Source organism: Populus alba, chromosome 8 (genome assembly GCF_005239225.2).
Source record: "Populus alba chromosome 8, ASM523922v2, whole genome shotgun sequence".
Classification (NCBI taxonomy): domain Eukaryota; kingdom Viridiplantae; phylum Streptophyta; class Magnoliopsida; order Malpighiales; family Salicaceae; genus Populus; species Populus alba.
In genome coordinates, this window is record NC_133291.1 from 1523903 (window position 1) to 1666408 (window position 142506).

General features: G+C 35.6%; 12 protein-coding genes and 1 long non-coding RNA gene across 29 annotated transcripts in view; 7 read left to right on the top strand and 6 right to left on the bottom strand.

The window, feature by feature from the left end:
• Nucleotides 1-403, top strand: part of LOC118060331 (metalloendoproteinase 5-MMP) — a 927-nt gene extending 524 nt beyond the window's left edge. The window contains exon 1 of the mRNA XM_035073548.1: nt 1-403. This exon is cut by the window's left edge and continues 524 nt beyond it. Within this exon, the coding sequence (XP_034929439.1) occupies nt 1-403 (403 nt within the window).
• Nucleotides 404-2759: 2356 nt separating this feature from the next.
• On the top strand, nt 2760-3913 carry LOC118060314 (metalloendoproteinase 5-MMP). Its single transcript, XM_035073533.2, has one exon. The coding sequence runs from the start codon at nt 2760-2762 to the stop codon at nt 3696-3698; it is 939 nt and encodes a 312-aa protein (XP_034929424.1). The 3' UTR covers nt 3699-3913.
• An 8345-nt stretch (nt 3914-12258) lies between these two features.
• On the bottom strand, nt 12259-24828 carry LOC118060310 (uncharacterized). 2 transcript variants are annotated; one of them, XM_073410869.1, is made up of 2 exons: nt 24221-24828; nt 12259-12329 (listed from the first exon to the last, which is right to left on the bottom strand). In XM_073410869.1, the coding sequence occupies exons 1-2, from the start codon at nt 24762-24764 to the stop codon at nt 12274-12276; spliced, it is 600 nt and encodes a 199-aa protein (XP_073266970.1). In that variant the 5' UTR covers nt 24765-24828; the 3' UTR covers nt 12259-12273. The 2 variants fall into 2 exon arrangements, with proteins under 2 accessions (XP_073266970.1, XP_034929420.1); XM_035073529.2 differs by lacking the exon at nt 24221-24828 and adding an exon at nt 19695-20586 and having other exon boundaries at nt 12259-12335.
• Nucleotides 24829-45203: 20375 nt separating this feature from the next.
• LOC118060309 (uncharacterized) lies at nt 45204-46030 on the bottom strand. Its single transcript, XM_035073528.2, has one exon. It carries the CDS (start codon nt 45923-45925, stop codon nt 45335-45337), a length of 591 nt encoding a protein of 196 aa, XP_034929419.1. The 5' UTR covers nt 45926-46030; the 3' UTR covers nt 45204-45334.
• Nucleotides 46031-52121: 6091 nt separating this feature from the next.
• On the bottom strand, nt 52122-54257 carry LOC118060307 (bark storage protein A). Its single transcript, XM_035073527.2, has 6 exons — nt 53977-54257; nt 53811-53878; nt 53324-53479; nt 53030-53239; nt 52748-52927; nt 52122-52385 (listed from the first exon to the last, which is right to left on the bottom strand). The coding sequence occupies exons 1-6, from the start codon at nt 54203-54205 to the stop codon at nt 52230-52232; spliced, it is 999 nt and encodes a 332-aa protein (XP_034929418.1). The 5' UTR covers nt 54206-54257; the 3' UTR covers nt 52122-52229.
• A 2189-nt stretch (nt 54258-56446) lies between these two features.
• LOC118060306 (bark storage protein A) lies at nt 56447-60089 on the bottom strand. 6 transcript variants are annotated; one of them, XM_035073524.2, is made up of 6 exons: nt 59809-60087; nt 59648-59715; nt 59365-59520; nt 59051-59260; nt 58695-58874; nt 58119-58520 (listed from the first exon to the last, which is right to left on the bottom strand). In XM_035073524.2, exons 1-6 carry the CDS (start codon nt 60047-60049, stop codon nt 58335-58337), a joined length of 1041 nt encoding a protein of 346 aa, XP_034929415.1. In that variant the 5' UTR covers nt 60050-60087; the 3' UTR covers nt 58119-58334. The 6 variants fall into 6 exon arrangements, with proteins under 6 accessions (XP_073266899.1, XP_034929415.1, XP_034929414.1 ...); XM_035073523.2 differs by having other exon boundaries at nt 59648-59732; nt 59805-60086; XM_035073526.2 differs by having other exon boundaries at nt 59805-59977.
• A 1709-nt stretch (nt 60090-61798) lies between these two features.
• On the bottom strand, nt 61799-68051 carry LOC118060305 (3-phosphoinositide-dependent protein kinase 2). Of its 2 annotated transcripts, XM_035073522.2 has the most exons (12): nt 67459-67594; nt 66518-67192; nt 66185-66365; nt 65984-66036; nt 65452-65553; nt 65272-65380; nt 65106-65184; nt 64772-64937; nt 63759-63893; nt 63473-63639; nt 62567-62789; nt 61799-62231 (listed from the first exon to the last, which is right to left on the bottom strand). In XM_035073522.2, the coding sequence occupies exons 2-12, from the start codon at nt 66551-66553 to the stop codon at nt 62148-62150; spliced, it is 1335 nt and encodes a 444-aa protein (XP_034929413.1). In that variant the 5' UTR covers nt 66554-67192; nt 67459-67594; the 3' UTR covers nt 61799-62147. The 2 variants fall into 2 exon arrangements, with proteins under 2 accessions (XP_034929413.1, XP_034929412.1); XM_035073521.2 differs by lacking the exon at nt 66518-67192 and having other exon boundaries at nt 67459-68051.
• Nucleotides 68052-72899: 4848 nt separating this feature from the next.
• LOC118060304 (glucosamine inositolphosphorylceramide transferase 1) lies at nt 72900-78213 on the bottom strand. The gene is made up of 4 exons (XM_035073520.2): nt 77440-78213; nt 76762-76884; nt 75131-75298; nt 72900-74892 (listed from the first exon to the last, which is right to left on the bottom strand). The coding sequence occupies exons 1-4, from the start codon at nt 77833-77835 to the stop codon at nt 73210-73212; spliced, it is 2370 nt and encodes a 789-aa protein (XP_034929411.1). The 5' UTR covers nt 77836-78213; the 3' UTR covers nt 72900-73209.
• A 14559-nt stretch (nt 78214-92772) lies between these two features.
• LOC118060303 (SEC12-like protein 1) lies at nt 92773-96104 on the top strand. The gene is made up of 10 exons (XM_035073519.2): nt 92773-93139; nt 93279-93379; nt 93663-93795; nt 93914-94005; nt 94302-94401; nt 94492-94564; nt 94650-94770; nt 95175-95294; nt 95551-95621; nt 95760-96104. The coding sequence occupies exons 1-10, from the start codon at nt 92969-92971 to the stop codon at nt 95939-95941; spliced, it is 1164 nt and encodes a 387-aa protein (XP_034929410.1). The 5' UTR covers nt 92773-92968; the 3' UTR covers nt 95942-96104.
• Nucleotides 96105-100087: 3983 nt separating this feature from the next.
• Nucleotides 100088-106038, top strand: LOC118060302 (phosphoglucan phosphatase DSP4, amyloplastic). 6 transcript variants are annotated; one of them, XM_073411167.1, is made up of 15 exons: nt 100088-100247; nt 100337-100424; nt 100510-100554; nt 101328-101436; nt 101611-101687; nt 101798-101874; nt 102039-102119; nt 102544-102676; nt 102983-103042; nt 103286-103376; nt 103820-103876; nt 104362-104450; nt 104805-104864; nt 105381-105488; nt 105748-106038. In XM_073411167.1, the coding sequence occupies exons 1-15, from the start codon at nt 100222-100224 to the stop codon at nt 105880-105882; spliced, it is 1236 nt and encodes a 411-aa protein (XP_073267268.1). In that variant the 5' UTR covers nt 100088-100221; the 3' UTR covers nt 105883-106038. The 6 variants fall into 6 exon arrangements, with proteins under 6 accessions (XP_073267268.1, XP_034929408.1, XP_073267271.1 ...); XM_035073517.2 differs by lacking the exon at nt 103286-103376 and having other exon boundaries at nt 104355-104450; XM_073411170.1 differs by lacking the exon at nt 100088-100247 and having other exon boundaries at nt 101332-101436.
• A 526-nt stretch (nt 106039-106564) lies between these two features.
• LOC140955901 (uncharacterized) lies at nt 106565-107323 on the top strand. Its single transcript, XR_012170632.1, has 2 exons — nt 106565-106801; nt 107012-107323. It is a non-coding gene; the product is annotated as an uncharacterized lncRNA (long non-coding RNA).
• Nucleotides 107324-108539: 1216 nt separating this feature from the next.
• On the top strand, nt 108540-116390 carry LOC118060301 (uncharacterized). 2 transcript variants are annotated; one of them, XM_073410715.1, is made up of 15 exons: nt 108733-108924; nt 109025-109222; nt 109879-109965; nt 110254-110357; nt 110515-110565; nt 111233-111404; nt 111554-111868; nt 112457-112660; nt 112779-113291; nt 113432-113641; nt 114147-114335; nt 114565-114734; nt 115091-115243; nt 115373-115454; nt 115548-116390. In XM_073410715.1, exons 1-15 carry the CDS (start codon nt 108886-108888, stop codon nt 115953-115955), a joined length of 2895 nt encoding a protein of 964 aa, XP_073266816.1. In that variant the 5' UTR covers nt 108733-108885; the 3' UTR covers nt 115956-116390. The 2 variants fall into 2 exon arrangements, with proteins under 2 accessions (XP_034929407.1, XP_073266816.1); XM_035073516.2 differs by having other exon boundaries at nt 108540-109222.
• A 678-nt stretch (nt 116391-117068) lies between these two features.
• On the top strand, nt 117069-120386 carry LOC118060299 (uncharacterized). Of its 4 annotated transcripts, none has more exons than XM_035073513.2 (5): nt 117069-117343; nt 117877-118047; nt 118542-119433; nt 119885-120018; nt 120146-120386. In XM_035073513.2, the coding sequence occupies exons 2-5, from the start codon at nt 117914-117916 to the stop codon at nt 120252-120254; spliced, it is 1269 nt and encodes a 422-aa protein (XP_034929404.1). In that variant the 5' UTR covers nt 117069-117343; nt 117877-117913; the 3' UTR covers nt 120255-120386. The 4 variants fall into 4 exon arrangements, with proteins under 4 accessions (XP_034929404.1, XP_034929403.1, XP_034929405.1 ...); XM_035073512.2 differs by having other exon boundaries at nt 117070-117347; XM_035073514.2 differs by lacking the exon at nt 117069-117343 and having other exon boundaries at nt 117914-118076; nt 118490-119433.
• Nucleotides 120387-142506: the final 22120 nt, after the last annotated feature.

A 142506-nucleotide genomic window follows, 5' to 3' on the forward strand; every position in this document is an offset into this window, starting at 1 on the left:
GTCTGTTTGCAAACAATCCTTTCAAAAATGGGCACAAGTTACCGACTTCTCGTTCGAAGAAGTGCCTAATTCTGCCGATGCTGATATTAAAATCGCCTTTTACCAACTAGACCACGGAGATGATGAACCATTTGATGGCCCTGGAGGAATCTTTGCCCATGGTTTTAGACCAACAATCGGGATTCTACATTTTGATGCTGATGAAACTTGGAGCAGCAATCCTGGACGTCTAGAGCTAGACCTGGAATCCGTCGCCGTGCATGAAATAGGTCACTTACTCGGGCTTGGTCACAGCGGAGACCATCAAGATGCAATCATGTATCCATACTTTGATTATGGAAAGATAAAAAGGAGCCTGCAAGAGGATGACATCGAAGGTATCCGTGACCTCTATGGACTTTGATTAAAAGCCACATATAACTAAAAGATTATTACGGCCTGTTGTTGTATTAGCAAATAAAGGATTTGTACGTGGATTTTAAAATATGTGAAGAAGTCACTTCCACATAATCTTATCTCCTTGTAATCGTAGAATAATTGCAATTGAAGTTTTCCAGCCTGCATGTTTCTTTCTAGATATAATTAGTGTTCAGGAAATTTGGAGTTTGACAAAAGCCTATTTTGCTAACCAGATTTTAATTTTTCGAGTTCTGCAATCAACCAAAAGAGCAGTGGCAATTAGAACTAAATTCGGAAAATTTATCTGTAGGAAGCTGGCCGGGGCATTCTCTCTTCTTCTAAAATAAGAATTCTAAGCCCCCCAAATCACCTGCTATTATGGAGCACAGATGGTCGAAACCCAGATGAAGTTAGGACGAGTGGTCCAATAATATTACAAAACCTCTACATCAGTACAGAAGTTTCAATCAATGCAACCTGTCCAATAATTTTAGCCCATGAATGACAAAACCTCCGGCAAAACTGAAATTAAAACCATACCTTAACGCCTCTTATTGAAATGTAATAATAAGCACATCAACAGCATGTTAGCTTTCTGTCAATTTATGCCTGAAAAATCATACTGGATACCTTTACGAGGATATCTCCTGGTTCAGGCACTGTATATTTATGTGGAGTTTCATGTTCATACCTGAACAAGTCCTAACCAACTGAAAGAGGCTAGCTCCCAAGTATGGCTGAAAACAAAGTACTCGAATATGCTCCTTATATATATATATATATATATATATATGAATGAACTTGCACATCACACTAAAATGTGATTTACTTCACAGCTGATACATTAAAAATTAATTTCACTAATCACATTCTTCTCTATCACATAAGCTCGAAAAAAAAATCTTTAAAAAAATAAGAATAAGTTTGATAAATAATGTATTTTCACCGACTCAAATTGAATAAATTTTGAAATTTATTTTAAATAAAAAGATTTACTAGAAAACAAAATCGATTAAATTACTTAAATAGTGGAAATCAATTCCAGCATAAAATTGGTTTCGAAAGGCAGCAAAGGTGTAACAATAATTTGACTCATCGAGCCACTAGAGATGATTATCTCCGTTGACTCATTAACGGCTGTTAATTAATACTGGAGTCTGGGCCTCTAATTCCTTTTTCTGTTTTCTGCACCTACTTGGGCTGACGTAGAGCCCATACACCTGCCTTTCTGTAAGGGTTTGTTTTGGTGAAAACCCAGATTCAACGTCTAAAAAGATTGTTACTGGATAAAAGCCCAACTGCAACCTCTGGCATACAAAAGATAGGCACTGAGCAAAATGGGTTAGCCAGTTAAGAAAGGAAAAAAAAAAAAAAAATTTGTTATAAAGAATTTGAAGTATTGCTGGTGCGTAGGATTGTAGGAGGAGGCTGTGGTTCAAAGTTTTTTTTTTAAAAAAATATATTAAAATGAATAGTTTTTAGTTTTTAAAAATTATTTTTAAGATTAATATATTAAAATATTTTTTTAAAAAAATATTTTTTAATAAAATAATTTTATTTTATTTTTAAAAAAATATAATTTCAACAACGATTTCTAAAACGTCTTTAAATCAATCCAGGATTACTACGTCAACTCATGCAGACTAACAAATAGAAGAAAATAATATTTTTTTTGACAAAAATTGAATTGAAAAACTATGTTTACACGGAAAACTCGTAATGAAGACTTGCTACTTGACTTGTCTGTTTTCCCACACTGTGGAAATTCTAGAACATGGCTCAAATTCTCTCCCCAACACATTAATACATAATTAAAAAATAAAGGCATAAGGAATCCATGGAGAAAACTTAATCAAAACCCCTTTCCTGGATAACAATAGTATACATGAAATATTGATACAAGAAACTCAACAGCTCGAGCTTGGAAAGAACGAAGAAAGGACTCATGAATTCTATATTTTGGCCAAACAAACAAGAGTTTTAATTCCATTTTCCATGCTCTAGGTTCTAGCAAGGAAGACTTGACAAATACTACAATCAGAGACAATTTAGTGGTCCATCGGAAGAATTAAAACTTATGAAAAACAAAGAGAAAAAAAAGGAGAGAATTTTTATTATTCCAACAATTTACTTTTTCAAAATTTAGAAAAACAACGTCTGGACGCGTTTCTAAACCAAACCTTAAACCCTCTTAACGGGCAAAAAGACTTCCCCGTTCAACAAGGAAGCTAAAATGTCGAGATTGGAAGGGAATTAACTGCCCTGCAGGAGCGCTATATAAACAAGCCAGATTATCAATGTCTAGCATCCATAAGTTCTCCTCTCGAACCCACAAGTGAAGGAGAGTCCTGGATTTGATCATGTCTACAATGACAGCTAGAAGTTTTCCGATTTTTGTAGCCATTTTACTTCTTGTCGCGATGCAATCACGCACCATCCAATCAAAACCGAGTGGAGATCCTTTTGGGTTCATCAAACACCTGGAGGGATGCCACAAGAACGAATCTGTCAAAGGGCTTCACGAGCTAAAAAGATATCTTGAGAAATTTGGATACTTGAACTATGGTCATCAAGGAAAGAAGGGCCATGACCATGCCAATGACGATGAGTTCGATGATCTTTTAGAGTCTGCAGTCAAGGCATACCAGCAGAACCATCATTTGAACGTTACAGGAAGCCTAGACAACAATACAGTGCACGAAATGATGCAGCCTCGATGTGGCGTGCCAGATGTTGTCAATGGCACAAAGCATTACCATACTCACAAGTCCATCCACACACTGGCTCACTACAATTTCATTCCTGGAAATCCTAGATGGACAAAAAGGCAACTGACGTACACGTTTCGTTCCAGTGTCCAAGTCCCGGCTGCACAGAACATAAGGTCCATCTGCGCAAAAGCTTTTCAAAGATGGGCTCAGGTCACCGAATTCACTTTTCAGGAAGTTACCGGTAGCTCCCCTGCAGATATTGTAATCGGATTCCATCGCGGAGACCATAACGATGGTTCCGCCTTCGACGGTCCTCAAGGGGTCTTAGCCCATGCTACTTCACCAGCTAGGAATGCAATTTTCCATTTCGATGCCGAAGAAAATTGGAGTGAAGACCCAGGACCTAACCAGATGGACCTGGAATCTGTAGCCGTGCATGAAATAGGACATCTTCTCGGTCTCGACCACAATGATGATTCAAATGCCGATGCCATCATGTCTTCCAGAATTTCTTTTGGGATTACGAAAAGGGATTTGCGTGCGGATGATATTCAGGGTGTACGAGCTTTATACAGATTCGCTAATTGAAGCACGTATGAAAGGAGAATGATGCTTGCAGTTTCTATTATCTAAATTAAGAATAAATTTCCATCAGTTTCGAGTTACGAATTTGTGTTTAATTAGGCCATCCTGATCGATCTTAGAGAGGTGGTTAGAGTCTTTATTTGCAAAGTAGGAAACCATTTCTTTGAGATTGTAAATAAATTATGTTGGCAAAATACAAATAAAAGCTGATTATTTGGACGAGTCTCTTCAAGGTGTATTTGTGCAGCCAGCCGCCTGCTGTCTGTGTCACAGAGCATTACCGCAGGCATAATAATTCCGTCCATACTGTACTCTATATTTAATTAATGTATGTGAATTGGGATCGGTTCTAGTCTCCAAGTCCATCGCACACAGAGCATAGCGTTTATCAGCTGTAATCTGTGGACAAGCCTTTCAAATATAGAAACAAGTTTGCCCAATTTGTTTTGATATGGCACAAATTGAACACGTCCACGCATGAAAACTTTCTCTTATACCTGACCGATGGAGAAAATAATATTTGAGTTTCTTCCAAAATTATTATTATTTTTAAAAAAATCAGATAAAAAAAATTAAAGAGAAAAAACAACAAAAAAATATAAAAACACCGACAATTTGATAAAAAGAGGTTGAGAAGGGTTGCCTATATATGTAAGAACTAAACTCAGATTTTGAATAAAATTAAAAACTTAATTGCACCTTATTATACTCAAGATCAAAAGACAAATTGAGATTTCAGGATAAATTAAAATGATTATCAGACGAATTTGTACAAAAATTAAGTGCGAACTTAATTAGATTTTTAATAAACCTATTTGATTTAATCATGAGCCCGATTAAAGTTTTAATTAAGTTTAACAATTAATTTGGATCAAATTAAAATATATAATTAGGTGTAAAGACTTTATTATACTTTTAATTTGTCAAATTAATTTTATTAGGAGTATAATTGGTGAAAAATTAAGTTTGGAAGCTTAATTTAGGTTTAATTCAGAAGATTTAAAATTTTAGATGATCAAATTTAATTTTCTCAAGCTCAATTGGGTAAAAATCAAGGATATAGTTACAAAGAAAATCAAAGTTTAGAGAGTCAATTAAAGACTAAATTGAAGAAATTTAAGACTAGGAATCTTTTCGCAAAAGATGCGTGAATCTAGAGCCAAAGTTGGTTGAAAACAGGGGTAAAATTAAAAAAAAATAGAAGTTTAAAGGTCAATTAAAAACAAAATTTCAAATATTTAAGATCAAGAATCATACTTAAAAACATGCTAATAGCAAAGAGGTTTTTTAAAAACTTGATAGTGTAAAATTAATTTGAATCTTAGAATCAAAATTTAATTAAGAATCAAATTAAATAAATCAAAAAAATAATTTAAAACTTAATTTACATGTAAAGAATTAAAATGATATTATCTATACAATGCATTTTATAAATTGCGATCGTTTTGTTTATAAAAAAATGAGGGCATTCTATCTTCTTCTAAAATAAAAATTTTAATACGTAGCCATAAATTTAATTTCTTCTTAATTATATATAAAAAACACATAAAGAGAGAGAATTATGACCTAAATACAAGGAGGGAAGGAATTACAATGTTTGCTTGCTTGAAAAGGAAAAAAGAACCAATGGACCTCTAAAGTATAGGTTCTCATTGACTTTACTAATAGGTATTGACTTTTACTCTTTAAACTAAGTAATTACATTCCGTGTTGTTTTCGACTTTCACTCCAAGCCCGTATTTGCAAGGCCTTTAAAGTCTCCCCCACCCAAAAGGCTGCAGAAGGCCTAATTAGATACAACCTGGGCCTCAGCCTCTATAGTCTGCACCCTCTCATAAAAGCAAAAGTTTTTATGAGATGCAAAAGAGCAATATTGTAGAAGTTTCTAAGCTTATTTTATAAAAGCTCCATGCAAAATAGCAATATTGTAAGAGTTCATGAACAGATCTCATGCAAAAACCATAAAAATTGTAAAAGTTCTTCGATGTAGGGTCAAGCGTACATTTTCGAGATGTTTGTTTGCACAGGTCAAGACCAAGCTAGAAGATGTACTATTTCATGCCTTCCTAGTTGGTGGAGGAGCATGGGCTATGGTCCCTGAGGGCCGTCAAAGGCGGCACCGTCGTTATGGTCTCCGCAATGGAATCCAAGCCAGACGAAGTAACTTCCTGAAAAGTAAATTCGGAAAAAAGGTGAAAGTAACTTCCTATCTTTTAGAGCCATAAAGACTGAAAAGTATTATCCACACAGCCATATGAAAAAAGGTTAATTTTTTTGCCAAGTAATTAAGTTTTTGAAAACTTACAAATTGCTTTAAACAGAATACTCATTTCATAGCAGAACTGTAACATTCAGCAATTATTACAATTTTAAAAACTTCTTCTTTCCTTTTTTTTTTTTTTTTTTTAAAGGCATCCATTAGAGTTATTAAAAAAAAATTCATGAATTTTTGGTGTGCTTTAATAATCTGAGCGCAACAAGAAATAGGTTTTTTTTTTTTTTTTTTTTTTTTTTTTTTTTTTTTGTTATTGGGGATCTGCTATTCTGAATTATCTTTACTGATTACTAAAGTGGTTGTGCCTTGAAACATTATCCTCTTTCTTTTTTCTCCCGTAATTTCAATAGCAAATGACAATAGTTTTCTTGAAAATATAGTTTGTCTTAAGACTGAGCATTAAATGCCAATAATTGTCATGGGACATTTCTGATTCGAAGAATGCCCATTTTATGAAATACAAATAGGACTTGTCTACAGGTGGTTCTTTGGTTGTCAAGCTCACTTCTTGCAACTTCTAATGGTCTTTTGTCCGTCTCCGGTGAGGGATCAAAAACTCCGTGTGACATTTCTGTAGAGAGAGGTAAGTAATTTTATTTAAAGTTGGCATTGCGTCTATCCTGAGCTCTGTAAGGAAACTTTCAATTTTAGAAAGTACAAGCTCTCTTCTTTTAATTTTATTTAAATTTCTTTTTTTGTGATGAGATCTAATTGTTCTTAATTATGGAAACGATACATTCGCATTTGATTTGGTTTTGCGGAGAGATTATCCATAAAATATATTTCTTAGAGTAAAATGTGTTCTTTTATTTTATAGCATTAGAAAAAGTGACTTTATCGATAGTAATACACGTACATGCATAGTTGAAATCACTCGCCAACATGCTGTGTGCATGCATGTGTGAGCTCCTGCAACTTTATTTCAGAATATAAAAGAAAAGGTATCCTCTGTGTTCATGGAAAGCTTTAATTACCTTTCCCTCCTCCATATCCAGAGCCATAACCAGACCCGCTACCATAACCCGAGCCTGAGCCAGAGCCAGAGCCAGATCCTCCTCCTCCACCCCCACCACCTCCTTCTCCTCCTCCTCTTCCGCCTCCATTCCCACCCTTGCCACCACCGCTTCCACTTCCACTTCCACTTCCATAGCCTGACCCACTTCCTGATCCAGAGCCTTGACCTCCTCCACCACCACCTCCACTGCCACCACCACCACCACCTCCTTGGCCGCCACCTATCCCACTACCAGAACCATAGCCTGCGCCGCTACCAGACCCATAGCCAGAACCTGACCCGTTGCCTCCGCCACTTCCACCACCTCCACCTCCGCCACTGCCTCCGCCTCCTCCTCCTCCACGACCACCAGCACCATATCCTTCACCGCTCCCGGATCCAGAACCGGAACCATAACCCGACCCAAGTCCTGATCCAGATCCACCACCACCACCTCCTCCCTGCCCTCCACCTCCACCTCCGCTAATTGACTGCAGTGTCCTAGCAGCAAAGGCGAGGTCTACAATAAGGAAGACCAGGAAAGCTGTCCCTAACACTCTGGGGCTTGCCATTTCCAGATTATACTCTCACGGCTCAATGTATCTGTATGTTTATGCGTGTCACTCGCTATATGATTTGGTGTCTGGAAATGCTTGAAGTGGTAACCCTATATATAGGCATTGTAAAGGTAACAAGACAAGGTTTTTGAAAAAGTATGGCAATGAATTGCTAAAGGTAACGAGACACGGTTTTTGAAAGGTTTCTTAAATTCCTAGTACCTCTCACTTGGAAATCTTACCTATTATAGAAAGGAACGCGTGTTTTGGGTTTCTTTTTCTGTGTGGAGGGTGGCGGTACTGTGGAGGACTCAATTGATGAAAACAAAAGTTAAGGAACGCGTGTTTTGGGAGTGCGTGAACACTGCTCGACACCCCCAAAATGTTTTCTTGAGCATATGTTCATCAACTTTGAACGATTTTTTTAGTATATTTGTTATTTGAAGTCCACTTTGACGGCGTACATGGAATTTTCTTACACTAGCGCTTGTTTAGTGATTTGTTTATCTTAAACCTTTGTCTCCTTGAGCATATGTTCATCAACTACTACTAGGATTTATGTACACAGATATCTTTCTACTCCGCGTGTGTGCTAACAATGGGCAAAACTTGCACAACAAACTGGGTTGTTCAGTCAATATTTCTTATTGCAGTTACACTTTGAATTAATAGATTTAAATTTCTTTTTCCCACAATATCATAGACACTTTGCATCATTGAATAAAAATAGATCTGTACTTCGAAACCGTGTTCGAATGTCTGACTTGTAATTAAAAACCTTGGTGCCTGTTCTGGGGTGTTAAAGCACACCATCCTTGCATCACTGCGAGTGGATGTTAGGCCATCTGCATGGTTGATACACTGAACAGTCTTCTATTCTTGCACAAATTGAATTTCAGGTCCATAAATATTCATTATCTCTAGATCAGTTCATTCGGAGAATGTCAAACTTGGCATCAAGGCTCTCTTTTTTATGCCAGAAAACAGCGCAGAAGCAGAGACCAACAATACGCAAACATTGTATAAAATCTTAATATGCAATATATATGAATGCAATACGAGGAAAAAAGAAAGAAAGATCAAATATCACAAATAACATATAACAGTCTTTTGTTGTTGTATTTAAAGAACGTTACCTTCCTGAGAAAAAAAGATAATACAAGCAAAAGCAACACGCGTCTCTGCTAAAATCTTGGAACTTAAAATGTTGAAGAGTGAGAAATCATTAAAAGGATGTGTTCCAACAGGAACACAGGCTCAGACAGTACTTCTAATCCTCTTAGCAAAGTTTTCATGTACTGTTTGAAAGAATCAGAGAAGAATGGTGTACTCTTTCTGAATCCAATTCAGTGTCCACTCTGCCTTGTCAGCAACACAAGGAATGGTTTTCAGTAGTATTGAACAACCTACGCTTCTCCCTCGAGTCTTAATGTACGTCTTCCAAAAGCAAACTATACATCTCTGAAGGTGAGAAGCAAAAAATTTCCCAAATCAAGAGATTTGCAATGCACCATAAGAGAAAAAGTGTTCCAACTTAAATTCACTCACAAAGCTCTACCAGGATGGATGTTCTGCATTGCCATTTGAAATCCATACAGTGTCCGGGCCTGAGACAATGAAAATGCCTTGTGGTCGGTAGTCGAAACCTTCAAAATGTAATTCTAACTTTACTTTTACAAATAAAATAAATTTATAGTATGATCGTGAAAATCAGGTGAAACACAATGCAAATTTCATTCAATCTTCCTACAATATATTGAAATAATAATAAAAAAGAACTAGGGATTTAAATAAAATATTAAAAAAACAAAATTCTAAAAACAAAATTACTAAATTAATTATGGCGTTGGCTCAGTTCAAAGGTGTAGACATCAATTCTCATAAATTTATTGATCATCGAAGTTAAAGTAAATATCCTTTCAATTCATGAAAATGAATTCAATGCCCTTTAAAGCTAAAGAGGAATCCAGGAGATTATGAGTAAATTAATTACATAAAGTTTTCTAATCAATTTCTTACCATCAAGCGACTTTAATATTGAAGAAGCAACTTTAATTCACTCGGCAGTTAGTAGCCTTATGAGAAAAGTTTGTAAAATTTATTCAAAGTAATCGTTTAAAAGCTTGAGCAATTTAACTTAGCGTAGTCCTCCATAATAAATTAAAGTGATAGTTCCAGCAATCAAGTTCACCTCCTTTTTTTTTCTTTCTTATTTCTAGTCCCGACAACAATTATGAATTGAAAGAAACTAGAAAACACATATATACCATCTCAAAAAAATTTAATAAGCATGAACAGAAATTAGTAGTATAATTATGAAACAAGGATAAATAAAGTACTTGAATATGAAAGGAATTACAAATGAGAACGTTACTTTTCACAACTTAATAATGGGGATTGCTGTCAATTCCCTTGAACCGAAAGCTAAAGTTTAGTTCATAGCTGCTGCAATTAAACAAATAAAGAGAACAACACGTTGTAGATAAGAATAAGAGAGTTGTTTTTGACATGATTTGCTTCCTTCATTCCTCTCTTAGCTACTGTCTTTTTGTTAGGATTCTTCTCCTGATCAGGAGTCCTTAATATTATTATTCCTTCTTTTTCATTTGGCCATTAAGATTGGTTAAATCCCTTAGAACGTGTTGAGAAGTTGACCTCTGCTATTATAATAATTTTGCTGCAATTTAGACTCTACTGCATTTAAGACTTTGTTTTTCTAACTTGGTTTCTTGTAATATCCTACTATTTCAACTGTATTCTTTCATTCATGAATGTTAGAGACTTGAATTTAACTTTTCTTGGTTCTATGTATCGTTTCTATGTTAGACTCTCAATCATAGTGGGATGCTCCTCTTAGTTTTCTCATCAAATCAGGAGACTAATCTTGTCCTTTAGCTTGTGCCTAAATGTTTGCCTTCAAAGTGATTTTATTTGAGTTGGCACCCCCATAAAAGTTGTATTCCTGGGTGTGTAGATGATTTTGAGCTTTTGAATCACATGATTTTAATATTCGTAGCTCTAGATATGCTCATTTGAATTTGTAGTGTGAAAACAGAGAATTCTGCTGGAAGTAGAATATCGTCCTGATTTTGCAAGTTTGATTAGAGGTCCAAATAAACTCGAATTTCTGCTCATGATACATTCCTGAAAAACCTTATATGTGTACTTTAGCTTTTATACATCAAATGCTCACATTCTGACATTATAACTCGATGAAAAACTTGTTACAAGAAGTAAGGTCTGAAAAGTAAAATGTAGAAATTCTTACCTTTAAGCAACTAATTCACAAAATTTCTTAGGCACGCTAAGCTCGTAAGAATAACTTCCAATAAAGTCAAAATATATTAAAAAGTATAGTGCAAACGAAATAATATTAAACATATGTATATTTTGTACTTACCATGTTTATATTACAAAGACAAATTGAAAAAAACAAGAAGCTGAGTGCTCAAAATAAGCATCTGTCTATGCTGATTCCACAAAGAATCAGTTTAAAATGAACATGTAGTGGTCACAAACAGTCAGAAGCAATATCGGGTGCTTGAATACCACACTCGATGGACAATTTGAAGCAAATACGATAACTAAAATGTGATACAAATACATGTAGAGCATGAATACACCTCTAAATGAACTTTGAGAAGGTAACAAAAGCTTCTTAGGAGCTTTAGCCAAGAAATTCACCTCAGAATTTTCATATATTTAAAAATCTTGCAGCCAAATCTTCCAAAACATCTTCAGATGCGGCGAAAAATGCTAGCACATGGCTTACAAGAGTTTTCTTCCAAAACAATCTCCACTTGGTTTTGATTGAATAGTGTGTGATTGCATCACAACAAGACGAAAAATGGCTATAAAAATTGGGAAAGGTTGTAGCTGTCATTTGTAGACATAGAATTGAGGACTCCCCTTCAGTTGTCGGGTTTGAGTGGAGAACTCACCCCTTTTTTATTATTTACAATGCACATGAAAATCCATGAATAAAGTCATAGTGAAAAAGTAATACATATTGCCACTGATAACCAAACCTGAAATCAATAAATTTCGATCACAGATTTACAATGTGATGATTGCTACTTTTATATCGATTAACTTTAAGCTATGAAATCATTTCAGGATTGAAACATTCTACGAAACAAAGTTGACAATAATTCTGATTCGTAATAACTTGACCATGGAGTAAACTAAACTTGAAATCAAAATGAGATAGACCGTGTTATAAAATGATTGGAGAACAGTCATGTATTCTGGTAATTGAAAGCAACTAGATTAGCAATAACGAATTAGAGACTGAAGACAAGGACCAGGTGAGGTGATTCCCAAAATAGGTGTTAGGTTCTTCTAATGTGGATGGTTAAATTTGGAATTCTTTTTCCACCCATAAATTTTCTCAAGGCTTCAGGAATCTCTACACCAATGTCCGTCGGATTGTTCTAAGTCAGACATTTTCAAAAGTTCAAGCTCATTTCTTTTTAATTTTATTTGAAGTTCTTTTTAGTGATGAAATCCTGTTTTTTATGGAAATGATATATTCACTTTTTATTAGTGTTTGTGGAGGGATTATCTATAAAATATAATTTTAGAGTAAAAACGTGCTCTAAAAAGTGATCTTTATTAAGAGATTTATATGCAGACATACATGGCACGGTTGCAGTTGCTCGCCAACAACAGACAACTGCATGCATGTATGAGCTCCTGCGATTTTATTTCAGAATATAAAAGAAAAGGTATCCTCTGTGTTCATGGCAAGCTCTAATTACCTTTCCCTCCTCCATATCCAGAGCCATAACCAGACCCGCTACCATAGCCTGAGCCTGAGCCAGAGCCCGATCCCTCCTCCTCCACCCCCACCACCTCCTTCTCCTCTCCTCCTCCACCTCATTCCCACCCTTGCCACCACCGCTTCCACTTCCACTTCCATACCCTGACCCACTTCCTGATCCAGAGCCTTGACCTCCACCACACACCACCTCCACTGCCACCACCACCACCACCTCCTTGGCCGCCACCTATCCCACTACCAGAACCATAGCCCTGAGCCGCTACCAGACCCATAGCCAGAACCTGACCCGTTGCCTCCGCCACTGCCACCACCTCCCCTCCGCCACTGCCTCCCTCCTCCACGACCACCAGCACCATATCCTTCACCGCTCCCGGATCCAGAACCTGAACCATAACCCGACCCAAGTCCTGATCCAAGATCCACCACCACCACCTCCTCCCTGACCTCCACCTCCACCTCCGCTAATTGACTGCAGTGTCCTAGCAGCAAAGGCGAGGTCTACAATAAGGAAGACCAGGAAAGCTGTCCCTAACACTCTCGGGCTTGCCATTTCCAGATTATACTCTCACGGCTCAATGTATCTGTATGTTTATGCGTTTCACTCGCTATATGATTTGGTGTCTGGAAATGCTTGAAGTGGTAACCCTATATATAGGCATTGTAAAGGTAACAAGACAAGGGTTTTTTGAAAAGTATGGCATGAATTGCTAAGGTAACGAGACACGGTTTTTGAAAGGTTTCTAAAATTCCTAGTACCTCTCACTTTGTAATCTTACCTATTTATAGAAAGGAAACGCGTGCTTTGGGTTTCTGTTTCTGTGGAGGGGTGCGGGTACTGTGGAGGACTCAATTGATGAAAACAAAAGTTAAGGAACCCAAATGGAAAAAAAAATAAAAAACACACTTCTCTAATCCACCCTCCATTGTGAGTACGTGAACATGTTTAACACTGCTCGACAGTACCCCCGAAAATGTTTTTAGTATATTTGTTATTTGAAGTCCACTATGACGGCGTACATGGAATTTTCTTACACTAGCGCTTGTTTAGTGATTTGTTTATCTTAACCTTTGTCTCCTTGAGCATATGTTCGTCAACTACTACTAGGATTTTATGTACATAGATATCTTTCTACTCCGCGTGTGTGCTAACAATGGGCAAAACTTGCACAACAAACTGGGGTTGTTCAGTCAATATTTCTTATTGCAGTTACACTTTGAATTAATAGATTTAAATTTCTTTTTCCACAATATCAATAGACACTTTGCATCATTGAATATAAATAGATATGTACTTAGAAACCGTGTTCGAATGTCTGACTTGTAATTAAAAACCTTGGTGCCTGTTCTTTGGGTGTTAAAGCACACCATCCTTGCATCACTGCGAGTGGAATGTTTAGGCATCTGCATGGTTGATACACTGAACAGTCTTCTATTCTTGCAACAAATTGAATTTCAGGTCCATAAATACTCACGGAACATCATTTCATTTGATCGATGGCATGCTTTATTCAGTCTGTGTAAGAGTGATCTCTATTCTGAATTACTGGTGACCAGCATACTGTATATACATTAGAAGTGAACATGGAATTTCAGATTCCTTGTTGAAGATAGCGGTCAGTATATTAGAACCACTAGAAGACCTGTGCAATCTAACAGTGGCTCAAGTATAGAAGCCAGAACTAAAAACATACATAGAGAAAAAATCACACCGATAAAGAAGGCAAGCAAAGTTCACAACGCAGCCCCTCATCTTCTAGATCAGTTCATTCGAGAATGTCAAACTTGGCACCAAGGCTCCTCTTTATGCCAGAAAAACACCGCAGAAGATATTGTATAAAATTCTTAATATGCAATATATATGAATGCAATACGAGGAAAAAAAGAAAGAAAGATCAAATATCACAAATAACATATAACAGTCTTTTGTTGTTGTATTTAAAGAACGTTACCTTCCTGAGAAAAAAAGATACTACAAGCAAAAGCAACACGTCTCTCTGCAAAAAATCTTGGGAACTTAAATGGAGAACAGTGAGAAATCGTTAAAAGGATGTGTTCCAACAGGAACACAGGCTCAGAAAGTACTTATAATCCTCTTAGCAAAGTTTTCATGTACTGTTTGAAAGAATCAGAGAAAAATGGCTATAAAAATTGGAAAGGTTGTAGTTGTCATTGTAGACATAGAATTGAGGACTCCCCTTCAGTTGTCGGGTTTGAGGGGAGTGTTGGTGGGAGAAACCACTGGTGGTGGCTTTGAGACACTCAGAGGGGATAAAACACACTGTTTTATTACACAAAACCGAAGCTTACAATTAAACACAAAAGCTTAACAATACACGCCCTCTCTCTCTTCTTTCTCTTTCTAGTGTTCCTCTCAATTCTCTCCACACTCAACTGGAGTTGATACCGGATTGCAACTTTCCATCTTGAACCTTTCAAGAATATCTTTGGCGTAACCGCTTTGGGATATAAAAATCCCTTCTTCCTTCTGCGTTACTTCTAAGCCAAGAAAATGTGACATTAAACCAATGTCAGTCATTTCAAACTCCTGTACCATGCTTCGTTTGAAGTCTTCAAACATGGTAGGGTTGTTGCCGGTGAATATCAAGTCATCAACATATAGGCACGCAAATAAGATGCTGCCATCTGCTCCTTTCTTCACATATATGGCGTGTTCATATGGATATTTCTCAAATCCATTATCTTGAAAATACCTGTCAATTCTAGTATTCCAAGCACGCGGAGCTTGCTTCAAACCATAGAGAGCCTTCTTCAACTTGTATACTTTGCCATCATTTTCAGCATCAATGTATCCAAGTGGTTGTTCAACATAGATTTCTTCTTCTAGGAAGCCATTCAGAAATGCTGACTTCACATCGAGTTGATAGATCTTCCATCTATGTTGTGCAGCTAGTGAGATCATCAGTCTGATTGTTTCTAGCCGGGCTACTGGAGCAAATACTTCTCCATAGTCAATGCCTTCTCTCTGTTTGTAGCCTTTAGCCACTAATCTGGCTTTGTATCTTTGCACTTCTCCTTTGGCGTTTTCTTTTTGTCTTGTAGACCCATTTGACACCTATTGCTTTCTTGTTTTCTGGTAGATAAGTCAGCTTCCAGGTATCATTCTTCTCAATGGCATGTATTTCTTCAATCCATTGCTTCTATCCACTTTCGTCTGTGATAGCTTTCATCAAAGCTTAGTGGGTCACTATTGCAAAGAAACAAAAACAGAGTTGTATCTTCCATAACCTGAGTGGTATCGTACAACTCTTCAAGATTTTCGCATCCTTCTTGGTCCTTCTGATGAGGATGCTGATGGTGGTGTTGATGATGATGCTCCTAGTGTTGTTCCTCCTGTTGAATACAGGAAACTGTTACCGGACTTTTGTGGTTCAACTGCTGGCACAATCGGTTCTTCGACAAGTACTGTTGGTACTTCTTCACCTTCAAGGATCAAATCAGTGATGATCCATCTGACTGCTTCTTGATCACCATTCCATTCCCAAGATTTATCTTCTTCAAAGATAACATCTCTACTCGTATCACCTTCTTCGTGATGGGATATTATACAGTCTGTATCCCATCCTTCTTTCACCATATCCCACAAAGATGCATTTCTCGCTCTTATCATCGAGCTTTCTCCTTCTTGCATCTGGGATCTTTGCATATGCCACACAACCAAAGACTCGTAGATGAGTAACACTTGGTTTGTGACCACTCCATGCTTCTTCTGGAGTAATACCTTGCAAACTTCTGGTTGGGCAGCGATTCAACAGATACACTGCACATGATACAGCTTCAGCCCAGTATTGCTTGGGCAATTTCTTTGCTTTGAGCAGACTTCTTGCCATGTCAAGAATCGTGCGATTCTTCCTTTCTGCTACACCATTCAGCTGTGGTGTATAAGCTGGCGTTGTTTGATGTCTGATGCCTTGTTGTGTACAATAGGCTTCAAAGTCATTGGCTGTATATTCTCCTCCTTGATCAGATCTTACTGTTCTGATCGTATAACCAGTTTGCTTCTCCACAATTGCTTTAAAATCTTTAAAACAATTGAATACTTCTGACTTCCTCTTCAGAAAGTATATCCATGTTTTTCTACTAAAATCATCAGTAAAAGTGAGGAAGTACCTATTTTGTCCAGTCGACATAGGCGTGATTGGGCCACACACATCTGTGTGTACTAACTCCAGTGGCCTCTTTGCTCTCCAGTTGACTTCTTTAGCAAAACTGGATCTGTGATGTTTGCTGAGGACACAACTCTCACAGACTTCATCTGGATGATCAATGTGAGGCAAACCTTTGACCATCTTCTTGCTTGCTAGCATCTTCAAACTCGTGAAATTCAGATGTCCAAGCCTCAGGTGCCAAAGCCATTCTTCACTGTTGGTGATGGCGCTCAAACACCTTGCTGCATCATACTGGATGTTCAAAGGAAACATCCTATTCTTGGACATTTTCACGTAGGCCATTAATCTCCAATTGTTGTCTCTAATTGCCAGATGACAATTCTCCGAGTAAAATGTATAGCCTCTCTCCAAAAGTTGACCTAAGCTGATTAGGTTCTGCTTTATGGCTGGGACATAATACACATCGGCGATGTAGCTGGAATCGCCATTCTTCAACTTGACTGCGATGTTGCCTTTACCTTTGAATGGAACCTTTGTGGTATCTCCAAAAGTAACTAGACCTTGCTTGGTCTCATCTAGATTACTAAATAACTCTCGGTAGCCGCACATGTGATTGCTGGCTCCAGTATCTAGATACCATATGTCCTCCTGCTTCTCATTAAGTCCTTGTTGGACAAGAAATGCAATTTCTTCTCTGTCATCCTTCTCTACATAGTTGGCTTGCTCTCGTATCTCCAACGGAGCTTTCCATCGGCATTTAGTGCTATAGTGCCCAAATTGATTGCAACTATAACATTTGATATTCCTTTTGTCACGGTTATTGTAACCGTCTCCTCTTCCTCTGGGAGTGAATGCTTGTTGTCCTCGACCTCCTCTGGTGGTGCTTCTACCACCTCTTCCTCTGAAGCTTGTATTCCAAGATCCTCTTCCTTGGAATCTCTGAAATCCTCCTCTGGATTGTTGACTTCCTGCTTGAGTGGTGTAGCCACTTGATGAAGTCTCCCCTTGCTCATATCTGTCTTTGAGAGACAACTTTGCTTGTAAGGCATGCTCAATTGCCTTATCTCCATTTCGCTTTACAATCTTCTGCTCATGAGCTTGCAAGGAACTCATAAGCTCATCAACCGTCAACTTGTCCACATCTTTGGACTCTTCAATTGCGACAACAACAAAATCGAATTTTGGATCTAGGGATCTCAAAATTTTCTCAGTAATTCGAGCATCGATGATGGCTTCTCCATTTCTCCTCATCTGGTTGATTATCACCATAATCCTTGTGTGATAATCAGAAATAGACTCCGAGGACTTCATTTGCAATAACTCAAATTCTCCTCGCAAAGATTGAAGACGAATCTTCTTGATTCTGTCAGCACCTTTGTATTTCTGTTGGAGAGCCTCCCATATATCATGTGATGTTTCAGCGGAAGCTATTATCTCGAATGTATCTTCATCAAGACCTTGGTAGATGATGGTCTTGGCTTTGTTGTCCTTCTTTCTGTTGACTTTCAAGGCTTGCTTTTGTGCCTCTTGTAAAGCATCTTCTCTTTCTTTGGACTCTGGTTCATCATAACCAGTTTGTACAATATCCAAACACTCTTGTGACCCAAGAAATGCCTTCAATCTGATGCACCAACTATCATAGTTGTCTTTGGTCAGCTTCGGGATGAGTGTATGTGTACCTTCTGTAGTCATTTTGCTCTTTTAATGACTATATCGCCTTCTGGGAGCCGAATTTGACCAAACGGACACTGTATATCGATCCGTAATGGTCCAAATAGTCGGGAACCAGTCTGACTTTGTTCAAATCGGGTCAGAAAATGGGTGAACCGGTCAAAAAACCAATTCTGTACGGCGGGCGGTTCGCTGGGTTGAACCGGGAATATTCTGTGGAATATTCTGGGAATATTCCTTCGGCTCGGCTGAAGCTGGAACGCGGCTCGGCTCGGCTCGAGGTACGGCTCGGCTTGTGGCTCGGCTGGACTCGGCTTGTGGCGCTGCGTATACGGCTCGGCGTGGCTCAATATGGCGCGCGTGTGGCTCAGTCGTCTTCAACCTCGGGGCGCGTAGGATGAGCGTGGGCGATCTGGCTGAATATTCAGGAGGCGCGTGTAGGCTACCCCGAACTCCGATTTGGCTGATTTTTGCGGCAGTGAGTTCGTATTGATGAGCTCTACACTGTGGAATGATCAAAACTTGTTTTGGACAACTTTGAAAATTCGGATATACCCCAAAACACTTCTGTTTTCTGAAGAACGGGGCTCTGATACCAATTGTTGGTGGGAGAAACCACTGGTGGTGGCTTTGAGACACTCAGAGGGGATAAAACACACTGTTTTATTACACAAAACGAAGCTTACAATTAAACACAAAAGCTTAACAATAGGGAGAACTCACCCCTTTTTTATTATTTACAATGCACATGAAATTAGATCCATGAATAAAGTTCATAGTCAAAAGTAATACATATTTCCACTGATAACCAAACCTGAAATCAATAAATTTCGATCACAGATTTACAATGTGATGATTGCTGCTTTTATATCGATTAACATTAAGCTATGAAATCATTTCAGGATTGAAACATTCTACGAAACAAAGTTGACAAGAATTCTGATTCGTAATAACTTGACCATGGAGTAAACTAAACTTGAAATCAAAATGAGATAGACCCGTGTTATAAAATGATTGGAGAACAGTCATGTATTCTGGGTAAATTGAAAGCAACTAGATTAGCAATAACGAATTAGAGACTGAAGACAAGGACCAGGTGAGGTGATTCCCAAAAATAGGTGTTAGGTTCTTCTAATGTGGATGGTTAAATTTGGAATTCTTTTCCACCCATAAATTTTCTCAAGGCTTCAGGAATCTCTACACCAATGTCCGTCGGATTGTTCTCAAGTCAGACATTTTCAAAAGTTCAAGCTCATTTCTTTTAATTTTATTTGAAGTTCTTTTTAGTGATGAAATCCTGTTTTTATGGAAATGATATATTCACTTTTTATTAGTGTTTGTGGAGGGATTATCTATAAAATATAATTTTAGAGTAAAACGTGCTCTAAAAAGTGATCTTTATTAAGAGATTTATATGCAGACATACATGCACGGTTGCAGTTGCTCGCCAACAGACAACCTGCATGCATGTATGAGCTCCTGCGATTTTATTTCAGAATACAAAAGAAAAGGTATCCTCTGTGTTCATGGCAAGCTCTAATTACCTTTCCCTCCTCCATATCCAGAGCCATAACCAGACCCGCTACCATAACCTGAGCCTGAGCCAGAGCCAGATCCTCCTCCTCCTCCCCCACCACCTCCTTCTCCTCCTCCTCCTCCACCTCCATTCCCACCCTTGCCACCACCGCTTCCACTTCCACTTCCACTTCCATAGCCTGACCCACTTCCTGATCCAGAGCCTTGACCTCCACCACCACCACCTCCACTGCCACCACCACCACCACCTCCTTGGCCGCCACCTATCCCACTACCAGAACCATAGCCTGAGCCGCTACCAGACCCATAGCCAGAACCTGACCCGTTGCCTCCGCCACTGCCACCACCTCCACCTCCGCCACTGCCCCCGCCCCCGCCTCCTCCACGACCACCAGCACCATATCCTTCACCGCTCCCGGATCCAGAACCGGAACCATAACCCGACCCAAGTCCTGATCCAGATCCACCACCACCACCTCCTCCCTGCCCTCCACCTCCACCTCCGCTAATTGACTGCAGTGTCCTAGCAGCAAAGGCGAGGTCTACAATAAGGAAGACCAGGAAAGCTGTCCCTAACACTCTGGGGCTTGCCATTTCCAGATTATTCTCTCACGTACGGCTCAATGTATATGTTTAATATGCGTGTCACTCCTGTATGAGAAACAAGTATGCTTTGTTGACTGGAAATGCTTGAAGTGGTAACCTATATATAGGCATTGTAAAGGTAACAAGACAAGATTTTTGAAAAGTTTGGCGTTAATTGTAAAGGTGACGAGACATGGTTTTTGAAAAGTTTGTTATGTTTCTAGTGCCTCTCATTTGTTAATCTTGACTTTTACAGGAGGGCGTCGGTGGTGGGGTGGCGGTACTGTGGAGGACCGTCTGTTTCTGTCTATATGCAATAGAATACAAGCTTTATCCCCACCTTTTCTTTTTTGACTTAGAAGTGTCTTGTAATATTTGACTTCGGCAATGGGACCAATAGCCTGCATTTCCCACTCTTTATCATTCTGTTCATATTTGAGCTCCACTTTTGAGTACACGTATATATTTGTTTTCCATGTACTGGTAGCTGTCCTGCGGTGTTTTATGCTAACGATTGTCTCCATAAGCATAAGTTGACCCGCTAACGGTAGATATCTTTCTACTCTGCGTGTATGCTAACAATGGGCTAAGCTTGCACAACAAACTGGGTTGTTCAGTCAATATTTCTTATTTCTGTTACACTTGGAATTAAATTTCTTTTCCCACAATATCAAAGACATATTCCACCCTTGAATATAAATAGATCTGTGCTTAAAAACCGCGTTCGAATGTCTGACTTCTATTTTTAAACCTTGGTGCCTGTTCCGGTGTATGAAAGGACACCATCCTTGCATCACTGCTAGCAGAATGTTAGGCCATCTGCGTGGTTGATATACTGAACAGTCTTCTACTCATGCACAGATTGAATTTCAGTTCCATATGCACAGTCAGCATCGATAATCACTTTAGATACAATTTTGAGCACCTGAAATTAAACAATACACATACAAATATATAATTTTATTAAATATATGAATGGGTACAATCTCTATGTAATATATTTTTTCAAAAGAATATGGCAATCTTCTGATTTTTTTTTTTGGATTTGATGTATGGTGACTTGATTTATTTGAGTAATCAAACTAAGATTTGTGCTTTGCAAGAAGACGAATTTGAATGTGTATTGCGAAGCGAGATGTTGTGATTTGATGCTTTGAAGACTACCTTGATTTGTATTTAAAGTGTTGCTGAAGAACTCTTATGAGATGTTTTGGCTTGATCCAACAGAGTTTCGTTCTTTTTAGACTTCAAGCATAGATGAAGGAGGCTTGAGAACTCTTTGAGAAAGAGTTTCATTGCTTGAAGAGAGAGAGAGAGAGAGAGAGAGAGAGAGCTTCCTAGCTTTGAAGAGCTTGTCTTTAAAAAAATTTGTATCTCCAGTAATTCTTTTTCCTTTAGGTTGAGGCCCCTATTTATAGAGATCTATAGGGGTTTTTAGGTTTTTTTTTAATGCCACATAATATAATTTTATTAGTTGATATTTATTAACGGGATTTTGTATTTATGAAAAGATACCTGATGGGATCTTATTGCAGTTACACTAGGAACTAATAGAATTAAATTTCTTCTCCCACAATATCATAGACACCTTCCACCATTGAATATAAATATGTCTGTACTTAAAAACCGTTTTGGAATGTCTGACTTATATTTTAAACCTTGGAGCCCGTTCTGGTGTGTGAAAGCACACCATCCTTGCATCACTGCAAGCAGAATGTTAGGCCATCTGCATGGTTGATATATTGGACAGTCTTCTACTGCTGCACAGATTGAATTTCAGTTCCATATGCATAGATCATCACTTCCTTTGATGCCATGCTTTAATAAGTCTATGTAAGAGTGCAAGTACATTTAACATTTTTGGTTATCGGGGATCTGCTATTCTGAATTACCTTTACTAATTCCTAGAGTGGCTGTGCCATGAAACATATGCTTTGTGAGAGAGGGGCTGAAAGGGGTGTCTCTTGTTTTTGTTGGCTGGAAGGCAAAGGAGAGGCCAGGGAGGTGTAGTGGCTGTTGAAGGTAGTTTTGGTGACTGGTGGTTGGTGGCACTAAGAGTGCGGGTGAGGCGGTAAAGAAGAGAGGTTGTGGTGTAAAGAGGAGATCGAGGGCAGTCGGTAAAGAAGAGAGGTTGTTCAATTTGGTAGGGAGACTGGTTGGCATTATGGTACGGTTTGGTTTTGATGGAAAATTAAGGTTGATGCTGAGGGGTCTTTCAGTCTGCTCCCTTTTTGGGTTCGTGAATGAGAGGCTTTGTTCGTCCTTCTCCTCTTCTTGTGTTGTGTTGGTGTTTTAAATGGAGAGGGGGCTACCATTCTGAAAAATCAATTTGGGCTTGATTGGCTAGAAAATTGATTGACTGGGATTTTGGACCATTAGAGAAGCTGAATCATGAATTAATTAGGGATTAAATCGAATTAATTTGACAAAGTCATTGGATTAAATTGGGCTGAGTTGAATTAATTGAATTCAATTGGACTGAATTGAGGTTAATTGGACTGAATTGGTTGGACTGAAAAGAATGGACTAAAACAAAGTTATATAAAACAAATTCAATTGATCATTGGAATATTTACTTCTTTTAAATAAAGTCCTTTTATTTGTAATTTCTTTCAATTCAATTGATCCTTGGGTTTTAATTCTGTTGTTTTCTGTACTCTTTGGCAGGAAAATCACAGGATCACAGAGCGCCATCCATGCAGCTGAGGACATGATAATCCGGAAGGTATCCTAAGCTTCGGAGAGGTAGACAGATTAGCCTTTGACCATGATCTGAATTATTTTTTGTTGCAAATTTCCGTGGACACTGCAATTTCCTAATTTATTTGGTACTGTTTCTCGAGTTTGGTAAGCAGAAACTGTGATAGAAGGAGAAAGAAGGAAGGGGAATTCTTCATTATAGAAAGTATAGGAAATTCTTCTGAGGTTGCAATTTTCTGTCTCTGGAAACAGTTGTTGGATTAGGCTCTATTGGCTTGTCATGATATTAGATGCAACCATGTTTATCTTCTTGATACAATTATTAATAACTTTTAAACTAATACATGTTTTACGTCTGAGCTATGCTTTCAAAGGATACTTTGCAATAGTTAAAATGGAAATTTGCCGAAATATTTCCTTCTGAGTCTTGTTTAGTTGATCCTCATCTTGAGATTTAAGATTTTGCAATCTCTTTCTTATAAATGGGCAATAAATCCAGCAGTGCAGGAAATAATATATAGCTTGTCTTGTGACTGGAAGCATCGAATGCTGATACAGGATGTGGTTGCCATTCCATATCACTTTTACGTTTCTGATTCGAAGAATGGCCTCTTCATGAAATACTAATAGGACTTCTCTGCTGGTGGTTCTATGGTTGTAAAGCTCACTTTGCAACCTCTAATGGCCTTTTGGCCGTCTTCGGTGAGGGATCAAAAACTCCGTGTGACATTTCTGTAGAGAGAGGTATGTAATTTTTCATAACGAAGATGACTCGACTCCATTAACCAGGTCAGACTTTTACTCAGAAATTCTTTTTGACAGTCATGTATCGAGGTTGAGTATTTTCACTTGTGACATGGTTTTTTTTTCCTGCATTCAAAGTTAGCACTGCGTCTATCCTGAGTTGTGGAAGGAAACTTTCAATTTTAGAAAGTACAAGCTCTTTTCTTTTAATTTTATTTAAATTCCTTTTCTTGTGATGAGATCTAATTGTTCTTATGGAAACGATACACTCGCATTTGATTTGGTTTTGCGGAGAGATTATCCATAAAATATGTTCTTAGAGTAAAATGTGTTCTTTTATTTATAGCATTTGAAAAAGTGACTTAATTTATCGATAGTGATACACAGATGCATAGTTGAAATCACTCGCCAACATGCTCTGTGCATGCATGTGTGAACTCCTGCAACCTTATTTCAGAATACAAAAGAAAAGGTATCCTCTGTGTTCACGGCAGGCTTCAATTACCTTTCCCTCCTCCATATCCAGAGCCATAACCAGACCCGCTACCATAACCTGAGCCTGAGCCTGAGCCAGAGCCCGATCCTCCTCCTCCACCCCCACCACCTCCTTCTCCTCCTCCTCCTCCACCTCCATTCCCACCCTTGCCACCACCGCTTCCGCTTCCACTTCCACTTCCATAGCCTGACCCACTTCCTGATCCAGAGCCTTGACCTCCACCACCACCACCTCCACTGCCACCGCCACCACCACCACCTTGGCCGCCACCTATTCCACTACCAGAACCATAGCCTGAGCCGCTACCAGACCCATAGCCAGAACCTGACCCGTTGCCTCCGCCACTGCCACCACCTCCACCTCCGCCACTGCCCCCGCCCCCGCCTCCTCCACGTCCACCAGCACCATATCCTTCACCGCTCCCGGATCCAGAACCGGAACCATAACCAGACCCAAGTCCTGATCCAGATCCACCACCTCCACCTCCTCCCTGCCCTCCACCTCCACCTCCGCTAATTGACTGCAGTGTCCTAGCAGCAAAGGCGAGGTCTACAATAAGGAAGACCAGGAAAGCAGTCCCTAACACTCTGGGGCTTGCCATTTCCAGATTATACTCTCACGGCTCAATGTATCTGTATGTTTATGCGTGTCACTCGCTATATGAGAAACCACTATGTTTTGCTGACTGGAAATGCTTGAAGTGGTAACCCTATATATAGGCATTGTAAAGGTAACAAGACAAGGTTTTTGAAAAGTATGGCATGTATTGCTAAGGTAACGAGACACGGTTTTTGAAAGGTTTCTAAAATTCCTAGTACCTCTCACTTTGTAATCTTACCTATTATAGAAAGGAACGCGTGCTTTGGGTTTCTGTTTCTGTGGAGGGTGGCGGTACTGTGGAGGACTCAATTGATGAAAACAAAAGTTAAGGAACCCAAATGGAAAAAAATAAAAAACACACTTCTCTAATCCACCCTCCATTGTGAGTACGTGAACATGTTTAACACTGCTCAACACCCCCAAAATGTTTTAGTATATTTGTTATTTGAAGTCCACTTCGACGGCGTACATGGAATTTTCTTACACTAGCGCTTGTTTAGTGATTTGTTTATCTTAACCTTTGTCTCCTTGAGCATTTGTTCATCATCTACTACTAGGATTTATGTACACAGATATCTTTCTACTCTGCGTGTGTGCTAACAATGGGCAAAACTTGCACAACAAACTGGGTTGTTCAGTCAATATTTCTTATTGCAGTTACACTTTGAGTTAATAGATTTAAATTTCTTTTTCCCACAATATCATAGACACGTTGCATCATTGAATATAAATAGATCTGTACTTAGAAACCGTGTTCGAATGTCTGACTTGTAATTAAAAACCTTGGTGCATGTTCTGGGGTGTTAAAGCACACCATCCTTGCATCACTACGAGTGGAATGTTAGGCCATCTGCATGGTTGATACACTGAACAGTCTTCTATTCTTGCACAAATTGAATTTTAGTTCCATACTCACGGAACATCACTTCCTTTGATCGATGCCATGCTTTATTCAGTCTGTGTAAGAGTGATCTGCTATTCTGAATTACTGGTGACCAGAATACTGTATATGTAGAAAAGCTAACCTACTGTTGCCTTTGTTGTTATTTATCTATATAACAGATTTTTTTTATATATATAGTAATCGAGAATATTATAAATAATACACCCCATTAAGAAGATGAGGGTTGCTAAGGAAGATTACATGGGAAATTAAAAAAACATTAAGAAAACAAGAAATCTATAGACCTGACTAATTAATCTAGTTCATGATACATTCAGGATTCCTATAAAGATCAAAGCCTGTATAGTTGAAATTTTTAACAAAGGACTTCAACTAAAAGGCCAACCGATGAAAGGTGAGGTCAAAAATCACATCCCAATCTAGAGTTTTGTTGTCAAAGATAATGTGGTTGCGCGCTATCCAAATTGACCAGTATAATCCTTTACAGAGAAGGGTAATTGCCTGACGCTGGAATTTTCCTTTTACCATGTTGGACCATTCCTGAAGGTTATGATATGGGTCTTTTGGCAGACAACCTACACACCCAAACCAACTAAATAGTCTGCCCCAAAGAGACCATGATTTTGGACAAAGATGGAAGAGATGATGTATAGTCTCAATCTCCTTGCAGCAGAAAGGACAAAGAGCTTCCTCATAATTGATGATTCTCCTCTCAGCTAAGAAACCCTTTGTGCAGACACTGCCATTGAAAAGAAGCCATATGAACACATCTATTTTTGGAGGCGTAAACCCTTTCCAAAGCAAAGCAGGGGAGTGAAGATGTCCTGAAACATTAAAATCGTCAAAGAGATGGCACCCAGAGGAGACTGTGTAATTGTTGGAGCTATGGTGTTTCCAAATCTTGTTGTCTTCACCATCAGAGAAGACTAGGCCACGTTCCACTTCTGCTATCAAGCTTTCACACATGCAGAGTTCTCGGGATCGAAGGGGTCTTCTCCAAGAAAGATTGATTGAGTTATTTGTTGGGTTATGAACTTTTGCAACGCTTAAAGATTGTTGCAGGGAGAGGTTGTAGAGCCTAGGGAACATGAACTGGAGAAGGGCTGCATAGCCTAGCCAAGAATCAGACCAAAACCTGATGTTTCTCCCATCACCCACCTTAAACCCATCATTGGATTGGATGGGAGCGGCTATGCTGTGATTTAAGGAAATTGCAGATACCATACCACGCCAAGTTGGAGATAAAGCAGATTACAAGAGTGATTGTCGCATATGTCGGACCCTCACGAGAGCTTGACGTCGAGGCGACTCTTCCTGATAGTAGGGATTTATGTTGGGGTCTTTGTTTTGTGAAAGGGAGTTGTCACCTAGTGTTATGGTCACTAGAAAACCTAACTGGTCTTTCAGAGATTCTAGGCAAGGGACTGGTTGCGTAAAGGGAAGGTTTTAGCACCCCTAGTACGCCCTACCTAAGGTAAGTTGCTTGGTGTTTGGTTTGCCTTATAATTGCTATGGTGTTGATGTTCTCTAATCCCATCAGTTTCCTAGGATAAGTCTGCTCTGATGAATGAACTTGGGTTCAAAGTCTAAAGGAAAGAACCCTTGGCTAATACAGATCATACCTTTAGATATGTCTATAGAGTGCCCAAGAGAAACGGTGTAGATCTCTTGAAGTCTATGTTTGATTTGAAATAAATTCAGAATTTATGAATTTAGAGACAGCTAAGATAGAAATCTAAGGAGATTCAATGTACTTAAGAGCTCATTTTTCCCTTAGTATTTCAAGTGTTCGCGACTCGTAAATCACAAGAGAAGGAAAGAAAAAAAGTTTAGAAATCTAAGGAAATTCAAGGTGCTTTAAAAGCCTATTTTTGCCTTAGTATTTCAAATTTTTATGACTCTTAAATTGTGGAATCAAAATTTGAAATGTCCCCTATTATAATTGAGGCTTCTTTCAGGGATATGCAATTAAATTGTTCTAAATAAAATTTTAGGCATAAATCTACCCTTCCATTAAAAAAGAAACAAGTTGTATTCCTATTAACAATATTTTGAACATTTACCTTTCATAGGTTTATTTGCCCTTGTGTTATTAAAGGATAATGACTTTGTTGTTCCTGAAAATATTTTGATATTTACCACTTGGGGTTTCTTTATCTAAATATTAATAGTGAACAATGACGAATTATTCCCAATAATATTTTTGAATATTAACCCCTTTTGGGGTTTCTTTATCCAATCATTTGTGGTGAATAATAACGAATTATTCCTAATAGTATTTTGGATATTAACTCCTTTCGGGTTTCTTTATCCAAACATTAATAATGAATAATAACAAATTATTCCTAATAATATTTTGGATATTTGCCCCTTTTGAGATTTCTTTATCCAAATATTAATAGTGTATAAAAACGAAATCCCAAAAATAAAATTTTTATATTTTTGGAATATTGACCAACACCCTTTGGAATTTACAAACATGTTGTAAAATCCAAGATGCAAGGAAATAATATTTTTGTTGTGTTTAAGAAATCCATGCGAAAACACATTGTTTTTGAAATCTTGAATATTTGTTTTTTTCTCTTTTGAAAGGAAAATTTAAAATATATTAGGGTATTGGCCGTATGCAACATACAAAAAGAATTTTATATTTTTATAAAAAAAAACACAACTACGCCATTAAACCAAATATTACAGTAAAAAAAAACCATATATATATGTACCCCAGCATTCACATGAAGCTTACAACGGTTCCACTCAAAACACCGAGCCCCAGCATACCCACTTAAACTTAAATTCTGAATACAAGTCTGCCCATTATTCTCAAAAAGGAAAACATAAGTCCACACGCACCGAAAAAATACGTACCAAGTTCTGAAACTAACATTTATAAAAGAAACAGTGACCCACCACCATCCTTTTTATCTTGAAACAAATGCCATGCTGATTTCACACGGCGGGAAAGAACACATATTAAATGCTGAGACCAAAAACAACATGTATGCTGTCTTATTTTCACAAAAAACAGAGACCAAAAGCATGCAACCAGAACCTGCCAAAAAAAGGAAAAAAAAAACAACCAGGTACTTTGATTAAACAGCCCCTCCCTCACGTTTCCATTCTTTCTTCTGCACCTAGAAGCCACCTATTCCTATGCAATGTTCCATTTGCAAAGAGGCGATCAAAGCAACGGAAGGTAGGGGTGATGAAAATCTTTACTACCCACAGTTTCTCACAGCAGTAGAACAAGAAAACTAGACATAGCTTATCAACTCAAAGCCTAAATACAGTATGGCCCATCATCTTCGACAGGAGGGATTATGGAAGCTAAACATTTGAAACCGAACCTAAGACAGACCACGTTGCTCGCCTCCCTTTTTTTTGATTTTAAGACGCTGCCAGGGTTGGTTTTATGCAAAAAATGAAAGCCGAAAGAGCATGCCTTTGTATCATGTATATCGAAGACACCAAAGCAGAAACAACAAATCAAATGGCCAGCTACCTCTCTTTCAAAGAAGGAAGGAAAACACACTCCAAAGCCAGCCGAAACATCACCTCTTGAAGAGGACTTTCTCTCATTTTTCTCTCTAAATGAGTCGCCGTATGAGTAACTAGCAGAAGGGAAAAAAACAAACGCAGCTCTAACATGAATAATAATCTAAAAGGCATGGGAGGATGGCAAGCATACAACTTTGTTGCTAAGATGGAAAACGAACGTCCCAAAACAGAACAGAAAATAGATTTTGGAAAGAAAAGAGAACCAAACAAACAGCTTTACAGATGTTAAAGAAAAAAAGAAAATCAAGACTCATACCTGCTGATCCTGCACGTTTGAATGCAGAGAAACGAGATGCAACTGGTGGAAAAGTTTCTGCCTTTTTACCAACAAAGACCCGAAGCAAGCCTTCCTCTTTTTCTGCCGTTGGGAGCTTTTCAAAAACCTCTTAGAGTCTTTGCAAACCCCGATTCGACAAAGTAGGATAGACTCAAAGTAATCTCCTCCCGTTCTCAATGATTTTCAGCTTCTCTAACCTCAGCCTTATGCTAACTCTCTCTTTTTCTTCTTCTTTTTTTCTCCTCCTCCCCTTCTTTCTTTTTTTACAACTTGCTTATATAGCCAAGCCACCTTGGAGACCAGCCCTCTCATGCCTCCTCATCCCAGTCGTGTATACTAGGGATGCAATCCCAGCCTTTCGATGGTGTGAGGCTCCCTCTGCGTCTTCTTCCCTTAGCTGGCACTAGAGGTACCAAACTGTTCCCTCTTGCAGCTGCCATTCTAGCATGAAAAGGGGGACTGTTTTGTGCAGTGCAAGGACGAGAGAAATGCCAAAAACAGAAAATGGCAAGAAACAGCTGCCACGGAGGGAAAAAGGGTTGCAGACGGGGTACAATATCGAGCTTATTAATTCAAAATGGGGCTGTTCTCATACGACACCGTCTAGCCAAGTAAGAGAATTAATGCAGCATAGGAAAGACGGTGTCGTTTGTTGTTAAAAACAAAGAAGAAATGTGACCTGTCATTTGTTGGTTTCTTCCCTGTTTTTTTTTCTATTTCTTCAAAAACCAGCCACGTTTCTTCCAATTTGTATCGGCAACTACCTCCTTATTTCAGTCTCTTTTTTTTTCATTTCAGTCCTGCAAACTTGGGGGGCAGAAATCCTTCCTGCGGTAGAAAAGTTTTGCGGCAGAATTTTTACTGCAGAATTTTCACGGCAGAATTTCGCAACATAATTTTTTGGCGGTAGAATTTTCGCTTCCTCATTAGATATTCAACGTGAATATCTTGAGCTTTTGCTATTGAAATCAAGCGATTCAAAAAGCCAAATTTATCTACACATGTAGAACTACAACTTTCATGAAGGATTCAAGGTGAGATAAAATCGTTTTACATAACAGAATTGGGCTGCAATCTGGTTGGTAAAAAAAAAAAAAGGTCTCTTGATCTGATTTGAAAACTGACGAATGTAGGGTATCCCTAAATGACTGAGAGTCTACCATAAAATAGCGAGCCCTAGAACCCAATAAAAGTGTAGGTAAATTTTCAACATGTTATGAGTGACAAAATATAGCCGGGATGGTCGGATATTGGATGGAACTAGATCAAAATCAAAGCTTAAATTGGAACAAAAAATTACAACAACGGCAGAGCCAATTTTTTAGTGCAGCTTCTAAGGGATTTATCCAACCTTAGAAACCAGATAGAAAAGGAACAAATTTATCATTTAAAAGACTCCTAATTAGCCTAAGAATCCTGACAATTTCGACAGCAAAGGGGAAGGATCATGAGAGCAGATGCCAGCTGAAACATGGTCTGAAAAAAATTTCATTCTCCTTTATTTTTGTCAATTTCCCAGCAACCCTGAACTAAACTCCTGCCTTCAATTTAAAAAGGGATATACACCATCTCCATTAGCACGTATGGCTCAAAAAATGAGTAACAACAGCATATATACATGGTAATCTAATCATTCTAAATATAGTATGGAATATTACAGATATCATGGAGAGATTATACGAGAGTATCATGGCTAATTAATCATGATAGAATTTCACGAATCCTAAGGCTGCTGTGAATATCTCTTTCATCCCCCCTTAAGCTCAAGGTGGGAGTGAACCAATGAAGAGCTTGTCACAATTGGGAACAAACTTGGCAGAGCAGAGCGGTTTAGTAAAGATATCTGTAGTTTGATCAGAGCTAGCAACATGTTCTAACAAAAGATCTACGCTAGCAACTCATTCTTGGACGAAATGGACATCAATTTCAATGTGCTTTGTCCGATGATGAAAAACTGGATTCTTGGCCATAGTCACAACACTGATATTGTCACAATATAACCTGGGAGGTGGAAGACAATAGCCAATACTCTGTAGCAAATTCATAAACCACATGAGTTCGGCTATAGTGGATGCTAATGCACGATATTTTACCTCTACTGTGGAACGAGACACCGTGGCCTGCTTCTTGGCACCCCAGGATAACAGGTTGTTGCCCATATATATAGCAAAAACAGATGTGGATCGCCGATTATCATGGCAACCGGCCCAGTCTGCATCACAAAAGCCATGAAGAGCAATTAAAAGGGTGCGAACAAGGTGAAGACCAAGATTAAAAGTGCCCTTCAAATAACAAAATATCCTCTTCACAGCAATGAGATGAGGCTCCCTAGGTGCATGCATGTATTGACAAACACGAAATAGGAGATGTCAGGTCGTGTGAGAGTAAGATATTGCTAGGATCCAACAAGATGGCGATGAAAAGTTGGATAAGATATCAGGGCACCATCAGTGGCTGTCAATAATGTTCCCGAGGCAAGGGGAGTGGCAACTGGTTTGGCACCAGCTAGACTGAATTTCTGCAGAAGGGACACTAGGTACCGTGTCTGAGTTATAGTGATAGTGTCTGTGCATCCCTAGCAATTTGAAGACCAAGGAAGTAGTGAATATCACCGAGATCCTTCATGCTAAACACAGAGGAGAGATGAGATATAAATGCAGAGATTTGTGAAGGAGAACTCCCAGTAATAAGTATATCATCAACATAGATTAATAAAAGAAGAATATCTGAACCCTATCATTGATAAAAAAAAAAAAAAAAAAACGACTGATCATAGGGACAGTGGAGAAAACCCATCGATTGGATGTAGTTGCTGAATTTCATATACCAAGCACGCGGTGCATGTTTTAAGCCATACAATGCTTTATGGAGAAGACAGACATGCTGTGGAAGAGCATGATCCTCATGACCAGGCGATTGAGCTAAGTACACATGTTCTTGTAAATCACCATGAAGAAACGCATTGTTGACATTTAACTGTCTAATGGTCCAGCCCTAAGATAAACCGATTGTGAGAATGAGCCGAATAGTGCTTGCCTTGACAACGGGGCTAAAGGTTTCATCATAGTCCAGCCCTGGAAGTTTTGTAAAACCTTTGGGCAGAAGTTTAGCCTTATACCTGTCAAGCGTGCCATTGGACTTTGTTTTAACTTTAAAGACCCACTTACTGCTAACTAAATTCATATCTGGTTTGCGAGGAACCAAAGTCCATATGTTATTCGCATGAAGAGCATCCATTTCAGCTTGCATGGCCTGCTTCCATTGAGGATGTTGAAGTGCCTGGCGGTATGAAGTGGGCTCTAGTGGTTGAGCTGCAAGGTCAGCAAGAAAACAAATAGGTATATGATATCTAGAAGAAAGGAAGACTTTCGGTTTAAGATTCCCTGTTTGAGTGTGGGTGACCATTTGATGAGTACGCTGTGGAATATTGGGAGGAACAAACGCAGGTGATGAAGAAGGCAATGCTGATGGCGGTGGAATGGGAGATAGATGGACTGAGGAGTGGATGGCTTCCATCAGTTGGTAGGCATAACCTCTATAGCAGCCACTCCAACAATATGGGAACTAGTAGGTGAGTGGCGTAGAGCAGTATTCTGAAGAGATTTGGGAAGTGCTTGTAGTTGAAAAAGTTGACCACGAGAGGAATGAGAGGCTGTAACATTCTTGAATGGAAAATACTGCTCATTAAATCTGACATGTCTGCTAATATAGAGGCGGCCTAAATGTGGTTCAAGGCAGCAATATCCCTTATGTTTGGCTGAATATCCAAGGAATACACAACATATTGATTTGTATTCCAATTTGGTCCGACCAAAAGGCAAAAGCAATGGATAGCAGGAGCAACCAAAGACCCGTAGAAAGTCATATTTGGGTGAGGAACCAAAAGCAAGCTCATGAGGAGACATGTGATCAAGAATTGAAGATGGCAGGCAGTTGATTAAGAAGACAGCAGTGTTGAAGGCTAATGTCTAGTATTTAACTGGTAGAGAAACATGTGCTAGTAGTGTTAAACTTGTCTCGACAATATATCGATGTCTTCGTTCAGCCAAACCATTTTGTTCAGGTGTCCCTGGACATGAAAGTCTATGAATGATACCATTAGCTGCAAAATGAGTTTGCAATACCGTGTTAACAAATTCAACATCACCATCACTTTGAATAATTTTCACAAGGGTGATTTGATGTCTGGAACAAATGACAGGCATGGGAATGGATTTTGAGTTAATCAGTTTACTGCATCAAATGTGTTTTGAAGACGCGAGGGTTTTAATTCTGTTGTTTTCTGTACTCTTTGGCAGGAAAATTACAATCACAGAGGGCCATCCATGCAGCTGAGGACATGATAATGCGGAAGGTATCCTAAGCTTCTGAGAGGGAGACAGATTAGCCTTTGACCATGATCTGAATTATTTTTTGTTGCAAATTTCTCCATGGACACTGCAATTTCCTAATTTATTTGGTACTGTTTCTCGAGTTTGGTAAGCAGAAACTGTGATGGAAGGAGAAAAAAGGAAGGGAAATTCTTCATTATAGAAAGCATATAGGAAATTCTTCTGAGGGTGCAATTTTCCGTTTCTGGAAACAGTTGTTAGATTAGGCTCTATTGGCTTGTCATGATATTAGATGGAACCATGTTTATCTTCTTCATACAATTATTAATAGCTTTTAAACTAATACATGTTTTACGTCTGAGCTATGCTTTCAAAGGATACCTTGCCATAGTTAAAATGGAAATTTGCCGAAATATTTCCTTCTGAATCTTGTTTAGTTGATCCTCATCTTGACATTTCAGATTTTGCAATCTCTTTCTTATAAATGGGCAATAAATCCAGCAGTGCAGGAAATAATATATAGCTTGTCTTGTGACTGGAAGCATCGAATGCTGATACAGGACGTGGTTGTCATTCTATATCACTTTTACGTTTCTGATTCGAAGAATGGCCTTTTCATGAAATACTAATAGTCTCTGCTGGTGGTTCTATGGTTGTAAAGCTCACTTTGCAACCTCTAATGGTCTTTTGGCCGTCTTCGGTGAGGGATCAAAAACTCCGTGTGACATTTCTGTAGAGAGAGGTAAGTAATTTTTCACAACGAAGATGACTCGACTGCATTAACCAGGTCAGACTTTTACTCGGAAATTCTTTTTGACAGTCATGTATCCAGGTTGAGTATTTTCACTTGTGCCATGGTTTTTTTTTTCCTGCATTCAAAGTTAGCACTGCGTCTATCCTGAGCTCTAAAAGGAAACTTTCAATTTTAGAAAGTACAAGCTCTCTTCTTTTAATTTTATTTAAATTCCTTTTCTTGTGATGAGATCTAATTGTTCTTATGGAAACGATACACTCGCATTTGATTTGGTTTTGCGGAGAGATTATCCATAAAATATATTCTTAGAGTAAAATGTGTTCTTTTATTTATAGCATTTGAAAAAGTGACTTAATTTATAGAAAGTGATACACACATGCATGCATAGTTGAAATCACTCGCCAACATGCTCTGTGCATGCATGTGTGAGCTCCTGCAACTTTATTTCAGAATACAAAAGAAAAGGTATCCTCTGTGTTCATGACAAGCTTTAATTACCTTTCCCTCCTCCATATCCAGAGCCATAACCAGACCCGCTACCATAACCTGAGCCTGAGCCTGAGCCAGATCCTCCTCCTCCACCCCCACCGCCTCCTTCTCCTCCTCCTCCTCCACCTCCATTCCCACCCTTGCCACCACCGCTTCCGCTTCCGCTTCCGCTTCCGCTTCCATAGCCTGACCCACTTCCTGATCCAGAGCCTTGACCTCCACCACCACCACCTCCACTGCCGCCGCCACCACCACCACCTTGGCCGCCACCTATCCCACTACCAGAACCATAGCCTGAGCCGCTACCGGACCCATAGCCAGAACCTGACCCGTTGCCTCCGCCACTGCCACCACCTCCTCCTCCGCCGCTGCCTCCGCCTCCTCCACGACCACCAGCACCATATCCTTCACCGCTCCCGGATCCAGAACCGGAACCATAACCAGACCCAAGTCCTGATCCAGATCCACCACCACCACCTCCTCCCTGCCCTCCACCTCCACCTCCGCTAATTGACTGCAGTGTCCTAGCAGCAAAGGCGAGGTCTACAATAAGGAAGACCAGGAAAGCAGTCCCTAACACTCTGGGGCTTGCCATTTCCAGATTATACTCTCACGGCTCAATGTATCTGTATGTTTATGCGTGTCACTCGCTATATGAGAAACCAGTATGTTTTGCTGACTGGAAATGCTTGAAGTGGTAACCCTATATATAGGCATTGTAAAGGTAACAAGACAAGGTTTTTGAAAATTATGGCATGAATTGCAAAGGTAACGAGACACGGTTTTTGAAAGGTTTCTTAAATTCCTAGTACCTCTCACTTGGTAATCTTACCTATTATTGAAAGGAACGCGTGTTTTGGGTTTCTGTTTCTGTGGAGGGTGGCGGTACTGTGGAGGACTCAATTGATGAAAACAAAAGTTAAGGAACCGAAATGGAAAAAATAAAATAAAAAACACACTTCTCTAATCCACCCTCCATTGTGAGTACGTGAACATGTTTAACACTGCTCAACACCCCCAAAATGTTTTAGTATATTTGTTATTTGAAGTCCACTTCGACGGCGTACATGGAATTTTCTTACACTAGCGCTTGTTTAGTGATCTGTTTATCTTAACCTGTCTCCTTGACCATATGTTCATCAACTACTACTAGGATTTATGTACACAGATATCTTTCTACTCTGCGTGTGTGCTTACAATGGGCAAAACTTGCACAACAAACTGGGTTGTTCAGTCAATATTTCGTATTGCAGTTACACTTTGAATTAATAGATTTAAATTTATTTCCCCACAACATCATAGACACGTTGCATCATTGAATATAAATAGATCTGTACTTCGAAACCGTGTTCGAATGTCTGACTTGTAATTAAAAACCTTGGTGCCTGTTCTGGGGTGTTAAAGCACACCATCCTTGCATCACTGCGAGTGGAATGTTAGGCCATCTGCATGGTTGATACACTGAACAGTCGTCTATTCTTGCACAAATTGAATTTCCATACTCACGGAACATCACTTCATTTGATCGATGTCATGCTTTATTAAGTCTGTGTAAGAGTGATCTGCTATTCTGAATTACTGGTGACATTAGAAGTGGACATGGAATTTAAGATTCCTTGGTGAAGATAGCAGTCAGTATATTAGAACCACTAGAAGAGCTGTACATCTAACAGTGGCTCAAGTATTGAAGCCAACAATTAAAATATACATAAAGAAAAGAGAACAAGAGAGAAAAATCTCACCTTTAAAGAAGGCCCCTCATCTCTAGATCAGTTCATTCGAGAATGTCAAACTTGGCATCAAGGCTCTCTTTTTATGCCAGAAAACAGCGCAGAAGCAGAGACCAACACAATACACAAACATTGTATAAAATCTTAGTATGCAATATATATATATATATATATATATATATATATGAATGCAATTCGAGGAAAAAAGAAAGAAAGATCAAATATCACAAATAACATGTAACAGTCTTTTGTTGTATTTAAAGAACGTTACCTACTTGAGAAAAAAGATACTACAAGCAAAAGCAACACGTCTCTCTGCAAAATTCTTGGAACTTAAAATGGAGAACAGTGAGAAATCGTTGAAAGGATGTGTTCCAACTGGAACACAGGCCCAGAAAGTACTTCTAATCCTCTTAGCAAAGTTTTCTTGTACTGTTTAAAAGAATCAGAGAAGAATGGTGTACTCCTCTGAATCCAATTCAGTGTCCACTCTGCCTTATCAGCAACACAAGGAATGGTTTCAGTAGTATTGAACAACCTACGCTTCTCCCTCGAGTCCTTAATGTACGTCTCCAAAAGCAAACTATACATCTCTGAAGGTGAGAAGCAAAAATTTCCTAAATCAAGAGATTTGCAATGCACCATTAGAGAAAAGGTGTACCAACTTCACTCACAAAGCTCTACCAGGATGGATGTTCTGCATTGCCATTTGAAATCCATAGAGTGCCCGGCCCTGAGACAATGAAAATGCCTTTTGGTCGGTAGTCGAAACCTTCCGAATGTAATTCTAACTTTACTTTTACAAATAAAATAAATTTGTAGAATGATGGTGAAAACCAGGTCAAACACAAGGCAAATTTCATTCAATCTTCCTACAACATACTGAAAAATAAAAAAGAACCGAGGATTTGAATAAAAATTAAAAACAAAAAATTACTAAATTAATATGGCATTGGCGCTCAGTTCAAAGATCTAGACATTCATTCTCATAAATTTATTAATCAACGAAGTAAAATAAATATCCTTTCAATTCAAGAAATTGAATTCTATGCCTTTTAAAGCTAAGGGAAATCGAGGAGATTATGAGTAAATTAATTACATAAAGTTTTCTAATCAATTTTTTTTACCATCAAGCGAATTTAATATTGAAAATCAACTTTAATTCACTCGATAGCAGCCTTACGAGAAAAGTTTATAAAATTTATTTAAAGCAGTCGTTCAAAAGGTTAAGCAATTTAACTTAGCGTAATCCTCCATAATAAATTAAAGTGATAGTTCCAGCAATCAAGTTCAATCCTTTGTTTCTTCTTATTCTAGTCCCCGACAACAATTATAAGTTGAAAGAAACTATAAAACAATATATACCAACTTAAAAAACAATTCATCAGTAGCATAATTATGAAATGAGGATAAATAAGTACTTGAATATGAAAGAATTACAATGAGAATGTTAGTTCTTACAACTTAATAATGGGGATGATGTCTATTTCCCTTGAACCGAAAGCCAAAGTTTAGTTCATAGCTGCTGAAAAATTAACAAATAAAGAGAAAAGCACGTTGTAGATAAGAATAAGAGAGTTGTTTCTGACATGATTTGCTTCCTTTATTCCCTCCCTCATATGCTGTCTTTCGTTAGGATTCTTCTCCTGATCAGGAGTCCTTAATATTACTTATTCCTTCTTCTTTATCTGGCTATTAAGATTGGTTAAATCCCTCAGAATTTGTGTTGAAAACTGACTATACTGCTATAATAATTCTGCTGCAATTTAGACTCTACTGCACTTAGACTTTGTTTTTCTGACTTGGTTTCTTGTAATATCCAGCTATTTCCAAGCTGTATTATTCATTAATGAAATGTGAGAGACTTGACTTTTCTTGGGTTTTGCACTATGTTTTTCTTGGGTTCTATGGACCAATCTTGTCATTTAGCTTATGCCTAAATGTTTGCCTTCAAAGATTTTTCTGAATTGGCATGGTCCCATAAAAGTTGTATTCCTGGGTGTGTAGATGATTTTGATATTTTGAATCGCATGATTTTAATATTCGTAACTCTAGATATGCTCATTTGAATCTGTAGTGTGAAAACAGAAATCCTGCTCAAGTAGGATAGGGGTCCGATTTTGGCAAGTCTTGATTAAAGGTCCAAATGAACGTGAATTTCTACCCATGATACCTTCCTGGAAAGCCTTATATTTGTACTTTAACTTTTATACATCAAATGCTCACATTCTGAAATTATAACTCGATGAAAAACCTGTTACAAGAAGCAAGGTCTGAAACGTAAAATGTAAAAATTCTTATCTTTTAGCAATTAATTCACAAAATCTCTTAGGCACGCCAAACTTGTAAGAATAACTTCCAATAAAGTCAAAATACATTAAAAAATATGGTGTAATAAAAATAAAAATATATGTATCTTTATATTACAGAGACAAATTGAAAAAACAAGAAGCTTAGTGCTCAAAATAAGCATCATGTCTATGCCGATACCACAAAGAATCAGTTTAAAATGAACATGTAGCAGTCACAAACTGTTAGAAGCAGTATCGGATGCTTGAATTCGACACTCAATGGACAATTTGAAGCAAATATGATAACTAAAATGTGATACAAATACATGTAGACCTGTAAATGAACTTTGAGAAGGTAACAAAAGCTTCTTAGGAGCTTAGCCAAGAAATTCACCTCCAGAATTTTCACATATTTATAAATCTTGCAGCCAAATCTTCCAAAACACTCCCTTCAGATGCAGCGAAAAATGCTAGCACATGGCTTACAAAGAGTTTCTTCCAAAACAATCTCCACTACTTGGTTTTGATTGAATAGTGTGTGATTGCATCACAACAAGACGAAAAATGGCTATAAAAATTGGAAAGGTTGTAGCTGTCGTCATTGTAGACATAGAATTGAGGGCTCCCCTTCAGTTGTCGGGTTTGAGAGGAGAACTCGCCTCTTTTTTATTATTTACAATGCACATGAAATTAAATCCACGAATAAAGTTCATTGTCAAAAGTAATACATATTTCCACCGATAATCAAACCTGAAATCAATAAATTTCGGTCACAGATTTACAATGTGATGATTGCTACTTTTATATCGATTAACATTAAGCTATGAAATCATTTCAGGATTGAAACATTCTACGAAACAAAGTTTACAAGAATTCTGATTCGTGCGTAATTACTTGACCATGGGTAAACTAAACTTGAAATTAAAATGAGATAGACCCGTGTTATAAAGATTGGAGAACCATGGATTCTGGGTAAATTGAAAGCAACTAGATTAGCAATAACAAATTAGAGACTGAAGACAAGGACCAGGTGAGGTGATTCCCAAAAATAGGTGTTAGGTTCTTCTTATGTGGATGGTTAAATTTGGAATTCTTTTCCACCCATAAATTTTCTCAAGGCTTCAGGAATCTCTACACCACTGTCCGTCGGATTGTTCTCAAGTCAGACATTTTCAAAAGTTCAAGCTCATTTCTTTTAATTTTATTTGAAGTTCTTTTTTGTGATGAAATCCTGTTTTTATGGAAATGATATGTTCACTTTTTGTTAGGGTTTGCGGAGGGATTATCTATAAAATATAATTTTAGAGTAAAATGTGCTCTAAAAAGTGATCTTTATTGAGAGATTTATATGCAGACATGCATGCACAGTTGCAGTTGGTCGCCAACAGACAATCTGCATGCATGTATGAACTCCTGCGATTTTATTTCAGAATACAAAAGAAAAGGTAACCTCTGTGTTCATGGCAAGCTTTTACCTTTCCCTCCTCCATATCCAGAGCCATAACCAGACCCGCTTCCATAACCTGAGCCCGAGCCAGAGCCAGATCCTCCTCCTCCACCCCCACCACCGCCTTCTCCTCCTCCTCCTCCACTTCCTTTCCCACCCTTGCCACCACTTCCGCTTCCGCTTCCACTTCCACTTCCATAGCCTGACCCACTTCCTGATCCAGAGCCTTGACCTCCGCCGCCGCCGCCGCCACTGCCACCACCACCACCACCACCTTTTCCACCACCTATCCCACTACCTGAACCATAACCTGAGCCGCTACCAGACCCATAGCCAGAACCTGACCCGTTGCCTCCGCCACTGCCACCACCTCCACCTCCGCCACTGCCCCGGCCCCCGCCTCCTCCACGACCACCAGCACCATATCCTTCACCGCTCCCGGATCCAGAACCGAACCATAACCTGACCCAAGTCCTGATCCAGATCCACCACCACCACCTCCTCCCTGCCCTCCACCTCCACCTCCGCTAATTGACTGCAGTGTCCTGGCAGCAAAGGTGAGGTCTAAAATAAGCAAGACCAGGAAAGCAGTCCCTAACACTCTTGGACTTGCCATTTCCAGATTATTCTCTCACGTACGGCTCAATGTATCTGTTTAATATGCGTGTCACTCACTGTATGAGAAACAAGTATGCTTTGTTGACTGGAAATGCTTGAAGTGGTAACCTATATATAGGCATTGTAAAGGTAACAAGACAAGATTTTTGAAAAGTTTGGCGTTAATTGTAAAGGTGACGAGACATGGTTTTTGAAAAGTTTGTTATGTTTCTAGTGCCTCTCATTTGTTAATCTTGACTTTTACAGGAGGGCGTCGGTGGTGGGGTGGCGGTACTGTGGAGGACCGTCTGTTTCTGTCTATATGCAATAGAATACAAGCTTTATCCCCACCTTTTCTTTTTTGACTTAGAAGTGTCCTGTAATATTTGACTTCGGCAATGGGACCAATAGCCTGCATTTCCCACTCTTTATCATTCTGTTCATATTTGAGCTCCCCTTTTAAGTACACGTATATATTTGTTTTCCATGTACTGGTAGCTGTCCTGCGGTGTTTTATGCTAACGATTGTCTCCATAAGCATAAGTTGACCCGCTAACGGTAGATATCTTTCTACTCTGCGTGTATGCTAACAATGGGCTAAGCTTGCACAACAAACTGGGTTGTTCAGTCAATATTTCTTATTTCTGTTGCACTTGAATTAATAGAATTAAATTTCTTTTCCCACAATATCATAGACATATTCCACCATTGAATATAAATAGATCTGTGCTTAAAAACCGTGTTCGAATGTCTGTCTTATAATTAAAAACCTTGGTGCCTGTTCCGGTGTATGAAAGCACACCATCCTTGCATCACTGCTAGCAGAATGTTAGGCCATCTGCGTGGTTGATATACTGAACAGTCTTCTATTCTTGCACAGATTGGATTTCAGTTCCATATATATATGCACTGATCATCACATACTTCAATGGCATGCTTTAATAAGTCTATGTAAGAGTACAAGAACATTTATTTATTTCTTGTTATTGGGGATCTTCTATTCTGAATTATCTTTACTAATTAATAGTGGTTGTGCCTTGAAACATGTCCTTTTTTTTTTCTTCCACATTTTTTCTTGAAAAAAACATGTTAATAGCAAATGCCAATAGTTTTCAAGCTTTGGTGCGCGAAGAGAGCACTATCTCCGATGGAATTTTTTCAGTTAATATTTATACTCATAGTTTGACAGGATGAATTTTCCTGATCAGCTCATTGACAGAAATCATCAGAAAAATTCTTGTCTGTGATTTACGGTATATCGGTAATAATTTTAGTTATAAATTTACTTACAGACAAAGACAAAGCATGTCAAAAAAAAAAAAATACCCGCATCATTCCTACTAGAATCTCCATCAATGAATATAACATATCACCGACATAATTTTTTTGTGGATGTGTATTTGCCAATTTTAATAGATAGAAATATTTCAGCTGTGGAAATTTACCGCAATTAATAAATAGAAATATTTCGTGATTGTATATTTGCTAATTTTCTGGTGGTGTCTATGCTGTCATAATTAGCAGCATGCTTCACATGTTTTTTTTATTTTTTTAATAAGCCATAAATTGTCCAATCGCATAGCATTCTCGCTTTCAATAATAGCTACCTGGCCATCATATCCTCGACCAAAATAGAAATGGCCTATCGTCGATTTCTGACTATCAAGTAACGTGAATGAACCGCAACTTCTTAGCACTTGTGCATTTGCAATGCACAAATAGATTAGGTGTATAATGCGTTATTTATTACGGCGACATTTGTCAGCAATAGCTGAAGGTGCTCTCGAATGTTCCTCTCCAATATCAGATTGGATGGTAGAGAATACTTGCTCAACGCACCACTAGGGAGATAAAATTGGTCTGGTTGATTTTTGATGATATGGAAGAAGTGGAAGTCATTATCATGTTATTAGTGGCAACCATTATGTGCATGTGCTCTTCGGCTCTTGATTACGTACCTAGTCGTTTTATTTTATCCTCTCCAATAACGAATGTGATCTGGAGATTATCTTCATGGATATGCACAAATTATTTATAGTATAATAAACATGGGGGGGAGTAATAGGGTAGCGTACAATAAACATGCATTAGCAGCTAGCAGGTTATCTGCTGTTGGTTATAAGACTCAGTGTTGGCCATTTCCTTTTTTCCCAGAAAAGAAACAAAGAAGAAAATATATAGAAAAAAGACTTGTTTTAGTTTAATGCATCATCAAGCGCACATTGCAACGTAAAAGCTCTTACATTTGGGAGCTTACGTTGCTACAACGAAAAAATACAAAATTTAAGAATGGCACTTGTTAAGGATTTTTTAACTACATAACCAGCAGTATGTCAAACAATGGCTTCAGTCCAACAATCAATTCGATGCCTTACGTCCACATATTCAATCTGTTCTACCAAAATCCTGTTGTCCGGTCAGATTCATAATTTGCTCAGCAAGCTTGAATCAGTTAATCCACTAGATCCAGTTTGAGAGAGAGTCTTGAAGATTACAGAACAATTATAGATGCTTGTAGATATTGTAGATACTACAGATATTGTTGTTTAATGAAGCACATACTGCAGTATCTGAAGGTAATATTCAAGATCCTGTAGTAATTTATTAAATTACCTTATATATAATGTGTATATTACTTAGTTTAGATGATCATGTAATTATTATTTATTTCATTTATAATCAAGGACAGAATTAAATCTCGTAGTTACCATGTTAGGAATTGATTCTAGTTCATATATACCTGTAACTCTGTCATCAGTAATGTTATGATTGGGAGATTATAGTTCTCTAAATTTCTACACAATCCAACTGCTAGGGAAAACAAAGCTGAAGATATCCACCAGCTTACAAGTTCAATGCCAAAAAGTGCCTTAATTAATTAATCCACTCTGGCACAGCAGCTCGTTTCGTTACATCTTCTTGATTGATTTATTTCATTGAAATTATTGCAAAAAGAGAATTTTTCGGGTTTTTCTTTCTGCTTTCAGTTTGGGTGGCGAAGACCCAAAATCTTGCAGATTGAATTGCTGATAATTTCAAAACAAGTCCACAGTATCAAAACCCTAATCTTTAATACAACAAAAACAGAGAGAATAGTAAGGAGATCGCCATAAAACAAAGCTGAAGCCATTGTTCACTTTTTGATGTACTGAATAAAATTTACGAAGTAGGATACATTTTCAACCCCCGTTCTTGGGCTTTTTGTGTATTGGTTTATTCTTCTTAGCTTATTATTTCTAGTACTTTTATGTTTTAAATTATTTCTGTCCTGCATAAACTTAAGTTTTAATTAAATTGATGTGGTTTATGAAAGCACACCATCATCTGCATGGTTGATATATTGAACTGTACTCTTCTATTCTTGCACAAATTGAATTTCAGTTCCATGCATGCACATATTATCACTTCCTTGATTTGATGTGATACTTTAATAAGTCTATGTAACAGTGCAATAAATGCACAAAGTGAATAAGTCTATTCTGGATTATATATCTTTACCAATTACTAGAGTAGTTGTGCCTTGAAACATATCATCTCTCTCTTTTTTTCTCCCATAATATTAATAGCAAATGCCAATAGTTTTCTTGAAATAATTATAGCTTTTCAGAATATTTGTTGAGCGGACCTTCTGGTGGTCCTTTGGACATAAAATTCACTTTGCGGCTTCTAAAGGCCTTTTGGCTGCCTTTGGTGAGGCATCAAAAGATCCTCTGGGTGACATTGTGGTAGAGAGAGTGAAGTAGTTTTCAATACCGAAGATGACTGGACTCCACTGACCAGGTCAGACTTTTACATAGGTATTCTTTTTGAAAGTCGTAAGCTATTTTCACTTGTGACATGGTTTTTTTACTGCATGTAAAGTCAACACTGCAAGTCTTAGGTTGTGGGAGAAAATTTTCAATTTTCAAAAGTTCAAGCTCATTTATTTTAATTTTATTTGGAAGTTCTTTTTTGTGATGAAATCCTGTTTTTATGGAAATGATATATCCACTTTTTATTGGGGTTTGCAGAAAGATTATATATAAAATATACTTTTAGAGTAAAATGTGCTCTAAAAAGTGATTTTATTAAGAGATTTAATACATGTAGACATACATACACGGTTGCAGTTGCTCGCTAACATACTATGTGCATGCATGTGCGAGCTCGTGCAATTTTATTTCAGAATACAAAAGAAAAGGTAATCTCTGTGTTCATGGCAAGCTTTTACCTTTCCCTCCTCCATATCCAGAGCCATAACCAGACCCGCTTCCATAACCTGAGCCTGAGCCAGATCCTCCTCCTCCTCCACCCCCACCCCCACCACCACCTCCTCCTCCACTTCCTTTCCCACCCTTGCCACCGCCACTTCCGCTTCCACTTCCACTTCCATAGCCCGACCCACTTCCAGATCCAGTGCCTTGACCACCACCACCACCTCCTCCACTGCCACCGCCACCACCACCACCTTCACCACCACCTATCCCACTTCCTGAACCATAGCCAGAGCCACTACCGGACCCATAGCCAGAACCTGACCCTTTGCCTCCACCACTACCACCGCCTCCACCTCCGCCTCTGCCTCCACCTCCTCCATGACCACCAGCACCATATCCTTCACCGCCCCCGGATCCAGACCCAGAACCATAACCTGACCCAAGTCCTGATCCAGAACCACCACCACCACCTCCTCCCTGCCCTCCACCTCCACCTCCACTGATTGCCTGCAGTGTTCTAGCAGCAAAGGTGAGGTCTACAATAAGCAAGACCAGGAAAGCAGTCCCTAAAACTCTTGGACCTGCCATTTCCAGATTATACTCTCACGGCTCAATGTATCTGTATGTTTATGCGTGTCAGTTGTCACTCGCTATATGAGAAACCAGTATGCTTTGTTGACTGGAAATGCTTGAAGTGGCAACCCTATATATAGGCATTGTACGTAAAGGTAACAAGACAAGGTTTGTAAAGGTAACGAGACACGGTTTTTGAAATGTTTCTTAAATTCCTAGTACCTCTCACTTGGTGATCTTGACTATTATAGAAAGGGACGTGTGCTTTGGGTTTCTGTTTTAGTGGAGGGCGGTGGTGGGGTGTTGGTACTGTGGAGGACTGTCTGTTTCTGTCTATATGCAATAGAATACAAGCTTTATCCCCACCTTTTCTTTTTTTCACTTAGCCGTATCTTGTAATATTTGACTTCGGCAATGGGACTGATAGCATGCATTTCCCACTCTTTATCATTCTGTTCATATTTGAACTCCACTTTTGAGTACACGTATTAATTTTCCATGAACTGGTAGCTGTCCTGCGGTGATTTATGCTAACGATTGTCTCCTTAAGCATAAGTTTTTCCGCTAACGGTAGTGATTTATGTACACAGATATCTTTCTACTCTGCGTGTATGCTAACAATGGGCTAAACTTGAACAACAGACTGGGTTGTTCAGTCAATGTTTTCTTATTTCGGTTGCACTTTCCGTCATTGAATATAAACCGCGTTCGAATGTCTGACTTCTATTTTAAAACGTCGGTGGCTGTTCCGGTGTATGAAAGGACACCATCCTTGCATCACTGCTAGCAGAATGTTAGGCCATCTGCGTGGTTGATATACTGAACAGTCTTCTACTCTTGCACAGATTGGATTTCAGTTCCATATGCACAGTCAGCACAGATCATGACATCCTCCAATGGCATGCTTTAATAAGTCTATGCAAGAGTTCAAGAACTTTTTTTTTATTATTATTATTATTTTGTTATTGGGGATCTTCTATTCTGAATTATCTTTACTAATTAATAGAGTGGTTGTGCTTTCAAACATATCCTCTCTTTTTTCTTCCGTTTTCACGTTTTTTCTTTGAACAAAACATGTTAATAGCAAATGTCAATAGTATTCAAGTTTGGTGCACTTGTTGATGAGAGCACTGTCTTCTACAGAATTTTTAGATTTGCTAACAAATTTTTTTGTTGATATTTATACTCACAGTCTATCAATTAACATAAATTTTTCTGATCGGCTCATAAACAGAAATCATCCATCAAAAAAACTCTCATTGGTAATTTGTGGTATATTGGTGAGTCTGTCAATAATAATTTTACCGATAGATTAACTGACAAACAAAACATGCCAAAAAAAAATTATCAGCTTCATTCCATTAAGATTTCCATCAATGAATATAATATATCATTGACAGAAAATCCGTATATCATTCCATCGATAAATGAGTTTTTTTTCCTGTCAGTATTTCCTTTAGTGAATTTGACATATAACCGTCAAATAGACCATCGGTTATTCTGTCAGTCAGTAAACAATAGCAGTGGTATTTGCAGTAATTATTTTTTAATTCTTTAGAATATACTAACGGAACTTAGATCGTCAATAACTCCTTTAGTAATAATTTAAAAAAAAATATTAAACACAAATAGCAAATAAATTAAATTAATATAAAAATCAAATATTTATTATAAATTTAAACATCTATAAGTTCAAATACAATTAATATAGAATAGGGGCGTTGAAGGAGGAGGAGAAGGCAGGTCTTTGCTAGGACCGTGGGGTGAATAAAATGGAGCACATGTGATCTTGTCTCCATTTATACAATCATTAAAGAATAGAAAAAAAAAAAAATTAAAAAAAAATCCAACAACATTCATACAATCAATAAAGAAAAGAAAAATTAAAAAAATTCCAACAACATTCATACAATTATTAAGAATAGAAAAATATAAAAAATGCAAACAAAAAAAAAAGAAGGAAAAAAAGAATAATCTTACCTTAATTTTTTTAATTTTTTTGTCATGTATTCGTCTGTAAAATCTAATTGAAAATTCAATTTAATCAAATATTTTCAAAAACACGTCAAGCATTAATGATGTCTTTACCGTCAGAAAATTAAAAATTAATATTTTAATTTTTTTTGTCAGTGTTTCTGTCTGTAACATCTAATTGAAATTTTCAATTTAATTGAAAATTTTCATGAACCCGCCAACTATCACCGACTACTTTTAAGTCTATCAATGATCTTGTATGCAATGAATAGTAATAAACAGTGCAAGTGAGAAATGAATAGTATCTTAGCTCTCGGAAAAATATCAACGTACATTACCCGTCGGTGATCCCATATGTACTAAATAGTAATAAAAAGTGCAAGAGAAAAGTGAACAACTCTTTATCTCTCAGGAAAATACTAACGTATATTAATTGTTGGTGATCCCATATGTAATGAACAATAATATACAATGTAAGTGAGAAGTGAACACTACCTTAACTCTCAGAAAAAATACAAACAACTATTTTCTATCAGTAATCCTGTATGTATTGAACATAATTACCAGTACAATTGAGAGGTGAAAAGCTACAATGCTCTCTGGAATAAGTCTTTTTTCATTCTTTCTTTTTTCACTATAATTTCTTCGGTATGTATCGATGGAATATTTTCATTGATGTTTATTGATGAATACTGCAATGACACATTCAATTGGGAAAATTCACTGCAATTGACCAACATAAATATTTTGTTGATGTGTTCATTTGTTAATTTTCTGGTAGTGTCTATGCTATCAAAATTAGCAGCATGCTTCACATGTTTTCCTAAAAAATAAGACATAAATTAATGTGAATAAATTGTTGTAGTATCACACTTATCTAGCTTACAATGTACGTCTCAATCCCATATTCTACTCTCCAGAATATCTGGAAAATCTTAGGCCACAAACACCCGCTAACTCACCGTCCAAAATTGTCCAATTGCATAGCATGCTTACTTTCAATAATAGCTACCTAGCCATCATATCCTTGACCAAAATAGAAATGGCCTCTCGTCGATTTCTGACTATCAAGTAACGTGAATGAGCCGCAACGTCTATGCACTTGTGCATTTGGAATTCACAAATAGATTAGGTGTATAATGCGTTGTTTATTACGGCGACATTTGTCAACAATAGCTGAAGGTGCTCTCGAATGTTCCTCTCCAATAGCAGATTGCATGTTAGAGAATACTTGCTCAAAGCACCACTAGGGAGATAAAATTGGTTTGGTAGAGTTTTGGTGATACGGAAGAAGTGGAAGTCATTATCATGTTATTAGTGGCAAACATTTTGTGCAAATGTGCTCTTCAGCTCTTGTTTACCTCGTCATTTATATTTTACCCACTCCAATAACGAATGTGATCTGGAGATTCTCTTCATGGATATGCACAAATTATTTATAGAATCATCAGCCACGATTAATTTCCCATTGATCAAGGATTGGCAATTGACATAGGGGGAGAGGAATAGGGTAGCGTACAATAAACATGCATTAGCAGCTAGCAGGTTATCTGCTGTTGGTTATATGACTCGGTGTTGGCCATTTATGCTCTTACATTTGGGAGCTGACGTTCCTACAACAACAAAATACAAAATTTAAGAATGGCACTTGTTAAGGATTTTTAACTACATAACCAGCAGTATGTCAAACAATGGCTTCAGTCCAACAATCAATTCGATGCCTTACGTCCACATATTCAATTTTTTCTACCAAGATCTGAAGGGATTCTTGAAAATTACATAGCAGTTGTAGATTTTTACAAATATTACTGAAGATTAATTATGTAGATTCTATAGATATTGTTGATTAATGGAGCAAATACTGCAGTATCTGAAGGCAAGATTCAAGACATGTAATTATTATTTATTTCATTTATAATTAAGGACATAATCAAATCTCGTAGCTAGGAACTGATTTTAATCCATATATATTTGTAACTCCGCCATCAATAATGTTATGATTGAGAGATTATATACTGCTCTAAATTTCTACACAATCCAACTGCTAGGGAAAACAAAGCTGAAGAAATCCACCAGCTTACAAGTTCAATGCCAAAAAGTGCCTTAATTAATCAACTCTGGCATAGCAGCTCGTTTCGTTACATCTTCTTGATTGATTTCTTTCATGGAAATTATTGCAAAAAGAGAATTTTTCGGGTTTTTCTTTCTGCTTTCAGTTTGGGTTCCGAAGACCCAAAATCTTGCAAATTGAATTGCTGATGATTTCAAAACAAGTCCACAGTATCAAAACCCTAATCTTTAATACAACAAAAACAGAGAGAATAGTAAGGAGATCGTTTGGTGCCGTTTGGTAGGCGTTAAGAGAGAGAGGGGGGAGGTTTTGTATTGTATTGTCGCTGGTATTGTTCGACTAGAGCCCGCGCGCCAGCCCGTATTCTTGGACCGGAATTTCCTAGCCCGGGGCAAACTGCCATAAAACAAAACAAAGGAAAAGGGAAGAAGTAGAAGAGAGAGAGAGAGATAGAGTTGAGAGATTTCAGTGGAAAGTCAAGATATTTCGTTTATCTATTATAACGGTAAGGAAGTCACGCGTGATTGTTAAGCTGACGCGGGCGGGGATTTTACTCCAATTTACAATTGGGCTTACTGGACCAGTTTTAAACTTTAAGCGGGCTCATGTGTATTTATTAACTCCAAGCCCGTATTTGTAAGGCCTTTAAAGTCTCTACGGTGTGCACCCTCTCATAAAAGCAAAAAAAAATTTAACGATAAATTTCGATCACGGATTTACAATGTGATGATTGCTACTTTCATAACGACTAACATTAAGCTATGAAATCATTTCGGCATTGTAACATTCTAAGGAAAAAAGATATTTTCAAGAATTCTGATTAGTAATTACGCCGTTATTTACCTATCAAAATGAGATAGACCCTTGTTATAAATTGATTGGAGAACAGTCATGTGTTCTGGGTAAATTGAAAGCAACTGGATTAGCAATAACAAATTAGAGACTTGAGACAAGGACAAGGTGAGGTGATTCCCAAAAATAGGTGTTAGGTTCTTCTTATGTGGATCGTTAAATTTGGAAAGGGAGGAATAAGAGCTTGCAAGAGGCTTTTTCAAGACTTGAATGCTCTTATGGTAATTTCTTTTATCAGTTTTTTTTTTCCAGAAAGTTTATAGCTTGTGGAGATTTTTAGTTCTATTTAACAATAGCAGTTGAGGTAACTTGACATGAACTTTTATGTACACAGGCTGTTGCACTGGTTAGATTATGTGAGAAGTGAATATTTGACTGAATGTCTGGCTTTGTAACAGGACTGCAAAAGTTATGTTTTGATTTGTGTAGAGTGTGTTGAGTTAAGCTGTTGTTGTTTTATCGCTCTGGTCTTGGCTGCGGCTTTATGTTCTGAGGTGTAATGAGGCTAAAGAGTTATGGTCATGCTAGCAGAGAAGGTGAGGCAGAGGCTTTTGCCGGGCTCGAGCTCTCAAAGTAGTTATGGGGATGATGAGGAAATGGATTCCAAAGAAGAGATGAAAGATTGGCTGTTGAGTGTTGGTATCATATCTCCAGTAACAAAAGAGTCTGCAGGTGCCATGTATCATCAACAATTGTCTTGTCAGGTCAAGTCTGTTTCGTTGACTCTGTATTTCTCATAGCTAATTGTCTGATAAGAGAGATTTAGATGGATATTCTTAGTATTACTTGCTTTTGTATTCTGAGTAAATTCTCATGTTAACTGGATCCTCTTTTACTTGATTTTCTTCTCTCGAAGAGAATTTCAATCTCTCTTTGTTTTTGCTCAGTTGGCAGATTTTGTCAGATTTCCTCTAAAGAAAGCTGGAGGAATGACCAATCAATCTTGTATGGACTCTGCAACCGTGCTCGCACAGGTTTCTTTGATGTCATGAGCATTCCTCGTTTTACTGAGTATTACTTCAATCCGTATTGAACTTTTGATTCCTTGGCAGCTCTCACTGATGCTAATAGACCCTTTATTCTTTTTGCACGTGTTCTGCACAGAGTTGAACTCGCCTGCGGATTGGTTGCAAGCACGTTCTCTTTGGGAGAAGTCTGATGTGTATGCATGATACTATCTTCAACTAATCTGGAATTATGATTGTTTGTCTTGAGATCCAAAAGATGGATTATCTTTGCGACTTTCAACTTATTCATAAGATTGTACTTGAGCTGCTATAGACAAATATCACGCAAGTCACTACCAACTGGCAATAAAATAAACCGATTGTTGGTTTTATTGATGGGTATAAGATATGTTCTTTGTGGAAGAACTTGTAGTGTTGTAACACATTAGATAAGAGAGCTAGTTGATGATTAGTATTAAGACAGATATCCGATAAATTTGACAACAGCTTGGGCAGCATTGCGAGCTGCTAAGGGTCCAAATGTCTGGATTGCATTCTGTCCGGTCTGTCCTCCAGCTAAATCTGATAGCCCTCTGATGACAATCACAGGATACCCGTTTGACAAGCTTGTCTGGGAAACCACCATAAATTGTTAGAATATTTTGAAGAGCAGGATACAGTTGTCGACTGTAAGAGTCAGGTTTGAAAATTAAGGCAAGCATCTTAGACAATTTAATAAACTTCAACAATGTCAGGCCACTCAAATTGGGTAGATTCAGTCCTCCAAAACCTAAATCTTTCATTGCATTTCTAAGGCCCTAATCGCTTGCTATTATGCAGCACAGTTGGTCTGAACAAAAGCTGAGAAGGTGCTCTCATAATGCATATTATGTTCTTTGCCTCGTGTAGACATCGGTATGCAAGGAGATGGAGACACAGAAAAGAGAAGAAAAATGAACTGTCAAAACTGAAGAGCAAACCGAGGAATCTTACCATAACTACAGCGAAACTCTCCATATCCACTGATGAAACAGCATAAGTTTGATAAAGGAAATCCCTGTAAGCTGCGTTGTCCACAAAAATATTGGCTGTTGAACCCCTGAGGCCAACGACTAGCTTAGGCTTTTGAGAAAGGCACGCACTTGAATTCACACACCTTTCCAGTTCCATCCCCTGGAGTATTTCAGGATTGAAAAATTCATCAAAACTGGAAATATATATATATATATATATATATAGAAAAGGAAGCAAGAATCACAGATCAAGATAATTAACCTCCAAGCCAGCGGCAAGCTGAAGCCATCGTTCACTTATTTGTGCCCAAAATAGTGGTATGGCAGTATTAGGCTTCCCTGTCTCAGAAAAGAACTGCTCATAACTATATCCAATCTTTCCCAACAGATTCATCCCATCTCCTTTTGGTACGTTGTAGCTTCCAAAGTCCAATTCAGCAATATCATTGGCGGGCAATGTTCCATTAGGATTCTGTCAAGGGTGTACTTTTTTTATAAGGAACAAAATAACTTGAAAAAGATGGAGAAGAGATGACAGGCATGGACGAATTTGTACCAGCCAATCCCAAATGCCAGTGTGAGCAAACTGTTTGGGGATCGTAACATCTCCAATGGACATGGAATTGTTTACGTTTCCAGCAATGCCAAAATGGACTATTCCTGTTATATCAAACATGTCCAGCATTTGTTGTGTTGCTGCAGCTGCGTTGACCTAAAAGAGCCAAAAAAAAAAACTTTGATTAAATAAGCTTGAAAATGCTTGTTACAGGAAGAATGGCATTTCCTGATCATATTCAAAATCTCCCCTTCTAGGACCCTACATCAGATTATGTGAAAACGATAGGAAAAGCTTTTATTACCCACTGATCTGTGTGAATTTAAACTGGAATGATTTCAAGGACAAGCGGTTCGTGTTATGACTAACTTGGTTTCCCATAATAAGATTTAAGAAGCTCTATGATGCCATTTTCATTTTGACATATCAGCCACAGAAGTTTTCACCTAAAATATATGCATCAGAAGTAATTAGTATCTTTGCTTACCATTCCAACACCACATCTCACGTAGATAACTTTCTTCCCCTGAACCTTTCCGACCCGGAACCGTCGTCCTGCAACGAACAACCACAATTAATTTGCTATAAAAGCTTGAAGAGCTCAACTGTCTACAGGTATCTAATGTCCAGTGAGATCGCATCACAGACATCACCTGAGAGATCCACAAAAGGATGCTTCCCATCAGGCTTAAAGGCCTTGGATGCAAAAAAGGCATTCTCCTCCGGTGGATAAACAGTAATTAGGCCAACGTAAGGCCCTTTTCTGTTAACTTCTTTGATGATATTCAAAGACTTTAATCTGTTTGATGGAATAGCTGATGCATTTACAAATATTAAAACCAGGGTCAGAAATAGTAGTGCAACTAATTGTTCTGCAGCCATGTTTGTGGTTCATCAGCTTATGGGAAAAACCATACTTATAACCTCAACTGGTCAAAGATCCAGCCAGCAGATTTTTAAAAATGAGTTCAGTTAGACAGAGACGCCGGCTTAAATAATATATTAAAGATTCCTGTAATGACGATGCTGGCTTTCTTGCATGACAATCCATGGCCAGTATTTCATGTGGACTTTGAGTGGCCGTTAAGATAACGTGGAGCAGGAAAAAGAACTTTAATTGCTAATCAAGAATCCGTTTATGATATTCATTTTTCTAATTAAGTTGAAGAATGACGATCCTTTCAGATTTAGAATAAGTCGACGATTTAGACGAACGAAAGGAGCGATAATTATTTAATTACAGGCTGACTCCCTCCCTCACTTAACCATTTGTTCAAAAATTCCACAGCTTACCTTAAGCATCCGTTTACTTTCGAAAACATTTCATTTTCAGCTGGTATTAAGTAAAGGGCTAAGTTCCAGGAACTTTCCCTCCTGGGTATATGTTGTTTTTAATTTTCAACCTGCATTATTTCTGCAGACACAGCACAGAAATCAGAGCTTCCAGGAACCATAGCATTCTCCAAATATAACAGGAAAAAAGAACATCCTGATCTACGCAATTGTGAAAAGCATCAAGGCAAATCATAGTTATGATCAACATGATCCAAATAAGATTTTGAATCTGTAAATTGCTGATACGATTTAAGGCCAATAATTGGTCCGTATTTTAACCACATGAGAGTTTTTATTAAAAAAAAAAAAAAAAAAAGGGGGTCCGCACAATAAGCAACAGTAAAAAAAAATATTACTAGGCAAATCATAGATATAATATATGATTTAAATGAGATTCTAAATACGTGGACTACTAATATGATTAAGAGCCGATCATTAGTCCCTATTTTAATCCCATGGAGTTTTTTAGAAAAGGGTGGTTCAGCAAAAATAGGGAAAAAATTTAACAAATACCATCCTATTTGTTTTTATATTTCAAAAGTATTTTTGAGAAAATTTAATTTTTTTATTTTTTATTTTAAATTATTTTTTTATGTTTTCAGATATTTTAATATGTGCTATGTTAAAAATAATTTTTTAAAAAATAAAAAAATATATTATTTTAATGTATTTTTAAAAAAAATTCCTAACAAACTAATCACTCACCAAATTAATTTTGACAGGTGTATAGGTAATTGAGATTTCACTATCTTACTAATTCTAATGCCTCTTATGAGGGGTTTAAAATGGAGTTCATGATATTCAAGTTTTACCTAACGGTTTCAAGACACCATGCTCAAAATTTACTTTATATTGGATTATTATAGTTTTATAATCTAGATCAGGTTAACTTCAATTAATTTAATAAATGTGAAAAGCATCATTCTTTTTCCTTCCAAACCAGTATTTAATAATGTAGACATTATGCTCAAAAAAATTCCAGGTGCCAGATCCTTTCATCCTTGCCAGGAGGTTATATAAATCATGAAGGAGGAGGGTTTAGCCCTACTGTCCATATCAGGGCGCCATGATAAGACAGGAAAAAAAAAAAAAAACCCACAAACTGTTTATCACAAAATAAAATGGCTTGCATCCTCAATCACACATTACAAGATGTGAGAATTCTGAAATTATTGTGAACATATTATTTTGGAGTTCTTACAGCTTTGCATCACAGATTGACATCAAAATCATTCCTTTTCAGACATGTTTCCAAGGAAGTTTATTCTGCTGCAGTAAATCAGCTAGGATATGCTGGAGTTTATTCTGCTGCAGTAAATCAGCTAGGATATGCTGGAGAACTTCTAAGAAAGACAGTTATTTAACTTGTCGCTCATATTTCATCTTATTGCAACTGATCAATGCGAAACAATGTTTTAGAGCATAACTCTATCGAGAATTATATCCCGGTAGCTTGCTGATAAATTTAAGAACAGCCTTGGCAGTATTCAGAGCTGCAAGCGAACCATATGTGTCCATTGCGTTCTCTCCTGATTGTCCTCCAGCTAAATCTGACATCCCTCTGATGGCAATCACAGGGATACGATTTGACAAGCAAGTCTGGAATAGCAATAGTATTAGTTTCTTAAGTTGATGATGAAACAACCTGTTGGATCTTGTAATTTCAGAATAGACAGCCAGGATTTGAACAAGGTTCAAATTCAATCCAGTGAATATGTTCATGCTGATGCTTATCAACCTCATCAAGACTTGATACATTCAACACCGAAAGGAAAAATAAAGAACATGTTTAAGTAATTAAGATCAAAGGGAAGAAAAACTCGCCATCACTACTGCAGAGCTCTCCATATCAGCTGATGAAACCCCAAAAGCCTTATAAAGGAAATCCCTGTAAGCTGCGTTGTCCACGAAAATGTCTGCGGTTGAGCCCTTGAGCCCAACAACTAGCTTGGGTTTTTGTGGAAGGCACAAGCTTGAATTAACACACTTCTCCAGTTCCATCCCCTGAAAAAGATTGAACGATACGTTGAAACTAATCTGTAAGAGACGCTTTTGTATCAAATAGCAAAGAGTAGCCTGCATTTTATCTTAGCTACAACTCTGAGGAAAGAAATATTAGCAAATTGGAAAAATCTGAGAGACGGGATATGTATGTCTTACCTCCAAACTAGAAGCGAGCTTAAGCCAATGCTGACTCACTCCTGCCCAAAACAGGGTCGGAGCAGCTTTACGTGAAAAAAATTTGACAAGGCAAATTATAGTTATCAGACATGATCGGAATAAAATTTTGAATATGTAGATTACCGATATGACTAAGGGCTAATAATTGGTTTGCATTTTAATCGCATAAATTAAACTTTCTAGAAAAAAAGTGGTTCACACAGAGTTGACAGCAAAAAAAAAAGATACATTTACAAGGCAAATCATAGTTATCAACATGATCCAAATAAGATTTTCAATCTGTAAATTGCCGATATGATTAAGGCCAATAATTGGTCCGTATTTTAATCACATGAATTTAAAAAAAAAAAAAAAAAAATAGTGGTCGCAACAGTTAAAAAAAAAAAATTAGTGGGCAAATCGTAATTATAGTATATGATTTAAATGAGATTCTAAGTATGTGGACTACTAATATGATTAAGAGCCGATAATTAGTCCCTATTTTAATCCCATGGAGTTTTTTTAGAAAAAGGGTGGTTCAGCAAAAATGGGGGGGAAATTGACAAAGAAGAGCTAATTTGTTTTTGTATTTTAAAAATATTTTAATAAAATTTAATTTTATATATTTTTTAAATTATTTTGATATGTTAATATTAAAAATAATTATATATATTAGTTTGATGTATTTAAAAAAAAATAAACACTTTGTAAACTAAGAGCTAACCACGGTGTTTAAGATGTCTCAAATTGATTTTGACAAGGTGGATAGGAATCTGGGTAGTTAAGATTTCACTATCTTATTTCTAATTCTAGTGTCTCTTTCTTCTTTACATGCATTTTTTAAAAGAGATTGAACGAGGGGCTTAAACTGGAGTTCATGATATTAAAGTTTTACCTAACGGCTTCAAGACGCTGCAATGGATATTAAAATTTACTTTACATTGGATTATTATAGTATTGTGATATAAATTATGAGTTTGGTTATATTATCATTGAAATATTTTTTAAAAAAAAATTATTTTCTTAAATTTTTTAAATTAAATTTTATTTTTATCAGTCACTTCAATTATTTTTTATCAATCATTCAAGTTACCTTTAAATTTAATAAATTAATTAAATTATATTGAATCAATCCTTATACAAATTTTTTACTAGAAGACATTAGCAATAGTTGGTTTTATTTTATTTTTTACCTTCAAAAAAATATTTAATTCAACTAGCAGCATTGCATAGGCCATCGATCTAATTATTTACCTGATATTTATTTTTAGTTTCATGAAAAATATCCTGCTAGTGCATCAACTGTTAAATTTTCTTTCAATCAATTGTTGCAAGCAAATTACTTCTTACATTTTTGAATCAGTGATTGATATAAAAATCTGGGCTTGTAGAATGTGTCCCAGATGAAGTTTGTTCCTGCTGCTTCAAATCTGCTGAAGAACCCCTAAAGATGTCTCCTTTGTCTACTAGTTGTTAAAACTCTAATTTCATGGTATGATGACACATTAGTGAGAGACTATATGTAATGCTGCAATGGAGAGTTGTATCCTGGTAGCTTGCTGATAAATTCAAGAACAGCTTCAGCAGCATTGAGGGCTGCAAGTGAACCAAATGTGTGGATTGCATTGTCTCCTGATTCTGCTCCAGCTAAATCCGACAGCCCTCTGATGACAATCACAGGAAAGCCATTTGACAAGCATGTCTGAAAAAGCAAGTTCCGTTAGTATGATCTTCGTTGATCATGAAATTAATTGTTCGAATCTGAGCTGCTTCAGAAGCTTTGGATCTTAATTCCAATGTGAAAAGAAAAAAGAAAAGGACTAGTCCATTTAACTGTGCTGGTTATCAGAAGGAGGATTCAGATGAGTTAACTTGCCATTACTACAGCAGAACTTTCCATGTCTGATGATGAAACCTCAAAGGTTTGAAAGAGGAAATCTCTGTAAGCTGCATTGTCCAAAAAGATGTTGGACGTCGCACCATTGAGCCCAACAACTAGCTTAGGCTTCTCTGGAAGGCACAAGCTTGAATTAACACACCTCTCCAGTTCCATCCCCTGAAGAGTTCATGATAAAATATAAATTTCAAGTGTAATCTACTACAGAAGAGGCTTCTGCAGGAAATTGTGAAAGAAGCATCAAAGGGCAGCGACCAAATTTCCTTAATTATGACTTTCAAGAAAGTAAAATTAGCAGATTGTGAAAACTGAGGGGCTGGATTTGAATGTCTAACCTCAAGGCTCCTAGCAAGTTGAAGCCATTGCTGACTTACTTCCATCCACCACAACGAAACAGCAGTGTTAGGCTCCCTTGACACAGAAAAGAGCTGCTCAGTGCTGTATCCAATCTGCCCTAGCAGATTCACACCATCACCTTCAGGTACATTGTAGCTTCCAACCTCCAAGTAAGCCACATCGGCCGGATCCATAGTTCCATTCGGGTTCTATCAATCGCAAAGGTTTGTGTGCGTAAGCTGCAATTGGATAGGGACAACAGAAACAACAACACATTAAAGATTGAAAGTTTTCAAAATTTATGAACTTGTACCAGCCAATTCCAAAGGCCAGTGTGAGCAAATTGTTTGGCAATGGTAACATCCCCAATCGACATAGAATCGTTCAAATTGCCAGAAATTCCAAAATGAACAATCCCAGTTACGTCAAACAGATCTAGCATTTGTTGTGTTGCCGCAGCAGCGTTTGTCTGATCGAGTCAGAAGCAAACTAAAATCAGTTTGTGAAGGGAAACACGCTATGAATTTTCAGTCTAAGAGTGCACAAAAAACATAACTCGATGCATCAAGTAGGGTGAAAAGATAATATTGGCTTACCATTCCAACCCCACATCTCACGAAAACGACCTTCTTCCCATTGATTTTTCCCACTCGATACCTTCGCCCTTCAACATCATACTTACTGTCAATTAGCAGAACAAACTACAATCAACTGTAATCAAATTATCTAGCAAACATTCCTGAGAAAGAATACCTGCCTGAGAGATCCACGAAAGGGTGTTTAGCATCAGGCTTAAACGCCCCAGTTCTGAAAAAAGCCTCTTCTTCTGGTGAATACACGGTTATGAGACCAATATAAGGCCCTTTGCGGTTGAGTTGTTTGATTGTGCTGAAAGAAGAACCTCTCCTCCTCTTTGATGGTATGGCTAACACAGACATAACCAGAAAAGAAAGAAAAAGCAGCACTACAAAACACCGTGCCGCCATGGTTGAGTTCATTGCTATTTGCTTGAATAAAAAGACCTATATCTAAGCTCGGTCAACGCTTCCATCCAGAGTAGATATATTTTTTAGATTTATTTATTTATTTATTTATTTAGAAAAGAAAGGAATGTAAATTCACATCAAAATCCGTTTGTTTGCTGAAAAATAATTATTTAAAAAGATAATAAATTTAAAAAAAATAAATAATTTTTGATGTTTGATAATATAATAAAAAAATAAAGTTGAAAAATAATTTACAATATTTATTTTATGTTATAAAAATAAGCTAGAAAATAAGTTATTTATATTTTATTTTTTTTAAGTTTATTAAAAATAATAAGAAAAATCTTACAAATTAAAATTTTGAAAGAAAATGAAATTGATAAAAAAATATAATTTCATAAATTATCTCAAATAAAATAAATAATAATCAAAAATAATAGAGATTAAATCTAACAAATGAAAAAATCAAAAGATCAAGAAAATTAAAATAATAATAATAATAATAACTATTTCATAAATTATTTCAAATAAAATAAGTAATAATCAAAATATTAAGGATCAAATTTGATAAATAAAAAATTTCAATTAAAAAATGATAAGGGAGAAGCAAATAACAATTATAAAAATAAAAATCAAAGTTAATATAAAAATTAAAATTACAAGGGATGAAATTGAAAAAAATATATTATATATATAGCAATGAAAAGTTTGAAAGTCAAATTTGATATAATTAATAAATAAATATGATATTTTTAAATTTTTTTATAACCTCAAAAAAATATTTTCTACTTAAAATAAAAAAAATATATATTTTTTAAAAAAAAAAAAACCAAGTTAAATTGTAAAAATTTATTTTCGACCAAATAATCGACACAGGCCAGGTGGGAGCTTTTAAAAATAGACAAGATCAGGGTCCTATCTCTTGACAGGACCAGAGAGGCAGAGAAGACAATAATTAGCATAATATCCTATTATTAAATGTTTTTGAGCTTAAATTATCATCTTCATGTATGGATGTGCATGCCATCTTCTTGTTGTTGCTATATTTTATCTGCAAAAAATGTTAATTGATGTAAAACAAAGAAAATAATCTGACTTCTTGTTTCACCTGAGAGTACTGCAAGTGATTTCGAGCTGCCGACGATGCTTACTTATCATAAACAGAACAAGACAATGCTTCAACTCTTAAAAGCTATGTTCTGTAAATATTTTTTTACTGCAATGCATCTGCACCAAAATAATTACTGGCAATGTAATAATCACTGTTATTAAATCCAGTCCCACCATGTACCTAAGCAATTGACGTCACGTGTTAATTCATAAACTGGTCAAAACCCTTCCTTTTCTTTTCAAAACAACAGCCTTGGCCTCTGTGGTGTAGAGTGACCTGTTCTGTTCATCATCTAGGTATCATTTGACATACCTTGACCTTCTTTTAAAGAATATTCAGATGAAATTATTTAGAAGAAAGCTGGAGGTCATACCAAATACTTAATTATTTGAAAAATATAGAGCAAATAATTATTTAATCCGTGTGTTTTAACAAAATAATTAATTAATTCTAGTGATTTGAAAAATATAACATTGCATCCTTTTATTTTTATTTTCGATCAAGTACATTAATAATGTTTTATTTGCTCAAATTACATTAATTTCAAGTATTTTTATATTTAAAAAAAAAAAAATTGGACCTGCTTCCATGACTCTATCAGCACAGAGCAGGATCTATGCAACAGTAACAGAAAATAATTGGGATAAATCTTCACCTGTAAATATTTCATTCAAGGAAAGAACTTTTCATTAATGGCTTGGAACTTTAAAGGTAGTAAATAAGTAGTGAACCCTAGCCCTCCTCTACAGCAAACCCAGCAATCAAGACTTGCGTTTGTACACGACTTTCATTAAAAGCATAACATACAGAAAGGCCCCGTTGCAAAGTCAGTTTTGAGCAGGAGGGAAAGTGAGTTTGATGGAGCAGCTTTGCACCTTGAAGAAGCCAAACTTGCAACAAAATAAATAATTGTTGGGGGTGTCGACTGTTTTAGGAATCCCCAAGTTCCTCTATGTATCAATGCATCAAAGAATGTTCTGCACATCCATAAACAGATTTTCACTGGTTTTGAAGACTCTCAATGGCCTTTTTCCACTGCCACGCTCTCTGCTTAACATCTTCAAATGACCTTACCTTCTTTGGCTGAAAGAGCACATGATTAAATCAGGAAAATGAAGGGAAAATGCAGAGGGGCGAGGGATGGAGAGAGTGAAGAGATATAAACTGGAGAATAATCCTCTATAGCTGGGATTTTTAATAAGAAAAAAATCAATGTATAATGAAGAGGATCGAAGGGTTATATAGCATGGTGCAGCATAAGTCTTTGAACTCCTACTATCAAACTATTTATGCATTTTCTAAATTTCACGAGTCCAAGGTTTGATGAGGTATCCCAAAAGATTGGAAATGACACTAATTTAGAATGAAAAAGCCGCCAATGATTTCATCAGGGAGATGATTTGGCAAAAGAGGCATACCGTACAGATCTTAAAATGTGAAGGACTTGTAACTTGGACACTCAGGTCATCAGAATTGTCAGACCAAATTATATTTCCCTTCACCATTAACTTCGAAGGGTCCACGTAGATCAACTTTGGCTTGTTGGTAAGGATTAGCTGCACCTTCTTGCTCGTCAGTTTCTGTAATTTCTTCACCATCGAGATCATTACAACAGATTCCCCTGGATCCAAAAACTGTTGCCTGGTAACATGGATATCCTACATGTTAGTCATACTTCCAAATAGTCTTGAAACAAAGGAGGAAAAAGACAAACCAACACTTAAATTTCTCCATTAAAATAACTTCATAGTGGCATTCATTTGAAGCTTTAAGAAGAATGAAGGAAAACAACCAGCACAAGTCATCCTAATAATGCCAACTAAAGATCTTCTCCAGCCCCAGGACTATTCGTTTAGAATGCTTCCAAGAAGCAAGCTGTACCAGCTTTTTAGTAATGTTAAATGGTCAACTTCCTTGAGGTGAAACTGGAAAAATGTGCTCCACTCTTATGTAAACCATTACAGTCAACACAAAAAAAAAAATTCAAATGAATCCAGTATCTCAAGGCATGTCCTCAGTGAGTTCAAAAGATGGTCAATCTTCCTCAAACAATTCCGAGCACAAACTTGGAGGAGTGAAGCAAGGTGCACGAGACAAGGAACACAAGGAACTTAAATCAAACAGTAGTTCTAACTGGTTGGATGGCGGTTAAGCAGAACCATATCCTCTGCACATTCTTCAACAAGAATCTCAAAAAATATATTGCAACAGGTTTACACCGAGAAATTTTGCAAAGCAAAGAATCAGACTTGTTGAGAGAAGCAGAAAAGGGACATATATAAAGGCAGATAATGTGCATAAAGCAAAAGGTGTAAAGCCAATACCATTTAGAATCAAAGGAGTCAATTGAAGCAAGTCTAGTTATGTGTGAAGTTGCTTCAGCAGATGATGAGACTCCAACATTCCCATCATTTTGTGTCATTGAACTGTCACCAATGTGTGTAGGGTTAAATGGAGACCCAGGGTCATGGTCATTGTCACCGGATTGCGCCTGGTACATGAATAACAAAAGAGATAAAAAAATCCAAAGATTATTCGCATGAAGACAAAAAAAACAAAGGAAATTTGAAATCCTTCAGCACATAATATTTTGAAGCAGTGTTGTCGTACCATTGGCTCCAAAACAAGTTTTGGAGGGGTTTCTCCTCTTAAATTCTTCCAGTCAACTCCCTCAAAGAATGGATGATTCTTGAGCACAGCATAACCACCATGTCCAGCACCCGGTCTTCTGCTGGGATCTATATCCTACATGGTTGTAACATTGAAGATCAAAGACCTGAATCACAAACTTCATAAGAGAATATCCGTATCACTTGTAATATTTGGGGCAAAGGGGCAAAAGCTGGCTTCATGAAAATATCCAAATTCAGAGATTATGTTTATTATGTTCCCGGCTCAAGTCTTAAGGATGGTAGAATAGACAACCAAAGGAAAGCATGTGTGCTTTTCCTATCAAGCAAGGTTAAGGTTCTATAAATTTCGCTTTTCATTCCAAGAGAGATCAGCCAACGTGAGTCACCATAAAATGACCTGTCCTTTGTCACTAGTCATGTGCCTCAAAACTGGAATGCGAAAGTATAGCAAGGTTAACATCCAGGCACTCAGTGTTAACCCGAACAACTAGATATTGTAGATGGTAACAACTAAAAGCTTTTTCACTTTGAGGAGCCAAGGTAAAATCTTCTTGAAAGTAAAAGGCTAAATTACAATCTTTTAAGGGGGAAGGAAGGTAACTTTGCCCCAGCCCCCCTTGGATCCATAGGTGCACTCAACAAAGATTGTGCATCCCTACATCTTTAAGCTTGTTACCACTCGTCTAGATCATCCTGAAACCAACCATATAAGATATAGCTGGCTGTACTAAATGGGTTTCCTTGTCATTGTTACTGTGTGATTTTAAATATTTAATGGCCACACTTAATTATAGTCATGATATGAACTGAAAACTTGAATCTGCACATGTTTGTAGTGCAAGTGTTCTTACCATTGACCAAGTAGCAATATTTTTATACATACATATAGAAGAATAGAACAAAAAAGACAAAGGAGAAAGCAGGAACATTCAAAAAACAGCAAGGTAGTACAGAAACAAAAGTTCAACATATGAAAGCTTTGTAGCTTACTAATAAGTGATCAATGAGGTCTCTCGCTTCTTCTGAAAAATAATCTGGAAATCTTAAATCCCGAGCAATAATTCTTTGAAATATAAGCCATTCACTTGCATCTTTGAAAGGAGAAGTCCCTGAAAGCATCTGGTACAAAGTGCAGCCAAGTGCCCACAGGTCATTTCTGTTTGAAAGTGGTCAAAACAGCAAAAAGGTTATCCCCCATACACAAGAAATCATATAAAAAAAAAAGGACCTGGAAATAAGCTCAAACATGAAAAAACACTGTAAAAAACCTAAAACTTATTCCAATTATAACATTAATATGGATTGATTTATGGGAGTCACTTACCCGAAAGTTGCAGGAGAAGAGTTAAGGACTTCTGGAGGGACATACGCAGCTGTTCCCACAAATGTGCAAGCCTTATCGTCTGAGCAGAGGATCAAAAGAAAAAAATTAACCTGCATCTTAAAAAAAAACATAATGAACAGCTGTATATGATAAGTTCTAGTATTACCTGAAGCTGCATTCGGAAGGACAGTGATGCAACTATCCTGCATGGGCTTCACACTTCCAAAATCAGCAATTTTGATGTGTCCGTCTGCAGTAAATAACAAGTTCTCTGGCTGCCATTTAGAAGAGCTTTAGCTTTTCTTGATTTCCAAATAAAAAGAAGAGCAATGAATTAAAAAATTACCTTTATATCCCGATGAATTAATCCCATACTATGTATGTATTCAAGAGCATCCACAACTTCTGCAGCATAAAAGCGAGCTTCGTCCTCTGATAGACGGCCTTTCTGCACATACAATTAAATGGCATAGTATACAATGACAGAGTAGCTAACATGATAAAACACTTGCAGGGTAAAAAGTTTGAAGTCCAGAAGATTCTGCTGAGTGTTATGTGAATCCAGAAATGCACAGGGCATTATGCAATTGCTCTAAAGTGTTTAAAATGCAACTTTTTTTAATAAAAGCTATATAAAAGATTAAAGGCATAGCTTAATTTATATATTCATCCAGAATGGTCTAAAGTTCATAAATAATATAAGAATGCAGAAGAATTCATGATATAACATGAATTTTAAGAGAATTCTTCAAAAAGTTATACTATTGGGTTTCATGATTTCTGAAAAGTTTCTTATTAGGAAAAGCCAAGGCAAATTATACGAGTTACTTTTCCAAAAATTAATAGTTAATAGCAAGGAGTTTTTAATAGGTACTCACTCTGGTTATTTGATCAAAAAGTTCTCCTCCTTCACAGGATTCAAGTGCCATGTCTGCACAGTAGAATCAAAATAGATCGATGTCATATGATAAACCCACTTAAGCAAACTAATCATAGCCACTGTGGTTGCAAAAGAAAAAATATAAAACACGGAGAACAAAAACAGAGAAATTTGGATAGGCTGCTACCCAGATACCTACACAGAGAATAATTATCCTGAAAAGTAAAATATAGACGCACGATTCCTGGATGATCCAATTGATCAAGCACTATGCGTTCTAGCTTCACATAAGCTGTTTTATTTTCTTTGGTGATGAATTTTTTGTCCATGATCTTCAAGGCATATACAATTCCTGTGTCCTTCTTCTTTGCTCTCACTACCTGATAAGTCCATTAGTACGATACTCAGCATTCATCACAAGAAGCTCAAAGGCCAACAATTATAAGCAAGAATGGGCTCCAGGGATATAAGTGTTGGATAATAAACACAACAATATTCATTTTCCGATTGAACATTTGTCAAAAATTCTCACAATATGGCATTTAAGAGAGGGTGAGTGTTCGCTCATTATATGGTGTAACTAAGAAGTCGCCATGCCCTGTATCTCTTCTCCACATCCCATACACTCATTGAAACAATGATGAATACACGTATCTGACAGCAAATAAACATTGTATTGTCACAAAGTAAATACCTAACAAGATTACCAGAAAATGTCCAAAGTTAACAATTCACAATTGCTTGATTTCCTACTCTATAACCATAGCTTAAGATTACGTCCTGAAGAAAAAGGTATGAAGAAGGATATTGCTTCACCATCTCCTCCTCAACAATACTACTACTCTGTCACAACATTGTGAAGCTCTCTTCAATCACCTATAGCATAAGCTAAACCAACCATCCTGCCAACTAGGAGGCACTACTTGTGCCTACAACAGTAGACTGCTGCTCCCAGAGGGAATGAAGTGAACCTCTTAAACTTCTAATTTTCCATTTGGCCGCTGAGAAAAGAAAGGATATCAGCACCAAAACGAACTTGGTGCTAAAATTGAACATTTGTATTTGGTTTTCGTTTTCTCAATAGTGAAGACAGGATCAAGGGTAAGTTACAAAAAAAAATTGCTTATCTTCATTCAACTTCCCCGGGAATCAAACAAAGGAAATTCAATTTCACAGAATCTGTCATCCTTAAAATGAAATTTCTCCCCTGGACCAGAACCAAAAAATTAAACCCATACAACTCGAAAATATACATGTGTTGCTCGTAAATATAAGCTTTAGATTACGAGCTGGAATCAGATAATGATAATACAAACATAGGCTTATAAATCAAAGAAATTGAAACGTTGAATAAGAGATACAAACTTTAATCTTAATGATGACCAAACAAACACAACCCACCAATCTTCAATAACAAAGAAGCAAACCGACAGAGAGCCCACGCGAGAAAAAACCAAAAAAGAAATATCAAACCTTTGAATAAGATCCAACGCCATAGATCTTGCCAAGCTCAAAATCCTGAATAGTGAAATTCTCTTGCGGAGCTCTAAATGCAAAGCTTTTAGATCTCTGCACATTCCCATTATTGTTATTAGATGATGAAGAAGGTGAATTGCTGTTTTGAATCCTCGACTTTGAATCAGGATCCCTCTCCATTTCCAACATTTCTCAATCTATCAAATTATCTCCGCATAGTAGTAACAGTAATAATAATTAAATAATTAAATAAAATAAAATATCCCTATCTCTCTCTCTCTCTAAAAATCTTGGAGGTGGGTTTTTTAAGTCAAGAGAGAGCCCATCAGAATCAGACGGCAAGTTTGAGTCTTTATACTCTCTGATAAAGAAAAGTGAAATGATGTACTTGTGTAAGATTAATTTGAATCATAGAAATACGTGATTATATTTTCTTAGAATATGTGTGTGTATATGTATATATGTTTGCATTGCAGTTGTGAGCTTTAAGGTTGCTGGGGCGATGCAAAAATCTCAAAACACTAGAAAGTGAATGTTGTTATAGTTGAAGGAAAGAGAAGTGAGGGATTTTATCATTGTGTGGAATTTGATGGTGGAGAGGGAGGCATGGAGATTGAAGAGAGAAGAACAGAGGCCCAAAGGATTGAATGATTTTTTTTTTTTTTCTTTTTTTTTTTTCATTCTCTTTTTCTATTTATAGAGAGTCTAGGTTTTTTTTTTTCCCTATATATATAGATTCTTATTTTGTTTTTTTTATTATCATGTTATGTAGATATTTAGACCAGCTTGTGCGTATATCGACTAATCTCACGGGTTTTAAAGTTAACTATCATGTAAATTTTTAATGGTTATTATATTAACAACAATAGAGTTCAAATCTGTGACCATAAGGCGAGCAAATATATTGATTCGAAGTTTTTATTACTAGACCACTTATTAGATAATTAAGTCTTTATTTTATTAAATGATCAATACAATCCATAAATGAAAACTTTATGGTCATAATCATCATCATCATCATGTGAAATCTGGGACATGGGCTTTGATGAATTTGCTGAAATATTGTTGCTTCTATGGGTAAGGTATTATTTATAAAGATTAAATTAAAGTTTTGGATACATTATATATATTTATATTAATATAATGATAGGTAGCCTTTTCTTGTTCTTAAAGATAACTTGAGGTTACAAGTTATTTAAACTCGTTCCTGTATATTTATAAACATATTTTATGATAAGATAATAATTTGAATAGCAAATCTACTACGGGTTATTGCTTTAATAAAATATAAAATATTGGGCAAGCCTAGCTTTCCATTAAGGCAAATGGCATGGGTTATGTGGGATGTCCAGCAACGAATTGGAGGGGAGTTTTTTTTAGTGACAGAGCAAAGGACAGGAACTAGAGAGGCTATTTTCAAATAATTATTTTAATTTAAAGTTTAAGTTATTAATTTATATTATTTTTTAATATAAAATTTTTTAAAACTTGAAATTTATTTAAATTTATATTATTTTTTATTTAAATTAAATAAATTTAAATTCATAATCATTTAATTATTAAAATTCTAATTATCATAATTTAAAAATTTTTAATTATTAATCAATATTTTAAAATATAATTTATATTATTTTCTAAAAAATAAGAATATAAAGCATTACTACTTGTTTGTCAGTTTTCATACGATTTGTAGAGTAAAAATGTTTTTTTTCCTTCTTGTATATTATTATCACACATTTCATAGAGTTAAAACTATTTATGTTCCCGTGCTGGTTTGAAAAATTGAACAGGGAGGATCACATTTTTTTTCCTTCCCCCCGTTGACAAGACCAAGGACAGAGTAAAACAAAACAAGAGGAGAAAATAACTAGATAACATGGTCAATTCATCAAGAATTATAGCTTTTGATTTTAAAATGTTTTTAAAATTATTTTTTACTTGAAAAAAAAATTACTTTTTAGGTTTTTTAAAATTATTTTGATATGTTAATATCAAAAATAAAATAAAAAATATATTTTTAATTAAATATATTTTTAAAAAATATTATCCATGATACCAACATACTTATACGTACCACAAAGGAATTGTCTTCGGACCAAACAATGTTCAGTTTTCTTGTACAAGTCAAAGGGAATGATCATTAATTTGTAGTTAGAAAAAGACAAGTAAATGGCCACGAATATACCAACCAATATATATATATATATATTTGAAATGTAACAGATATTATTTTTAAAAATATGTTTATTAAAAATATATTAAAATAATATTTTTTTTATTTTTTAAAAATTATGTTTTGCAACACATTAACAATAACCTGTGAGACCATTCTTAGTTTGGTCAATGTGCTAGGAGAAACACAAAAAATTAACAACACTGATAATTAAAGACTCTCAGCTGGGGCTTGGGGGCAGGAGACAGCTCATACAAGATTACTGCTACGAGAAATTAATACATGGATTAAGACATAGAATTGTCATAGTTTTATAATTGATTATTGTTAATATTATCGAAAATCCTCCTCAGATAATTTCTTAAAAATCTCAACCATAGAATTTTCAGAGAGTGATTTTAAAATAAAGTCTCTATAAAATTAGCAAATCTTTTTAATTCAAGAGGAGTATCAAGCATGGGTGTCGCTTTTTTGGAGAAAAAAATCATATGCGAAAATAGCTGCGCTGTGTTCCCTGTCACAGATACATATTTGTGTTGTTGAAATTAATAATCCTAGATTTATTTTAAATGGATTCTCAATCTAGTTTACTGAATCTTTATCCACGCCCCAAATTCCCTAATAAGTAACGAAACAAGCATGGCTAAAACATTTAATTTTCTTGCTGTTTGTGCGTGCGCAGATGCATGCATACATGCATTAACGGTACAAGTTTTTTTTTTTTTTTTTTTTGAAGGCCAACGAGCCCTGTTGGCTCAGTGCGCACCCATGCCTCTCTCAGTCTCTCTGAGAGGATCTGATTCGAGGCCCTTTGGGATAATTGGGGACTTGCCATCAATCTGGAAGCAATGATAATTTTGGATAAAGGTGGTCTAATCATGTCACAACCAGCTAGCCATTTGACTGGATACCTTTACATCATCAATTTGACCAGGACGGGCAAGGAGGTGCCAGTAAATTGGAAAGTGCAAGGCCACCTGTGCATAAATGGTAGGCCCCAAACGCGTGCAAGCTGCACATTTTTGTGTGAGTTGTGGTCCTGGTTTAAGGGCTGCTTACGGGAGTGGTTGCAGTGGTGGTTCATTTTGGTCTTGTGGGCTCACCAATTGAATCAGACAGAGACTTTAGCCCATGTCTGTCCTGGTGGTCGATGACATGTATATTCCCTCGATCACACCATGCATGTCATTTTCATCTCCACATGAGGAAAATGATGTCCTAAGCTATCAATCATACTGCCCATGCATGCACGTGGACAAGAGACACCAGCATGAATACCAGGCGAATGATTCACTTCTGCTCGTTTCCTTTTCTTGTTTTCTTTTTGAAAGTTCGAGGAAAGAGTCTTGGTTCTTGGCACGTACGTGGTTTGTGAACAGCTCATGAAATGATCTTGGCGCAAAGAATAAACTGTGGTTGATATTCTGTATGTGTACTCGACGAATTCTGGGGATCAATTCAAGAACACTGAAATTCGCACCCATGACCAGATCAATGGCCTATATATCATACATAATGGAAACCACATGTGTTTGATGGACTGGATAATCACACCGATGGTCTGAATCTGGACAATTACACAAACCCAACTGCAAATGGTGTTTCTATTGACACAGTTCGAAGCTTGATACTGGTAATGAAGGTCATGCTTTTGAGAAAAGTTACTGTCTGAAGATTTCATTAAACCAGTTTCACGTATACAATCACCTCAACCAGTTGATTGATCATTCCCACTAATTCAAGATCCACTGCAAGGATTGGGACATGACACCACCACCTTTTTTTTTTTTTGCGTTCCATAAGAAGCCTGTGTTATTCAAAAGCAGCATTGGATCTGAAAGCCTTTAGCTATATTTTGGCATAACTCCCAACTTCAAGCACCATTCTTGACGGATCACGGGCCCTACATGTACCTTGTCTGACGAAAATCCCTGATGCCCTGAACCACTGTTTCGCATCTGAGATGGGTTCTCGGGGGTGAAGCTCTGTTGCTTTTGGCCTTGAGTTGTCTTTGCCTCTGCAATTTATCCCTGTGAGAAAAACATGAGCCCTTCAAAGTGCATCGCCAGTCCAAGGTAATCAATTAACCCCTTTCAGTTTGAGACTTTCAGTTGAACCTTCAAAAGACCAACATCTCCAGTCCAGCATCACTGAATCGTAATCGATTACCATGTCTCCAGCAAAGGCGGAGGTATGTTAAAGGTTTGGGTGAGCTATACCTAGATTAAGATTTTATTAATATTTTTGATTAGTTTTATATATAAAAAAAAATTATAATTCTTGATTAAGTTATCAAAATATTTTGAAAATTTGTGTGGAACCTTCTAATAAGATATTTTAGCTAAGGTTAAAATTTTAGAATTTTTGGAGAAATTCAGAAATTTAATGAAAAATTATAATTTGACCAATTTTACGTTATTGAAAATAATTTTGAATCCGATAATTTGAGCTGAAATTTTACAAGAAATATTAAAATATATTAAATAAAATCTGGTTAAAATTTTAAGATAAACAAAGCTCAGTAGTGCTAACAAAAAAAAATATCAAATAAAAGTAAAACGACTCATTAAGGATAAAATAGTTATTTGTCATTAAAAAATAAAAAAAATTAATTTTTCCTTCCTTTTATATGTTGCTGACTAGGCAGAAGCAGAATAGAAAAGGAAAGAAAAGAAATGGCAAGAGAAAAAAGTAAGGGAAAAACAAAACAAAAAATCCAAAGAAAAAAAGTAAGAAAAATTTAGAGAATGGTTATAAAACATTAATCTAAAAAATAAGAAAGAGTCAAGTGAATGAATGAATAATTGAGAGAGAAAAAAGTTTAATTATTTTGTTTTTTAGTTGATATGAAATTGTTATTTTATCCCAGTTAAAAGATTTTTACAATATCAAATTAGATTCAATTATAGATGAATTATATTCCTCCAAACATTAAAAAATATAACTTCAATAATGGATTTATTTTTATTTACATTTTAATTTTATATACTTTTAATTTTATTTTTTTTATTTTTTAAATAATATTTTTGAATTAAAACTTTGTTGTTAATTTTAAAAATTCATGAATATAAATTAATAATTAATCTTAAAAAAAATTATATATTTATTTAATAATCCGACAGAAAAAATTCTTGGCTCGCCTTTGACTTCAGCTGACCAATGATCTTCAGTTTGCAGTGGTTGGAGCTTACCTTTCACGTGTATCTTTTTCCCTTGGATAAATGGAAAATACAAACACAATTCTCAAAGAGAAAAATCTGAGACAGAAGGGAAGAGTTTCATGTTTGCCAAGAAGTATATATCTGATAACTTTCATTAAGAACTCAAGGAAGAAAAAACTGGATTGCGCTAATGTACAAATCCCAAAACAACTCTGATGAAAAGGTAATAACACGATGAACTAATTTACATCCTGCCATACAAAGATATCGAAGCTAAAAGTTCCCCAACAGAAAAATCTTCACAGGAGGGGTGAGACCTAGAGATTGCGACGACAAGAATTTACCGTGAGATCAAGAGATGATGAACAGAGATTGAAGAAAATGCAAGCGAGCTGCTATCAAGTTTAGGTATCACTATAAATCCCAACCATCCTTACGCCCATCAAATTCCCACTTTCGGCCAGCTATACTTCCATACATCTGTGAAAATTTCAGGAGACAATTACTTCTTATCTTGTAATGCACATTTGTATTCCTGCTAATTGCAACCCCAGAGAATTTCGATGTGTCTATTGCCCATGCTGGTCTCACATACTCAACAGTCTGGGAGGAGCTTGCATTTGCATACAAGTAATTCAAAAGCACATCCTCGCAGTTAAAGTATCTATCTACTAGTTCCCTTCCTGCCTTGGCTTCTTTGCTCCAGTACCTCTCAAAAGCTACTGTATGGTCCATGAAAGCTGCCCCCGTAAGAATCATGTTATAACCTTTATGACGCCGGGCATACTTCTCGCCCCTATACTTCAATGGACTACCACTAATGAGTCGAGGATAGAAGCCAACAATTCGATCCGGGTGTTGACGCCATACATTGAATCCCCGTTCAATATCGTCACAAGTCATCATTATATCATCATCAAGCTCAAGAACAGCTCGGGTTTTAAGCATTGGATCTCTCTTGAACCGATTGTTCAGGGAGTTTTGGTCTTCTACTCTGATCCAAACAGGCACTGCTGAGTCTAGATCACTTGATCTGGGAGGTCTGCCCTTGTTCCAAACCACGATAATCTCTTTAACTGAAGAACACCTTGAATAATGTTTCACATACATTTTCAAATTCCAGAGCCGCGCATCATAGGTCATCGTCAATAAAGTGAACTGAGAGTAGTGACCATTTAATGGATAAGCTTCTTCAGCATCATTGCCTCCATAGAAATATTTAACACCTGTGCACATTAATGCAACTCCAACCACAATAGTTACAGCTAACACCAATTTTCCAGCCCAAGTATAAAGTTTTATTTTTCCTCGAACACACAAGGGAACTCTGTTCAGTCGGCTGCAAAACCGTCTCACCTTTGAAGAAAACAAATTTGACCTTTCGCGACCCAAGAGAGCATTATTTCTCTTCCCCGAGTAGTTAGCACACCAGCTGAGAGGAATAATGCACTTTACTGCTCCAAGTAGCACACCCAATACTACAGCAACAACAGTGACAGCTGCAAGTGAAGCCGAGCCAAGAATAAAGCGATGGACAGGATCTCCTGAAGGCACGCGATCTCCATCCATAACAGCTATCCATTTACCAGAACTTAGATGCTGCACGTCTAGATGATGATAGCGTGCACCATTCCAAGCATTGCGTCCCTTATTGGGCTCTTCAAATCCCAGGGGAACTTCAACTTCTTTGTAATCATCCTTGGTAATAACTTCCACCTTGAAGATACGAACTCGTCGCCCATATGTTTCACCACAGTCTTGACCAACACGATAAAGGTTTCCATCATACACAAATGGTCTGCCTCCATTTCTAGCTCCCACACTCTTGTCAACATTATAAATGGGGTTCTTCTTGTGTGGTTTCCAAGGACCAAATGGTGAGCTACTATACCAAATTTCCAGCTGCCCATTCCTCCTGGTTCCAAAACCACTGTGATCTGAACCAAAAAGCCAATATATTCCAGCATGATTAATGATAAAAGAATCAACTAGGGGCTTTTTTATAAGAACCTTCTCCAGTGTCCACTGCAATGGAAAATTAAGTGCTAGATAAAGGCGAAGTTCCCCTTTCTGGCTGCTCTCAGGCATCATATATATCTGCAAGAAACAGTAATAAAGGAAACGATTCAAGCTGCATGCCAACAGTAACAGCAGTTAGATTTTTTTTTCTTTCCAGCTAATCAAATTGCTGTTGATTACCAAGCTAGTTTTCCAAGTTAGTTTGCAAGTATTGGTTGGTCCAGTACTCATGTTATGTACAGGACCTCCAGGATAAACAGTTTACAAGTGACCAGTTGTAGGTGCATGATTGCTTGCAAAGAAATAGTTATCTTACTTGACCAAGGTAGTTGAATACATAGGGATAAGATAGATGCCAGTCCTCATCCAAGGCAATGCCCAATTGTTGCCATGTCGCTCCCTTGTCCGTACTCTTTGCAACTGCAATATCTCCTTGCATGGTAATTGAATTCTTTGTTTCATAGAATAGGAAAAGCGTATCCCCCTGCTCAATTCAATATAAGTAGACATACAAGATTGATTTAAGATAGGGAGCTACCATGATAAAAGAACTTCTGACACTTAACAGATTATTTCAAGAACAGCATGCTAGAAAGTAAAGAATTTGGTCTTGGGTGAAATACAAAGTTCTTAGACAGCCATGTGCATGCGTGTGCACACAAAAACACAGCCCATACCATATGAGAGCACTAAACAGTGTAGGAGACTTACAATTTGAATCCTGCAGTTTGATGCTTAAAATCAGACTGACCACAGCAAAATATATCTAGGGAGTTTTAAAATCTAAGCTAAAACTTTTGCTTTTGGTGGATTTCCTCGCAATTTTGCTTCAAAATGGAAAATAGCCCAAATTAAATAAAATAAAAAATGGTCAAAATCCCCTGCTTCATAAATACCCATACTTCAAGCTAAATTTACGATGCTAAAGGTATACAGTGATCTCATCCTTGCATGTAACAGTTAGAAAAATTTGAAGCAACAAAGCAGCTAAAGAGCACTGTAACTTCTCTCCGGAAAAAAAAATCCCTGCACCCACTCCTCCCAAGAAAATAAATCATGTTGGTCCCAAATCACCTAGAAATATCTTAGATTTTAGCAGTAAATATTTTTGAAAATAAAACCACGAGATATCCCGTTAACTAATCTCCAGCATAAAACAATTAACACTATGTTCACCATAAGTCATATCCACAAGCAAGAAGCACCCATAAGGCAGAGATGGAACAATTATTAGGCATTGATACTGTTCGCAAAATGCTTTCTAACCCAGAAAGGGCTTTCTGCCTGCATCTGCAGATTTCTATAAAGGGCTTCCCCTGACCACAAAATTCATCTTTATCTATCCTCATCTTTTCTTACAAATGCTTATCCTCAGAGCTTTCATCAAGCCATTTAAGTAGGATTTAGAAAACATGACACGGAAAGTATAAAGATGAACGCTTGTACCAGAGTCTGGATTACAGCATTGAGCTCCCTATCTCTAACCATGGGGTTGCTTGAGATAACTAAAATAACAGTAAACCCACAAGTTATTGGCCCTTAAGACATCAGAGCAGTGGCACAGGTTTGGTCTCTTTCACCAATTTGCAAAATGCATTGCTGACTTTTCTGTCACAGGCCCCTGACTATTTACATGCTCAATGACCAATGATAAGCATATTCATAACACACACACACACACACCCTCCTTACATTTGCAGATTGGAGAAGCAAGAACTTGCAGCTCTCATTCCAGACATGAAAACACCAAATGCCAGATAGAAAAGGGCAAAGATAAGATTTAAATATAGTTTTCATTGGTACTATTACCAAGTTCCTAAATGCAATAACTGAACATTTAGACATTCGATAAAAAAGCAAACAAAGCAATAACAAAAGTTACACACACAAAACCAGAAGAGATTTCTGAAAAATTATCAAAATGAATCCATTTAATAAAATAATTACCTGAACATAAAGAAAAGGATCGGCAACAAAATTACTGGGGAAATTAGCATCGGAAAGCGAGGCACAAGTGACAACAGGGTTAGCAACCGGCCATGCCGCACCCTCATCTCTCCATTCATTCACCTGTTGCCCATTTCCACCAATTAATCAGAATCACCGCAGGTTGATGATACAACTCAATATATGCATATGGAAGAAAAAAATAAAAAAATTCACCATCATCCCACGAGCAAGAAATGAAAAAAAAAATTAAACTGAAAGAATAAAAAAATTATTCAAGAACAGTAAATAAACCAATAAATTCTAACATGAATGAGAAAGAGTATAAAAGCAAAGAACTTGCAATTTCGAAACAGCCATTGATAAAAAAAAAAAAGAAAAAAAAAAAAGAAAAAAAAAAAGAAAATACTTGACTGAAAAAAACAAAAGCAACACATCAAGACAACATGCAACTTGATGACATCCACTGGACGAAAAAAGTAAGAAATACGCCACTAAAACCTACTTTACAAAAGGCAAAGACTAGTCACTAGACCCAAACATCAATCAAAACCCCATAAACACAGGTGAAAATACAATCACAGTCATTCTCTGCTAATACATAAATGTGAACAAAACAGGTAAAAAAATACTAAAAAAATAAAAATAAAATAATGGTGTAAGGAAAAAAAAACTTACAGCTTCAATTGGTTTGAGAGAGAAAGGAGAATCACCGTAAAAAACACCAATAGACCAAGAACCCTCGTTGTCTTCTTGACAACCAAGCGAGTGTAACCCAACACCAACATTTGTGCTACGTGAATAAGGTTTACTAAACACGAGCCAACCATAAAACATACCAATAGATCCATACAAGACCAAACACCCCAAAAAGAACATAAAACCGGAGGAAAATACAAGAGAAACCAATCTTTGGTGCAACAAATTGTGATGATTTTGTTGCGGCTGCTGCTGTTGTTGATGATTCCCAAATTTCCATCTACACCAACACCTCAAGCTCATGTCACAACAGTTACAAGTTGTTGCTGTTGTTGTTCCATTGGAGCCATTCCCACCAGCCTCGTAAACACCCATAATTGAATGATTATTTGCAAGTTTAGGCAAACCCCAGGTGGAAAAATTGAAACTTTAGAATCATAACATTGGTTTTCTTCTTTAAATAAAAGCTTGTGGCTTTGCAAGAGAAGGAGGTTCCTTCAAAGGACCCTTTTTATGGGGTTTTGTGGGTAATGCTTTTCTTTTCTTTTCTTTTCTTCTTTTTGGTTTTTATAATGTTGTTGTTTTATGCTTTCGTTATTGGGATTGTCGTTCGTGCACTTATTTTAGAGAGAGAGAGAGAGCGGTAGTGGTGGTGGCAGAAGTTTTTGTTTTTTTGGTTTTGAATTTGGGGTTCGGAATTTGTGTTGTGTGCATGGAAAGGGTAACAAAGGCTTCTTTATAGATAGTGTATGTCCATGTAGTGGAATAGGAGACTTCGTTGTCCTTCTAGAGAGAGGAAATTTCATGGGGCTCGTTCAGTGATAAAGGATATGCGTGGCTGCGAATTTTGGAGAGTTGAGTCCACTCGCGGCTTTTGGTGACAAGTGTGAGGGTTAAGATTTGGCATGTGGAAAGTTATTGAGATATAAGAGGTGATTACTTCCTTGTAAGTTAAGGAAAAACTGTCACGGCAGGGTAAAGGGTAAAACTTTATTAGACTAAAAAGAAATTCGTATGAATATTAAAAAAGAAATCTCTACTTTTTTAGCATTAAAAAAGAGATTCCATGATCAGAGTGGAACTTGATCGAGATAATAGTTACAATTTTATAAATATTAAAGCTTTTACCTTTGGTAAGAGTAAAGTATAAATTAATTAAAATTAAGTTTTTTATTTGGTATTTTAAACCAAAAAAACCGTGAATCAAAACTATATTCCTTTGTTGATGCATTTCAGAGCTTCCACGCAATCCGATTCCATAATAATCCGATTAAAAATCCATATCCAAAGCCAAAGGGAAGTCCTTGCCAGATGCCACTTGATTCAGCCGTCGTCTTAGTGGTGAAAACCAGAAACCCAGTTTCCAAAGGAATCCCGGATAATTAAGATCACCACGGCCCGGTTTACCAGGTCAGCCATGCCTGAGTCAGCCGATTGATTTGGGAGATCCTCGACGTGAGCATGAAGACTACGTTTGCCATCAATTTGAATTTTTTTTATTTTTTTTTTTTTTTTTTGTTAAAATTGAATGTGGTTTGTATTTTTTAGATCGTTTTGATGTACTGATATCAAAAATAATTTTTTAAAATATAAAAAAATATTACTGACATTCATTTCGCACGAAAAATTATTTAAAAAGCAACCACTACCACACTGCCAAACACACTTAAAATCCGAGCTTCAAGAAAAAAAATATTTTAAAAAGTTATTATTAATATAATATTAAATAAAAACTTTATGTACAGATAATAATCAAAGAGGATTTACATGCCATTTTAAAAACATCTAATAAATATATAATAAGAATAAACGATTTACATTATTTTTCAGCAATCTACTAATAGCTCACTATCACTAATTAATAACCTGATGCCCGTTTTTTCATATAAAAAACTGAAGGATGATTAGTTAGCAAATCTACATGAGATTTTTATGACAATAAAAGAAATTCTTGAAGAGGAAGGGAAAAAGGAAACAAAATTCCTAAACAAAAAAAAATACGATACGAAAACACCACAAAACATTGCTATATAAAAATAAACTTAAAATAAATAAAAATGAAATAAAGGAAGAAAAAAATACCATTGGATGTGAACTTAAATTCGACTGGACCACAAAGTAATAGTTTCAAACTTTTTTGTTTATGTGGATGTTCGGGTCAGCTTGTGCATATCATGACTAATCTCACGGTTCACTGAACATCTTGCAAACTCAGTGAGAATGTAAGGCACCGTGGGGGTAACAACATGTACAATAAAATTTCAACTCAAAATACAAAGAAAAAAAATAAATCCTTTTAATCACTAGATGAAGAACTAAGTGCTTCAAACTTGAATTGCTGAAAGCAAGTCCTTCTTGTCAATTGTAAAATGGATTCATGGGATCAGTTTTTTTCATTGGAAAAGACAGCTGGAGCACGTCCCCTGCTGTTCAAATTCAAATTTTCTTTTCTTCTTTTGTTACAGTTCTGTACAAATTTACTGTTCTTTACTTTTTGTTTAAATGGGCAGCCTTCTCTTGGCATTTTGTGTGCGTGTAAATATTTTTTTTTTTAAAAAAAAACGAGGAGTGTAAGGAGAAAATGGCACGAGAAAGGGGCAGGCGGTTTCAGAGATTCTACGGCTTTTGCACTCGCGGAGATTAGGTCTTATTAACTAATCGCATGCTTTGGATGACACGTTTGCCAGGTGGACCCGAGAAGTACAGCGGGTGAGCTCAGCTGCGCGTGGATTTTTTCTTTCCGTGCGGCGGGGATTAGGTCGTGGTCTGATGTTTTGAAGTGCAGGGCTTGTTTGGATGACGATGAACATGTTTGGTAAAGAAGGGGTGGGTAGGAATTAAATTAGTAGCTGGAATTTTAGGGATTAGGGGTTTATGGCTGAATCTAACGAGGGGCCCAGGGTCTTAATTAATTTGCACTTCTAGAAAAAAGGGAAGCAGCAAAGTTGATAAATACTCATTGCTGTGGTTTTTTTCCATGAACGGCATGTTAATTTCTGCATTTTAAAAATATTTTAAATATTTTAATTTTTTTTATTAATTTTAAATTAATATATTTTTTGTATTTTTAAATTATTTTGATATACTAATATCAAAAATAATTTTTAAAAAAAAAAAAAATTATTAACATATATTTTAATATAACAAATTATTTAAAAAACAATTACCATTGGTGTTAATTAATTATGCCATTTTCTTTATCACAACAAGTTACAATGCTTCGAGGAAATATATTCCGTTAGACTCTCGCGAACTCTATATAGAAACAAAACAAATAGGCTCTCTCTCTCTCTCTCTCTCTCTATATATATATATATATATATATATATATTTTCAAAGTCTTGCAAAACAAAGATTTGAACGATCATTATTTTTCTTTTCTTTTTTTGGCTCTTGGCCTGCCCAAGGTTAACCTTGAATCGGTCCTCACCATGACACATTTTTTTTTTTTGGTTCATTGTCCTCTCTGTACGGATATCAAAACAAAGATTAACCAAGTCGTAGAACATGTTGTTTTCGCACCAGGTTATATTCGAGGAAGATCATATATACTAGTTAAGAACCCTAAACCATGTTCCTTGTCGCCTGGGGAAGTGCGTGCTTGGCGCGGCCATTTTTGAATCCAGCCTCCCCAGCTTTCGACCACCTTAGTTCTTGCTTTTTTTCCCTTTATTTATTATCTAGTTGGGTTCATTGGAAGCGGATTTTGATATAAAAAAATGGTGGGGTGGGGTGGAGGATGCTTAACTTTTCTTGCTCACCAGTACTGTGCTGGTTTGACTAGATCTCATGCTTTAAATTAAGTTTTTCTTCCTGCTGGAAGTAGGAGAAGAGATCAACAGCATTTTCTTTTAATAAGTCCGATTAGGAGATTTTTTTATTTGAAAATGTATGAAAAATTGAATTGGGTAACAACTAAAGCGAGGATTACGAAAGATTAAAGGAGTTAATTGTCTCCTTCCCAATACCTACCGTTGCTTGTAAAGGAGAGGACGTTTCTGAACTAACATTAATTGGTACTTACGAAGAGATTAAAGAGAGAAATTTCCCAGAAATTTACTGTCAGATGTAGTCCAGAAGCTTGAAAGAGCCGGTGGACGTTTCAAGATCATGGTGGGGGCATCAGCCAATCTCTTCACATCTGGTGAAGGAAGATACAAAAAGTCCTCCCTCCTTCACTGTCACCGGCGATTATGTGATAGATAATATTTGGATATAGGGTTGTTGACATATCCAGTTGACGAGCCATCAAAACATTTGGACGTAGGTCCTACCTCTGCAAAACTACAACATGTGTTGCGCATGGGATGCGGTTATTAGACGACGTGTTGATATGTGTTGAGTGATTCACCAGGTGTTTTTGAAATGTCGCTGGAGTTGAAGAAATATAAAATTAGTTGTTGTTTTTTTTTTAAAAAAAATTAATGGATTAGTTTGATAATTAAGAAAGTGTTTTTTTTTTAATTTTATAGATTCAAGTATTAGAGTTATATATATTTTAAGAGGATTTATTAAATTTAATTGACTACAAGCTGATAATTAAGGAGAAAGGGTTTGTATTTAAAACCATTCAGAGGATTTATTTTCTCAATTAACATGTAATTAGCTGATCTGATAATATATTTTTTTATATATAAATGAAGGTTTTGAGTGAATGAAAAAAAAAAAACTCAAATAACCGGATTATAAGTAAAAAAAATCCTCAATTAATCAAACATCAATTCTACATAATTAACCAATTTTCATAACACACCTCAACAATACACGCGTTCTCTTTAAATAATAATAATACCTTCACTATCTATTCCACCACAAATAATTAAATATTATTATAATTATGGTTGTTTTTTATTCAAAAATATATTAAAATAATATATTTTTTATTTTTTTAAAAATTATTTTTAACATTAACATATCAAAATAATTTAAAAATATCAAAAAATATTAATTTAAAATAAAAAATAAAAAAATTTAAATTTAAAATTTTTTATAAATACTTTTAAAATATAAAAAACAAGAAAATTTCGTCACACACCACACGAATACACGCGCTCTCTTTAAATAATAATAATACTATCATTATCAGTTATCACGGATATGTCTCCACTCTCTGGCTCCACCACAAGCAATTAGTGTCCGAGGGAATAGACAAGTGCCCCTTGTGTTTCCTCACCAACTTCCAATTTTATTTTTTTATCTTGAAATGTATTATCATTTTTTCTTAAATGTAAATTTTCAGAAATTTTGTCTTGAGTAAAAAAAAAAAAAAATTTATTTAAAAATATATTAAAATGATATTTTTTTTTTTAAATTTTATTTTTATATTATAATATTAAAATAATTTTAAAAACTAAAAAAAATTAAAAATATATTTTTATAAAAATACTGAAACAGACAATTATCAACAACTTTCCCATCAACGAAACGAGCAATAAATAAATAAATAAGGTATATCTCAAATGAATAAACAAATAAAAGAAATCTGTAATGGTCCCAGCTTTTAAGTGTTGAATTATTTTAATCAGCCAATGAAGTATTCTGGCTGTGATGGAGAAGAAGAGTGACCTATCTTTTAAGTATTAAATTATTTAATTACATGATAGAAAAATCATAAATCGAATCACATTATACAAAAGACTATTAAATTTATTATAATATGCTTATGGTGTCATCAAATAATTATAGTCAATAAATAATGTGTCCAGCTAATCTTCCAACCCCCAGATTAAAGAGGCAATTTAATTTAATCCTAGTGGATTTATTCTCTTCATGATTGCCACAGGGGCATCTTGATCCCTTCGTGAACAAAACTTGATCCGGCAACGCAACAAGGCAAAAATCAGCTGACATTATTTCCTTCTTCTTCTTTTACTTTTTTATATCCTTCTAACTTTCAACATGCTCCTTTTCTTTCTTCTAAAAAAAGAATTTAATATAATTGAACTTGTAATAATAGATAATTCTAGTAGTCATGAATGAATCTTTCATAAATAGATAAGGATATATTTTAAATAAATTATGTGAATAACCTAACATGATATATTTATGAACTAATTGGATAAATATAGACCCAATAAGAGATTTGGTCACGCTAAATCAAGATAGCAGCTCAAAAGATCATAACTTTTGATATAACCATTGGATTACATTAAATTTTTTTACAAAGTTTCTAGATATCACTTTTCTTACAATAGTATGAAATCACTAATTCAACCATCAGATCTTTAGATTATAAAAATCTCGTATTAGGATCTTAGTTTTGATAATTTTTGTGATTTTCTTATTATATTTAGATTTCATGTTTATTTTTTTTATAATTTTGAATTTTTATTTTTGTTTCCTAGCTGAGATATGGTTCCTAGCTTATTTAATGCTCTGTAAATTTCCTGGAGGATTATTATATCTGAGAGAAGATAAAACCTGGATTTACATCAACAATTCCTTTTGCTTATTAAAATTCTTATGTTATTTTTTTTTATTTGTTGTTATCTTTAACTTCCATACACATCACAACCTATCTTTGTATTTTTAGAGGAAATTATAATATTTTCAAAGATATTTTTTCTTTATCTTTTAATATCTATTCATCTTGAATTAATTCTATGACAAGCATAAGAAAATATCACCAAAAAAAAACCCTCCCAGGACCAGAACAAGACATTGCATTGAGCCATCAACCTGAATTCTAGATGATTTATGAGAGCAATGTTGAATTACATTTTTCATCGACAGCTAGCTGATCTGGCCTCTCGAATCATCGTGCCGAGGTTTCCAGTAAAAAGAACAAAAAAAGGTTAGGTCGGGGAGGTCTCTTCGAGGGTGGGGCCTGCCTGGGGGACTATAAATCAATCCTGTGGGATCATGGATGGAAGACCATATACTTCTTCAAAGTTGGAACAATCATGCAATCATGCCAAACGTAAGAATTTTGACTTTTTAAGGGGAAAAAAAGAAGAAAACTTAACCTCATGTGAAGGGGTTTAGACAAATCTTTTCTAAATTAATATTGTCAGCATAAGAAATCATCGTTGAATCGTTATTTCTTACTATACCTTGAAACATTCCTGTGAAAATGAATCTCCTAGCTGTGAATTGAACTTATGTTCCAGATCTTTGCTGCAAACAAATTTATTTAAAGTACATTTTTATTTTATTTTTTGTTCTATATAAGGCATATTCCGTGGGGTGTTTGAATTCAGAGTGCATTCGGCAGGCTTGGATTTTAAATGCTGATCATATACAATTTTGACTGGAATTTTCACTTGTTCTGGGCCAAGAAAAGCAAAGTTCAAGGTTGGAGGCATCTTGAACATTCCATGGAGAACTATATATTAGTAAAGTAATCGGGCGTGTGGGGTTTCTCTATTGGAATAACAGTTGCCAAATAGAAATTAATCTAAAATTAGGCAAGACATGGAATTGTCGAGAGACGTGTGGAAGCAGGAAGAAAATAAAAGGAAAAGGAAAAAACAATAACGAAACTTCTTGAGAAGATTTTCTTTAAAGAAATTATAATTTTTTTATTTGAAGCTATTATACAAGGAATTTATTCTTTTTAATAAATACATGATCAATGTGAGATATATATTAATAAGTAATAATATTATAATAATAATGAGAAATAAAAACCCAGCATTTGTGTTATTCCATGTTGTGTTAGGATTGTCATAGCCAATTAGATCTTTGCCTAGACCCAAGCGCCAAGTGGCGCTTGGATCTACCCCGTGTCAGGTGGCGCCTTGGTCTTCCCCGCACAAGGGCAGGCTGCCATGCGCCATGTGGCACTTAAGTCTGCCCCCCTAAGGGTAGGGCAACCCAAGCGTCAAGTGTTCTTGTGGGGGTAGCATCGACGCCAGGTACCTGCTCCCCATGGCTTGCAGCCCAACCAAAACATATGCTGATCATTTTCATTCAATGTCAAAATCACCTCATAAAAAAGACTACTTCACCCCTCTCCTGCCCTTGCAACTTTTTTGTGTCAAGAGCTAGGCTGCCATAACACTACTCTAATCTATAATGCTTTGTGTTTATATAAACAGTAACATAAATACTAAGCTTTTTTAATATATTGTGTAACGTACAATTTTGACTGGAATTCAGGTGATTTTTCACTTGTTCTGGGCCAAGAAAAGCAAAGTTCAAGGTTGGAGGCATGGTCTTGAAAATTCCATGGAGAACTATAAATTGGTAAACGAATGTGGGGTTTCTATATTGGAAAAACAGTTGCCAAATAGAAAGTAATCTACAATTAGTTGAGACATGGAATTGTCGCGAGACGTGCGGAAGCAGAAAGAAAATAAAAGGAAAAAGAAAAACCAATAACGAAACTTCTTAGGAAGATTTTCTTAAAAGAAATTATTAATTTTTTATTTGAAGCTATTGTATATATAAGGAATTTATTCTTTTTTATGTATAAAAGATCGATGTGAGGTATATATTAATATTGTTTTTAAATAAAAATCGAAACTTCTTAGGAAGATTTTTTATTTATTTCTTGTAAGTTTTAATTTGAAGGTATTATTATATTAAGGAATTTATTCTCTTAAATATATAAGATGGATGTGAATATATACTATTGGAATTCTTTTTAAATAAAATTTAATTTGAATTAACGTATAATTAAACTAATTTAAAGAACCCTTCCTTCTTATGTCGGAGACTTGTCTCCAGATAGCTAGTCGCCATCCCTGGATGAAGGGTCGATGTTGTTATTTTGCTCTCTACAAAATAAAGATTCATACACAACTTTTTCGACGCAAAATATGGCCGACCGCAGTCAAAGCTTTGATTGTTATTATTGTCGTGCGATGAATTATCCAAACGCAATCTCTATGGAGGGCAATGGCGGCATGCAAGCATGCATCTATAGTCCCTGGGCGCTTCGAAGATCTAGCTCTGCGCTGTAACTAGAACTCACTGACTAGGTTAACACGACGGAAATGATGAATGATACTGTAATCGAATATAATGCAGGAAGTGAAAGTATTTTTTTTTAGAAATATATTAAAATAATATATTTTTTTAATTTTTTAAAAATTATTTTTGATAATACTACATCAAGATAATTTAAAATAATAAAAAAATAATTTTTTTAAAAAATATTATTTTAACCACGTTTTCAAACATCATCATACCAAAAATTACTCCAATAATATATCTAAGCTGATCGTCAAGGATATTGCGAGCGGTTGTCGTTCTGTGCGTTGCTTCGGACAAAAAGCCTAAATGACTTGTTAAACCATGTCGTGTTTAATAACCATGCTTTGTACATATGCGGACATAGCTTAACGTATTGGAAGCAAACAAATATTGCTAGTGGCACTGTTAGACAGGGTTTATGTGATCACATGCAGGGACAGAGCCTCCTCGGACTAGTTTTGACTCTATGATTTATTAAATTTGTTTTTTACGGGTCTCCTGCCAGTCTCCTCGGCTCCTCCATGGAGCCACATTATTAAACAATCATTTAGTTTAATAATTAAACTGGTTAGTTAAAGTATTAAAATATAATTTATATTATTTTTTATTATATTGTTTTAAAAAAAAAATTTAAACTTAAAATCTGTACATATTCATATTATCTTATATTTAATTTTTATTAAATAAATAAAAATAATAAAATTTAAACTCGTGATCACTTGGTTATTAAAGCTCTGATATTATGTCAAAGAACTATTATAATAATCCCAATAACTTAAGCATTTTTTTAATACACATTAACCTTAACCTTAAGGTTGTCACTGATGAAGAAAAGAATGAAATTGTTTCTTTTGATTATTTTGGGCATCACCAACACCTTTTCTGGTCCCTAGGTTGAGTAGTTGTCGACTGCCTAATTTTCTTTTGCTTCCCTCGATAGTCAATGCTAAGCATAGTTTTAAGACCCGGTCTAGTGATTCAAATCAACAAAAGTCGAGTTTTAAAACTATGATGCTAAGTGCTAAGGATGGATTTTTAAGATGGATTTTCTTGGCAGCTCACCTACACTGGCTGCTTTAGCAATAAATATACATAAAAGCTATTTTACAACGTTTAGGTCCCCAAAATTAATTCTTTTAATTAGACCTACGACTGAAAATATATGTTCGTCGGTCAAAATTAAGATTTAAAGCATCTCCATAACTACCCCGTCAAAAACCTGTTGGTTGCTCGGCTATGAAATGGAGGTAGTCTATCTTGGATAATTTAAAAGAAATCCGAAGTGGAGCTAGTCTTTTTTTATATATATATATATAACGACGGTCACTGTGACATTTATAACCCAAACATTTCCTTGTCTTGTAGATAGATATTAATGGTTTTTGGCTGCCCTACCGAGGCCGTATGGAACTTGAATATGGATAATTAATTATTTTTCACAGTTAATTGCCTTTATTATATATAGTCAACATAGAATTTAATAGGTTTTGGAATTATTTTTAAATTTCAAATGGTTTTGAATCAAAATATTGTTTATTCATGATGTGGGTTTATTATATGCTAAAATATATGATATTATAGTACAGCTCTTTATATCACCAGAAATGCTATCATCACCATGTAGAACCCCCCCTAATGCTCTTTGCCCAGGCAAAATCAAGGAAAATCCTCTTCCACACTGTACGGGTTTGTCCTCCGGTACTTCAATTCATTGTAATTGATCAGAAAGACAGAAAGAAAGAAGAAGTCAATTATATACAACCAAGTTCAGAACGTCATCCGAATCCCTAACAGGGAAAGAAATCACAATTTTATTTGTATTGATTTTTTATCTTTTCATGAATAGTTTACTTTCGTCCTGTCTACTTGATGATGAGAAATGATTTTTCATTCTTACTAGTTACATAACTCGCGCGATGCTATATGTCAATTATTTTTTATTTTTTTAAAAAAATTAAGATTTAAAAAATATTAGATCTTTCTGTAAAGTTATCGCTAAGAGTTTTAGGTTTAGTTGCAACCTGATCCAAGAATAATATTTATAATATTAATAATAACATTAAACTTATATGACCCAAATTTAAATGGATTTGGCTGCAATACTAGACCCAATAGCATTGGACGTGGGTCTGGACTGTAAGATTGTGTCATAAAAATATAATAATTAAATAGATTAATTAAAAAGAAAAAAACAAATAAAAAACTAATGAAGAAAAAAAAAAAAAATATGAATTAACTTGGTTAACCCTGTCAAACCTTGGATTCGCGTCGTGAAAGTTTGATAACTAAATAGAAAAAAAAACATAATGGCTTAACCCAGAATTAACTGGGCTAACTCGTTAAATCAGGTTAACCCGTCAAACTCGTAATCCGTGTTATGAAAGTTTGGTAACTAAATAAAAAGAAATTTAACATTAACAAACCAAACTAGAAGAAAAAAAATAATTAAAAAGAAAAAAAAATTACAGGTTAACTCGTCAAACCAGGTTAACCTGTTAAACCCGGGATCCGTGTTATGAATGTCTGGTAACTAAATTAAAAAAAGTGAATGTTAACAACCTGAACTAAACGAAAAAAATTAATTTAAAAGAAAAGAAAAAAAATCGGGTTCACTCGTCAAACCATGTTAACCCGTTAAACCCAGGATCTGTGTCATGAAAGTCCAATAAAAAAATTTTAATATTATCAAAATAAATTAAAAAAAAAAATTTATGAAAAAAAAAATTGACAGGTCAACTAAGAATTAACTCGATTCACCAGTGAAACCAGGTTAACCCGCGAAACATAGTATATTTGTCATGAAAGTCTGATGGCTGAATAAAAAGAAATTTAACATTAACAAAAACTAAACAAAACAAAAAAAAATAATTAAAAAGAAATTTTTTTTTTAAAAAAATATAATTAAAAAATTTAATTTGAGATTAAAAAAAAAATATAATTTTTAAATAAACTTTTGAATCAACTTATCTTAATAGGTAGATGTGTATCTCCACGACATATCGATAACAAAGTAATAATATTTCATGATCATATATATTTTAAAAAATTATATTTGTACCGAAAGTCATCAAATTTTCATATGTATTTTAACATGGTATGTAAAAAATACAAAAGAAAACCCTATAAACCATCGAATTTAATGTTTTTAAGTACAAATATATTATTAAAAAAACACCAACATCACATAGCTGATGTGATGCAATTGCCGAAGCACGTACCAAACGGTCATTCGAGCTTCTATCGACCAATTCAGTCGGACTGCGCTCGTTCGATACTCTTATTCCCTCCTTCCTCGTGCGCAGATAGAGATATTGAAGAGTTAGCATTGGGCCAAGAGGCAATCAGAGCCGTCTCTCTAAATTAACAGCACTGGAATCACAATTAAAGGCTCAAATCCACTGACCAGTTGCAGCCTTGCAGGCCCATTAATTCAGGCCTTACATAGAAGGATTGCTAATGACGTAGCGATAGGGTTTTTATTTTTATAATTGCATGATAAGCAGATTCATCACATCCTAGGGTTGGACCGTGGGGCAGGATGCATCTCTCAGGCTAAACATTTAGAAGCTCAGATTCAAAGTTTCAAACTAGTATCGAGACCAGTTAACAGACAAGCAGCCAATTATTGTCTTCCGGAGAGATTATTTTCGGTTTTGGGTAAAAAAACTGACCAAACTAAAATTTATATTTTTAAAAATTCTGAATTGAATCAACCAACCAGTTTAAACCAACCAATTTCATTTGTTTTTTTCTTTAAAAACCAGTTAGATACATGTCTATTTAATTAGGTTTTTTGGGCTTTTTTATAATGCATCTGAGTTTTTCTAAGCTTATTTCGAGTTATAGTTCATGGTGTACCTAAAGTGTTTCTTAATAACGGGCCAACAAAGGCAATAAGCACGTTGTCGTCTACTGTCGGCAGGGACTCCACAATAATCTACGTTGTCATCCCCACCACACACCATAGCCACTGAGATCACCCCAGGTGGAGACTGACGCCAGAAAACAAGGGCACATAAGATCAATGTCAAAGCATAATACAGAGGTCCTCTTAGCAACTCCATGCAAAGAGAAAAAAACAGCATAAGATGAGCTTTACTTGCTCAAACGATGAGGTGTAAAATTACAGCCACAAGAAAACAATGACATAATGAGAAGATTTACTGTGGATCTCCTTCTCGAGTGACAGATTTAATGAGCCCTTCATTAGTAACCAAAGAGAAGCCATGTATAACCAGCCTCAAGCAATTCACTTCACGAGAGGTACCTCAGGAGCAATTTGATTTAGTTGTAGTGGTTGCTTTTCAAATATCAATGATATTTTTTTATTTTTTTAAAAATTATTTTTGATATCTGTAGCATCAAAAACGATCCAAAAAATACAAATCGTACTCAATTTTAGTAAAAAAAAAAAAAAATTCAAAATTTCCTAAAAATATAGTTACAAACGCCGAAAATTGGCCAAAAAACAGCAAAATCAAAGAAATCCCACCAAAGATTTATTTATACCTGAAAATTCGCCAACAAGCAGCAAAAAGCGAGCCTGGAATTATATGAACTAATTTTCTGCTCAGACTTTGTTGAATGAGGTTTCGCTGAGTGAGAGTATCAAAAGTCAGAACGAGACCGTAAGCTCCAGCTAGGAGTGAAGGATAAGAGTGCCATGATTCCTTTGTTTTTTTTTATTTTTCCATTTCCAATCAAGAAACTTCGTTACTTGACTGGCCATTCTTAAGAACCAGAAGCTGGAATCCGGTTTTATTTCTGGGATTTTTTTTCACTCTCTTTCTTGAAATGTTGTTTGAAACGGGAACTTCCAAGTTGTACGCAATTTTTGTTTTCTTGTTTTAGTTTGACGTGGGTGTCCGGACTAGCTTGCGCGCACCTCGACTAATTCCACGGGCCCTAAAGTTAACGACCATGTAAGCCTCCAGTTGCCATCATATGAGTAACTTAGAACTCAAATCTGAAATCACAGAGAAAACAAACATCTTGATTCCAAGTTTTTATCACTAGACCACCACCTAGATGGTTGCAATTTTTGTTTTCTTGTTATCTTTAGTATCTTTTCCCTCTGCATTCCTTGTACCAGACCAAGTTATCTTCTCCCTATACTGTACTGGTTGGGCTTTTCTTTGCTTTCTTGGGCCATTTATTGAGTCGTGACGGAAGTTTAAGAACATTTATTGTGCTCATTGAGCCCAGCTCAAGATGTGAAATACTCTTATAAGCCTGCGAGCCCAGTAAAAAATGGAGATTTATTTATTTATTTCATTGTACTAATTTGTCTAGTTGCCGTGGTGTTGCTGAGGTATTTGAGGATAATTTTATTGGTTGGAGTGATAAATTGAAAAATTTATGTTGGTTAGGTGGCAAGAAGAAAATTTCTTTTTTTCATGAAAGTACTATTGTTTTAAAAAAATTAAAAAATATATAAAATTTATATTTTATTTGAGTTTAATTAAATTAGCTTAGATATAAATTGATTGATACAAATTATTCAAATTTAATTGAATCAATCTTCAAACCATTTTTGAAAAATACTTAACTTGAATAAGGCTTGAGATCATCAAATCATCAAGATAAACTATTAAATTAGATTAAATTTGATAACAATAATCAAAGTAGGTATTCATAGGTGCAAGTATTTTCTTGAAATTTATTGATTATATTATTTATTTAGAAAACTCTATTTAGCATTTAATTTCAAAAGATTATCACTGGAAAAATAATTTTAAGAAAGTGAAAGGATACTTGTATAAAAATCATGAGTTTGGATGGATTTATTTTATTAAGAAAATATATCAATATGATATTTATATAAAATCAATATCCTTTGGATTGAAATGGGCTTTGTTTGATATTTAACATAACGCATGCAAAAATCCTTGACGCAAGCCGTGCAGCACATCTAGTTTTTTTTTTAAAAAACACAGTTCGTGCATTCGCGTGTGTTAGCATCTTATTTCTTCCAGCAACAACATTTATCATATAGCTGTTATTCGGTCAAATCTCAAATGTAAAGGTCATTGGATTAATTATTTGTACAACAATTTTTTTTATTCTATATATATATATTATTATTTCTATCCAGCAAGGTTTTAATCAAGCTAGATAAATAATTAAAATCAACAAAATCTGACTAATTGAAGTCGAATAGCTGTGTTTTGGCTTTAAAAAGGCAAAAAAAAATTAACAATGCCAATTTGGCACTATAAAAACCGTTTTTCCCCGCGGAATTTTAACAGAATATCCACTGACACACCAAAATACACACCAACACTCCATAGCGTTGACTTTTCAATAGTTTTCCACTCCCTTGCAAACGTGTAAGGTAGGCTCCACACACACACACACACACACTAAAAAAAAACCCAGCAGTAATACTCTTGGACATCACGGTGTCATCGTTCGCAAGTTGCTGGACTCCAAATATTGTCCAATATATCCAGGATTTTTCGGAGGAAAAGTTCTCTCTTTCTCTGCCTGTGCCTCTGCTTTCTCTGCCCCTGTTTTTGTTTCCATAAATAAAAAGGAAAAGGAATCCAACAAAACAGCAACAAAGACAAACCCTTTCTTGTGTTTATCAATGGAGTCAGGACAGGGAACTGTGACATGCGGGTCATGGATCCGGAGACCCGAGGACTTGAATCTTGCTGTGCTTGGCAGGTCATCGAAGAAGAAAAATTCTGCCTCTCCTTCTGTTCTCGAGATCTTCTCTTTTGACACTGAGACAACTTCTCTCTCAACCTCTCCTCAGGTTTCTTTCTCCGATACCCCTAACGACATGTCGTTTAAGTTGTCTTTGTTCTGGCAAAGGCAGACCCTTTTTTGTTTTTATATTTTTGGTGCATTAATGGGTTTATATTATATATATATATTGATCGTGGGTTGTTTAGGTAACTCATGTGTTTGAAGAAACAGAAGGTGAACTAGTGACAATTGCAGTGCATCCAAGTGGAGATGATCTTGTGTGTTCTTCAACTAAAGGTGGATGCAAGTGAGTTTCTTGATTAATAATTTTTCAAATTCAATTCTCTCCAAATTAATGTATCGAAGAATTTTTTAAAAGAAAATCATGGTTCTGCTGTTTTTCTGACATTCAAAAGATTGTGACTTGGAAGTTAAAAATGCTTGTTTGAATTCCCTCATTTATCGGAAAGATAATTTCTTTTTAAGTTGAATGAGTTCAAAGAGATTCTAATTTGTGTGTGACTTGAATGTGTATTTGTCTGTTGAACAAGTTTTTGTAACACTGGGTTGGTTTGTGTTGTGACATGCAGATTGTTTGAGTTGCATGGTCAAGAAACAAATTTAAAGTTGCTAGCCAAAGATTTACCTCCTCTCCAAGATGCTGGTCCACAGACATGCATGGCTTTCAGTGTTGATGGGTCTAAGTTTGCCACTGGTGGGGTGGTAAGCTATAATTTGTGATTTAAACAATGGTTAGCACCAGCTTGCTTTTGGCTGTGTTCCAAACGTCTGTGTGTACAGCTGATATGCAGTATGGTGTCTTTTATTTGATCAATTACAGGACGGGCGTTTAAGAATTTTGGAGTGGCCAAGTTTGCGCATCATTTTGGATGAGCCAAAAGCACACAAATCTGTCAGGGATATGGATTTTAGGTTAGTGTTTCTTTCCCACTTGCGTCCCATGTAATAATTTTCTATGTGCTGTGTGAATGCATATGTTGATTAATGAGAAATACAATGCATCCAAATGCCTGTCAGTGTATCAGTAACAAAGGTCATTGGTGTCCCCTCCAGTTTCCCATCGTGAAATGTGCTTTTTAAGAAATAAACAAAGGCTTAGCCTGTTTTTGGAGGTTTTGTAGAAGAATCTTGGGCCATTAAAGGGTTATTTTTTCTGCTTCAATCCTAGCTACTGAAATGCATGCCTTTGTTTGCTTATCATTTTCTAGCCTGGATTCAGAGTTCCTAGCATCAACATCTACCGATGGTTCAGCAAGAATATGGAAAGCAGAAGATGGTTCACCTGTGGTTTCTTTGACTCGCAACTCAGTATGTTTTATTTAGTCTAGGGATTTGTCATGTTGGGTTTCAGATTTTGGTTGGATCTTGTTGCCAATATGGTTCTATATTTGCCTGCAGGATGAAAAGATTGAATTGTGCCGCTTCTCCAAGGATGGGACAAAACCATTTTTATTTTGTGCTGTGCAGAAAGGTTTCCTCATTAGTATCAATGTAGCTTGTCATTTTATTTAGCCATATAAAATATCATTCTTAACTTGTGAATATTGTTGATTCAGGTGATAAAGCTGTCACTGCAGTTTATGACATAAGTACATGGAATAAAATTGGGTATAAGAGGCTACTTAGAAAGCCTGCTTCCATCATGTCTATCAGCCTGGACGGGAAATATCTTGCTCTGTAAGCACTTACCATTTACCCTTTGGACATTTGCAATCAATTATCTAGGTTTCTGCAGTAAGTGAACTAATTTATTTTTATCCTTGTTTATCGTTCAGCAGACACAAATCAATTTCGTTTTAACTTTTTTCAAATCTTTAGCCTGAAATCCATCAGTAGTGACCCAATACCTTCTCTCTTCATTGTGAAATGGCTTTGCACAGCTCATTCTCTTAGTGAAAAAGAGAATTCAACTTGATGTTCAAATATGTTTAGGATAGGAGTGCAATGTTGTCGAAATCCTGCTCTCTTGCTGACTGCAATGACGCCATCGATCAAATTCGTGGCAAGCTGGCAGTATAGATTGCTTGCAAAACTGTGAGGACCAGTTGCATTAACATGTTTTTTTTTTCTTTTAATTCTAGAGGAAGCAAAGATGGAGACGTGTGTGTAGCGGAAGTTAAGAAAATGGAGGTTTCCCACTTGAGTAAGAGGCTGCACCTGGGTACATGTATCACGTCACTAGAGTTCTGTCCCGGTCAAAGGTAAGGTTCATCCACACCTTTGCTCTGTAATTATAGATGATCAGTTTCATGGTACAAGGACCCTTTAAATGTTTCTTCTAGCTCACAAACTTTATTTTCACCTCGTCTTTATCCTTTTAATCCTGCAAGTATAGTTTTCTTCCTTAGCATCTTTGAAGCACAAGTGTCCCAGTCACCATTCTGTGATTCCAATTTGTATTATTTAAATTGAAAACTATAGGAGATTGTTTATTCACCTCTGGGTTTTTCTGCCCAGGGTTGTGCTCACTACTTCCGATGAATGGGGAGCAGTGGTGACTAAGTTGAATGTTCCTGCAGATTGGAAAGGTCTTTTCTCTCTCTCCACACACTCACACACACACACACACACACACACACACACACACACACACACACACACACACTATTTACTTTGTGGATGCACGCATCCTCAAGAGACTGATCCTTCCTCCCTCTCCTGTGCAGAGTGGCAGATATATTTACTGCTAGTAGTTCTATTTTTGGCATCTGCTGTTGCATTTTATATTTTCTTTCAGAAGTCTGATTCATTTTGGAACGTTCCATCTGGAAGACATCAACCTGGGAAACAGTTCGAAATTTTAGATCCACAGTACTCTGAAGATGCATTTGGGCCTGTAGATATGTGAACAATTTTTAGACACGGTCACCAGAAGTCATGGGTTGTATCATCATCAGGTTACAAAATAAACACTCAGTCAAGTAGTTTAAGATTCGTCATTTGATCCATTGCAACTTTCAACTTGATCTTTTTTTGGAAAACGTTGCGCAGTTGAGGCTGCTTCTCATTTACTCGAGTATCTACAAGAAAATGCCCCCCGGGGCGTGAATTTAGTAAACTAGCAGAAATTGAAACAGGAAAATAAAACTCAGTCTTGTTTTGGGACATTGAAATATTTTCACGAGTAGTTCCTTCAAATAATCAAAACCCATCTCAATTTCTGAATGAAAAAGGCTAACGTCCATGCGGCAGAAAGAAAAAGGTTTGAAGGAGGTGGGCGAGTGGGGGCTCTGATTTCTGACAACGAATAAATATTATAAATGAAGAATTTTCAAGCACATCTTGATAGTACTATGATCCATCCGTCAATGATCTCGATTTCTATGCAATGTGAAGGTGCTCGTTGCATGGACATGAATTACCGTAGTTGTATGCTCTCTGATATGTTCCAGCCTGCAAAACATTTTACTTTTGATGTCATATATGCCAGAGTAAAGGCTTGAAAGATTCAGAAGGAAAAAAAAAACAACAACACAGAATGTAGATGACCCCCCCCGCTGCAAGGATCGCGGAGGCCATTGGAGAAGATAATGTTGCTGCCAAACCTCCCGAGTACCTCTTTAAAATGCCTGCAATTTCACATGCATAAAATAAATAAATAAATGAAACCAGAATGGAGCTCATATCAGCCTTTAAATCGCTACTATGAAAATGCATAAAATCAACTGAAATTTCACACAGAGTTTGAACAACACATGACCGCCATAGAAAGTTGTTACCCAAAGAGGCGGGGGGGCTCCAAATTTGCTTTTGCATTCCTCAATGTACTCCTTCAGATCAAATGGTCTGCTAGAAGCCTAGAAACATGTTATCATTGTTATCACGACCGATCGGCATCACAAGTTCGCTACATGTCTATCAAACACCAGCAGAAGAATTAACTGGTATTAATTATGTGATTTATTATAATGCTGGATGTTATAATTGCAGATTTCTCTAAGAAAATTAAAATAAAACAAATCGAATCAGAGAGGGCAAGAATCATTCAGAGAGGATTCCTCTCCGAGATGGGCAAATATTGGAACCATTTTATTGGCACTCCTCCGATGCTAGAAGCTCACTACATATCTAGGCCGAAAGTCTTGTAACTTTCAGGCCTTAATCGAAGTGATCAAGTGTTTAGTTATAATAAAATGTTTTAAACACCTGATCCGACGAGGCCAGAGAATCGACCTTAACTTTTCCATGGTGATTTCTTGCACCAGAAGGCCCTTGCACTCCAAGTCTTGGTATTTTTTACGGTGAAACACAAAACACACTTGTTGGAAAGAAAAGAAAAAGTCATGGAAAAGCACAAAACATTTTGTAGTTTAGTTAACGTTGTTCTTTGATCCGAATCTCAGATGCCCCTATCCAGCTTTCACGTAACTGTTGCCATGAGCAATGGCTCGAAGGCGAAAATACAGCTTGGACTGTTCAAAGTCAGCTCGAGTGAGGTTTCCGTGGGTTATCTTGTTAGATCCAATTTTGAAGCTCAGGCCATTACTATATATATATTTTTTTAACCAAGTTACATTTTGGAGTCTCTCTTTTTTCCCCCCGATAAAAAAGGATATTTTTAAGTTAATTTATGTCTCAAGTAAAATAAAACTCATTTTTAAAAAATTTTAAAATATGATTGTCTCAACCAAATAAAACTCAATCTGAGAAGTTTAATAAAATCTTCTAAATATTAACCTCAATTTAAACTCATAAAAAATCATATTTTCTTAATTACTATCCAAACTCTTGATAGTTCTTGGAATTAGTCTACTGAACATGTCATTATTGATTACAAACCTATAAATCCAATCAAATATATGTATACAAATATTATCATGAAAAAATTAGATTATTTTTTATTTAAGATCCAATGGTATTTTCAAAATAATCTTCATAGGATAAATCTATATTTTTAATATATTAAAAAAATATATCATTTGTAAATAATTCACGAATATCATCATAAAACTTAATTTAAAATAAATATAAGATCCACTTCACATGGCCTCAAAATTTCAACATAAATGGGCTACAACTTGACCCATTTAGACTCACATGAACTCCAATCAAAATTATCTTCCTTTCTCGTGTTGCAAGCCCCAATTATAAATATTAGAAATAATTAAAAAAATCGATTAACCAATTAAACTATAAAAAAAAAAACACATTAACAAAAAAACCCAAATTAAAAAAAAAACTGATCAAATTAATTTAAAAATCATAAAAAGCCAAGTTTAGTTCGTTTTTAATTTTAGAAATTAAAATCAAGTAATTGAACCAGACCCAATATAAATTGCAATTCTAATTAAAAAATATATATATAAAAATAAATAACTAATCGGCATAATTTCATTAACCATGAAAATTTCCCCCCCAAATCCGGCCCTTTCCTATTGAAAACAAGCATCAAATGTTTATTTCTCTCGTTTCATCTTTTTCCTTCCTTATCTCCCCTATTGAGACTTTTACATATAACCTCCATCGTCCCTGATTTGGTATTTTCGTTTACTCTGCTGCTTTTATTTGTCGGTTATTAGCCTTGGTTAATGTTTTTTCCCCCCCCCCCTCAAATGTGTTGTTTTCTTTTTCAATTATCTAGAATATTCAAACTCTCTTTATTAGCAGTATAGAAAATAAAAAGTCTTTAACACGTGCCAATTATTCTGTTTTGACAGGTTTGTTATTGCTGAAATTAGGCTGAGATTATCCCTTGTATGTTTCAATGAAAATCTGTTGTTGTGACTATGATTTCACCTTCTTTTTTTCTTTTAATGTATGTTGGCCATTGTTTTCTAGTGTGATGCTCACATTATTGTTTCTTTTAGAAATAAACAAGTCACTAACAATACAATAAAAAGGTAATTAAGAGATTATATTTTCTTGTTGTAAAAAAAATATCAAACTTGATCAAACCAATTCTCAATTTAGTTTGATTTATTTTTTCAAAAAAAATTCACCTCTTAAAATTTCAAACATAACTCAAACCAAACTAGATTATCAACACCCCTATTAAACACGGTCATGGAAAAGAAAATTTAATGGCTATTTTGAAGAGTCTTTCAAAAAGTGATTCCTTTTTAATTCCAACCCAAGTAAAACGAGGTAATAGCGCATTTAGTCCCTTTATTCTCAATTTTCTTCATTTTAATCCTTCGATTGTCTTTAGTATGCTCCCCGGTCCATTGCTCTTCTCTCCAAATTAGTTGGCTAATCATAGCCATTCGGTTTCCATAGGTATTTCTTATGTTCACGAGCCTCCCCTGGGCTGTCTTAAGCTGCTATTGTGTGGCATTCTCGTGAGGCATCACCCTCCTTTTATTTAAAAAAACATGGGTTTATAATTTTAAAGGGTATTTTAATTTATTAGATTTTAAACTTGCTCATCAACATTAACAATTATAAGTTTGAGTTTTCATAAAATTACTAGAAATTTACATAATTATATAGTCGTTAACTTTATGAATCATGAAATTAATTAAGATATATATAAATTGATCTAGAAATACTCATATTAATAAAAAAAATTATCATATCCATGGTATTAGATCAAGTAATTATTTGCTAGATAAATTTTTATTGTATACTCAATATCATTATTTATGCAATAATTACATGACATGTCGTTCACAACAGTTACGAGATATCAAATAATTATGAGATAAACAGTTTGAACGATACTGAGATAAAAAATATTATAAGGTCCAAAATAAAATTATAGAGGACAAGATTCACCACCAACATGTCAAACCCCGCTAGAGAACTAATAAAAAAAAATCTAGTAACTAAATCAATTATTTTGTTTTATTAACTTTTTTTTTTTAATTTTTTTTATAGTTAATCTTGTCAAGTTTCGTATACTCAATCTATTCGGTTTTGATTCTACTTAAATTTAAAGGTAATGTTTTTTAGATTATTTTTATTTTTAATATTAATTTATGAAAACCATAAAAAATACTCAAAGTATCAATTTAATTTAATATCTAAAAATACTAACAAATGCCGTGCCATATACCCCTTCGAGCGGTGAATTTCTTAGTTCAGCCCGCTGGGTTGGGACCTGTCTAAATAACTATCAACTCAGATACGAATTCCGCTCTCACTTCATTCCACTCTCTCTCGCACAGATATTTTTTCTTTCTGCTTCCAATGAACTGCCGTCACTGTCTCCCAAGGTCTAACTACACACAACCTCTAAACATTTCTTTCTTTCTTTTCCTCATTTTCTAGAATCCCTTTTCTTAATCTCTTGTTTGGTTTGCAGATCATCCTCTGCCTTGCCTTTGCAAGGCTTCAATTTTTATCAAAGAAGACCATCTTCACCATCATTATTCTCTCTTTATAACATGGCTGTACATTCTCCTCCTTTAGCATAATTTACGCTCTTTTTTTTTGTAGTTTTTCTTATTCTCATTATATATGAATTTCTTGATGCAGGGAACCAAGAATTCTAGTGATCTGCGGTTACGTGTAGCTGTGAAGGTAACTAAAAAGCAGCTTCCGATTCGTTTTTTTATATTAAGTTAAAGCTTCTTCAATCTCTTTGCTTTGCTCCTCGGCTTACTATTTATTACTCCAACCTTTTCTTTTTGGTTCATTTCTTTTAATTTTCCAATCTTTTTTTATAGTTGTCTTTTAGAAATTCAGAATAACGTAATGCTAGTTTTATCGAAAATCTTTGTTGAAATATCTCGAGGGAGAGTCTCAACCATTAGATTCGCGGGACCTACTAGTGGGACTCACGATGAGATATTTATTGTGGGATTTTTCTGTGAATTTTTTTTCCCCGGAAGAATCTTTCTGTAGAATTTTGTTTTACTGACAAGAATTCACATATTAGATATTTTGGAGTTTTAAGGGTTTTTTTGGTACGTGTTTAGGAGATATTTTTGAACTTAGTATTGATTAATATTCCCTGTCTTTCCTTTTGTCCTTTCTTATAAAGTTTGCGTTTCTTAATGATATAATTTTTGTTTTTTGATTGTGACGTTGAATAATTCCTAGAGCAAATTAAAGTGATCCCATGAATCAAGAGGCGGGAATTGATTCGTGTTGCACCTTTTGCTGTGTGCGTGGTCTGAGAGCCAAAAGCTAATATAAACAGTAGTTTTGATGATAACTAAATGATTCGGGCGATAATTGTTTTTTCTGACAATGAATGCGTTTTCTGAGTGGTTCATCTGCTGCAGTCTGTTGACTTTGAAAATTAAAATCTTTTCTAATAGATGATTGTTATTTGATGCTGTTGCCTGTAGGCAGTTCCCAGCTCACCATCCAGTGCTGAGATGAGCGGTGCTGATGCTGAGGAAGAAGAGGAGAAATCTGAGATATACAGTCATAACATGACTGAAGCTATGGGGGCTGGTAAGTTTGATGCTGCTTGTGGTTGGAGAATCGGGTTGTGATGTTTTCTATTTGAATAGACTGTGTAATTGTTTGGATTTTTAAAGTGTTTAAAGTGCTTTAAGAGCTACCTTTAGTTCCATATGAGCAAATTTGATTGAGCTAAAAGTTTGTTCTAATATATTTTTAGTACAGTTTTGACCTATAGGCACGAACTAGGAATGAACTATAACTTCATTCGTCCAGATTTGATTGTCGGATCATGCCTACAGGTGATTCTCATTTGTTAGCTTCGTCTATGAAGGGATTCTATTCCCTCTGAAATGCTCTCTGATTTTTTGTTTCCCATATTGTTTTCTAATTACTCTTTTCAAATTTCTAGACTCCTGAAGATGTTGACAAGCTTCGAAAAATTGGAGTCAAAACCATATTTTGCTTACAGCAGGATCCAGACTTGGAGTATCCTAAATAACTTTGTCTTCATGATCAGATGGAAGCTTGATTATTATTGCTTTACATGTTATAAATATGGTCATCGGTTACCAAATGCAACTGTTGAGCATTTGAGATAAAGCAAAAAGGAGTGTATGAAAAACATTTTAATTCTTTCACTACAATTCCAGATATTTCGGGGTAGATATTAGTGCCATTGAAGACTATGCCAAGGCATGTGGTGACATTCAGCATTTGCGGGCACAGATAAGGTTAGTCATGTCATGGAGAAATCACAGTGTTAACTTACCAAACCATAACAAATAAACAATTGGAAAAAGAAACCTGTTGGTTAACATTTGACTGCTTGCATCTGAAAAAACAACAGTGGAGAATTACATTGTATCAATGTTTTCATCTATTTTGGACTGCTATATTCTCACTTTCTACTCTCTAGAACTTCAATTGTTGTCAGAAGAAGTTACTTGACTTTCTTAGCCAGGGATTCATTTGTTATAGTGCAAACTTATTCTTCTGAGTCACTTTCTGTACCAATTGAATTTCTGCTCGCTTCACAGTTTCTATTGTAAGAACATAAAAGATGTTGTGTGTTGAAGGTGCAGCAGTATCTAAAGTCTACAGTTATATATGCTGATGTTTTTCTTTTGATACAGCAGCTAACATATCATGTGACAGGGATTTTGATGCATTTGATTTACGGAAAAGGATTCCAGCTGTCATCAGCAAATTATACAAAGCCATAAATCGAAATGGAGGTGTGGCATATATACATTGCACTGCCGGACTGGGCAGAGCACCTGCTGTTGCGGTATGCATGTGATCTTATTCTGTTTAACTTTTCTGTTGACACCTTATAATATGTTGCTGTACACCTCGGTTTCCCTGCATACACCCTCCCCCTTTCTTCTCAGGAAGCCTTCTTTCATGGTTTTCCTTACCTTGTGCTTTTGTGAGGCACTACAAAGTTAGGTTTCTTCTAATTACACACTTCAGTAATTAGATTGAGTTAAATGAGGGTTTTCCGTGAATATTTCACATTTTCAGCCATAATTTCATGGTGATAGTTTTTCAAAACTCTTCACCATTTAACTGAGTGTTTTTCAATGAATTACAGATGGCATACATGTTCTGGTTTCAGGGCTACAAGCTGAGTGATGCCTGTGATTTGCTCCTGGTAATTTTTTATTTGATTCCTTTTGTCCTCCATAAACAAAAGTTATGTGTTGATAATGCTTTCCCTAAAATCATTGTGAAAGATCCATGGCTCCATGCATGACAGGTTTTCAAATAAATATCATTATGATGTTGATGAATTGTCAATTTAATCTGTTTTTCCTAACTCGAAGAAGTTTTAGGGGTCAAGTTCATGGAGCTGTTCATTTAGTGCATGACTACATATACCTGGGTGACTTTGCAGCATGAAGAGCATGATTGCAGGACTCGGAGCACCCCAAATTTTTTCTTGTCAAATTGTAAACTAGCCAGTATAAAACAATGGGACAACTTTGGTAATGGACAGCTTATTTAGGGATATAAAATTGCCTATCTATTCTACTTTTCTAGCATTGTAATTGACAGATCAGTTTAAGTATCCTTCCGACAAAAGATTTTGAGCTATACAGTGGACTGTCGATGGATTTACTTGATGCAGTTTTTAGTGCTAGCAGTGACAGGCTCAACACTTGATGGGGACCATTGTGCATTTTGAGATTCATTGTTGAAATCATGCATTTGGTAATTTGAGATTTACTTGGTTTGCGACAAATAGGATTCCAATTTAAAATAGCTGATTAGTGCCATGTTTTGGTGACTGGGAAATTAGCCTGACTCCCTTTTAGGGAGTCGAGTCTCACAACCTCTCTCTCAAAGGAGCATTGGTTCCAATGGTGCTAGAGCCCTAGTGGTAGCTGATTAGTAACTTTGTTGCATCTCATTGTTTCTTGTCATGCAGAGCAAACGCTCGTGCTTCCCAAATCTGGATGCTATCAAAAGTTCAACCGCAGATATAGTGAGTCATTTCCCCTTTGCATGTACTTTATGCATAATTGCTCATGGAGCCTTTACCACGGGTTTTCTTTCTGCATATTGCTTTTTTCTTTTTGACTCAGTCTGTTTTTCTTAATGACTTGCATGTTTAGATGCCCATGTTTGTGAAGATGAAATTTGAATTTGCATGGTATATAAGGATGCTTCCTGAAGTGCGATACCAATTTTTGGTGTATCAACTTTTCAAACTACCCGTAATATAAAAATTGCTGCCTGAATTCACCAGTAACACTAGCTCATAAACACTACTCCCTAAGAGTTCATTTCTTAGTAGTAGAGTTTGCAGGCATTTAAATATAAGAAAAGGAATCAATGTGAAAATAAGGAAGGTTACAGTGGCCTAGTTTCTTCATGTGATCACTAAATTAATATATTTTGTCTATCATTTGTTAAGTATTGACAAATTACTGCAAACTATTTATTTTTCTCTTATCTGAAAGCTTACAGGCCTTAGAAAGAAGCTTGTCACTTTGAAATGGAAAGATGACAAGTGTTGCACAGTGGAAATTTCTGGGCTTGACATTGGATGGGGCCAGGTACGTGATGTAATAGTTGATTTAAAAGCTCCTGCATAGTGATGATCATTATATACTGTCTTGAGATGCACTAACAGCCATTTCACCTATACTTTCTGGGAGTTGGCAAGAATAAAACATCTAGATTTAATTCGTTCAGCTTTCTGGGCTTGCTTTTGGTAGTTGAGGATTGATTTGCTGGCTGTGACCTGATTTCCACATTTATGGAGATGCGAATTTTAATGTCTTAAACATTGTTATGCAAATGAAGCAAGTCTTGATGACAAGTTAATACAATGGATACATCAGTTTTTGCATTATGCTTAAGCCATTCCAACCTTTTTACCTGTTATTTATTTCTCTGTCTTTCTCCAGAGGATACCCTTAGAATTAGATGAGGAGCAGGGTTTTTGGATTCTCAAGAGGGAATTGCTGGTAAGTTTTTACTTTCGCTGGTAGTACAGATAAAATGCAGTTAAACTTCAAATTCTCTAGAAGAAATTGGCATCATCTTTTTTTTTTCTTGCCTGCATGCCTCTTGTCTCTAGTTTACTGTCGAAAACTTTCCTGCACTTTTGTTGACATGTGGCAACATGCTAGTTCGAGATTTAAATGATGATTGGATTATGATGTTAAATTGTTGTGCTGAAGAAAAGCATCTTGAATAACATCTGTGCTATGAGCCAGCCCCTACTACATCTGGGTCCCAGTCCCTAATATTTGTGAATATTGAGAATTCATTTCTTCAAAAATTCAAAATCTATGATACTCTTAGAGATAAACTGCTATTAGCTTTAAAGATGACCTAAAATCAACCCAGCATAGACGAGGAAGGATCCTGTCCATTCTCACTGTGCACAGCAAGGCACAGCTAGTTACTGAAATGTGTGCAGATACAATATGTCTATTTCAAATTAAAATCAGAATTTTTGACCATTCTTTCTTCAACAGGAGGGACGCTATGAATACAAGTACATTGTTGATGGTGAGTGGACCATCAACAAACATGAGCTAGTTACCACTCAGAACAAAGATGGCCATGTCAACAATTATGTTCAGGTAAGTAAAAGCTCTCCAGATTTTGTTCTATTGTCTTCATTTTCTTTTGCTTGGGGGAGATGGGAGAAGGACGCAGTACCTTAGTGGATAGGAAATGTTAAAGTGCAATGGTGTTTTGAATTTTCTTTGTGGAAGGTCTTTCCCCCTATAAAATATTATATTCTAGGATAATTTGGTTTATAAGGATTCTTTATCATGATTCCATGATATTATTCATGGCAACCTTCAAACATTGATGCCGTTTTCAATTATTGTTCAGGTTCTTGATGATGATACAGACAGTGCTAACGCTGCACTACAGAAGAGTTTAACCGGTGATGATCCAAATCTAACAGGAGACGAACGGTTGAGAATTAGAAGGTTTCTGGAAGCTCTTCCTGAAGATGAAGGGTGAACTGGAAATAAAGCCTGTAGAAGCGGTCAGCATATATGAAGATATAGTGAATACTTCCAATAGCAACAGATGCTTGTATCCTTTTATCAGTTTAATTGTACAGTTTTTATCGAATTAATAAACTATCAATAAAGCAGCCGCTATCCATTTCCTCTCTCTTGATTTTACAGGGGTGAGTGCTGTCAGTAAGCTAAATACCAACTAATTTTGCAGGATCTCAGTTTCCGCATTTTCAAGAAATTATTCAATATTTTCAGAACTTAATCTTTTAATTTTTTTTCTTGCCTTGCTTTCATGTAGGGCCTCCTACACTGAAATGTAAACTTTCCTATCTTCCCTTTTTTTACTTGCATCAATCAATTAGTGCAAACGGAAATTGAGTAGTCATTGAAGTGTAGTGTAGGGATAAGGATTTGGATTTGGAAAGCTGGGGTCCAAAATGCCTTGGTGCCTTGGTGATGTCTGTCCTGGGATAGGTCGGTTTGGTTCATTTGGGCAGGCTATAATTTTTTTTTTTTTTAAATATCTGTAAAATAATATTGTTTTATGGTTTTTTCTCAAAAAAATAAACAATCTTATTAAAAAAAGATAAAGAGAATTTTTTGGTAATTCTGATGGGTAATTAGGTTTAAGTATTTGAGGTTTGAAAATATTGTAGTGGTTGTTTTTTAAAATATTTTTTTAAAATATTTTTTATTTTTAAAAATTATTTTTAATAACAATATATTGAAATATATATATAAAAAATTAAAAAAAATAAAATTTATTCAGCTTTTATTTGAAACACGGTATCAAATTATCTCTCAGGTCACCGAGCCAGAGAAAGCAACACCGCATGATTTTGGTATTTGGAATCTAATTACCTGCCAGTTTGTTCTGGCTACCCCCACCGTCATCAATATTCAACTTGCGTGAATAGGTAAATGGGTGTCCTTCTTCTTATATAATCAGGAGTGACTATTGATCTTGACTAAATATTAAATAATAAATGAAGATGGTATCACGACTCGGGATTTCCGTTCGAGGAGGTCGAGGAAAAAATCCTCAGCACCCCGCAGAAGTGATGTTTGTCCGTTACTAGATTCGATGAAGGACACATTTGGCTTATGTTCCCCTGCTTTTGTTTCAGATTTGACTCCGATGATATTGAGATATTTATTTTGTAAGGCGGGTTGTGAACAGAAGTTGGGATTGTACGATGTTTCATCGATTAAAACAAAATATTTTATGATATTTACTGATGAGATTAGATTTACCTTTATTGAGAGATATGCCCATAGATTTGGAAAATACGAATTTCTTTTACGCAATTAATTTTTTCCTTCCTATAACTGTAACATCTGGTTGTTGCACGTGTGAGGGGGTGCATGTGAGCCCATAAAGGCGAAGCTGCATTGTCTAGGAAAATAAGCTTTTAATACACTGTTTGGGGGTTAGATAAGTCATAAAGTTGTTTTTTTAAATAGTTTTTGTTTTGAAATATATTAGAATATTTTTTTCATTTTTATATTAGTGTATGAAAATTATATAGAAATGTATAAAAATAATTTAAAACTAAAAAAAGTTAAAAAATACAAAATTAAACTCCTCATAAGCTGAGCTTGGATCACATGCCCCAGGGAACCACCCATTTATGTGATGTTAAGTCCCTGATGGTTGCTGATCTTATCTTGAGAAACCGGACCTTTTGATGTGATTGGAAACTTTTACAAAGACCTGGCACTTTCCAACTAAACTGGAATCTTTATCTTTTTTCTATTATTATTATTATTTTCTTTTAGACATAAAACTCAATTTTATATTAAGAAACTAGTTCAAAATAGGTTAATAATGTTTAAAAGTTTTGAGCTTTGAATTGCATTGTTGGATAACAAAATATGGTTTTGCGTGGTGAATATGCTTTTCAAATATATTTTTTGTTTAAATTTAATTAAATATATATATATATATATATATATTAATTTTTAATATTAATACATCAAAATTATAAAAAATATTAAAAAATCAATTTAATACATTTTAACATAAAAAAAATACTTTTTTAAAAAACATAAGCTATTATACTTCTGGGCACTATAAATAAATAATTGTCGTGTTGTAATCCGGTGCATTATATAATCTCTACAAATAGTAAAATTTTACTTAATTAGTTGTCATGTTTACTCAAAATGGAGTTTATTTTGTCAAGTGTGGAGCTTGTATTATAATATATTGTAAATTTAAAATAGATATAACCACTAGCTTTTTATTTCACAAACAAAATCCAATAAAAATAATAATTTCATTAGAGGTAAATGGTAGAAACAACAACAGCACTCTTTCTTTATCCAAAATAATTGATGACATTAATTATTCTAGATAAAAAATTAAAATAATTGATGATTTTTATTTTGTATTTCATGACACAATCAAATGTCATGATATATTAATTAATAATTAAAACTATAATTTATAGGATATTACCGGTTATAACTCACAATAAAAAATTTATCTTTATCTACCCACAGTGGATTATCCATAATATCAGACATCAACTTAATTTGTCCACACAAGATCGCTAGATTAGGTTGGTGTTTTTTTTTTTTTTTTGGTATCTTGCGTTTGAAATATGGATCCGAGAAAATACAAATAATAAAAACAAAACTGTTTATTTATATTTATAATCTCAGATTCATGTTGACAAAAACATAAACTGCCAACAGCACACAACAGAGAAAATGCAACTCTACACGATCTTTCCTCGCTGAAAAATTTTTTCTCCTCACTTTCCCGAGAAAGAAAAAAGCAAGGGAAAAGGAAAATCCAATCATTCATGATCCGAAACCATCATTCTCCACCCGAACTCCCGCTCTCCGCTACCAATGGAGGTTCCGACGGTGGTTCCGATCAAAGTTCCAACTCGACTCGAGACCGTTTTCTTTTCAAACGAAACCCTAACTACAACTCTAACACTCCAGACAAATCAAGTAAATCACATCTTGATCGGTCTGATCGCCGCAGCCGATGGCACCACTATACAAACAGAAGCAACAACCGCAAGGGGTGGTTGCTCCCTTGCCTTCCATTTCGCGGCATTTATTTATTCTACTGTTTGATTTTTTTCGCTGTTTTAGCTTTCGTTTTGGCGTCTATTTTGTTGCAGAGTTCGATTACCGGTATGACTGTGTTTAGTAGAGGGTGGATTGGTCATCGGGGATCGATCAAAGAAGATTTGAAATCAGGTGCTATGTTGAAATTCGTGCCCGTGTTAAAATCACGGTTGCCTTTGGAAGGTCACGGGCTTGATCATGTCAGATTGCTAGCTAATAGAGTTGGCCTCAGGCCTCCCAGACTCGCCGTTGTAAGTTTCCGAGTCTGTTTAAATTTATTTTCTGCTGTAGATGAAAAATGCTATTTTAGGAGAAAAATAATAAGAATAGATTGCAAGAATTAGACAAGAGGATTAGTGCGAAGCCCATTGGCGGGTCCCGTTAATCTCTTGGCAATGCATGGGTCAATAACAAGGAAGAATAGTGATTGAATTGAAGTATGGAGATGGAGGAGGAAGAAAGGTCAATTAGAAATGATTCGTGGATAAGAATGAATGCTGTGTCACACATAATTTAAAGAAAGTTTAGCTCATAAGGGAAGTGAACGGAGGAAGTCAATTCAAGCATCCAGCCCAACTAGTCCGGGACCGAGAAATCCTTTTAATGAAACAATTACAAGTTTAGTGTTAGATATATGCAGTTGAAGGTATGAAAGTAGTTTAGGCTTTTTTTAAAGAGTTTATGAAGCAGGAGGAGCTTAGGTCATGCGCGGGTTGCATTCTTTTGCGTTGGTTTTCTTCTTTATCCTTTTGTTAGACATGTGGAGTAGATAAATACATTTTTCTGACGTGCACTTCTAGATAAAGTTGTGTTTTTTTTTCCCAAAGACTTCATCTACGTGTTTTTGTGTACTGACCTCGTGCGAGTATGTTTTATTTTAATGGTACTTTGATCTGTTGATATTCAGATCTTAGGAAACATGAAGAAAGGCCCACAGTCATTGATGTTGATTAGTGTGGTGATGAATCTGCGGAAACTTGGTTATGCACTTAAGGTGATTTGTTTTGGCTGTTCTGGTATAACTTCTCTGACATTTCTATGTAGATTTTGGCATTTCTTGCTGCTAGTACCAAATGCTTTGTGAGGCTATGCAACTGCATGTAAATGTCACACCATCTCTTTAACAGGCTGAAATAGTTTGGCTCATGGAGGGAGCCGTAATGCAAGTTTATGCGTCTCCCTGTTCAAAATAAGCATGGCATAAATGTTGATGTGAAGGCTGCATGTTCTACTTTGGTCTTCAACAAAATCGTTTATGCGCCTAACAATACCTATTTGACAGATATATGCAGTGGATAATGGTGTGACACGATCAGTGTGGGAGGAAATAGGAGGCCGGATATCAATTTTAGGACCAGAGCAATATGACCATATTGATTGGTCCATGTGCGTTTCTTTCTCTTAATATTGCAGCTTCACTTAAATTTGTTCTCTTTATAGTTTTTGTTTTGGATTGTGATTATTACAGCTAGGAACTTTCTGTTTCTATTTTTTTTTTCAGCAAGTTAATTGGTATTGCTAATATACATGTATTTTTCTACAGTTTTGAAGCTGTTATTGTTGATTCACTTGAAGCCAAAGGAGCAGTTTCAAGGTGCCTGGGTTTGCTTGCTTAATCCTTTTAGAAATCACTTAAGTTTATAATTTTGCTCTAGTGTTTCAGTGATTGTTCATTGCCTGGGTGGATTGTGCTGTGAATGCATGCATGTGGAATCAAACACAAACATCTACTCTGTTGGACATTTTGCAAACAAAATATGCCTTTGTCATAGTGGAATGCATTTGCTACACGCATGACATTAGACACAATATAACATATGTATAACTAGGGGTGTTTATGGTCCGGTTTGGTTTGGTTTTTAACCCAAAAATTCAACCGAATGGGAAAATAGTATTCCTTGTTAATATAACCTGGACCGAACCGAGAACCTGTTCAAACTGAACCGGTTTTGTTCAGTTTGGGTCTTGATTATGGGAATGGATTATAGTATTTTAGACATGAAGAGGAAGTTGAGTGTATTAGGAGCTCTCTTGGTCATTTTTGAAGTTATTTGTAAGTATATGATAAGAACTCTTTTGTGCAAACGTACATGTGAATACAGAGGTGATTCTGTGGATAATAAAAGTGATAGTTATATGGATAGAATTACCTAAAGTGCATGTTTAGAATTCTCTGTATCTGTATTTGCAAGTGTGAAGATCTGGATATCTGGTTGCCTTTGTTTGAGATGCTATGATCATTTACTTCTATATCTATGCAGCCTCACACAGGAGCCATTCCAGTCAATACCGCTTGTATGGATAATCCAAGAAGATACCCTTGCGAATCGTCTTCCATTGTATCAGGAAATGGGCTGGCAGCATTTGCTGTCTCATTGGAGAAGTATTTTTAACAGGGCTAATGTTGTTGTATTTCCAGACTTCACTTTGCCGGTAAAAATGCCACCTCTGTATGTAATTGCATCTCATTTCTTGCCAGTCATGTATGGAAAATCTTATGCTATTTTTTACAGCCCACTTCTAGCCAGCCTTGTATAGAAAATCTTATGCTGTTTTTCAATTTATATTCCTCTCTGTATCAGATGTTATATACTGTGCTTGACACTGGAAACTTCTTTGTGATTCCTGGATCACCAGTAGATGTGTGGGCTGCTGAAAGCTACAGTAAGACCCACGCTAAGCATCAGTTAAGGGTGGACCATGGATTCAGCAAAGATGATTTGGTGGTTTTAGTTGTTGGGAGTTCTTTCTTCTATGATGAGCTATCATGGGATTATGCTGTGGCAGTGCACACCCTAGGACCTCTACTAGCCAAATATGCAAGGACCAAAGATGCTGAAGGATCATTTAAATTAGTTTTCTTAGGCGGTAATTCCACTGGTGATAATGCTTTACAGGTAGTCAACTTCTCATTGGTTGTAGCTTATTACTTCTGTTGTGATGTTATGTTTATCTTCTTGTATCCCTGCTACTTGATTTAGTGTTTTCATAAATTAAGTGAAAACTTGTATAATGGTACACTTTTGACTAAGCTAGTCTTCTAATGTCTATTTGATCACTTGACTGCATAGGAATGGGGTTAACTAGAAGAATGCCCAGGGAAATATATACATGATTTGACCTTGATATTTCATCAAGTTTTCTTTTTGTGTTATTTTAAACAATGCTATCAAAGTATTGTCAATGTATTTATTTTAATACTCCATGCAACTAAATTGATTTTCTTGTTCAGTACTTCCTTTTTGTGGCCACTTATATTATGTGTGGTCACTACTTCAGAAGAGCCTTTTCTTTCCTAGTAATTGGAACATACCAGTTGATAGTTCTTGCTGTTTAGTATATTCTCAAAGGAGAGACTTTTGTTTCTTTTGGGAAGAAACAACAGAGAGAGATGGGGTGATGTTTGTTTTTAAAATTTAATATCATGCTCTGTTCAGTTTTATGCCTTGCTTAAGCTAGAGGTTTTTTTTGTTCTTTTCATGTAGGAAGTTGTTTCTGGTCTGGGACTTCATCATGGCTCCGTGTGGCATTATGGCCTGCATGGTGATGTCAACAGTGTGTTATTAATGGCAGATATTGTTCTTTATGGTTCTTCCCAAAATGAACAGGGTTTTCCTCCTTTACTTATCCGAGCCATGACCTTTGGAACCCCTGTCATTGCACCCGATATTCCTATCTTGAAAAAATACGTGAGTGTATTCAAGTTTTTGTGGACTTGATTCCTTCTTTGGTAAATTATGTGTAGCACCTATCTCCATTTGTTTCTTCATTTGAAGAGATTGACAAATAAATTTCTTAAAATAACAGGTTGATGATGGAGCCCATGGGATATTGTTCTCAAAATATAGCCCTGAAGCATTGACAAGGGCTCTCTCTCTTTTGATATCAAATGGAAAACTTTCTAAATTTGCTCAAACTCTTGCTTTCTCTGGAAGACTGCTTGCTAAGAACATGCTTGCATCAGAATGTATAATTGGTTATGCAAGGCTTTTGGAGAATTTGATTAGTTTTCCATCAGATACCTTGTTGCCTGGTCCTGTGTCTAACCTTCAATGGAGGGAATGGGAATGGAACTTGTTCAGCAAGGAACTAGAACAGGAAATTGATGATTTGTTAAGCGTGGCCGAGGGCGATTTTTCTTTCAGAGAAACCAGTGCTGTTTATTCCCTTGAGAAAGAATGGAGCAATCATGTTAATTCAACTATCATCTCTGAGAATGGAACTGAAATTCCAGTACCAGATATCCCAACAGAATCAGATTGGGATGTTTTGAGTGAAATAGAAAGCTTTGAAGAATATGAGAGGGTGGAAACAGAGGAGGTATGCTATTCCTTTTGAGGGTCATGCCTCACACAACATCTACTTTTTCATTGCTCCAGTTGTCTTAGTTATTTTTCAGTCTTCATGTTGTGAAATTTTCTTCAAAAGACAGCTGAAATGGAGAATTATTTCCTATTTAGCTTCAAGAAAGAATGGATAAAAGTCATGGTCCGTGGGATGAGATTTATCATGATGCTCGAAAATCTGAAAAGCTAAAGTTTGAAGCAAATGAGAGGGATGAAGGGGAGCTAGAAAGGACTGGCCAGCCAGTATGCATTTATGAGATATATGATGGAGCTGGGGCCTGGCCATTTTTGAATCATGGATCTTTATACCGTGGCTTAAGTCTTGTAAGTTTCTTCCAGCCATGCCTGGAACTTATATTTTTTTGTATTTATAAAGAAATTATATTTCCTTTTAGTACTTGCGACATCTCTTTCTTTCTTTCCTTTTTTTTGGTTGCTTTCTAGGATATTTGCTTTCTTTTCTTGTTTTTTTTTTTAAAAAAAATAAATTGGCGTGCACACGCGCATGCCATTTTCTGGAGATAATAGTTAGGGCATTTTAGCTTTTTGCAACTGGTTTTGTTGCTTCTTGAAATGACAAATGATTAAATATTGGTAACAGAACTGTATGTTGCATCCACACTCGAGCCATAATTTCTCTTTTGTTTTTTGTCCTATAACATTCAATTAATGGTTCTTTACTAAGATTTGAACTGTATATTGCTTTGTTTGGAGATGCTGTGATGTCCAAGTGTTTTATTCCAATATAAAGAAACCTTATATGCTACTGTATGAGCAGTCATGCTTTAAGTAGTTTTGATTTCTTAATCATTCTACGTTTATCTCTTAGTCTACAAAAGCGCGGAGGTCAAGATCTGATGATGTGGATGCAGTTTCCCGGCTTCCCCTCCTGAACGACAGTTACTATCAGAATATATTATGTGATATAGGAGGAATGTTTTCTATTGCAAACAGGGTGGATGACATTCACAAGAGACCTTGGATTGGGTTTCAATCATGGCATGCTGCTGGTAGGAAGGTATCTTTTATGCCATTGATATTATAGTTTAAGCTTTCAAAATTGCAGGATTAGATACATCAAGTTTAAGGTCATTATTTTTCCAAGTTGCAATCAGCTTCTTGGAAAAATTGCAGAATTTGGTATTCGCACAAACCAGTTAGCATATTTCTGGTGAAACTGACATTCTCTGTTTAAAATAATTTATTTACAGAAGTGCAATTATTGACTGTTCCTTTTCTTGATTAAGGTTTCATTAACATTTAAAGCTGAACAAGTTCTAGAAGAAAAGGTGCAAGAAGAAAATAAAGATGTAATGTACTACTGGGCTCGCCTGGATATGGATGGTGGAGTTACAGGAAGCAACAATGAACTCACTTTCTGGTCCATGTGTGACATCTTAAATGGAGGACACTGCAGGTATCTTTGCTTCAAGTAGGGGGTGTTCATGGTCAGGTCATTTTGCGCGATGTTTAAAAATGTCAGATTGTCCATCTATCCCGTGGTATCTGTGGGTCCCTTATTAGCCAAATAAATGGGAAAACTGTTTTTGGATGCCACTGGCATTTGCTCTTATACTACTGCTGAAATCACTTGTGGAAAAGGCAGGTTTGACCATCTTCAGTTTAGCTTTAAACAGGGCCAAAAAGAAGATGGGTAAAGGCTAATCGTACATGCCCCATTGTAATTACACTCTGTAGATTGTTAATACACAGATGTGAGCATTTGCCTTTTCAAAGCCAGAATTTTAACTTCTGGCTTTTGAATGCATGCAGAATTGCTTTTGAAGATGCCTTCCGCCATATGTATGGCTTGCCATCAAATCTTGAAGTTCTTCCTCCGATGCCAGAAGATGGAGGTCACTGGTCTGCCCTGCATAGCTGGGTCATGCCAACCCCTTCCTTTCTGGAGTTCATTATGTTTTCACGGTAATTAACGAAGGATGCTATTTTTCACCCAAGCCAGTTTCCTGTTACATAGATGAAATGTTATGTCCGAGGCATTCTTGGTAGTTGCAAGTCCATCAATAGTTGATGTTTTGTAAAACCAAATTGCAGAATGTTTGTTGATTCTCTTGATGCTCTGCAATCCAACTCAAGCCAAATGACCAAGTGTCTGTTGAGTTCCTCAGAGCTACAGGTAAGATAAATAGATACTAGACTGCCCGCTTCATATGTTTAGAAGAGATAATAGTACTACCATTCCTGAATATATTTATCTAATTGTATGCAGGGAAAGCATTGTTATTGTCGAATATTGGAAGTCCTTGTTAATGTTTGGGCTTATCATAGTGCGCGAAGGATGGTTTACATAGATCCACACACTGGTTCTGTAGAAGAGCAGCACCCTGTTGAGCAAAGAAAGGGAATAATGTGGGAAAAGTACTTTAAGCTTATGGTGTTGAAGAGCATGGACGAAGATCTTGCTGAGGCTGCAGATGATGGAGATCATCCAAGGGAGAGGTGGCTGTGGCCACTAACGGGAGAAGTGCATTGGCAAGGGATTTATGAAAGGGAGAGGGAAGAAAAATATAGAGTAAAAATGGACAAGAAACGGAAAACAAAAGAGAAACTATTTGAAAGATTGAAGTCTGGATACAAACAAAAACCACTCAGGAAATATAGGAAGTTGAGATTCTGAAACCCTAAGGGCCAATTCTGACCACGGAATATGCTTGACTCCCAAGTCCTAATATGGCTGCTGAGTGCTGAACATATTCTTCTCAACTTCAGAGATGGACATGGATCTTGCGGAGAAGATGAGAACTTCATTTTTTTTGTCTTTTCTAACAGCTTCAGCACAGATTTTGGTCTTTTCATTTTCACCAAACACACACTCATGCGGTAAAGGGGAGAAGAAAACCGTCTTCCCTTTGACTTCAGCTCACAACTCGGGGCATGTTTGCACGAAACTCCAACTAGCCCCCGACTATACCAGGATTTTGAGCAGTACCACGCATGAGTTGAAATTCTTTTTAACCATTCAAATTACTTATAGTCGAGGGACTTAACCACATAATTTTTTTATCATTGTATATTCTTTTGGCAATGTAGATGCAATTTTGTTACAAGGAAAGACTAACTTGTTTTGTTTCCTTTTCTTTCATTTTCGCTGCTTCGGAGGAACTGCAGATGACCAAATCGTTGCATGTACTGAAACTAACCTTCGCTTTGCTAGAGAGGAACTGCGTCTGATTTTTGGAGTCGTTCTTGCCATATGAAGCGTTTGTTCGCAGCTTGGTTGAATAAGAGAACGAAGTATGCCCCATAAATAGATTGGATAATTTGTCCTCTAATACACTCATCTTATATTTCCTATTGACTTGAGATTCCATTCGCATATGTCACTTTTGCAACTTTTAACTTTTACTCATAAAAAAGTTTTTAAATACGTTGAATCAATTTTTACTTAAATTAAAAAAAAAAAATTTGCTATATATTTTAATCAAAATCTTACTTCAATCAGAAGTTCAATTTTTTTACTTAGAGCATCTTTCTTCTTTTAAAAAAATTACATAAAATCTATTTTTACCAAACATACTTTTAATTTAACTTATTTTTATCATAATTTATTGATAAAAACAACTCTTAAATTATGATTGAAAACAAAAGATTACTTTCTAAAAATCATAGCAGAACATATCTTCAAAAACTCCGGTTTACGGACCCTTTGCCACCTTAAACCTCCTTTCTCTGCTTTTTTTTTCAGAATTTGAACCTACAATCCACGTTAAACCAGAAGTCTCTTGGCAAAATCCGACGGTACTAATTGAGCCAATCGAGCCACCTGCTCCCATGGCCCTTCTGTAAATCTATAAAAAAAAAAATTGCGAATGCGGACCCGACCCAGTTCTGTAAATTATTTCATCATCACCCTAAAAAATGAGAAAATTACAAATACCTCCCACCTTCACCTGGGACCAATGGTCGGACCTGTTAATGGTATTTTTTAGGGTTTAATAAATAACTCCAAAACCCGAACCCAACCCCCCCTCCCCTCTCTCTCTGTCTCTCCCGCTCTCGGAAATAGTAGGTAACCTCACTCTATCTTTCCCTCTCAAACACTCCATATCTTTCTTCTATACTTCAATTCTGTCAATCATTTCTTTATTTTTATTGTCCCTTCTAGTGTAAATGTGCTAGCTTTAGCTGAAATGCAACCACGTACTTGTTTGATTTTTGTTTGTGGGTCATTTTGAGTTACACATGATTGATCTTTTGTTTTAAATGGGGTCTGTTTGGTAGTGAGAAATATGGTTAGATGTTGGAGAATTACCTTTTTCCTGTTTGGTTTCTGAGAAAATCAAGGAAATTGAGCAAAACTAGAGTGCAAAATTGTTGAATTTTTAGTATTTGGGCATTGAAAAGTAACTGGAACTGATGATGCATTCTCAAGTTCCTGGTTTGATGTTCTAACACGACACTGGCTTGCAACTTTGTATATGATAGGATGGGGTCATGGCTGTCTGATTATTTGATACGTTTTGTCTATGAAAATTTATGTGTTTACTGTGAAATTATTTGTCCTTTTGATACTCTGAATTTGGCTGTGTATCATGTAGGTTTTGTATGCTATAGGGTGGTGGGATTTTTTTCATCATGCATGCTGTAAAGGGTGGCTGGGTTGGCCAAACATTTGCTTTAGCTAAGTGCAATGATTCTGGAGGAAAGAAGTCTCGGATTCGGAGGTCCAAGGAGGAGAGGAAGGGAATGGTGGAGTCCTTTATAAAGACGTAATATGATGGTTCCCCTTCAATGAAGCGTAACTATTTTATTCTTTTGGTCTGAAGATGATTACTAAATTATTGGAATCATTAGTTTGCCCTATCTGTTCCCGATGAATGCTATGAAATTGCTTCTCTTGGATGTCGTTTGCTAATACTGAAAGGTCGAGTGCTTGCTGAGATGCACATGCACTCACATGCTCATGGACACACACGTATGCACTGAATAAGTAATCCCAGAGGCAGCAGTCTATGACATGGTAGATTGGCTATTTCTTGTTTTTCCTGGAAGTTTGATTTATTGTTGGTAATAGGTTCATATAGTATTTTCCAAACCAAACGATAGCAATTAGCTTCTTGATAACACAATGATGACCAGGTCTAAATAGAAACTATTGTTTATATTAACCTTTTAATAGTTATCTTTCTTTTTTTAATTCTCATTGAAAAGTTCTTGGAGAAGTAGACTTGGGCATCCATTCATTTGGAAGACCTGCTTTCAGGTACCAGAATTTAAACAATGGGAATTTTCCATCTCTTAATCTCACACACAAGGAAGTTGGTGGGTCGTTTTATACTGTACGGGAGATTGTTCGGGAGATAATCCAAGAAAATAGAGTTCTGAGTCCTGGTAAGTTGTCACCAGAAGAGCAGCATAATAATCAGTTTGTGGAGCAGTACCCATTGGGTACAATTTCCACAGAACCTCAAACTTCTCTATCAACATCTCCAAATGGAAGTCCTGTACCAGATCAGCATGATGAGGGCTCAAGTGAAGAACATTTAATGTCTGAGCTACAGGTTGAACCTGAACAGCAGGGATTCGATAATGGGAAAATCTTTAATGGGAGTCATGTAATTGTTAAGAATGAAGATGCCGATAAACCAGAAGTTGTAGAGGTTCAAGAAACTGAACCTCTGGAAATAGAGAAAAGAATGGAAGAAGCGGCAGCATCTGATTCTAAAGTAACTCAAATGGCAGATGTAATGGTAGGGACATTTCCATTGCCGCCTGTTACCAAGCAAGCTGGAAACTTGAATGGAAATTGCAGTAATGTTAGGGAGATAAATGGGACTCGTGAAGAGAAAAATGTTGAAAAGGTGCTCTTAGAACCAGAACATGACCCAGGAAATGGCATTTCTTTGCCAGACAGAATAACTTCCTTGAATGATAGCAGTTTGGCAGATGATAAAGAAGTGGAAAAGTCAGCAGTTCAATTGTTGGAACAAAGCTCTGATTTGGTACGAGAACAAGCAGTGGAAAACTTTGCAGATCTGGCAATGGCAAGTTTGCATGCATCTGTCACCAAAGAAAGCATTTTGCAGGATGCTGAGGCTGACATGGATGTGAAGTTGAAGTCACCACATGATGACAAGACAATAGCTGAAACTAAGGTGAGTTTTTTCAATACCACGTAGAATTATGTGGCAACTTTCTGCTGGAGGTGTGCACTGCAGAAAACATAAACCACTAGCCCGCCTTCTTTTATTTTATTTCCGTTTCCTTTCCTTTCCTTTCGGGGTTTTCTTTTTCAAGATTCTTGCAACTTGCATGGTGTGGTCGACTACTAAAAGGCATTTATGATCTAGCAATCTGCAACTGCTTTGCTATTATTTCTTCCTTCCAGTGCATTAATTGAATTCATGTTCTTGGTTCAATGCAAGGTGGAGCAAGATATATATATATTCATGGAAAAGCTAATTCCCTTAATATGCAAGATGATATTTGTACTTGGAGGAATGCACTGTACACATAGGGTAGCAACTATAAGCATAATAATTTGCCAATCGAAAATGTGGGGGCGAAGTTGAGCATGAAGCTATTAATGACTCTCTTTTTTTTCAGGTTGCCAGTGCTCAAAATGCCATGCAAACCAAATCTTTGGATGGCAATTACATTGAGACAAAAGATAAAGTTGCAGTTCTACATGGTCGTGCCTCTCAGAAAGGAAGCAGTCCAACACTAAACAGAATTAATCTGTAAGTATAAGTCATGACCATACCTTTAAACTCATTGCTTTGATTTGCCATCCGCTCTACGTCCTTCACTGGAGTATTTCTAGATGTTGGTGTATTGATTTATCTTTTGCTTTGTTTCCATGAGCAGTGAATCGTGGGGAGCGGCATCCAAGAATCAAACAGAACCAGAAACTAACCCGCTTTGGACCATTTTTAAATCGTTCTTTGCTGCCTTTGTGAAATTTTGGTCAGAATAAATCCTCTAGTAGCGTAGCTATATTCTGTCTCCAGTTTCTGCAGAGTGGATTTAATACTTTTCCTGCCACACCATTGCATCTAGTTTTCCTGTCTATATCAAGAGTGATTGTCACTGCTTTTCTTCCCCTTCATATTTTTTTTTCCTTTCACCCGCTTTACTAGACCATTATGATCATAAAAGCTTATTGCAATGGTTGGCATCCCATTTATGGGTTACTGGAAGAAATGCGTTGGTTGAAATTTCGTTGGTAAAATAGTGGCAACACCCATTAACCTCTGATATTATATTTTTTAGCTGGAGTGATATAAGATTCGTGTTAGTATCTCGAGACAGAAAAGAGATAAGGATGGAGTGGATATGTTCGGTAGAGAGGAAATGTCTTTTTGTATTTTTTGTTTTGAGAATATAAAAACTCACTTCAAATTGTTTCAGAGAGTTTTTGTTTTTGTTTCATTAACCAAACATAAACATATTTCTGCTTTCTATATATTTCTCACAATTTTAGAAATGAACGGTATCTTATTATTGAATTATAAATTGTGCTTGACTCACCCTGCACTTGTTTTTTTTTTTTTTAATCCATGTGGGCTTCTTTCAAGCTTATCCTTTTTTATATATAGATTTTCTTACTATCGAGGGAGTTTTTGAACTTTGATGTATAGCGTTTGGAAATGTTGTTATAATTGTATTTTAAAAAAAAATAAATTATTAAAAATTATTTTTTTAAATTGTTTTGATACATTAATTTTAAATATAATTTTTAAAAAATAAAAAATATATATTATTTTGATGTTTTTCGATGTAAAAAATATTTTAAAAAATAACTATAACTATATTTTTAAATATGTCAAGAAACGAAAGACATCCTCCTCGTACCTATTTCCTAAAAAAAGATGAAAAATAAACAGTTTTTTGGTATAAAAATTATGGCAATTATTGTTTGACATTATTTTTAATAAAAGACCTAACGTGCTTTGAGTTATGCAATAGTGATAGCTCTTTGTCGTCATTTTTAAAGCCAAATCCTTCCCAAGCTGAATCTAAAACCTTGATAAATCAGTTGTGTGGCAACTTCAGTGGGCCTTCACAGCGTTATTTTGAAGGCCTGGGCCTGTACATAAATCTCCAAGGGCCGACCATAAGATCATATCGTACAAATCGATTGTTATCTCGAATTTTTACTTAGAAGCAATAAGCATAAAATAATAACAGTAAATAAATAAAAACCAGGGCTGTTCCCCATTTGGAAATTGGAATTATCAACCACGAAAATATAAAAGAAGTACTTTCAAAAACAAAACAAAATAAATACTTATATGTAAATCCCAACCCCCTTCTAATCAAGAAAAAGAAGTTTCGAAAAATTATTGAATTCCTAAAAAAAACGTCAATCTCGTTTTTCTATTATTTTCTATAAACCACCTCACAAACCCTAAATTTATGAGTATTATTCATGCTAACTTACCCGCACAAAGTTAATTAAGATATTAGCAGCATTGAAAACCAAAACTGAAGGATATTATGCTTATCAAACAATTGCTGGGCCAATTTTATTTTATTTTATTTTGCAAATCTCATCTAGCCACAATTTTTTCAGATTCTCTAGTCTCTAACGCCTAATCAGGGTTCACATACCCGGATTAAAGGATTGAGACTAAAGCAATTTTAAACTAAGAAGATTATTAAAATAAAAAATTGAAAATAAAGAAATTATGTTGAATTGATCTCAAAAAAGCAAAATCAAATTTTCATCTTCCTACCCCGGCTCTACCCTTAGCACTGCCGCAAGACCACCCTGGCTTTCATAAAACCATCGTGGCCATAATGCAATTGTAGTCCAACCACCATGGATTTTGAATCCACGATCCCTATCACGAAATATAGCCTAATCCAGCACACAGAATATATCAACATGTCACCTTCGTAACAGCACCAGTCACCACCACAACGCTCGTCATCTCTTCAGAATAAAATCCATCTCTACCGCATCTTCCACTGTCACAACTCACAAGACTCTTTTTTTATTATTTATTAAGCGTTTTTAAGAGTGTAATTATGGTTATTTTTTAAAATATTTTTTATTTGAAAATACATTAAAATATTTTTTTATTTTTTTAAAAATTATTTTTAACATTAGCACACCAAAATAATATAAAAACATTACAAAATTTTAATTTATAATAAATAAATAAATTTTAATTTTTTTTAAAAACACATTTTTAAAATATAATAAGTTTCAAAGCTTTTTTTTTTCTGCTTAACCTCTCTAGTCACTAAGTTATCTTAAATAAAATTTGGTGAAATCTATCTTCTTAATTAGGTCAGGTCAGGTCGTGTAGTGCTGTAATAATTAAAAGATCCACATTGCTTTGAGTCTTAGACCCATCACAAGACGTGGAGCATGAACTTGTGATTAATTCTAAACAAAATGCATCCACTTTTAGGGCAGCATAGATAAAAATCAAAAGGAGAGGGGAGAAACACAAATAAAAAGTGGAAGATTTTTTATTTTTATTTTTCAACTAAATATATTTTTATTTTTTTTATATCTATTGCTATTGTCATAGGATACTAACTAAACGCAAGAGTATGTGTTAAAAAGCTTACATTTTTTTAACTTGGTTTACTTGAAAAAACATCAAATTAATATTTTATTTAGTGTTTTATAATGATTTTGATTTGCTAATATTAAAAATTAAAAAATAATCTGATAAAATTATTTTAATATATTTTCAAAGTAAAAATACTTTTAAAAAATACTTTGCATCACAATATTAAACACATACTTAGAATTTATTAACATGTTTGTGTATAAATTTTCCAATTAGATCATTTGTGAGTTGCATAATAAACATGGTAGCTTAGAAATTTAGACGGTAAGGAACCTTGTTCTGAATGTTGCTGATTTTTTGTATTGGGAAGGGTTTATTTTCCAAATTTCTGTGTTATGACATTTTGCATTACGTAATTATTTTCCAAATTTCTTTGTTATGACATTTTCCAAATTTAGATGATAAGGAACCTTGTTATAAATTCTTTTTTATTATTTATTAAGTGAGTTTAGAAGTGTGGTTATGGTTATTTTTTAAAATATTTTTTCCTTGAAAATAAAGCAAAATAATATTTTTTATTTTTATAAAATTATTTTTGATATCAGCACTTCAAAATGATCTAAAAACATCAAAAAAATATTAATTTGAAGCAGAAAAAGATACAATAAAAATTTATTTTTTTTCAAAAAAACACTTTCATTTTTTTATTCATTTAGAGGTTTAAACATTAACTAGACATTAATTTCGCATTACGTATTTATAACGAAAGGCTTTACTCGCTAATATATGAACATTAAGATTTTACTTAAAAGAGGCTATAATACATTCTAAATCCTCTCTTTAATTATGCATAGCATAACATGTGATTAAGTGCAAGCGTACGTTATATCTCGAGTTATTCACCTGATTGAATTACCAAATTAATATCGTAATCAATATTAAAATGATTTTGATTATACTATTTTGGAATAGAAAAGATAAAAATAAAAATAGTAAAGATAGATAACATGTTTTATTATACTTTATTTTTTAAAAAATAAAAATATTTGTTTCAAAACGTAATTTCCCAAGACAAATTTATTTTATATCATATCTATCTCTTTAATTCCTAGCACACGTACAGCTAGGTCCCATCTTCCATATGAGAACAAAAGTAGGAAACTATATAATATACACAAACACACTGTGTATTCTGAAGGCTCAATAATATATTTCTGGAGATTCATGGGGCCTTGCTCGTTTATTTAGGCAGAAGAGTCCATCACCATGCACCAAATCCCATCATAGGATTGTTAAGCAAGTTTATTTGGGTTAACACATGAGTTGTTTGTATGTTTAGAAGAATATATATATATAAACAGTTTATATACATATAAACTAAAGTAATTTCTTTTCTGAATAATCATAAGAATACACCACTAAATCAACATAATTTATATACTTAGAAGAATAAGTTTTTTAAAACATCAATTTCATTATTCAAGCTCAAAAAATCAAGTGAGAAAAAGAAAAAGAAAAAACCTCCATTACCACCTACCTAATAAGCACACAGTTGATGGATCGGGAGACTAGATTTTATGATGTTTCAATGCCTTCGTTGATAGACTTGTACGTCGTACGTACCGCATCACAAAATTGAATACCCAGAACCAACCTTACTTAAGTCCTTAATACATGTCCTCCACTTTATGTGTCTCTATATATATATCGTCTGCACCAACGTGTTTTTTTTTTATATAAACAAAACCCATAAAGTCTAATAAAGGTACAAACCGCGTCCAATATGATTTTAGCTTTAAGTTTCATGGTTGATAATATTAATAGTTATTAGAGATTTATTTAATTATTAATTTTAAAATTTATAAAAATTAATTATAATATATACAAATTAACCCCGCGCACACACAAACCACAGCCCATGAGAACACAGGCAAACAAACACATTATACCTCAAAAAGACCAAGAAAAAGAAAACTATCAACCTCGCCCCCAGTGATCGAGAACTAATAAAGATCTATCACATGTCCAATTCTATTTCTTACTAACTATCAACAATTCACTTCTTTAAATTATGAACTTTACATCCCTCGTAAATTAATAAAATTAAAATATCAGCCCCCGAGCTTAAAAAAAACCAGAAAACTGAAAATTTACGGAGAAGTGGATTTATTATACTGTCTCGTAGGTGTACAGACGCTGTAGAGATTTCATGTCGATTAACTGTCAAGCTAAACGCGTTTAGTCCTGTCCCACCTGTCAAAGGGTAAATGCTTCGTGAATCAAACAAATGCTTTTCCTTTCGATTTACTGACAAAACTTTCAAAATTAGTTTGTTCTTCCTTAACTACGTAACTACATTTCCTGCCAACTGGTTTCAATCTACTCTCTGGACTGTCCCTTCTAAACTTATTGTGTCTAAGAGCACAGATTTTGCTTGCAGTCGGCATCGCTGTTTTTAATCCGGCCAAGTCGATACTGGACCCGATTAATTTAATCCTAACCAAGCTGAGTGTAATAAAAAATTAACTTAAAGTTGATTCAGTGAGGGGTTAACATGCATGATCATAATCTTATTGACATTTCGAAACACACAAAGAAATATCAAAATAATACTGCTTCAATTAACTTACTTTATTTATAACTCAAGTCCTATGCCATGTTAATTCTCGGGCTAGATTTGATAAATTACATGTATTATAAAGTTCTTGGATAAGCAATTTTCCCACAATGATATACTATATTTCTCTTTTCCGTCGAGTCTTGGACACGCTTTACATTAGGACAAATATATTTATATAAAAAAATATTTTTCATAGTTTTATTTAAATTTAAAATGATAATATGATATGAAACCTCCTTCATTATTTGAGAAAATACTTGAATTGTAAATCATGATATAGAGATAGATTTTACATGAAGATATTCTTATTTTTTTAGTGTATTGTGAATTTTATTTTCTTTGTTTTCTGTTTTTTTTAAAATAGATCTAAAAAAATAACTAGTTAGATGTAACTAGTTAAGCACTATAAAATATTTCATTAATTAGCAAATGCATTATAAAGTATTTCATTAATTAGCAAGTGTTTTCACCCAACTACCAAGTTTATTGTTTGTGTTAAATATGTCCCCACGGTTGGGGGGAAATAATTGTTGTCAAGAATTTTGATTTTAGAGGTACATCTCTTTAAAGCAACCGTTGGAACATCGCTGTGTTCACTAAAGACTTTGTGGAGGTTAGGAGATATCCATCCGTGAATGGTTGGGTGTTTTTCAATCATCTTCAAGGTCTTGTTATTAAATTGCCTCTATCAATATATATTCTTTTTGTTTTTAGTTAGTTAATTCTTATTCTTATAGTAATTTTCATCGGTATTTATATTATTATTCTATTAGTAATTAATTTATCAATAAAATCATCAATAAAAATACTCTATTAGTAAACTTTTTATCGGTAAATCCATCAATTTTCTAGTAGTGTCTTTGCAACAACTTGGTCGACGGAGGTGGTGGATCTTTCTTCACTGTAATTGATTTGATCTTCGAAATTAACTGTAAAGGGCATTTAAAACATGATGTGCAGTAATTTAAAACTCTTGAGCACGTATTTCTACAATAACATAAAAAATGACAGTATCTTGATGATTTTAAATCAAATTAACAGCCACGATGAGATCGATGTCGTGGGTAATTTGCTTAAAATATGATTAAAAAGGATTTATTCTCAAAGTGTATTATCTTATCTTAACTTAACTTAACTTCGTGTGTGTCCATTTCACGCGTTAGAATTTGATATATCGTTGAATTTGTATTTCGTCTAATAAGAGATTCAAGTTAATTTCTATATATAAGGAATAATTAATTTTTAATTTTACATGTTTTTTTTTATGTGAAATTATTCGGATTAGCTATTCTTAACCTTATATATTAGTTTTTAATTTATTTATTCTATATGAGATTGATGGTTATGTATAAAGGTTTTTATATATAATTTGGATAACCCTCTCGATTAAAAAAGAAAATGAAAACAGAATTCAAGTCCTGTGTGTAGCGAATTACTGATTAAACTAATATAGGGGCCACATGTTTATTTGTCCACAGACAAATTAAAAAGTGCTAAAATATTTTGGTTAAAAGTACTGTATGATACCCCTCTTCCGTGAATATTCTTTCTTCTCTTCTTCTCCTTTTCTTTATTTTGATAGAAAATCCAATCAACAATTAAAGGTTCTTAATTTGGGCCACGTGAACCAAAGCAAGATTGCAATAGGACAGCTGCAGCATGGCTGATATTTATTTGTTTTTGTATTTTAAAATTATTTAAAAAAAATAAAATTTTTTATTTTTTTATTTTAAATTAATATATTTTTTAATATTTTTAAATTATTTTGATGTATTGATATTAAAAATAATTTTTAAAAAAATAAAAAATATTATTTTAATACATTTTTCAGTGTGAACAAGCATTAGCAACTCCGTATGTGATTAATACTGGTTTTTTAACTGATCGATCCCTTTGTTTTTCCTTCTTCTAATTATACTGGCACCATATGTTAAATATCAGTCTCAGCTTAGCAGTGATGGTAATTAATGGGTTTGTTTTAAAAATATATATTATGATCGTGTTTTTTTAAAATATAAATAATATATAATTTGAAATCCGATCAAAATATAATTTAGTTTCGAGATGCCAATTGTTATTTCAGAATATATATATATTATTCTCCGTCTCTGTTTTTTTTTTTTTTTTAATAGAGATAGAGTTAAATCAGTGTCTTAAAAAAGTGGAAATTAAAGAGTAATATATACCGTAGTAAAAAACAAATCGCCTATACCCTTTAAGGCAGTCGAGAACACTAATTAAGTAACCGGTTAGTTCCTCCCTCTTTGACTCCTCTCTTTACTGACTCCTCTGTTTCCTCTATAACCAGTTAACTAAACCCACATTAGTTAGGACAAGGCTTATTAAGAACTCTTCTTCAAAAGGGGTGGTTACGAAATTATGAAAAAGAAAAAGAAGACGGAAAGAAAGAAAAGCTTAAATTTCTTAAGCAACACTTGACACACAAGGAATAAAGTAGCGGTTAATTATTAACTGATCGGTGAGATTTGGAGTGTTGTTGTCTCTAAAACTTGCAAAAAAGGAGCCTCCAGCATCGTCGACCTTGCCTGTAGAGATAGCACTCAATTATGGTAAAATGATTGCACGTTTACCGATAATCATCTTTTAAGCAGCTGAAATCCCATTGATTAGCATGAATTCACAGTACGACAGCGTTGCAATAGGGGGGGGTCAACAAGCGAGGATTCAATAAAAAACCACAGTACTCGGAGGTCATTTTCTGGGTATTTTTTTATATTTTCTCAGAGTAAGATGATAATGCAGGGACGGCGCCATGTGAGGTCATCTTTCACCATTAACTGGGGTGATCATGCATGAGAGCCCAGTCTGAAGAAAAGATGAGAATTCTAGCAAGATATTACATAAATTAACAAATAATATATTATAATGAGGTCAAACTCAAGTAACATGTTTCCTTCGAAAAGACTTGTGGACACAACCTTTTGAAGACTTGGGGATTAGCTAGCTAGGCAGCGGTGAAAACCAAGAGAGAGCGAGGGAGACACTTCACGTGGAAAGATTCAATGTATAAGGGGGTTTGGTATTTGTTAAACCCAATCCAATCTTCCCCGTTTTTAATACCAGATAAGATCTAGGTGGATGGTTGTCTATATTCAAGACTCTAACATGGAATCCTATGCTTCCAATATTGCAAGGCAAGAGAGGACCGAGAGGAATATTAGAAATACAGGGAGAGCTCGGCAGGCCATGTTCTTGATTACGCACGCACCTTTACTGAAAGTGCAAAACAGAGGAACATTCTGCTGTGACTGGTTTTTCATGGAAATTATTAAGAAATACTAAACATGTTCAAGCCATTGATGACATCTATCTAATTAATAGATGCTAATTAATGTTCTTAGAATTATATAGAAAATTATATACATATTGGAGTGTTAATAGATTAATGGATCATATCTCATGAGATTATATAATCCAAAGAATTATTCTTGTATTTTTTTTCTGTTTGTTTTTTCTATTTATTTTTTTCTCGAGTGGTATGTATTACCATCATCTTTCATACAAGAAAAATAATTAAATTAATATTGATATTGATATTATATTTAAATTAATGCGATCTAAAGTTAATTGACAAAGATAAAAGTTCCTATAAGTCTCATAATCTCGATATAAATAGGTCCCTTTTAAAAAGAGATTAAAAAAATAATTTTGATGTATGAAAACTCAATAAGATAAGACCAAATTAAAAAAAAATATATATATACACACACACATCTATTAATATTTCAGCGACTGTGTTCACTTCCTCTTAAGCGCGCGTGGAGTAGTTCAAGAGCAGCGTAGTTAACAACCTTTTGCTTCCAACGTAAATGTCACGTTCCACATGTCATTCAAGAAAAGTAGAAGAAGGCAATGCATATCGTCAAAGGGGGAAGTTATTCTCTGTTTCTAATCTTAACAAATCAGCCCGCTAGAAGTGACACGTGGCCCGCTCAGAAATCTTAGATTTTTATTACAGCTATCCTCATCCATGCTTAGCTAAACCAATCAAAATTGTAGCAACATCCCATTTATCTTGGTTCCTATTAATTTGTCGTCATTAATTCAATCAATGGCTGTTATTTTAACAAAAAGTAAAATAAAAATTAACTACCTGTTGGAAGAAACTATCAAATTAAATATCTATAAATAAAACAAAGTAAAGTAAAAAAGGTCAATTCCTGGCTTAATTATGAAAAAGGAGAAATATGATGAGAAATTCATTGGTGTGAATATGTCAAAATGGATATCATTAGCTTGATAATGAAAACCAGAGAAACTTTTTAATTAATTATTACACTCAACCATATCTAATTACTTTTTCTTGATAAAAAAAAATCACCTAATTTTATTTTATGGATTTATCTAATATCTAGCATTCTAGCTCACAAGAAGCTCAAGCAATTCAGCTGAGTTTTTCTCTCCTTTTTTTTCTTGTCATTTTCCTTTAATATTTTTTTCTAAACTAAACAATCAATCCCGTGTAGATAATATTCATCGAAAATTAAGAAGAGAAAAACTTCGAATTGATATATAAACTCACTGGGATGTATATATAAAATCGGTAAATTTTATTTATTAATATTAATTGATAATGAATCGGTAAATTCTATTTAAAAATGTTTTTTTTTTAGAGAAGCATATATATATTCTCGAATCTGTAATCCAGATCAATAGCATGTCCTCCATGCCAAGACTGATATGGAATAGTTACTAAATTGTAATTAAAGTCTTGATTATTATTATTATTATTATTATTATTATTATTTATTATTATTATTATTATTATTATTATTATTATTATTATTATTATTCTCAGAGATCAGATGAACTCTATGATATGTATATATGTAGGTGGTTTAGATCAAGAAAAAACAAGTCATCAACAGCATCGATGCTTGTAGATGGAAAGGTAGTGTGTAGAAAGATTCTGTGACCAGTCAGATACATCAGCTTAAGCTTTTGCTAGCGATATATCTCAGTTTTAACGTCCATGTCATTTTCCCTGCAAGATATATATAGAATACAAAAGATCAATAAAACTATTGAAAAGAATCCAACGACCCTGCCTTCTCTCGCTCTCTCTCTCTCTCTCTCTCTCTCTCTCTCTCTCTCTCTCTCTCACACACACACACACACACACTTTTTTACCTTCCTAGACACGTCTTCGTGTTCTTTATTTGCCTGCATAAATAGATTACAAAACCTTGACAAACCACACATTTCTCTCTTATTTTTTCTACCCCCTAACCTCCTCCTGTAAACAAGGAAAAAAAACATGTCTACCGATCTTGAATCACGCCGGGATTTGCCGAGAATTCAAGTTCGTGCCGTCAAGACTGAAACCCTACAATCCTGCAGTGCTACGGATGACAAAGAAACCATAATTCAGCAAGAAAACAGCGAAACTGACGACTGTCAAACGCCGAAATCTGAAGAGCACAAGATTCCTGCCGTTTTAAGCTGTCCACCGGCCCCGAGAAAACCAAGAAGGTCCTTCTCATGCAAGAGAAAACTGACGGAACTCGAGTTCTTTGAGATTGTGAACCGCGAAGAAGTAGATTCGTTCTTTCAATCAAGTTTTGAGCTTCGTCCGAAGAGAAGGTGCCCTTGCATATGAAATGGTGATCTAGTATATATGTACTGGAAGGGTATTTATAAAAAAAATCTCCTTTTTATTCTTTTGGTCTTTATTCCATTTTTTCCTCTTCTAAGTTCTTGTATGTATGTATAATTACACGCTTAAATGCCACAATATGTGGGCTAAAATCCATGCTGTTATAGGTCTGTAATTCCAGAAGACATGGGATCTGGATCATGGTTTTAATTATTATTTGGTGCATGAATTAATTCTTCAAATTTATTCAAGATTTGTACCCTAATCATCAATTTGGATCAATCTTATTAATTCATTTCGACTTTAAATCTGAATGATTTTATCAGTGTTTGTTAATTAGGTCTGGTGCACTTATGAATTTTAGCTGTTTAAGCATTCTTGTACCAACTAAATTGTTTGCAAATTTGATGTGTTGAAAAAGGATATGGATCGAGATTTTGTTCCATATTTTTCTTTCGTCTAAACAAGATTAGTGTGAGTTTTCATGGGTTTGATCACCCATTAATTTATTATTAGTTCTTCGGTGGTTAAGATGGTAGATTTGTTTCTGGTTTGGCATGAAAACTTTCGAGTGATTGACACGACTTCGGGATTGATAAACATGATTTCTTTAAGTGAAAGGGGGGGGGAGTAGGAGGGAGAGTTGTGGTTATCAATGAACACGAAGATAGGTAATGTGATATTCTATTGCTATTAATATTGAATGCGATGTTTTTTGTCCTTTTTATACGAATTTCTTAAATCACAAATAAAAAAGTATAATATTTTACCATATATTCTCAGGTTAAGCTCTCACAAATTCTTATTATCTAATATAGAATGTTATTAATTATTTGAGATGTGAATAAAGCTCTCTCTCTGAACAAGGAATATGCTAACTCTAAATCTCGTATTTTTATCCAACATCACACAAAAACACTATTCCATGCATCATCTATAGGTGAAATAGGATTTCTTAATTTCTACCATTTTCATACCTAAAAATTAATGTTTGAAGATAGAGACAAATCTTGCCCACTTAGGTGCTCGTGATTAATTCTTATACTACTTGGTGACCTAGAGGCCTCGCTAAGAGGTAGAAACGTGTCTGTGTTCTCAAAGGAAAAAAATGCCAGCCCATCGAATTTGAAAATTTTTAAAGGATTCAAAGGATCAGATTATATAAAACTGAAAAATAAAAGATATTAATTTATGGGCCATAGTGATAGCCCATGTGCCAATAATGGCTGGAGAATTAATTACACGACACTAGTTTGGAAAAGCAAACAGTGAAGACTGAAGAGTGCTGCACAAAATGTCTGCTTCAGGCTTCTCAGAGAAGGCTGAATCATTCTCACATCTCAACCAGTGGATCGAGAATGATGTAAAAGACCAAGCAAGCGTCAGTTCAAAGCATATATCAATTCCCATTTCAGTATAGTTTGCTTGATCTTTACTTGTCATCATGTCCATATGAAAAGTAAGGTTAGACTGCAAAGAATAATATATATTATTATTATTAGAAGAAGTAGAAGAAAAGTATAGCTACGACGTTTGTCATCACTATTAGAGCCCGTTTGGGGCTGAGGTCAAACCTGCTTTTGGAGAAATTTTGAAATTTTTTTTTTTTTTTTGCTAAAATTGAGTACGGTTTGTACTTTTTGGATCGTTTTGATGTGCTGATATCAAAAATGATTTTTAAAAAATGAAAAAACATTATTGGCATGCTTTTTGGCACGAAAAGCTATTTGAAAAGTAACAGCTACCACACTTCCAAACACCCTCTTAATCAACAATAAAATAAAAGGAATGCTTTTACAGAGAGCTTAAGACATAAGTCACCCTTCACGCCTTGATTCTTGACGGAATAAAGAGCATCTCTCTTTGTGAAGGAACTCGGAGATAGAGAGCTGGGAGGCAGGCAGGGGGGTCATGCATTAATAGCTAATAAAAGAGGGCTGCTACCTTGTTTAACGGAGTTATTTGTTAGGATACTGGCATGCAAACCCGACAAGACAAAAGGCTAAAATGAGAAATGAGACACACAAGAATTTACGTGGTTCACCCAATTAGGCTACGTCCACGGGCAAGTATAGAAGGATTTTACTAAGTAATGTGGGAATTACAACCTCTCTCAAATAATAGGAGAACAACTAAGAATCTCTCTATTACTAGGAGAAAACACCTCACTTACTCTCTCACAAATACCTCACAAATTTGTGGGATTATTTTCCCTCTTCACTCTCCTCTTCCTCTCTTGTTTCTCTCTTATGGTGTGTTTACAATGCTTGGATGCATTGCCTATTTATAGGCAAACATCCATACAAATACAAGGGGTAGGCAAGTGGCACAAGTTTGGCACAAGTTTGGTGCCTACAATTTGTGACTAAGGAAGGATGGCTTCACCACCATTGTTGACTCCCACCATTGTTGACTTAGGTGGTTGGTTTCACATTGGTTGGTTTCACATTCTCCCACTTGAAGACTTTGATGATTGAATCAAGTCTTCACACTTCATCATTTGTGATTCTTCTATCCTTTCAATACTTGCCATCTTCATGCTGCTTACGTTTCTGCTAGGCCACAAGAGGATCTGCACCATATATATACTTATCAGTGTTGACTGGTTTGGTTAAAGCATCTGCTGGGTTTTCCTTTGTGTGAACCTTCTGAAAATCCACACTTCCATCTTCCACCACTTCGCGAACAAAGTGATACTGAACATCTATATGTTTTGTTCTTGAATGAAACGCTGGATTCCTTGCAATATGCAAGGCACTCTGACTATCACAATACAAAAGAATCTTCTCTTGTTTGTGCCCGAGCTCCTCCATAAGTTTCTTCATCCATATTGCTTCCTTACAAGCTTGTGTAGCTGCCATATACTCAGCTTCTGTTGTGGATAACGCTACAACAGTCTGAAGTTTAGAGACCCAGCTCACAGCTCCTCCTGCAATTATGAACACATAGCCTGTAGTGGATTTTCTTTTCTCAAGGTCACCAGCAAAATCTGAGTCAACATAACCTTTGATAGTAAATTCTGATCCTCCATAACATAATGCGGCATCTGAGGTACCCTTGATGTATCTCAAGATCCTCTTAATAGTATTCCAATGCTCTCTACCAGGATTTGCCATGTATCGACTAGTTGCTCCCACTGCTTGTGCAATGTCTGGCCTTGTACATATCATGGCAAACATTAAACTTCCCACTGCTGATGCATACGGTACTCGAGACATCTCCATCCTCTCTGCTTCATTGCTAGGAGACATACTTGAGGATAATTTGAAGTTAACAGGAAGTGGGGTGGAAATTGGCTTACAATCTTGCATGTTGAAGCGTCGCAAGATCTTCTTTAAATAATTCTTCTGAGAAAGCCAAATCTTCCTCTTACTTCTGTCTCGGTGAATTTGCATCCCTAGAATCTTGTTTGCTGGTCCCAAGTCCTTCATATCAAACTCCCTAGCCAACTGTGCCTTCAATTCTTGGACTCGATCTTTGTTGGGGCCTATTACCAACATGTCATCCACGTACAACAACAAAATGATGAAAACATCATTTTCTTCAAACCTCTTGTAATACGTACAATGGTCTGAACTGAGTCTATTGTACCCAAGGCTAATTATGAAGGAATCAAATCTCTTGTACCAACACCTCGGCGCCTGTTTGAGACCGTATAGAGATTTGTTCAACCTGCAAACCAAGTTCTCTTTGCCTGTTTCAGCAAAACCCTCTGGTTGGAGCATATAAATTTCTTCTTCAAGTTCTCCATGAAGAAATGCAGTTTTTACATCTAACTGCTCTAAGTGAAGATCAAATATAGCACACATCGCCAAGACTACTCTGATTGTAGTAAGTCGTACCACCGGAGAAAATATCTCATTAAAGTCTATTCCTTCTTTCTGAGCATATCCTTTCACCACCAATCTTGCACGATACCGCTCCACTTGATCATTGCCATCACGCTTGATCTTGTAAACCCATTTGTTGCCAATGGCCTTTCTTCCTTGTGGTAGCGGAACAAGATCCCAAGTGTTATTCTTGTGCAGAGCTTCAATCTCCTCTTGCATTGCTGTCATCCACATAGATACATCTATGCTTTTGATAGCCTCATGGAAAGTTGATGGCTCTCCATCCTCTGTTAGAAGACAGTATGCAATGTTGCTCTCAGTAACATATTCTGAGTGCCAAGCCGGTGGTCTTCTTTCACGAGTTGACCGTCGAACTTCAGGAGTTTCAGACTCTATTTGTTCTTGTTCTTCATGCTCTGGTACAGCTTCAGAAGAAGTATGATTCTGAGTATTTTCCATCTGGACTTCTGTAGTCTCCTTTAAAATGCTATTATTTTCTTCCATTTGCATTTTATCTTCTGCAAATATGACATCTCTGCTGATGACTACCTTGTGGGCAGTGGGATCCCACAAGCGATACCCCTTCACTCCATCAGCATACCCTAAGAATACACATTTTCTGGATTTTGAATCCAGCTTGCTGACCTCTTGAGTATTGTACATCACGTACACAGGACTTCCAAATATATGCAATCGAGAATAATCAGCTGGCTTTCCAGTCCACATCTCCATCGGTGTCTTCAACTCAATTGCAGTAGACGGAGATCGATTTATTACATAACAGGCGGTATTGACTGCTTCTGCCCAGAATGACTTTTCTAGACCTGCAGCCTTCAACATTGCTCTTGTTCTTTCCAATAGAGTTCTGTTCATCCGCTCTGCCACTCCATTTTGTTGTGGAGTGTATGCCGTTGTGAACTGCCTTTTGATACCTTCATGTTGACAGAAGTTATCAAATTCATCACTGGTATATTCTCCTCCATTGTCAGTCCTCAAACACTTGATCTTCTTTTCAGATTCAAGTTCTACCCGCGCTTTGAAGGTTTTAAAAACTGCGAACACATCTGCCTTCCTTCTAATCAGATACACCCAACATCTCCTGGAGAAGTCATCTATGAATGATACAAAGTATCTTGCTCCTCCCAAGGATACAACCGGTGCTTGCCAAACATCAGAGTGAATCAGGTCTAAGATGCATTTGCTCTTAGTTGTTGACGTGCCAAACTTCAACCTATGTTGTTTGCTTGTAACACAGTGCTCACAAAAGGGTAAAGTAACCTTTGTAAGTCCAGGGAGTAACTTCTGATCAGAGAGAACCTTTAAACCTTTCTCTGACATGTGGCCTAGTTTTTGATGCCACATCATCGTCTTCTCTTCTGCAGGACTAGCTGATGCGATTGATGCTTCTGCCCCATGATGCGTTTCTCCCATTAATACAAACATGTTAGCAACTGTCTTTCTTGCCTTTAAAACCACCAGCGCGCCTTTGACAATTTTCATGATTCCATTGTCTGTTCGGATCTTACAGCCAAGACTATCAAATTGTCCTACGGACAAAAGATTCTTCTTTAAGTCTTTCACATGTCGCACTCCTGAAATAGTACGAATTAAGCCATCATACATCTTCAATTTGATGGTGCCAATGCCAGAAATCTCTACAGCATGATTATCACCCATGAACACTGTACCTCCAGAGATAGGTTCATATGTATGGAACCAATCTCGTCTAGGGGTCATATGCCATGTTGCTCCTGAATCCATAAGCCAGACCTCAGTGAGCTCTTCTCTATCTGTAGAGCTTGTTGCTGCTTCACTATATAAAATCTCTCCATCTTCTGAGGTGCTTGCAACACATCCTTGAGGTCTTGATGACTCTGCAGTATTCTCTATACCCTTTTTTAAACCAACAATCCTTTTTGAAGTGCCCTTTTCTGCCACAGTTGTAGCATTTCATAGCCTTCTTACTTCTTGATTTAGACCTCCCCTGCCTTTGACTCCCACTGGAGCCACGCTCCGTTGATCTTCCTCTTGACACCAATAATGCCTCTGCTTGGTTTGAACTGTTTCTGTCTCCTTTGTTTTTGCGCCTATTTTCTTCTTCCAAGATAGCGGCTGCAACATCATCGAAGACTAAATAGTCTGAGAGGATATTATTGGTCAAGTTGATAATGAGCTGATCATACGAATCAGGAAGACTTTGAAGTAGAAGCTCTGCACGTTCATTTTCCTCTATTTGCTGACCCAACGTAGTGAGTTGTGAAAATAGAGTTCTTATTGTGTTGATGTGGTCAGTCACCGACGTGGTTTCTGCCATTCGAAGGGTATAAAGTCTCCGCTTTAAGAAAATCTTAGTGTGCAAAGACTTGGACTCGTATAACTTTGTTAGAGTCTCCCATATCTCCTTAGCTGTTTTCTTCTCCGCCACACTTGATAATACTTCATCAGCTAATGCTAAATGTATGTTAGCAATAGCATTGCCATCCATCTCATTCCATTTTGCATTATCAGTGATCTCCGCGGGCCGATCCCCAATTGCTGCCAAGCAATTGTCTTTCCTCAAGATTGCCTTGATTCTCATTTTCCACAGTGAGAAATTACTCCCCTTGAACCTCTCAATTCTCGTACTTTGCTGCCATTGTATTCACCGAGATCTATTCAGCTATCACCGTTTCACAGATCTGTAACGTATATAGAAATAGTATCGTGTGAATAATACTTCACTAAGTAAGTTCCCAGGAAAGATTGGAGGGGTCACAAACGGTCCCGCTTAAAACCCAATCTCCTTAGACAGAACTTCCTAGACTGTATTTAATCACCGCACTGACTTTCTATATACGCCAACAGTAACGTAAGTGAACAGTACCGTATGGATGAATAGTGCCGTATAGGTGAATAGTGTCGTAGACGTGAATAGTAACCGTATACACGACTAACTTTTGTGTGTTAACAACACCAACCAAGAAGGCTCTGATACCACTGTTAGGATACTGGCATGCAAACCCGACAAGACAAAAGGCTAAAATGAGAAATGAGACACACAAGAATTTACGTGGTTCACCCAATTAGGCTACGTCCACGGGCAAGTATAGAAGGATTTTACTAAGTAATGTGGGAATTACAACCTCTCTCAAATAATAGGAGAACAACTAAGAATCTCTCTATTACTAGGAGAAAACACCTCACTTACTCTCTCACAAATACCTCACAAATTTGTGGGATTATTTTCCCTCTTCACTCTCCTCTTCCTCTCTTGTTTCTCTCTTATGGTGTGTTTACAATGCTTGGATGCATTGCCTATTTATAGGCAAACATCCATACAAATACAAGGGGTAGGCAAGTGGCACAAGTTTGGCACAAGTTTGGTGCCTACAATTTGTGACTAAGGAAGGATGGCTTCACCACCATTGTTGACTCCCACCATTGTTGACTTAGGTGGTTGGTTTCACATTGGTTGGTTTCACATTATTAACTAGCCTATATAGGATTCTATATATCATTCAATAACATTACTACTAGTTAAAATACTGTCCAAATTGCTATCACCCCTCTGACTTGGGACCATATGTATAGAAGAATGGCGATTAAATGGCCATATATATATATATATATAGAAGGAGAGAAATGCAAAAAAAATAAAACTTGGAGGAGTCTGAGCAGAAAATCCCATGCCTTTTGATAGCTTGAACTACAAGAAGGAGAGAAATGCAGTACTATTTTCTTCATGGTTTAAGCGTGTATGTATATTCCACATGGAAGGAGTGTGAATGTTCGTGTTGATTTTCTACTATTGGACAACAATGGATTCGCTATGGCTTGGTGATTCGAACTGGTAGTGGGGTGCCACATTTCTCTTATAAAGCAGGTGAAATGAAGATCTTTTACCGCAAAAAGATGCTGGACTCATGACACCCAGAAACGTAATGTTAAAGCTGCTATGAGCAAATGCATAATTAACTTTGATTTGCATCTGTAAGCAGATAGTATCTTTCTTTATTTCTGCACCGTCTTCATTACGTATGTCTATTGCTGTTTTTCTTTGTTGCCGAAAGATTGGATAAAACCGGGGAAAGGGACAGCAAAGGGAAATATAACATCAGGGAAGTGAAAAAGAAAATCTGGGAAAAGTAGAGTTTAGAAAAGCGATCTGAAATAATTGTAATTATTTTGTACCTTCAGATAATTCTTGAGATCTGGCTAGCTAGAGTGTTAAATTATTTATAATTACTTACTTTAAATATGAGAAGATTTATGGTAAGAAAAGCAATTAAAAACCCATAACTAATTTAATTTAGAGAGGCTAATATAATTGGTTGGTCAACTGTGGCCTTAGAAGGGATGGAGGTGACAATCGTTTAGTTTTTTTTCTCAAGCGGTGGGGTTATTTCCTGCTTTGTATTATGATCTTATAGCAGCAATGATCCCCAGCAGGCTAGTGTAGTTAAAGAACTCACAATAATTATTAGTTAATTAATTTGTATTTTAAAATAATTCCCGAGACTTTACTTGAGTGTTAAACGAATTTGTTTCTCATGTCATCATTAAAAATCAGAATATATGTTAATAAGTCTCTAGTTAGGAATGAAAATCTTAGGAAATAAATACAAAACAATCATTAATCCTAAGTAATCAAGCCGTGTAATAATTAATAGCTAGGTAGGAGTTGTTTGGTATTATTTACTATTATTTTCTGTTTTTAAAAACAAATTATCAAAGAGTAAATATAAAATTATTAAAAAATAAATGTAAAATGATTCTTAGAACTCTAACAAGCTAACTGCTTAACTTTCATAGTTGAGATAATTTTAATATGATATAATTAAAGTTTTGTTTATCTAATAATTATAATTTAAATTTTAAATTTTATTTTAACTAGTTAAATTAAACAAAAAATAAACATCTGGTAATAATATATTGGTGATTAAAAGCTTGAGAAATACAAGTTAATACTTGATGTTTGGAAGTGTAATTGCTATTACTTTTTAAATAATTTTTTATGTCGAAATGTATCAAAATGATATATTTTTTTTTATTTTTTTAAAATTATTTTGAGATCAGCACGTTAAAACGATTTAAAAAAATAAATAATTAATTAAAAAAAATTATAAAATAACTTTTTATAAAAAAAATATTAAAAATTTTAAAAAATATAATTTGCTCCGATTCTATCTTTTCATAATAAGTTGGTATTTTTCATGCGAGAAGGAATGGTGAGAGAGAAAGATATGCTCATGGGAGTCGAATATCATCACAGCATCCACCTGAAACACATCTGCTTCTGTCCTGCGAGGCGAGACAACTAGACAAGTGTGTTGTTGGTGAAGAGAAGATGGGTTGTGGCTGAACTGAAGTACGTTTACAGCAGAGGTAAGGAAGGGGTCCAAAATTCACAGAATTCGAGGTGGTGGTTTAGTACTTTAGCTTGTCTATGTGATGACTAGAGAAAGATCGGGAAAAAGAATTTCGTGGGATTTTGGAATGTACCACACCTCGGACACGACAAGCGAGCTAAAAGCCAAAATAATGACATTAAAGCTTTATCAGTGCCCATGTCTGCTTCCGTTTCAAGAGGAAGTGTGTGCATTACACTAACAGTGTACCAAATTGTAGATCCCATCGTCGATGCAAGCAGATTCTGTATTCCATATTCTATTCTAGTACTGCCTTGGTGCTACCTTCTTGCTGGTTACCAATAAAGTTGATGGAGGAGTGGTTCGTTTCTGGAATATATACACGATTTTTCTAGGTTGTCCGTCGTGGGATGTGTTCAGAAATTAAAATTCTTTGCTTGTTTTAAGCGATCGCCGCCTCCATTGTTTATTATTGGTTGCTAAATTAGAGTTTTTTTTCTTTCCCGATGAAGCAAGTTAAAGTCCCAAGAGCTCGAAATTTAATTACTGCATTATTATGTAATGAGAAGAATATTATCCAATATTATAGATCCCGATTTGTTCCCAAGACTCGGGCCCCAAAGAAAGAAGAAGAAAGAATTAATCACCTTAATTATACATGGCCTTGAAATTTTTGGACAATCTTACTTCAATGGCAGGATAATCTCTACCACCCAGGGACGGAGTTAGGATCATTTGTTGGGAGGGCTAAAATTAATATAATAAAATATAATAGTTATTTTAATTTATTATATATGAGTTGTAAAAAAAACCTGTATAATTTAGTTTTATTCAAATAACTTACTACAAACATATAATAATCTTTGTATAAAGTAAAAAGGTTCGAAACAATATCAAATTAAATCAAAGCAACGAAGTTAATTTTATCTTCATAATATATTCATCACTTTAATGTCGTTGGTCTTTATACCTATCAAATATAAACATACAAAGTATATAAGAAACATTAGTTAAAGTGAAGCGTTATTTATGTTCGATAAACTTTGAAATAAAGCAAAAAATAATAAAGAATGATTCTCACTAATCAACGCGGGTTCTTTTTAAACTGAAACGCATTGGAGTTGCTCAACCATAACTTTAACATTACACATTAGAGTTGGTTCATTAGGCTACAAGTTATCAATATTTTTTTTTTTCAAAAAAAAAATCAAATTCATCTGATTTTTTTATGGTTCAACCTAAAATCAAAACATATATCGTAAAAAAAAAAATGATAATTTTAGTGGCTCTGCTAAAAACAAAACATTAAAAAATCCAAGTATAATTAAAATAAATCAATAAAATATATCTAATTAATTAGAAGAAGAAAAAAAGCATTATAACAAGAATTCAAAAACAATTGGTGAAACTAGCAGATCTGAAAAAAAAATTAAGCAAAAATGATAGAACTATATATATAAAAAAAAACTCATTAAATTATTAACAAACATCTCAAAACAAACACAAAAATAGATTTTAAATTTAAGTTACCTTATTTTTTTTTGATGAAAAATAAATTAATTGGTGGCTCTGCTTTAATCTTTTCGTTAAAAAATTTTACTTGTGATTTATATTTATATTTTAATTTTTGACTGGTTGCAGGATTTATTGTGCAAAGTAATGATTTTATATTTACAGGATTTATATTAGGGCTGCATAAAATAATTCAAAGAAAATTAAATTGAAAAATTACACTTAATTATGGTAAGAAAACTCACCTTTTTAGAATAAAAAATCTCCTCCACACTTAATTACCCAATAATATATATATATATATATATATATATATATTAAATGAAAAGAAAAGGTAAGAATCCATATTAAATCACAAGAAGAACCACTTATTATTGTTAAAAACCTCTAATTAAATAATAATTCAAGAGTGGCTATTTAGAGTTTTTTAAAACCAATAAGCCTGCACTTACCGGCTACTGCATATATATATATATAGGGGGGCCCGCCCCTGCTTGCCCCCCTTCCTTCTGCCCCTGCTACCACCAATGCATGATAAAAGGGGTGGGGGATCGAACGAAGAAATATTCTACATTAATTTTGAATTTAAATCAAGTAATTTACTCTCCAACATTTAATTTTGCTCCACAAGAAGAAGTTTCACATGTCTCTTTCAAAACGTGCACATGCAACAATTGTGCGACTTGCTTTTCAAGAACACAGTGATCATAGACAGCGCGCAGGTGCTTGCCATGAATGTGATGGGGACAACATATATGCGTCTTGATGGGG

What these genes read in the sequence shown, in the direction of transcription:
- LOC118060299 (XM_035073513.2), top strand. Translation starts at nt 117,914, where the DNA reads ATGCATGCTGTAAAGGGTGGCTGGGTTGGCCAAACATTTGCTTTAGCT. An exon ending in GTGGAGTCCTTTATAAAGAC is followed by an intron (nt 118,048 to 118,541) that starts GTAATATGATGG and finishes ACCTGCTTTCAG; the next exon opens with GTACCAGAATTTAAACAATG. An exon ending in AGACAATAGCTGAAACTAAG is followed by an intron (nt 119,434 to 119,884) that starts GTGAGTTTTTTC and finishes CTTTTTTTTCAG; the next exon opens with GTTGCCAGTGCTCAAAATGC.
- LOC118060306 (XM_035073523.2), bottom strand. Translation starts at nt 60,049, where the DNA reads ATGAACTCAACCATGGCGGCACGGTGTTTTGTAGTGCTGCTTTTTCTT. An exon ending in TTCGTGGATCTCTCAGGCAG is followed by an intron (nt 59,733 to 59,804) that starts GTATTCTTTCTC and finishes GCTAATTGACAG; the next exon opens with TAAGTATGATGTTGAAGGGC. An exon ending in TGAGATGTGGGGTTGGAATG is followed by an intron (nt 59,521 to 59,647) that starts GTAAGCCAATAT and finishes TGACTCGATCAG; the next exon opens with ACAAACGCTGCTGCGGCAAC.
- LOC118060304 (XM_035073520.2), bottom strand. Translation starts at nt 77,835, where the DNA reads ATGGGTGTTTACGAGGCTGGTGGGAATGGCTCCAATGGAACAACAACA. An exon ending in ATCCTTTTCTTTATGTTCAG is followed by an intron (nt 75,299 to 76,761) that starts GTAATTATTTTA and finishes TGAATTGAGCAG; the next exon opens with GGGGATACGCTTTTCCTATT. An exon ending in TATTCAACTACCTTGGTCAA is followed by an intron (nt 74,893 to 75,130) that starts GTAAGATAACTA and finishes TGTTTCTTGCAG; the next exon opens with ATATATATGATGCCTGAGAG.
- LOC118060314 (XM_035073533.2), top strand. Translation starts at nt 2,760, where the DNA reads ATGTCTACAATGACAGCTAGAAGTTTTCCGATTTTTGTAGCCATTTTA.
- LOC118060305 (XM_035073521.2), bottom strand. Translation starts at nt 67,650, where the DNA reads ATGTTGGAAATGGAGAGGGATCCTGATTCAAAGTCGAGGATTCAAAAC. An exon ending in TTTTTGATCAAATAACCAGA is followed by an intron (nt 65,554 to 65,983) that starts GTGAGTACCTAT and finishes TTGTATGTGCAG; the next exon opens with AAAGGCCGTCTATCAGAGGA. An exon ending in CCTTCCGAATGCAGCTTCAG is followed by an intron (nt 65,185 to 65,271) that starts GTAATACTAGAA and finishes TCCTCTGCTCAG; the next exon opens with ACGATAAGGCTTGCACATTT.
- LOC118060307 (XM_035073527.2), bottom strand. Translation starts at nt 54,205, where the DNA reads ATGGCTGCAGAACAATTAGTTGCACTACTATTTCTGACCCTGGTTTTA. An exon ending in TCCTTTTGTGGATCTCTCAG is followed by an intron (nt 53,879 to 53,976) that starts GTGATGTCTGTG and finishes TGTTCGTTGCAG; the next exon opens with GACGACGGTTCCGGGTCGGA. An exon ending in AGCTTGCCGCTGGCTTGGAG is followed by an intron (nt 52,928 to 53,029) that starts GTTAATTATCTT and finishes GAAATACTCCAG; the next exon opens with GGGATGGAACTGGAAAGGTG.
- LOC118060310 (XM_073410869.1), bottom strand. Translation starts at nt 24,764, where the DNA reads ATGGCAAGCCCCAGAGTGTTAGGGACTGCTTTCCTGGTCTTCCTTATT. An exon ending in TGGCTCAGGCTCAGGCTCAG is followed by an intron (nt 12,330 to 24,220) that starts GTTATGGTAGCG and finishes GCTCAGGCTCAG; the next exon opens with GCTATGGTAGCGGGTCTGGT.
- LOC118060301 (XM_035073516.2), top strand. Translation starts at nt 108,695, where the DNA reads ATGATCCGAAACCATCATTCTCCACCCGAACTCCCGCTCTCCGCTACC. An exon ending in GACCATATTGATTGGTCCAT is followed by an intron (nt 110,358 to 110,514) that starts GTGCGTTTCTTT and finishes ATTTTTCTACAG; the next exon opens with TTTTGAAGCTGTTATTGTTG. An exon ending in GGCATGCTGCTGGTAGGAAG is followed by an intron (nt 114,336 to 114,564) that starts GTATCTTTTATG and finishes TTCTTGATTAAG; the next exon opens with GTTTCATTAACATTTAAAGC.
- LOC118060302 (XM_073411167.1), top strand. Translation starts at nt 100,222, where the DNA reads ATGAACTGCCGTCACTGTCTCCCAAG. An exon ending in GGTTACGTGTAGCTGTGAAG is followed by an intron (nt 100,555 to 101,327) that starts GTAACTAAAAAG and finishes TGTTGCCTGTAG; the next exon opens with GCAGTTCCCAGCTCACCATC. An exon ending in AAAACAATGGGACAACTTTG is followed by an intron (nt 103,377 to 103,819) that starts GTAATGGACAGC and finishes CTTGTCATGCAG; the next exon opens with AGCAAACGCTCGTGCTTCCC.
- LOC118060303 (XM_035073519.2), top strand. Translation starts at nt 92,969, where the DNA reads ATGGAGTCAGGACAGGGAACTGTGACATGCGGGTCATGGATCCGGAGA. An exon ending in TTTCTTTGACTCGCAACTCA is followed by an intron (nt 94,402 to 94,491) that starts GTATGTTTTATT and finishes ATTTGCCTGCAG; the next exon opens with GATGAAAAGATTGAATTGTG. An exon ending in ATTTTGTGCTGTGCAGAAAG is followed by an intron (nt 94,565 to 94,649) that starts GTTTCCTCATTA and finishes TTGTTGATTCAG; the next exon opens with GTGATAAAGCTGTCACTGCA.
- LOC118060309 (XM_035073528.2), bottom strand. Translation starts at nt 45,925, where the DNA reads ATGGCAGGTCCAAGAGTTTTAGGGACTGCTTTCCTGGTCTTGCTTATT.